The 144,179-nt window shown below is 39.6% G+C and overlaps 1 protein-coding gene and 1 non-coding gene across 23 annotated transcripts; both read right to left on the reverse strand.

The window, feature by feature from the left end:
* Window positions 1-14,064: 14,064 nt before the first annotated feature.
* On the reverse strand, window positions 14,065-107,714 carry LOC103186089 (transducin-like enhancer protein 4). 22 transcript variants are annotated; one of them, XR_006084957.1, is made up of 22 exons: window positions 107,545-107,714; window positions 107,172-107,269; window positions 105,639-105,702; window positions 105,414-105,458; window positions 75,832-75,894; window positions 73,275-73,349; window positions 53,577-53,603; window positions 51,317-51,515; window positions 49,268-49,287; window positions 36,884-37,003; window positions 35,797-35,850; window positions 34,880-35,032; window positions 33,808-33,940; window positions 33,271-33,461; window positions 32,181-32,254; window positions 31,651-31,900; window positions 29,376-29,623; window positions 28,462-28,609; window positions 26,984-27,134; window positions 26,089-26,165; window positions 23,910-24,354; window positions 14,065-17,768 (listed from the first exon to the last, which is right to left on the reverse strand). XR_006084957.1 is itself a non-coding variant. In XM_042333544.1 (21 exons), exons 1-21 carry the CDS (start codon window positions 107,566-107,568, stop codon window positions 24,247-24,249), a joined length of 2,304 nt encoding a protein of 767 aa, XP_042189478.1. In that variant the 5' UTR covers window positions 107,569-107,714; the 3' UTR covers window positions 23,237-24,246. The 22 variants fall into 22 exon arrangements, 21 of the variants coding, with proteins under 21 accessions (XP_042189478.1, XP_042189466.1, XP_042189486.1 ...); XM_042333544.1 differs by lacking the exon at window positions 14,065-17,768 and having other exon boundaries at window positions 23,237-24,354; window positions 51,317-51,500; window positions 53,577-53,600; XM_042333532.1 differs by lacking the exon at window positions 14,065-17,768 and having other exon boundaries at window positions 23,237-24,354; window positions 53,577-53,600.
* trnav-uac lies at window positions 46,376-46,447 on the reverse strand. Its single transcript has one exon. It is a non-coding gene; the product is annotated as a tRNA-Val (tRNA).
* Window positions 107,715-144,179: the final 36,465 nt, after the last annotated feature.

Below are 144,179 nucleotides of genomic sequence, written 5' to 3' on the forward strand. Positions count from 1 at the left end.
AATAATATCTCCAATGGGATTCAGTTCATACCACAGTTCATTTCCAATAGAGCTCCAAAGTGATATCACAAATGCATAATCAAAATTTGCCATTTCTCCATGTCAACAAAAGGGATGAAGAAAACTCTTATGCTCCATGAAGCAAATAGCTAGTGCTACCCATTTTTAGAAAAGCGATGAACACTACATCTCAGGGTGATGCAGTAAACATACCCATTCAGGTATAATATTAAACTTGTTCTTTTACTCAGATTTGTTTTTATTCTCCATTGTTATAGTGAAGTGCATTTCATAAAAGGTATTTCAGGATCTGCTCTACATTCCATCGCTCTGCAGTAAGGGAACATTTGTAAAATTTCAAACACCTACCATACATCATACCAGTTTGCAAGGACTTTCCTTTTGAAGGATCTGAAAGTGCTCAAGTTATACAAACCTTAGCTTTGAACCTCTATCACACTGTCTGAAGAAGTGTTTGGAATGGGCCAATGTAAATAGATGTTCTTTTTCCTCATGTGACTGGAAGCAAGCATGACAATGGCTATAAATGGTACTGAGTGACCATCATAGGCACTCAGTATTCCTTCTCCATGTTAACTGTTTGCAAGGTTTCCATTGTATCTCCTATGAAACATTTGTTTGCTGCTCTAAATCCCTGCATAAATCCAGCCAACCATCAACAAGTCTCTCAGCAATAATGGCTTCAATTTATCTGGTGTGCAAAGTAATCGCGAATTGTGTCATGTAGGTGTACTTGCAAGTTCTGTTTCTGACATATGAAAGAAATAATAACATTTACATTTACAAGAGATGTTACCATTTACACACTTTAGCAGAACTTGAATTTTAATGGAACTAAAATGTCATGAGATCAGAAGCTTCTCAAGATTCACAAACACATTGTCTTCTTCAAATCCTACCACTGAGGTCTAAGTTATAAATTATAATACCTGTTTAACAATTAACACAGTCTTCGCCAACTACATTGCATTGTACTTCTAATCACAATGTACAATAGCTCCCGATTTTTACTGTATATTTGTTTATTTTTGCACTGGAATGACAAATGTGTTAATTAAAGAACACATTTTCAAATTACGGGCATCACATTAACGGCCTCTGAGCAGAATGGCACTGCAATTTACTCCAATTTCTCAACCTGAATGAGAGTCCTGGGTTCAATTCCCAGCAGGCCAATATGCTGGGCAAGTTTCCTTACTCCACATGCCTCTGTTTACCTAGCAGCAAGTAGGAACCCAGTTGTTAGTCGATTGACAATCACTTTTCTAGAGATAATAATCCTTTAAAAAAAAATAATAATTTGGCCATTCAATCCACGACTGTTTGTTGGACACTGCTGTGCGCAATTGGCTGCCGCATTTCACCCACAAATATACAGTCAATTCACTTTAGAGTACATTCTTTGAAGGCTTTGAGATGTCTAGAAGACGCTATAACAAATGCAAGGATTATATTATTATTATATATAAAACGGTACCATCGCTCAATTATGTTACACACAAGTATGTTTGTAACTTCATACAATATGCTAGGTCAAAAGAATAAAATTTAAGGCTGTTCTGTAATGATAGGGTTCAAATTACATTCAAAAATCTCAAACCTCTATTTCATGGATTATTTCATCTGGTTTTCTTCAATAGTTTTTAGATCTCTTCTCGTTACTCCTGGCATGATAAGGTAACCTCATTCTTAATCGCTGCCTTTGCAACTCAAGAAAATGTAAGCACGAGAGGTGCATAATTGCTGGTTCATCAGGCCAAATCTCTCCCAGTTGGTTTGATTGGATCAGAAACTGGCTGTTTTGGGAATTCTGAGGAATAACATATTGCTCCTTGGTACAGTACATTAGATTAGATTTTAAACCAAATCAAACACTGTAACTGCTTATTCTCAATTTATAAATTGCTGATTAAGAATAATTATCGAAAGTAAATCTTTGGGTTTAAATGGAATATTTGCAAAGAGGCAAAGTATGCAGCAGCTATTATAATGCATGATTGAAAAGAATGCTATTATAATGAATAATTTGAAAAATAGAATTCAAACCATAATAACCTGGAGAAAAATGGTGAAATCAATAGATACAAAGGTGAAAGGATATATGTTGCTGCTTTTTAAAAAGCCCAGGGAACAGCTTTGAACTCAAACTGTCTTCCATTAAGTGGCATTAGGATTATTTTTCTCAGGAAAATGATTATCACCTTCTGTTAGTTGGTTGTTGGATTGAATCAGCATTAAATCCACCCTTCCTGCCTTTAAGCCTGCCTTTAAGACCTACTTTGTTGACTGTACTGTCGACTCACACTTCTGGAGATCTATACCAACAAAAAAAATGCATTTATATAGTGCGTCCTCACATCCCCAATGGAGGATATCTCTAGGCACTGGATAGTCAGGTGTTTGGGGAGTGGGGTAAAGATTATAATAATAATCCTTGCATTTGATATAGCACCTTATGACATCTTCGATATGTCTCAAAGCGCTTCACAGAATATACTGTAAAGTGAATTGACTATATATTTTGTGGGCAAAATGTGGCAGCAGTGTCCCACAAACAGTCGTGGATTCAAGTGACCAATTTAATATTATTTTTTTGAGGGAATTTTTACCGCTGGAAAAGCAATCTGCCAATCGACTAACAACCGGGTTCCAACTTACTGCAAAGTAAAGAGAGGGTGTGGAGAAGGAAACTTGCCCAAAATTTTGCAGGAATTGAATCCAGGTCTCTCGCTTGCAAGGGGAGTGCTCTACCCACTGAGCTACAGGACTCCTCAAGATGACCGAAGGCACAGTCAAAGACGTTCTTGAAACAGACCTTGAAGAAGGCCAGGTAAGAATGAGGCGAGGGGACTCTGGGATGGAATTCCTGAGAGTTGGAGCAGAAAAGTTGAAAGCCCAACCTCCGATGGTAGGGTGGGCAGGAAATGTGAAGCATACCAATGCCTGCTGAGCGGAAGGGAGCGGGTGGCTTGGTAGGGTTTAAGAAGGTCACAGAGCATGTTGAGTGGAGGAGACCGAGGAAGGATTTAAAAGTGAGGACAAGGATCTTGAATTCTATCCTCTCGGGCCTGCGGAGCTGGGCAAGAATGGGGATGGCAGGCCTATAGATAAGGACATGAGCTGCAGATTTCTGGATAGTCTGCAGCTTGTAGAATCATACAGCACAGAAAGAGGCCATTCGGGCCATCGCGTCTGCGCTGGCTCCGAAAAGAGCAATCCAACTCAATCCCACTGGCCCACTTTCTCTCCATAGCCCTGCAATCCTGTCCTCCCCCTCTTCTCTCTTAAAAGTTGTGATTGAATCGGCTTCCACTAACCTTTCAGGTAATGCATTCCAGATCCGAACAACTCGCTGGGTTAAAAAAAAAATCCTAACCTCTCCTCTGTTTCTTTTAACAACTATCTTAAATCGGTGTCCTCAGGTTACTGACCCACATGCCATTGGAAACAGTTTTTCTCGGTTCAACCTATCAAATCCTCTCATTGCTCTAGGTAGAATAATCCTAGTTTCGCTAACCTCTCCTCATAACTAAGGTCCTTCATACATGGTACCATCCTGGTAAACCTCCTTTGCACCCTCTCCAATGCCCTAACATCTTTCCTAAAGTGCGGTGCCCAGAACTGAACGCAGTACTCCAACTGAGGCCTAACCAGCATTTTATAAATATTCAATATAACCTCCTGACTTTTGGATTCTATGTCCCTATTTATAAAACCTAGTATCCCGTATGCTTTTTTAACAGCTTTATCTACCTGTCCTGCCACCTTCAGAGATTTGCTTATGTGGACCCCTAAGTCTCTATGTTCATTTGCCCTCTTTAAGATTGTACCATCAGCTTATATTGCCTCTCCTCATTCTTCCTACCAAAATGCAACACTCCGCATTTCTCCACATTAAATCTCATCTGCTATGTTTCTGCCCATTTTACCAATCTGTCTAAGTCCCCTTGGAGTCTGGTGCTACCCTCCTCACCATTAACTACTTTTCCTAGCTTAGTATCGTCTGCAAATTTGGAAATTGTGCTCCCTATATCCAGGTCCAGAGCATTAATATAGATCAGAAAGACCAGTGGTCCCAATACCGACCCCTGAGGGACACCACTACACATCTCCCTCCCTCCTTGTAGAAGGAAGAATTGGTGTAGTCCAGAGAGCAGAATTAGTGTAGTCTGCCTGGACATGACGGAAGCATGGATAAGGGTCTTGGTGGCCCGAAGGATGAGGTAGTGGAGGAGGTGAGGGAAAGCTGAACAGTTGAGTCAAATAAGGCACCGCACTGGCTCCGTGAGGTGGAATGTGTAGATTGATGCTGTCAGTGCCTGAGGTGAGAAGGTGCTGATGGGAGCCAAGCAGGAGAGCCTCTGTCTTGTTGATCCAGACACAGAACAATATTCTATAGCTCAGCTGCCCGCCTATTATTGTAAACATACAAAAATAGAAAATCAGGATAAAGGAGCTCTTTCGGTGGCTTACTTGAAAAATCTATTGCGCAGAGTGAAACTGACATCCAGATCTGAAGGACACTAAGGTCAGTTCTTAATCTGTACTGAGTTAGTCAATTTCAGCCAAGCAGCTGTAGAGGTGGTACAATTGGCCTCAGCATTTTGAGCTAAAGAGGGAAGAATCAGCCAAGGTTTCCATCGTCAAATGCTATAACCCCTTGCCACACTTTCAGGAAACAGTATGCCCATATTTTTCAAAAGTTTTACACAAAATTATACTGGAGCTTAAACCCAAGAATTAAATATTCAGACATGTTACCCATCCTTCAGGTGTGATGTTAAACCAATGCCCCATCTGCTTGTTCAGGTGGATGTTAAAAGATCCCATGGCACTATTCGAAAAGAGAAGGGAATTTCTTCCAATGTCTGGTCAACAATCCACAAAATAAAATTGCTCACTCGCTCCATGTGCACAAACTGGCTGCCACGTTTCCCCCACAAAATACAGTCATAACCATTTTAAAGTATATCCTGTGAAGTTCTTTGAGAAGTCTCGATGATATGATAAGGAACTGTGTCAAAACCAACGATTACTGTTATTATGTTTTGATTGGTACAGATCAAAGGTTTCTCAGATCATAGGTTGTTTTAATTAGCAAGGTTAGAATTGCCACTTTAATATACATCATACATACTGATACGCTTCAAACTCTGCACTTATGAGTTTGCCTCCTGAAGCAAGCCCTCCTCTGGCTGGGATCACACAGGAAGAAGACTGATCACTTGAACATGGTGCCAGATGGTATATATGGTGGCTGTGGAAGTGTATCCTAGCACTAAAGGAGGGAGGAAGGAGATGGGGGGGAAGCCTGGCATTTAAATGAAATAAATTCTGAGAAAATCTGTTCAAGAATCCAGCTATTTTTTGGTAAAATCTGTTCTTTAGTGAAGCAATCACTGTTTTATTAAGGTTAGGACAGGAACCAGCAGCATGTGGACAGTAATTCCAGTTTAATGTCTGGAACATCACATCAATTAACATGGAAAAGCAGGTCGGCTGTATGTGCTCCAGACTAATTGCTCACAAAACAATGATGCACGAAGAGAATTTTAATTTTTTTTACATGAATCATCGACTAATAGTTGCAGCGTATAATAGATGAAGAGACAAAGCCAATTACAATATTCAGCTATATCGTAGTACAAAATATAGAAGTAATTTCAGATGGGAATCGTTGTCTATTGCTCCACGTCAAAGCAACATCAGTAGCCGTACTTATAAATAAATTGAACAACATAAAAAGTCACACTGCAAACATTACAGATAAAAGTCTTGCTCTTCGTAACATTTTCAGGAAGGCACAGACTATTGGTCTATTTGGCCTACACAGTCACCTTCAATATATTTATGTCTCACGGTCCTGAATCCATATCCTAATCTTTTAATTTTCAAGGTCTTGTGTAGTTCTTTTTAGAAACCCTTTACATTGTATTCTAGATCCTTAGTGGTTTGTTCCACTATCAATCCCATATGTTCCCCCACTTTCCCCATCGTGGACCCGAAACATTGACTCACTTTCCTTTCTCCATAGATGCTGCCTGACCTACTGAGTTTTCCCTGCTCTCTCTGTTTTTGTTTCAGATTCCAGGATTTGCAGTATTTTGTGTTTTGCTCATGATAGAACGTATCTTGTTGTGGGTTGCACATGACCCGCCAATCTTTTGTAGGTGCTTCACCCACAAAATATACAATCGACTCACTTTACAGTATATTCTGTGAAGCGCTTTGAGACGTCTCAAAGGTATGATAAGACGCTATATCAAATGCAAGGATTCTTATTATTACCCCAGGAGTAAGTTCATCATCAACACTCCCTGAGCATAAAGATACTCTCCAATACCATAAAGATAGTCAAGCAAGTGCCAGAATATCTCTTCATTTTCATAACCATTTTTAGCTTCAAAATTAACATTGCTTGTGCTTAAGCCTGTCATAATAAATAAAACAAATGATGTCAAATAGCCTTCTTACATCTATCTCATATATTTCAACAATCATTTGAAAGACTCAGATCAAACACCTCTTCCCTCCCCCAATCCTTTTTTTTCTAATAAGAAGTTCAGCTTTGTGACCTTCTTATTACAGAAGCTTCAGTCAGGAATAAGAGGGCTGTTAGGGTTTAGAATTCATTGCCACAATGACTATCGAGGCCGGATTACTGGAATAATTCAAAAAAGGAACTGGACAACACCTACGCAGTAAACAACATGAAGCGTTGTGGGAAAAGGGCAGGAAATTGGATTAGTATAAAATAGGGTGATTTAGTAATACAGGTAGCAGGGGAAGAGATTCAAGGGTTGAATGGTCTCTTTCTGAAGATTTACATGAATCACCTGCTCACTCTTCTTCAAAACATCACCAATGCTTCAGTATTCTTTTGAAGATTGGGAGCTTGAATTCTATTTAGTCATAGCCTGTTAGCCAATTTCGTTTTAAATTTTAAGGCAGTACATAATCGTGAAAAATATTCCAATTAAGACTTAATTTGGAACCTGCTTTCAAATAAGATTGAACTTCAGAATTTTCCAGTTCTGCTGATCATACATTATAAGACATAATAGTCTTAATAAAGAATCCTTGCATTTGATGCAGCGCCTCATCATATTGAAACACTTAGATAATCTGTAAAGTGTACTTACTGTGTTTAGACAAACATGGCAGCCAATTGCAGCACAGTAAAGTCCCACAAATAGCCAGGAAGTAAATGATCATTTTTTTTAAAATCTGAGGTTATTGTGATCCGGACACCAGGAGAAACTCTCTTCTCTTTACAAATAGTATCATGGTATCTTTAACATTCATCTTTACAGGTAGATGGGACCCCGGTTTAACCTGTCATCCAAAGGACAGCACCTCTGACATTGCAGGACTCCCTAACACTTTATTGGAGTGTCAGATTACTACATACTCAAAGTTCCATCATGAGGCTTGAATCCACAACGTTCTGACTCAGAAACATTACTGGTGCATTGCCTGCAGGCTAAAACTAGGTGGAATTATGGGGGCAGGATGGCTAAAGTCCAGACTAAAGAAATATGTGACAACTCTGGTGATTCAAACAATTATGGTGTTTATGGTCTCTGGCAATTCAATCAGAAGTGAGGATTCTGAAAATAACCCAACGTTATAACTCGTATACAAAGACTGAGTTTGCCCTTCCGATCAGTGGCCGGGCTTTCAGCCTCTCTGCCAACACACTCTGGAACTCTTTTGCCTCGTTTCCTCCCTTGCCTCCTTCAAGGCCGGTCTAAAGACCCTTCTCTTCGATCGTGCCTTCGGTCGCCCTCCCACCTCTCTGCCTTCCCTTACCCCTATCCCACCTCTCTCCCATGCTCGGATCCCGACCCTTGACTGTCCAGCACCTTGGGACATCCTCCCAACGTGAAGAGTGCTCTATAAATGTAATTTGTTGTTGTTGTTGAGTTGAATGCATGTTCTTGTGATTGGGATGCCACATAGGCTGTGTATGCAAGCTTCAGTCAGTCAAACAGTCAAGTGGATTGGCCAGGACTGAAAACAGCTGCCAGTTTAGGCTCGTTTTCTAGGAAAACACAGATTGGAAAGGGTTGGACAAGCCGAAGCAGAAGTGTTTTCAGATCAGTGTATTGATTTCTGCCATAAAGCATAGTAGTGTTTTAAAAGTCTATATATTAGATTTGTTGTAAACCAGACAGAAAATCATTCACCACCTGAGGGAAATTTAATGAGGTTGGACATAAAATGTCTTGCCATAAGGAAGTATACAGCTGCAAATACCAGAGGAAAAATAAAATTCACAGGCATGTTCAGCAGCCTTGGTTCAGGAAAGAGACATAGCAGGTGCATTATTCAGTAACTTGTCAAAGATGATTTGTTAAAATCTTGTTTGCTACGGTTCATCTGCCAGAGTGTAAATTATACATGTGGATGGAAAACTTTCTCTTGTGAACACACACCATGGTTTAACCTTACCTGGGAGGAGGGGCATCATTAAAGCTGCAGAATTTGAGATCAAGTTTTGGCAAATTGCATAATAGGTTTTGTTGGTGGAAAATATAGCTGCTGTCAGAACGCATCATGTAAAAAATGTACACATCTTACAATGTAAATTAGGGACAGACATCCTTAACTTGTGTGTCAGGCACATTGCTATTTTTAGGTTGTTCTGGGTCACTGTTGGCATTTTCACTGCCCATGGCAAAGATACTGTAAACATGAACAGATCTGTACTGAAATATTCCTTAAACACACAAAACAATGTTGATATTCTTGTTCAAATAAGATTCACACTTTGGCACGATAGTACAAAGTCGCAAGGTCTTCCTAAACATTTCAGCAGTTTAACAAAAAACTTCTGGCTGCTGGCGCCATTTGTGCAAAAACAATAATTATTTTAGCTCATAAAACCTGAACAGAAGTTTATACCAACGTAAATAAAATCCATTGAAACAAAGCGTGAAATGCACTTAAGACAGTGAAAAACATTCTGGAATAGTTTAAACCGCAGGCCAACAATCCCACTAGGTGACATGGATTCAAACCGTTTCATAACTCATTTCAACCACCAACGAACATGACTTGCTTTTGGCTAGTGTTGTGATGAATGTCACAATATTAACATCACTGTAGATCTTATCTGATGTGAGCAAAATTCTTGTTGGAATTAAAGTATGTCAGTTTTACTTTTGCATTAATAAACTGGTGCCAAACACCAATTGTAAAATACAAGTTGTGCAAATTGTACATAAATTTGTTTTTTCATCTCACTCATTACATTGAAAGAAGAGATTTAAATGCTATGGAAAAGATCTTTTTGCTTTTGAACACTTAAAAGTAGATCATTGCTCATTTGTGTACAAATGTATCATAAATTAAGACCAAGGTTAAAAAAACACGAATTAAAGTGTAACAATCAGTCAAAATCCTGTTTTATAGGAACTAGCAACTGCAAAAAAAAATATTTTAAGCATACATAACTTCAGATTGAAGAAATTAAGACCAACAGCAAAAACTCCGAATCAGGCAAAACATGTCCACTCAAAATATGAAATGAAAGTATGAAATGAATGTATTTTGGATTGTCGATATTTATGTGACAATCCTTGTATTTGATATAACGTCTTTCATGTTGAGAAGCCGTCTCAAAAGACTACACAAGATTTACTGTTCAATGAGCGTGTTTGTTAGAAAACCACTATTTTGCGCCATTTAAGCAGCAACTGTCAAAATAAATACGAAATTCTATACATAACCAAATGAGAAGTCATTGCATTTGTGAGGTCAAAGGTGATTCAATGTTCTATTGCATATTCTGTGTTATATTCTATTTATGGCAGTGCTTCAGCCTCTCTTCAATCTCCTATAATTGGCGAAATCACCTTAAAGATTTAAGAAGCTGACTCAGACCAGAGGATATGCAGCCTGACAACATTGGACAATGGACTTACTGGCAATAATGCATTTACTGTCTACAGCAGTGGTGGCCAACCTTTAAGGTCAACCAACAAAATAAATGTTCTTGATTGAATGTTTCTTGATTTATGCCATCAATCAAGAATTATTCAATAAAGTAAACACTGAAGACATTACTGATTGAACATAAACTGACCTAGACTTGTGCAAATGTTTTTGTTGGGGGGGGGGGGTGGTGGGGGTGGTGCGGGGAAACATCACACACACACTTCTTGAGGCCCCCATGAGCCATAGGTTGGCCACCTCTGCTCTACAACATGCAATAGAACACTGATGAGTTAACGTTAAATCACTTTGAACTAGAATTCTGAAAGTAGTGTATGCAACTGATGGATTGGATTCCCGGCAGAGGAAGAAATTGAGACAGTTTTGTGTATGGCATTTTGAAACTGTTGAATAGTCTGAATGGGACACAATTTTTTTTTGCAGTTGCTAGTTCCTGTAAAATAGGATTTTGGCTGATTGTTACACTTTAATTCATGTTTTTTTAACCTTGGCCTCGATCCTATATATTTCTATCTTCAATTGACCCTTCCTTCTCCAACATCAGCCCTTACTCCATGGACTTGAGCATCAGTCAAATCCAAGACAAACCTGCTTGAAATTGGTCATAAATGTTTTATCGGAGTCCTATAGCTCAGTGGTTAGAGCACTCGCCTCGGCAAGCGAGAGACTTGGGTTCAATTCCCAGCAGTGTGAAATGTTGCACAAGTTTCCTTACTCCATACGCCTTTGTTTACCTAGCAGTAAATAGGAACCCAGTTGTTAGTTGATTGGCAGATCTCTTTTCAGGGGTAATAATTCATTTTAAAAAATGTGGTCACTCAATCCATGACTGTTTGTGGGACAGTGCTGTGCGTAATTGGCTGCCGCATTTCGTCCACAAAATATACAGTCAATTCATTTTACTGTATATTCTGTGAAGTGCTTTGAGACGTCTTGAAGATGTGATAAGGCGCTATATCAAATCCAAGGCTTATTATTATTATTATCATCATCAAGCAATCATTTTCGAAGGTTTCAATTCTCAAACCTTTGTAAAACGCCTTCCTCTGGTCTCTAGGGTCTCTAGGCTGGGGAGGGAGGGTCCCTAGGCTGGGTGCCATGATAAAAAGCAAAAATAAGGAACAGGGCAGTCTTGTTTCCTTTCGCCTAACTGGATCTCGATAACCAATTGACGTAGAGACATGCTTTATACCTCTTCGGAAAGGTCTTGCATCTGGGAGTGATATGGGTATATTTGTTTTCAGGTAGCTCCTATTGTTTATGCGTTATTTCAGTTTTTCGCTACAGTCACACTTGATGGCTGCCGAGTTAAAATGGCGCTATGGCATCGTGTGTCAGAGCACCTACGTATGTACATACGCACTGCAGTTTTACCTAGTGGCCATGCCGACTGACCGTGGCGCTGTAGCATCCTGTGTCACAGAGCACACACATAGCCAAGCTGGCGGGAAAATAAAGAACACAGACGAAGCTAAGCCACGGCAACAACAAAATCACATTTTTAAAGCGCCTTTCACGTTAGAAGGACCCAGTGATTATAAATTATTCATTTATATTTATCATTATAAAGATGTCTAAGCAAAAATCAAACCTTTCAGGATAAGGAAAAATACCAAAGAGAGAAGCCCATTAAAATGAAGGTGAAGAATGAAATCCTCCCTCAGGAGTCCTCCTAGATGAGTATAAAGATGAAATGTCTGTGTGTGTCTGTCTGTGTGTTAATCTACATTGCATATTATATCCTTTGGTTGCAAGCAAAGCTGCAGCAGGTACATATAAATCATATATATATTTATATATAAATAAAGAGAAAGGTAACTGTTCCATTTATTCTCAGATAAGAATTTACCAACAAATTATTCTTTTAATTGTCTATCTACAGGAATCTTTATGTGCTGTTCAATAAGCCAACCAAGTGTTGAGTGAACCAGAGTGCATCTATGGTTTCCTAGCAATTCCACTCCGCAACTGGTTTCAACATTCGTTGGTTCTCTTTTAGAGGCAATATTAACAAGTTTAGAGATCAATCTTTGGATACACAAAGAGGAAACAGCTAGCATTAAAACACCACCTCCACATTTCTAAAGAAGATTTAGATTGATGTGATACTAGGTAATACAGGGTACATTCCAGAGAGAGCCATCACAGTAATGTGAAGTTTCCAATTGCTAAGAAACATGTTTTAACCACCACTGAGAACAGCAAGTATATCCTCTTCTGTCAAGTCCTAGTTAACATCTAGGGCTACCAGTAACTCAGCCAAACAGTTCACATTTTCGTACTCTGATTATATAAGCAACCACTAACAGACTGAAATCTCACTTCACCAATGGATTTATTTAGAAGCAATTGGAGCAAAACTCAGAAACCCACAAGGAAACACATCAGAACACAGGGCATCACATACTGTATACAAAACAATGGAGAGAATTTGTCAAAGCCCTCACTACATATTAACAGTTGTCAAATTTCTTATATTCATTAAGAAGGGAAATACACCATTTCGTTTGCAAAGTCCTATACAGCAAGTTGATTAATTTATTCCACATTTTCTTATTTCACTAATAGCCATAATTCTTTCATTTACTTATGATAAATTCTACACACCATTAATAATCAATTACAATTTTTCCTAAGTACACTAATGTGGAGGCTTAACCTCTGATCGATGTCTTACACACAAACAGTTTTGGATTAACAACTGAAAAAATGCTGGCACTGCATTACTGATTTAGAGGATAATTAAAGTTACCTGGGATGTAGGTCTTTGTAATCTTTGCCAAATCTGTGACACTTTGTCATAGAACTTGAATCTATTTATAGCCATGCCATATTTTATAATAATTCTTAATATTTTGCTTACTGAATGTTTAGACTGTGCTCCAAGCCTGGTTTATGTTTAGTTTCTTTAAGGGGGAAGGGAGTAACCATTTCTGAATATGAATCTCACCTAAACACTCAAATTCAAATAAAGGAACTTGGGTTTCTTAAAATATCCCACAACAAATAATGGCAGACATACAATTTATCTGTCTCATGGGGAAGATCTAACAAACACAGGATTTGAGCTACAAGTGAATAAACTAAATAAAGAATGGTTCCCCATTTATATAGTGTTTAAAAAGAAATGGGCCATGTTACATTTTATAAACATTTCTAAGAGTACAAACAATTCAGAGAGCACTTAATTTCTGCTCCATTATGCTTCATCTCACACCATCTCACTTGTTTTCTGGATGAGACTGACTTCCTTCTTTAAACACACACACTAGGAATGTAGTGCTTTGTCAAGTCATGGGATTGACTTGTCCACAAGCACTCCTACATTCACTATTGAATTAGGCAACTGATACGATAGTTTTAATGATCCATTATTGTACAGAAATTAAACTTGCTTTTACCACTTTGTTCTGTGCAAAAGGGATAATAGCCACTGTAAATTGTCTAATAAATAGCTCAGCCTGACTCACAAGCAAAGAGCTTCTGATGCCTGTGGAGCCATATGACACGTCATCACTTTCAAGAGAGTAGAGGGGATTGGGGGAGGGGATATAAAAGAGAAAAGATCCCAGGCAACATGTTTCCTAGTTATAGTACACATGGTCAGTGATGGAAATGAAAATTCTGATTTGGGATTTATTCCACTATGGGCAGTTCATTCTCACCATATTCAATTCATCCAGAAAGTTAGCCAAATGTTCAAACCTCTGCTCAGTTTATTACAAACCAGACTGCGTGTACAACTGAAATGGATGATGAATACAAAGTTTTGTTTTCCTGAATTGCAGGATATTGTTAACGGACAGTCGTATTTGGGGTGGGGGTTGAGGAAAAAGGAAAGAAGCTTTGTGCCACCCCCAACATACAAAAGGTGTACACGCTTTCCCCTCCTTTATTTATGCGCAAATGAAGTTAGCAGTTTAGAATCATTTCTCTTTCAAAAAGTACAAAAATAGCGCATAGCAATTTCTGGATCCGGTTAAAGCAATGGTTATCTGGTAATTTTCAAACACTTCAGTGAGTTTGGGCAATGAAAGGACTCTCTTTCAGTTCTGAAAGGAAAGATAAATAAAGACCCCAAAAAACAGTCAAACAGCATGTTGTATTAAAAGAATTATGTTACAGTACAGAGACCACAAGAGACAGACTAATTGAGGTTACATTTCCAGTGTTTTAGTTCTTTGCTTCAATAAAAACAAAGGTGACTATTTTCTTGTACACTTAATCGAGTGCAGTCCTGCAGCAGTTTACACTTCTGTCCTCCTATTGCCACACATTTTATGAACAGCTTTGAACAGCTATGGCCATATCTGACCAGTTTGTTTTTAAGATGCAACAACAAACACAAAGGACAGAATGTATACAGTTTATCCATCCATTAGTTATAAAAAAAACATAACTACTGATTTTAATTTAAGAAATTTTTAAATAGAACAATATTTCTAATGAGGAAAAGGGGATTAAAAAGCTAACATATTGAACACAGGGCACTTTCAGTGATTATATAACACATGTACAAAGAAAAAGAAAACTTTGTTAATCTTTAAATTTTTTGCCTGCTTATAATATAACAGCAATATCTAATAGCTATGTAAATCCTAGCAATCTAGTGGCCACATCATAGTGGGAAACTATGCAGCAAGGGTAGAAATATTTTTGTGAGTGCGCACAGCCTGAGAACCAATTCTTCACTGGATATACCTTGTTCACCTCAAATCAGATATTAATTTTGTAACAAACTAGAATTATAAATAGATAATAGGCATAACAAATGTACTGATGTGTTCACAATTATCTACAGAATTTCAGTAGAGGCCACATACATCCCCACTTTGATTTCTCCCTTTACCATCAACAGATGTAGGGCCAGAAAGTATAAATTACACAACCATAACCTATTTTGCAAGGACTTAAACTCATTAGAAAAATTCTATGCTGGAAATTTAGAGAAATCCCCAAAATAACTCCCGTCAATCAACAATATCACGTGATACCTTCCCATCCAGTCCCATGCCTCGGTTGAGCCCCAAAGGCAGCCATTTATACATTCCCACTGTGACCATTGACAGAACTCTGAAAGTCACAGACACAAACACTTGCACAAAACAAAGAATTATACAGTGTTCAGGCCCCCAGCTTTCAAACCATTCCAAACCATGAAGACCTAGAGTAATATTGTAGATGTCAAATAATAAAAAACTCCTCTCTAAAACCAACATCCACTCTTTACCAAAAACACGGCACAAAGGAAAAGCACCCTCTCCTTTACCTGCACTCCACAATTCCACCTCACTGTATTGTCTCATCCCCTCTCCTCAGGCACTGATATCAGGAGACCCCATGATAAGCAAAGGGTGTCTAGCATTCAAGAACGGCCGACGTCATCGGTGCTCTCTACGTACTGCACACATGATGTAAGAAGTGACTCAGCAGTGGCCATTTTTGAAGAAAATGGTGTCATCCTCACGTCCTTCTCCCAGGCATAGAGTGCAGGAGGTGGCCATTTTTAGAAGGAAATGATATCAGCCATTCATGAGGAAGAAGTGATGCGTGGGAGCATTTTCACACTGCATCCCATTAAAACATTGGTGTGAACATAGACATGAGTGAATAGGGAGACGGGAATGGAATGGTGGAAAGATAGGGAGGGAGGAACAAGTGTGAGTAAAGGGAGGAAAAGAGAGAAAAAAAAATGGGGACAGTGGCAGAACAAAGTTTGCAAGTTTGATACTGGGAAGTTAAAGCTACAAAGGAGAGTGTCGCAGAAGAAAGATACAGGAAAGAGATACCGTTTGAATGACTAGGTGTGCAAAAGGGAAGAATGAGTGTGAGGGAAGAGAGATGGAAGAGCAAATGAGTGTGAGTGCGCAATGAGACGGAGAAAGGGAAAGCTCAGAAAGACTGATGAGAAAGAAAGAGAAAAAGACAGGCAGAGGGAGCAACACAAGGACAGAATGAGAAACACATACAAAACTAACTGACAGCGAGACAGGATGAACAGAGAGAGGGAAATAGGATAGGCATCGAAAAGGGATTGAGACAGTACGTGCATTGAGAGGAAACAGATGCAAGTCAGGGAGAGAAAGGCAGCAATACAGAGACAAACAGAAGACAGACTCATTCACAAAGTATGCCAGTAGTTATGCTCACTGCTCCCTCCTATAATAAACCTGTGTACCCGGGTAAGCCCTCCTCTCCAATGCCCATCCTGGGATGGGCCACTTTACTAGCTCTGAATAAACCTAAAATACATTTTAATGATTGATGTGAAGGCTGAATAGTCTGATTTTGAAAACACACCTAGCCAAGTCCCACATCTTGTCCCCTTCTTGATTTAGCATGATTGGTGGCTAAACCCCATAAATGTAATAGATTGTGAAGAAAAAGAGAGCGAAATGAAAAGAAGCCAAAAAAAACCCTCAACAGATAGCAGTCAAGTGTAGAAGTTTTAAGTTATCTCATTATAGATCAACTCACCAATCTTTAAGCAATAGGTTTGTGCTACCTTATAGAACTAAGGCCATTCCACTTTCTGGAGCCGTGGGCATAATGATCTAGCACTCATAGGACTACGACTAACACTCTGATCAAGTCAACATTGGAGAAAAATTGTAGAGTACTAGTGTGATGGTTAATGGGAGAGGCATAAGGTATTATCCTCATGACATCAATATTATAGATCATAAAATGACAGTGTTCCAATACTACATCACCTTCTGTACCGATCCTCTTGTTGTGTGACCTATATGCTGTTTCATCAACAATTGTATGCCTATATTTTCGATCAGCATCTACTTGTAGCTCAGTTTGACTTGCACCATGCCATTAAAACAAGGATTTGTGCTAATCTTAGGTCAAAAATGCCTTTAAAATTGCGCACTCCCTCTGCAATGGTGCTCTTATCCTGTTGGCATATTGAAGGCAAAAATCCTGGAGCAAATGATTTCTGGCCTCAAAGGACGCAAATCCATTTATATTTAGTTCTTCTAACTCATTTGCTGCAGTTATATAAACTATTGACAGTGTAGTAACAATGACTGATGGACTGTATTACAACTATATACAGTGGTGATTTTTTTTTAAAAGTTCATAGAGCTATAACATGAAAACTATGCTCAGCCACCAGGAGATCTGTTGCATTTACTTCAGGATTTAGTTCAAGTGGTGAGACAAGCTCATAGCACACAACTGCAATGCTAGTCTCATCCATGATTGCAAAGGCACTGCACCTCAGGAAGTTTATGGGACTAGTTTTCAACTTGCATCCATCCCATCAAGTCCAAATGAATATGAAGAAATCTGGGATAAAGTTTAAAAATTAGTCCTGAATTTCAATTCAAATATATTAAACATCAATCCCTCCGAAGGTCATAATTTTACACTTTTGCATCGAAAACCAGGAAAAAGTGAATCTTCTTCCTATAGGTCTGAAATGTATAATATTTTTGGATGGCAAAGGGTGGTGGAAGGGGGAGCAGGCTGATTAAGAGTTATTTCTCAGTGGAACACAAACTGTTTTGACATCAGTCATCACCGCATGTCTGTGGTATGGCCTATTAAATTTGATTAACCATTTAAAATGACTCTTGCCTGTGCCACGATCAACCCCAACAAGCTTGCTTTAGCATCAATACTTCCGTGTTTTTACAGTCCGAATAAAGTCTTTTTTCCCCCCAAAAGTCAGTCATTTCCAGATGGGGTTGGTGGTATCTTGCTGAAGTTCAGGTTTTAGCAAAAACATACAAAGCGAGAAACATCCATCGATGATCTATGGGTAATTTTCTTCCCTGTGCAATAAATAATAAACAGGTATTACCCAAACTGGTGGTTGCTATTGTTATACAATGTTTGATAAAATTCAAAACAGATTATCAGGTGTAGGTTATGTACTATTACATTAAAAAAAATCTTACAATCTGTATCAACAAAACCCCTGTCAATAAAGACACGGTCAATGAGAAGCCCCCATGCTGCACAACTTTAAATTTAGTAATTCAACTCTCCATGCCAGTTCTGCAATGTTTCTCCTATCGTTATTAAGTGATATGGTGAAATCGTGGGGAGCTGGGATTAAAAGATCTGTCAAGATTGAATAAACAGGTGGGACAGACTAATTTGACTCAATGGCCTCCTTTTCCTTTTTTCCCTGTTTTAATGTACAATGTCTTTTTTGACATTTGCATTTGACATAACTGAACATTAAAAGTGAATCACTTTTCCAAATGAAATCAATATATTGTATAACTAAGTTCACAAACTAAAAAAAAATAGGATCTTCTGAAGAGTTGTCAAGTGTGTGCAAACATAATGCTGTAGTGATCTCCAGAATGTGGATGTCCCCTCTTTCCCACTCTTCCCCCACCCTACATTTACACTTTAAATGTGCCTTAGCAAGTTAAAGAACTTAGCAATTACAACAACTTGGATTTATATAACGCTCTCCACGCCAGACGTCGTCTCAGAGTGTTTTACAGTAACGGATCCCAGGGCCAAGCCAGTGGGGAGGAAGGTGACCAAAGGTGCGGTCGAAGAGAAAGGTCTTCAGCAGAGACCTGAAAATAGGAAGAGAGGGGGCGAAGCGCAGGGAGTGAGAAAGGGAGTTCCAGAGCCTCGGGGCATAGTAGCTGAACGCACGGCCGCCGAGGGTGGAGCAGAGGACTCGGGGAACAAGGAGTTGGCCAGACCTGGAGGAACGAAGGCAACGGGCACTCTTTTGAGGAGAGAGGTCAGAGAGGTAGGGGGGTGCAGAGGAATGGAGGGATTTGAAGACAAGGGTGAGGATCTTGAAGTCGATCTTCTCTGGGACAGGCAGCCAGTGCAGTCTGGCAAGGACTGGGGTTATCGGGGAGCATAATTACAACAATTATATGACTTTGTAATGGAATTGAAATGATGAGCAATGGCATAGGTTTTATGATTGCAGGTGTGGTAAATAATCGGGACTATTCATTAATAATTGTGTAGTATTTATAAATTAAGCTAAATTTTAGTCGAACTACGGCTCTCGGTTCTTAATCGGCTGGAGTGTTATGTGTATGGAAGTATGGCAAAATCCACAGAGGCTGTTAATGTGAATTTTTTCATTTCATATCTAAAGAGATAGTAATTCCCACATTTAGCACTCAAGCTAATGGGAATTGGTTCAATCACGGATGGAGAAACCCAAAACAAAAATAGCTTATTCCCTCTAATGCCATCACTAGGACCTCTCAACCACAATTTCATTGTGGGTAAGTTTTCTCTCATTCTCTAAGAGATGAGTATCATTTGTCACTGAGCAGAAACTTAAAATTTAGAAACGCATCATTTGCCCACAAAACACAGTCACTCAACTTTACAGTATACCCTGTGAAGCACTTTGGGACACCCACCCGATGTAAAAAGGCGCAATACCAAACGTAAGGATTAATGTAATTTTATTTTGTAGGCTCTACATACTGAAGGATAGCATTGATAAGCACAATTGGCTGCTGCGTTTCGCCCACAAAATGAGTGATAAGGCACTATATCAAATGCTAGGATTATTATTATATGGCTGACCTCATCAAAGTGTATCTGCTCTGTCCCACTTCCTTCAGTGTTCTTTTTTTTTCCTTAATTAATCTACTGTCCACCCAATTTTCTCAGGAGAAAATGCATAGGGTGCAAATGTTCATTAGTTAATAATAATAATCCTTGCATTTGATATAGCGCTTTTCACGTCTTCCCGACGTCTCAAAGCGCTTCACAGAACACACTGTAAAGTGAATTGACTGTATATTTGTGGGCTAACGCGGCAGCCAATTGAGCACAGCAATGTCCCACAAACAGTTGTGGATTGAAAATGGCCAATTTATTATAGTTTTGTTTTGGAGGGATTATTATTAGGCGTGTGGAGTAAGGAAACTTGCCCAAGGTTTCGCCCTGCCTGGAATTGAACCCAGGTGTCTCGCTTGCAAGGCGAGTGCTCTAACCACTGAGCTACAGGACTCCACATGAAATTCTAACATGAAGCAAATAAGCACCTTCGTTTTGAGGAAGCAAGATACTGATTAAAGATGTTCTTTCTCCTCCTAATTTTCTCCTCTTCTGATTTGGTATTTCATTTTTTTTCCTTCCACTGGGATATAGCTCCATGGGAGCTGGTCACCTTCAATACCTCAGACAAATGACGTCTTGACAATATGTATTGACAGGTTATTTGACTGCGGGGGGAGTTGGGTTCGGGAAAGTAACAGCTAAACCAAAACATTTGGATGACGTTAGCCAGATTCAGTTGGTAGCACTCTTGCTCTCAGTCATGAGCTCATAGTATAGGCTGACATTCCAGTGCAGTGCTGGGCGAAGTGCTCAATTGTCAGGAGGTGCCATCCTTCAGATGAGACATTAAGCCAAGGTCCTGTCTGCTTGTTTAGGTAGACATGGCATTATTTGAAAAGAAAAGGAAACTTCTCCTGGTATCTTGGCCAACAATCCCCCAAATAAAATTGATCATTCACTTAATGGCTGTTTGTGGGACACTGCATCGCATCTGCATTTGCCCACAAAATACAACAGACTACACTTTATAGAAAATTCTGTGAAGCACTTTAAGATCGCCTCCTGACATAAAATGTATTACATCAGGATCATTCTAATTATTTCATCTTCCAGTACTGGGTCAGGACCAAGAACTCTGCTTTATATTCCCCACCCCCCTCCTTCAAAGAGCACTGATGCCAAATTGTAGCACCCCAGCTCTGAATAGGAAAGGCAGAAAGACGTCACATTTAATTATATTTTTCCCAGAAAGTGGTGGAGATTGAAAATAGACTACACAGGGAGGCAGTGGAGATTGACTGTTTCAGCAAATTCAAGAGAATTCAATAACCATTTGGCCTGAGGGATATGAGAGAAATATAATTTGTTTTTAGCTTTTGAGTCCAGCCACATGGACCATTATCTTCTCCAATCTTATACATTCAACTAACCCAGGACACTGCAGGAATCAAACGTGCAGCCTTCTGGTTTGTGTGACTCAAGTGTCGTCCTGGGAAGTAGTACAATGCTAGGCAGTAGTTCACGGAGCTTCACAAAGAGCCCTATAAAATCACAAAATACAACCAAAAGCGGAGAACTAATGAGGAAATTCCCGAGTAAGCATCAATCTCTGAAAGCATTTACCTTCAGCCAAAAGATCTCCAACAATCAATGTCAATCTGCTACCAACGAAAATCAAATAAATTAAGTCACACCTTGAAATTATTTGACCATCAGTTGAAGTACATTATTCTCACTTCATTTCACAGGCGAGACTGTGTTCTGAACACTGTGCACACATTTGGGTATTTTACCTTTGAAAGGATGTTAATGCTTTGGAGAAAGATCAGAGAATTACAACGGGGATGATTCCAGGACCTAGAGCTCAGAGTTTATGAGGCGAGATTTGCACAGCTGAATTTGTTTTCATTGGAGAAAAGAAGATTGATGGGGGATATAATCCATGCTGAAAGGCATAGATGATGCAAATGCAAGCAAGCTGTTTGACTTGGACCATGAATGAAGAACTGGAGGCCATAGACTTAAAATTAACAAGCCTCAAGTGAAACTGGAGATTAGAATTCTTTTCCCTCCACACTGGATAGATACATGGAATAGAATCTCAGCAAAAACAGTTGCTCTGTTATTAACCTTTTCAAGAAGAACTAGATACATATTGGTTTGAGAACAATATTGAAGGTTACAGAAATACATCCAGACTGGATAGAACAGGATAGAATACTCCTTAAGACACAAAGATTTATGTGCTGCGGATTCTAGGAGGAATGTTCCAAAATGTTGCAAAATTTTTGTTTGGAAGTCTGTTGGTGGTCAGATGTGGAAACGTCTCTCCAAGAGATTAAGGAACATTTATAGTCTGTGGAAAGAATGGTTTGATGTCCTGTTTCAGATTCCATGGTAGACGTTTGTATTGCTTTCTATACCAATGTTCCATCTCCCAGACATTCAGGCGCAATTTGGAGTAAACGTCCTTCGCTTCCTGTAGGTGACTAAGCAAGAAAACTTGTACGGTACCAATTTGAAGCAGTGCTGTGATAACTGAACAATCCTGAGTTCCACTTTAATCATGAGCCAATTTGATATGGGGTAAAATTGACATAGCATCTTCCTAGTGCTCCATGGATGGGTTCAGGACAAATTGTCACCGTGTCTATTCAACATGTCAACTACTCGAATAAAGTTCCCTTCACATCTACTTTCTTTTTGCCTGACAATTGCTGCTCAGTGAATAATTCATCGGGCCCCGATCATAAGAGATTTCAAGTTCAGCTTCATAGAGGATGGAAAACAGTACATCATCTGCATTTGTCCCTATACAAGGATTAAGGTCCGGGGCTGAACGTGGCCACCGGCAACCGTGATTTTCAAGACGAACAGAGTATTAAGAACGGTACGAAGGTGGTAGTGGTGGGGTGATTTCCTGGGTAATATTGTTAATCAGCATCCATGGATGCCACTTTCAGTTTGGAAGTAAGTACTATATTCCTCCTCCCCACCCCCACATATCTCAGGGGAACTGGATCTTTAAATAGATGTTGAGTTTTCTTTGGTGGTCTCCTTCCTGTTATCTTTGTAGCAGGAAATATAGATCTGAGATTCAGGAACTTTGTTCTATTTAGTCTTATGATTCTAGTTTCCCCGATTTGGCACTTTTTNAAAAAAAAATCAGCAATGCTCAGAAATTTGCACTTATTACTTATCTTTTTTTCTGAAAAGATTAGTAGGTTGGGAAAGGTTTCTTACTGCTGATTCATTCATTTAGAATGGAATAAACTGAAAAAGGCCTCTCATAAGCCTAAACCGATTAAAAAAAAACTTTTGTGGAATGAGGGTTCATGTGCATAGCAAAAGCTAAATATATGTTTTTTGTGTTAAACCGGCCCAGATATAGAATATACTTTTGAAGGGACAGGTATCCATCCCTTTGTTTTTCCCTTGTTACATTACATACCATTTCCATGCTATAAGAAATGAAAACAGTCATAATATTGTTGATTTTTCTCTGCAACATGTATTGTTTGGAGCCTCATGAAAATGGGATAACGAGAGGCACATTATATTAGTAAAGAAACCATAAACAATGCAGGTACACAGAGGTCGTGGTATATCCAAGGGATATATTGCGGAGGTTTTGTGTAATAGAAATAAAGAGCAGTAAATCTATCCATGGCAGTATACAAATCTCAGGCTTCATATTAAGTTGTAAAACACTATGCTTGTACAGTTTGACAGCCCCTCAATTGTAACTCACTTTATTGTTCCATTATTGTGTGTAATACACACACATATACACACCACACACAATCCACTGTACAATTTTCCTGCATTATATACAATCCCAATTGACCTTTACTTTTATAAATGGCTTACTGTGAACTCAACATTTCCAAGCTAGATGCCACCCCCTTACAATACAAATAGCACTTTTAATGCATTTATCAAACACTCAGCCTTAGTTCCAATTTAATGTTCGTTTCTTTTCAGTTCTCATACTCAGTCTCTCTCTCCCCTCCACATCCCTCATGTTTAGATCTAATAACATTGAGCTAAAAATGGCAACTACATTTTGCAAAATATTTAAGATTTAAAAGTAATCTAGAAAAAACTTTCCATTTTGCAGAAACCACAATCCACTGTAAAAAAAAAGCCCCCAAAAAGCAATCTTAAGAGTAAATGTTCATTAAACTGACCTGTCAAATCTGAACCTTCACTTTGCCTCAAGTTCATATTCCCAACAAATGCTACTTTTGGTAAAATTCCAAGAAAGTTGCAAGCCACATTATAAGCTGATGGTGCTAATAGAAAATAGTTACAAAATTCTGTACTACAATGGAAAAAACACCATACAATATTAATCACAATACTGAAACATCCTCTTCCCCACAAACAAAATAAAATTAGTCACTAACCTTTTATCACCAAAGCTGTCAGGGGGCTTTGTGTGAAATGAGTCAAGTTCAACAAAGATTATTTTTTTTAAAAAAAGTGTTCAGAAAAATAAATAGATGAAACCTTCTGGTCCTTCATTCAATTAATGGCAAAGGAAGCTTGTTCACCCACTCAGTAGTTGAATTTGAGGGTTTCATATGTAGGATGTTCACGTTCAGAATTTACTAACACATACAGTACAGAGCTGAGAAACGATGACAAGAATGTTGCAGTCTTTTGTTTTGCAAAGTCAGCCATAAAGAGCAAATCTAACAAAAGTGCTATAGTGAAAGGTATCTTTGTGTTCAGGCTCCACTTCTAATAAATAACTTCATAGACTGTAGCCTTCTTGTCCCCAGAGCCGGTGACAATGTATTTATCATCCACGGAGATATCGCAGCTCAGGACCGATGAGGACTCCTTGGACTGCAATTACGTTAAGAAAACAAAACACAAAGTAAAAGGAAATTAGAAAGGATTATAAAGTACTGCATTAGTGTGAGTTTGGTTAGAGTAAACAATGTGGATTGTCAGAATTAAACAAATTGTATGCAAAATTGACTTGCAGTTACACAAATTAGTTCAGGCTGCAAAACAATCCCTAACAAAGATGCAAACTAGATGTAAGAGGGTCAAATCTTTTTTGAATCCTACTCTGTTGCTGTGGTTTTAAGTGGAAGTATGAAGTGCTCAATATGACCTTTCAAGGTGCAAAAGCATTTCTATCTTTCATTTCTGTAAGTTGTCTTTCTGCTTTCTTAGATTCCCCCTCTGACATACAACATTCTCCAACTCAGAAACATGCAGTTCCCAAGCTTCTGCAAGCGTGACAGCAGGAGAGTGTGGCTGGTAGAATTACAATGCATTATGTTTTCTCTTTGCAAAAAAGAGATCTCCACTTGCAGCAGCCTTTAGGTGGCCCACTTTAGATCTGGAACACCTTATACAGGGTAGAGGGTAAAAGAGAGATTGATCACTTCATTTAGCATGTTGTCAGAAAATAAAACATTAGCGTGCTGACCGATCCCTGGGTATGCTGAAGAGAGTGTCCCCAACCCACCATCACCTAAAGACATTTAAAGTGATTGTACTCTAAAGCTTAAGCCACTGCTCTGGACCAGGAGTGAGCAGGGTACTGGCTACTCGACCGAAGGTCAAAGCCAGTATCCTTATCCCGCAAAGCTACAGTCCAATGCCTCGATATGGCAGTGCAATACATGGGGTGAGCAGGTTCCAGTCATAAGCATTATGGAGGACTTCGGGAGCATGAGGGGGAAGAAGAACACCCAACTGGTAAATTTGCCACATGAACTAGTTGCTTTAATCGATGACAGGCTAATTAGCACTCCCCGCAGTAATTAACACATCACAATTTTCACCCCCAGGGTTTTGGAACTGACGTTTGAGATAGGCGTATGCTAAATTACATCATTTGTTATTTTAAAATATATTGTGCATGTCGGTTTGTTTTCAAAAGACTACTTTCTGTGGACTTTTGGTTGTTGGGTGTATCTGTTACTTCAGTAAAAAATGTGGTCTGTCTCATACCTCAAAAAAAGCCTTAGGGTGTCTGTTGGTTTTTACATGGATGTATAATACTGTATTCATTAACAGAGGTCACAAACAATAACTCCTACCAGTAACCAGATGCCTGTCACACCAACCTGTGGGAACTCTGCCCCAACAAGCTCCATAACCACACTCAGCCGAGTTTAATTCAATTGAGGTGACGGACTTGCATTCATTATTTCTGATTCTTTCTTGATCAGCAATTTCCATTTTTGCCTCCATGTGCTCATTTCGACCAATTAGATTAACAATACTATTTGCATTTGGTAATGCCTCATAGGCCTCAAACTCTCTCAAAACAATCAATACAATGAGTTTAATGAAAAATTTCACATCTCCATGAGCAGCTTGCTAGATATTTTAAGCTTCCCTCCCCCCACCGCCAGTCCCCACCCCACAAAAAATTGTTAGAAAATTGCCATTCATAACCTTTCTTTGGGGGTACGTTTACACATATAATGAACAGCAATTTCAACGTAACAGCAATTGCACCCGCCTTTGAATTGTTACCGAGTTGCAATACTAGATAATGCAGTTTCTCTCCAGAATTCTGTTTGAAAGCTTAAATAGAATATTTGACATTCCACCTACCTGGAATATGCTGGCTCCGTAAGGGGTTCTCCAAGCATTCAGCAAGTTATCCTTCCCAGTACTTACAAACCACTTACCTAGAGTTAGAATTGAATATAGCAGTTCAGTGTTTCGTAATGATAAATATAAAGCAAACTATTTTTACATTACATAAAAAAAACACTGAACATAATGGGGAACACCCCAATGCGCATTCAACCAGCTGTTACCTTCTGTGAAAATAAAGCTTCGATAAGAGTAATTTACAGCTCTGGATGCTGGGTTGTTTGTTATGGATACCTTTATCCATATGGCTTAGTTGCTATTAAAAGTCTCCTTAGTTCACTGTAAATTTGTCAAACAAATGTAGATGTGCAACTTTTGAAGAATTTATTTCTGAATTTTTAACCCTTTGCAGAACAGTCCTGGGATCACTTTAATGCATTTACTATAGGTGTAACTCAGAGTTCTACTGATTTTCTGATTCAGCCCCACTGAGCTTAGTTATTGTAATAGTTCATCCTTTCACCAATATATCAACTCTACAGAAGAAGATAACCAAAAGGGCAACTTTTCTTTCAGGTAGATGAACTTTAAACTGAACAGCTATCTGAAACCCACATTAGAAAAACAGGAAATGTCNAAAAAAGGAAAATAAGTTAATAATAGAAAGAGTGGACAGATACAGTTCAGGCAAAACCAGAGTATTTTAACTGGAAAGTGCAAATCAAATCCTAGTTTAGAAAACAAAACTAACAATAGTGAAGGCAATGTGATAGTGGAGACATGTGAGGAGCACCAAGGCAGCAGATAGTACGCAACATCTTAAGAAAAACTTCAGACAAAGATATTTGAATCTGTCCATAATATGTAACCAGTCGACTGCCAAAGGAGCAGTTACAAAAAAAAAACTTACCACAATGAGCAAACTTAAGAGATAGCACGCAGCTCTCATGGAGGTGCAGCTGATATTTGTCTGGTTTGGTCACATGCAGCACTTCTACATTACTGTTCTCCATTCCAACTGCAAGCCATTCACCAGTGGGACAATATCCCAATGAAAAGATCTGGAACAGAAAAATATTTGAAACTTTTTGCAGATTTTTTTAAAAAAAACGCAGTGAGTTGTTCCAATCTGGAATGCACCACCTGAAGGGGTGGTGGAAGCAGATCCAATAATAATTTTCAAATGGGAACTGGATATATACTTGAAAAGAAAAAAAATTGCAAGGCTATGGAGAAAGAGTGGGGAGTGAAAAAAAGTCACTCAATCCATAACTGTTTGTGGGACACTGCTGTGCGTAAATGGTTGCATCGCTTCGCCCACAAAATAATAATAATAAATAATAATAATAATCCTTGCATTTGATATAGCGCTTTTCACGTCGGGAGGACGTCCCAAAGCGCTTCACAGAATATACTGTAAAGTGAATTGACTGTATATTTGTGGGCGAACGCGGCAGCCAAAATATCAAATATACTGTTGATTCCCTTTACAGTATATTCTGTGAAGCGTTTTGAGACATCTCAAAGACGTAATAAGGCACTATATATCAAATGCAAGGATTATTATTATTATATTCAGAAATTGTGATTATATTTAAAATATACTCTAGTAAACTACAAATGGAACTAAGCATTTACAGGGAAAAACATCTTTACTTTCTGCCGTTAAATGGTACATTAGGGAGCTGTGACCAGTGGATGATTCTGAAAAAAATGAATTTGCTACAGTTTAGTTGCAACTAAACATTTGTTGTTGTATATAGGTCAACAACAACTTGCCCGGGCGGCATCTCAGAGCACTTAACAATGGTGGAGCCCAAGGCTGAGCTAGGGGGAGGGGCAAGGTGACCGTAGGCACGGTCGAAAACGAAGGTCTTCAGGTGCGAACTGAAGATGGGGAAGGAGGGGGCGAGACGAAGGGGTTGAGGGAGATCAGTCTAACATACCCATGTTCCCATGGTGCAGAATGAAAGTGAGTTTTATTAAAGCTGGATAAACCATACCAGTTTTCAAGTCATGCTTCGACTAACTGTATATAAACCATACACACATTTGCACACTAAATGTTATATCATTCAGTAGAACACCGAAAATAAAAAGTTCCGCTCATGAAATACTGCTTTTGTTTGTATCATGAATGACTAGAATGGCCCTCTTGCACAGTGAAGTAGGAGGTGAAATTCTGAATGACTCCTTTATTTTGACATAATTTTGATGAGTTTTAAAGGTTAGCAATGGTCACTATAAGCACATAACCATTGATATAGTGTTAAAACTAACCCAATCATCAGGTTTAATTGGTGTTCATTATCTACTCCAGTGCTGCTATGCAAATTATTTTGATTGCTTTACAACCTTTCCTAAACTTTCCAGTGTATGTCTACATACCTGGGATGTGAAGTCGTGCTGCTGTAGTTGTCTTCCTTCCCGGAGGTCCCAGGATCTCACGGTGTTGTCTAAACCTCCCGTCCAAAGCTTGGTGCCATCATTTGATATGTCAATACAGCTGGCCCCATCTGTGTGACCCTGGAATTGCCTGATATCATCAAGAAAATAGCAGAGTGTCACTTTCTTTTATTTTGTGCCAATAATGGTGTTCTATAACCTCTTGTACTACACCCAAACCAATTTTCATATATTAAAAGTATTATCTAAAAAGATAAATAAGTCATTCATTAAAGCAGGCCTGAACATCTAAGAATGCTACATTTAAAGCATGGAAATAATTTTTATGACCGGGCACAGACTCCTTAACAATGTTTAACATTTCAAATTAAAGTAAAAGCTTGAAAACATAAATTCACCTTTTATGAAAACATTTTAAAAATACACACCAGGTATAATTTCGCCCACAAATATACAGTCAATTCACTTTACAGTATATTCTGTGAAGCGCTTTGAAACGTTTAGAAGACGTGATAAGGCGCCATATCAAATGCAGGGATTATTATTATTATATATAGAATTTTTTGGAGTGGTAAAAATAATATTTTTCAACCTAAAAGTCAATTTATACAAGTATACATATATTATGCAAATTGTGAAAACTGCGTTGGCCTTAATTATGTAATTGGTTAATTTTGAAAACATTTTGCTTAATGTACTTTTAAGAATGGGGTTTATTATGCGAGTTATGTAAATGCATGTACACAGAGTTGACCTTAATTATGTAATTAACCAATTACATAATTAAGGGCTTCTCTGTGTACATGCCTTTACACAACTCACATAATAAACCCCATTCTTAAAAGTACATTAAGCAAAATGTTTTCAAAAATTTTCGAATGTTAATCATCTCTTACCGGACTAATGTCTGATTGTGCAGATCCCAGACAGCAATATTACCATCGCTGCAGCACGAGAAACAGACCTTGGAGTCGGGGCTTATAGCCAAAGCATAGCAGGCAGGAGCGGAGGACGTCAACTCCGCCTTTATACGTGGAGTTGGGGCTGCCAGGTCCCAAATGGACAACGTACTGGCTTCACCACCAACTATCAGGGTCCGGCCATCAGGGAGCAGCTTGCACGATCGGATGTAATTGTCTCGGTTCTGTTGAGACAGAAATTGTTGGGAGATTATTTACACTGCAGGTACTGGAAACAAACACACACTTAATCTGCACTTACTTTAACTATTTCTACTCGAAACGAACAGCTTGACAGAAATGGAAATGTAATGCAGGATTTACATTTTTCATAAAACCACATAAATTTGACTGACAAATTCAGTGCAGTTGACAGTTACTGTTAACATTCATTTAAACTTATAATAATAATCCTTGCATTTGATATAGCACTTTTCACGTCTTCTAGACGTCCCAAAGCGCTTCACAGAATATACTGTAAAGTGAATTGACCGTATATTTGTGGGCGAACGTGGCAGCCAATTGCGCACTGCAGTGTCCCACAAAGTCATGGATTGAAAATGACCAATTTATTATTGTTTTGTTTTTTTGGAGGGATAATTATTAGGCGTGTGGAGTAAGGAAACTTGCCCAAGGTTTCGCCCTGCCTGGAATTGAACTCACTTGCAAAGCGAGTGCTCTAACCACTGAGCTGCAGGACTCTTGGGAAACTTGGGAGTTTCATGCTTATGAATAATGTGTGGCCACATAGCCAGCCATTTCAGAACTCATGATTAAGGGAATTTCACTTCTTTGAAATGTAAAGTGGAAATAATACAAGCTACAACAGAACATCACTTTTAAAAATGTAGTCTACAACTCTGTACGTTACACCTACCACCCTCTCAATATGTGGAAATGCAATGAGCACACAGCAACTGACACCTGGCAGTAGGTTTCACTGTTGTAATCTAAGTCTAGTTATTTGGGAGGATTGCATTAAGCATTATTCAAATTATGGATGACATCAGCTGAACTGTGAGATTAGACTCCAGTCTTTAACGCGCTCTTATAATTAACTTTTTTTTAAATCACGCATTGTAGTTTAACATATCCTTGGTGATCCCATCACCAAAGGTATCATGTGCGCAGCAACTATTACTGAACGTAATCCACTCCTTCAATACTGCCATAAATATACCAAGCTCCAGACATTCATGGCGATGGAAGCAATGCAGGACTGTGAAATTCAAGCAACATTATTTCCCTCTTTTTAAAGTGGATTGGAGGAGAAATATTAACTTGGTATGTTTATAAAAGCTGAAGTCTAAAGGTATGAAGAGAGGACAATCCCAATCAATCTTTAATCCCTTTAATGGAGATTTCTTACATGCCTCTGGAGTAAAATTGAAGTAACAACCACATTGCAAGGGATCAGCCTGACTCGGTTGGTAGAACGTGTCTTCAAGTCAGAAGATTGTGGGTTCAAGCCATGTAGGGAATTTGATCTCAGTCTAGGTTGATGCTCCAGTGATGTGCTGCATTGTCAGAGGTGCCGTCTTTCGGATAAGACGTTAAACCGAAGATCCATCTGCCTAATTGGGTGGGTGTTTATGATCATGAGACTTTGGGAAAGAGAAGGGATTTTCTCCTGGTATACTTGCCAACAGTCCTCCAGATTAAACTGGCCATTCATTTCATGGCTGTTTGTGGAACAGTGCTACGCACAAAGTGGCTGCCACATTTGTCGACAAACCCAGTGTTACAGTCATTTGTATTTAGCCCTGCAAGACGTTTTGATGATTTGATAAGTCCATATCATATGCAAATTATTCAAATTATTAGTGCAGCTCTGACAGTCCTTAGGGAAGGACTGAGTAACTGCAAATAAATGTCTTATCCATTGGCCAGATAACAAGACCAATCAGCAGCAGGGTCAGGCATGTCTCCGAAACATACTTCAACATTACTGAGGCCCACGTATTTCCCAATCAAATGAATAAAAAAAATCAGTAATACATATCATGAGCACTGATATGCTGCTTCCAGGAAGGATTTTGAACTGCAATCCCAACAAAGATTATGTTACTTCAACATTGAGAAATAGGCTTCCATAAATCCACAACTAATACTGGCCAGTAAATGACCAGTATAACATTTGATATTTAAAAGAACCGGTCACCAAATCCCTTCCCCATCCTTAGACATTATTATTCTTGCACATTCCTCTTACCAGGCAGTCCAGCTGAGAGACCGGGCTCTTATTACCAGGGTGACTGATATCCCAGACCTTCACACATCCTTTCCCACCAGTGTACACGTGTCTGGTGGGGTTGCTGATGGTCACTGCGCACACGACCTCGCCATGGCTCAGAGAGTTCATCTGACGAGCGTGTCTCGGGATACCCGGCCCGATCAGGGCGTCGGGAGGGAAAGGCACAGGCTGCATCTGTCCATCCGCACTTACATGAAATGAATAAGCACTATTTAAAAGAAAGTACAGATTAGTAAATGTATCATAAGTTTAAAAAAGTGTTAGTTCATTTTCCTCTCCTCGGTTCCTCCAGTGTCTTGCTGAGTAGCCATTATATATGTTACCTCTATAGTGAGTGTTGGCAGATTATTTAATTGGGTGAGAGTGGGGGGGGGGCATTGCATGACTTTAATGTACAAATAGAGGATGAATTCCTATTTCCACCACCCTCCCAAAAACACACTTTTTCTATTGTGCCTTATTGTTGATAATTGTCAATATGCACTTACGGTTTTCCCCCAGGAATGCCAGTCAAGTTTGGCGGAATGCCTGGTACACGCATGTGATGCGGATCAAATCCAACCTAAAATTTCCAGAATTAAATCAAAACTGAATTACTGTCATTCCTGAAAATATTCAACAGTAGCTCAAGTCATTTTTTTTAAAAAAACAAGAAACAAACTATTAAACATTCAAACAAAATTACAAGGGTTAGTTGTTTTTTTTGTTCCATCCAGTTTTAAAAAAAATTAAAGCACACTGCCTCTTCTTGTCTTCAATTCATCCAATTTAATAATAATCCTTGCATTTGATATAGCGCCTTATCACGTCATTAAGACATCTGTCTCAAAGCAATTCAGAGAATATACTTACAGAATATACTGTTACAGAATATTCTGTGAAGCGCTTTGAGACGTTCAAAGATGTGGTAAAGCGCTGGGATTATTATTTTTATAAATAATAATTCTTGCATTTGATATAGCATTTTTCACATCTTCTAAACGACTCAAAGCGCTTCACAGAATATACTGTAAAGTGAATTGAGTGTATATTTGTGTGAAAAACACGGCAGCCAATTGCGCACAGCAGTGTCCCACAAAACAGTCGTGGATTGAAGCGACCAATTTATTATTGTTTTTTTTCTTGAGGGATTATTATCAGGCGTGTGGAGTAAGGAAAGTTGCTCAAGGTTTTGCCCTGCCGGGAATCAAACCCAGGTCTCTCCCTTGCGAGGCAAGTGTTCTGACCAATGAGTTACAGGACTTATATTGTAGAATTAATGGACTGTGGATTCTGTGGGAGAAACACGGCAGCCAACTGCGTGCAGCAGTGTCCTACAGACAGCTGTGGAGTGAATATCAATATATATTTTTTAAGGGGTTATTACCCCAGGAAAGTGATTTGCCAATCGACTGACATCCGGATTTCTACTTACTGGTAAGTAAACAGAGGCGTGTGGAGTAAGGTAACCTGACTATGTTTTCACCTCGCCCGGGAATCACACCCGGGTCCTCTTGCTTGTGAGGTGAGTCTAATAGCCACGGCAATAAGTTGACTAAAAAGTGTAAACAACCGACCAACGCAACACAGCGAACTTACCACTGGAGAACGGCCGTAAGCAGCAACTGCCGCGGCTGCAGCCGCGGCGGCGCTCATCTGTGGTGAGATATTATGTAAACCTGCATATGCCCCTGGGCTTGTTAGCTCCCCGTTCATACCAGCGTGGGGCACAATTCCAAAAGGAGTGGGGTAAGGACACGGCACTGCCATGGGAGTCCTCAAGCCGGAGCCTGCAAATTACCAAAGCACAGTTTCAGTAATTGGATGCTGTAAGTATCCGCAAATGCATTTAGTGCGCCTCAGCTGGACATTTCATCTTTCAATTTGCCACTTCCAGGGGAGGGAAGGGAGGAAGCAAAGTGCTGGATAATGCACTGGTTTGTGGTTTCCTTCCTATAAAACATTCAGTGTAAAAATTGCAGCAATGAGATTTCTTGTTTTGTAACTGCAACCCAGTGGAACAGAAAATGAATTCATGTAACATTAAAAACAGGAATTCATGCCAGCAGCAAAGGCAACAACATTATCAAGCTGTACAATGGCACAACTGTTTATAGTGAGTGAGTGTTTAGCTACCTAATGGATCAATTCCTGGGGGTTTGCCAGGGATAGGCCTCAATCCTGGAGTGGAGTTACTTCCGGGAGTTGGAGCATCTGTTCGTGGAGTTGGAGTGTTTGACTTTGAGACTGGAGTAGTTGATTTCTCATTCTGGTATTTAAATAGAGGAGAGAACAAAGAGAAACACTTTATTGACAGCACTTTATTGATAGCACCTTATAGCCATCATGACGACATTGAAACACTATCTACATTATAAACCGCAATAACCTCTCCTCTTCGGTTTCAGCTTTCGTGGAGAGAAATGATCACGTTTCGCAGCAAGTCAACCCGCTTATCTTGCTTTCTATCGAAAGAAAACGCTGAATTTAGAAATCCAGATCCAGTGAGTTACAGCCTTAAGCAGATTCCAGATTTTATATACAAATGTAATGATTGAGTTTTAAGTCTCTGTTTTGAGTCACATAGTAACAATTTCAGGTATCGGTCCATCTCGTCTACCCATCCAATTCCCCACAAGATTCCTTCAATGCATGCACAATTTATATCAAACCTTGAAACCTTCCAGTATAAAAGAATAGCAGGGCAGCCCAGAGAGAACATGCTTCAGTGGGTTTCCTTGGACCGCAGGCCCTATATGAACTCATGCTAGAATAATAAATAATCCTTGCATTTGATATAGCGCTTATCACGTCTTCTAGACGTCTCAAAGCGCTTCACAGAATATATTGTAAAGTGAATTGACTGTATATTTTGTGGGCTATATCAGACGTAAGGCACAACTAGCGTCTGGTGATAATCAGCCAACTTTCCAGGCTAAAAAAAATCCGACTTCCAATCATAATTTAAATTACCGCCAACAATGGTGCTTTAGGGCTTGATAATGGATCTGACTCTTGGGAGAGTACCAAGTGTCAGCCCAAATCTATACATTTTTTAAAAACACAAAATGTTATGTGTTAGTATTTGTGGGTTACAAAGAGTTTTCACATTGCACATCAGTTGGTACTTAGAAACAGTTCAATGCTACTACTTTGTTCTACTTTATTCTCAGCTGAAATGTTAAGATAAGTTATACACATTACTCACAAGACTCAGTTCTTTGGACTTTGAAGAAGGAGTGCTGCTGGAAGAAGCTATGGAAGCTGGGCTAATAGGCGCATCCTTTTTTAACAGGCGGGATTTATCCAACCCATTTTCTCTTGGTGAATGTGGGGGGCTGCCTCGTGGAGAGTTTGGATCCTAAGACAAGAGAATAACATTTTTTGACTGAGTAGAATTAGGAAGTTTCCAGATGAGCATTTATAACCTTATGCTGGATGAATTTTCCTCTGTAATCAATTGCAATTTATTTCTTAATAGTTTTGTGTGGACATCACATGTTACATCAATAATATGGAGCAATATGGAATTGGTTATTAAATTATGGGGAAGCAGCCACAGTTGCAAAAGATCCACGCACACCACATCTGTGTAATCATAGGTTACATTTAAGATACAACAACAACAAATCACACTTGTAATAGTGACCTTCACATCAAAAAGATGTCCCAGGGTAACAGTAAATACCCTGGAGCAATTTCAAGGCTAAAATCTTGTCTCAGGATTTAGATCGGATAAATTATAAACAGTTAACAAGATTCCTGCTTTGTGTGCCCTAATTAGAGCAAGGTTAACAATTTATCCTCTCTACTTTTACCATTAATAAACATGCAAGACGCACATGTTTAGGAAACCTCAAGCAGAAAGAAAGCATAATTTATCATTTTTAAACTTGCTTAAAACATTAAGTCCATAAGACATTTTAGATAATCATTTCAGAGAAATGCATTTACAGGAACTATCTTGTAAAATCAATCATGAACTTGGTTTGCTAAATGATAAATTATGTTTTAGAAGAAACCTAGATTGATGCACTCCAATATTCATAAAAACAAAATCTTTGCTAATTGATGCATTTATTAAATTCAGTGCATTTGACATTCTTTCTACAAAATATTACAAACCTCATTGGAGACATCAACCACCAGGTTGTCATCGCTCTTCTCTCCATCACTGTCCTATAAAATAATTAAATAAAACATTTTACAGTTCATTGTGATGCATCAGAGTTTTGACTCAATTTACACAGTAAATTTGTACATGTCCACTATACAGGCCAGAAGTCAATGAGGGACTTTCTTTTGTGATTACTAACCAGTGATCTCTGATAAAAAGTGCTCACGTTTGGACATTGAGTGAAAAAAGTATTGGATTCAACCGCTGTAATTTCCAGTTGGAACAGGTTACCAAAACTTGCTGTTCAGGTTCAAATGTGAAGACCTAACATTTAGGCAATGTACCAAAGGGCTGCATCCTTCTGAAATTGTGTCCCAGCAAGTTAATATCTTCAGGAAATTAGACTCAAGGGAAAAGGCGAGATGATTGAGCAAAAATATATGTTAAATGCAAATTTAACATTGTTGATTTCAAAGATATTAATTCATTGCATGTGTCAATTATGTTATACAGTAAGTAGCATCTTTGCTGGCAGATGACACTGCAGTGCTCCCTATTTCTTCAGTATAGGGCATCAGGGATTGCCTTTCATTATCCACTGTCCATCCTTTCTTCCCCATTGGTTTGGGATAAATTTGGGATCATAAAAAAAACATTTCACATTTACAAAGACCATTTAAATGCTTGGCATGGTCAGTGGAGTGCTGCTGTATTGGGATTACTGGATAAAGGTTGGGTATCAGGGTTAGACTTTGCGATTGCAGAAAATAGTTGGTATATCCAGTTGTGTATAGCTTGCATCTCCTGGTCCCACAACCAGAAATGAAATTTTTTGTTCTCACTCTCCATTCACCCCTGCCCCCAATGTACAGACACGGACAACCAGAAATGAGAGTAGTCAAACTGTGGAGAAGTCACTAGTTTTTACACTCTCTTGTTTCACCTCTGATGTTCAGATTAGCACAGACAAGATATCTAAAAATGAGATACACCCAGAATTACAAAGGAAAGAACTGCAAAGAATATGCGGTTGAGACAAAATAAACACTGCAACACATTTTCGGCCAAACAAGCAACACTTGGGTGGTTACTTACATAACGATTTGCTAAATCTTTATCATCAGTCTTCTGCTTCTTACTGTCTGTGGAATAATCATTAGAGTTTCTGTGCTTCTCTGCAGTTCTGAAACTAGCCGATGGTGAAACAGAGGAACTCTGAAATACAAGCAGCAACAGCCAGTCAACGAGACTGCACAAAACACATATGGATCGAAGGCTCTAAACAGTAAAAAAAAATCAGTTTATTTAAGCTTAAAACTGGTAATACAGTCGAAGCCTCTTAAATGTGAAGATCTTGGTGGTGAGCAAAACGCACCCTTTATCCAGTCATTAATAGTAACTAACCAAAGAGCATTAAAAACACACGTGTTGAGTCTGTTGAGCAATATCCAGTCTAGTAAGTGCCTAAGCAGTATTAACATATCCAGAACAGCAGGTTTACCTTGGTTGATAGCAGGATAGCATGAGCATACATAATTTTCAAAGCACAATGGTTCATTTTGGGCAGGTCTCCTATCCAAGACAACCTCCACCCCACCCCACACAAACAGAACATCAGATCAGTAGTGCTAACGCCATCCTCAAAACAGAGATTGAGCAGGACTGGACACCCATTATGAATACAGCCACAAAACATGCGTATTAGCAGACTCAGTCAGCTGATTCCAAGTTTAAGCATTGCTTGTGAAATAAAATTCCAATGATAAGGATATGAATCAATAGTTTATCTGCACTGCCGAAGGAAGGAGCTAACAGAGATCAGGCACTTCCCCAACTCTGCTAAAGGCAGACTCACTCCCTCATTGGAACTATCTGGTCAAATCCTGATCTCCAGTTCTTTCCTCATCCAATTTAAATAAGAAGTTAAAATAAAAGATGAAAAAAAAACAAGGAATTGTAATGTAGGTTTGGCTACACTTCAACTTAAATATTGTTACATTTAACCCAAATTAGGTTTGATCAAACATTGTTGTGGTTTGCAATGAACAAGGCTCAATTACTTGTGCAGTTCAGGTGGCATATGACAGACGGAAGCTAATGTCATCATCTGAATGCAGATTAGTGAAAACATAACATTTAGTAATTATTTCAGGTCCCTATGGTCATGTATTACAAATAATTAACATTTCAAGGTTAATAAAGTGCTTTTGATTTGCCTGCTTATGTCTTGGCAGACACACACAACTGAAAGCAGTTCTAATTTAGTAATAATTGCAAATACATTTCTGCAATAAAGTAATTTTGACGAAGAAGAAAACATTATCTGCAATACTGTACATAGATTGAAAATAAATGGGACTTATCGATAAGATCAGTAAAATAAACTTTCAATTAATTGCTCAGATTTTGGTAAGAAATATTAAATCATATAATGCTCTGATTAACCATTTATCCGCCATCTCCATTAAAAACAAGGGTTTCAGAGAGAAAGCGGGAGAGAAAGAGAACACATTCTGTCATCAGTAAAGAGGGCATTAAATGGGGATTATCACCAGAAAATACGAAGCCACAGTAGCAGTTAAATGGCCACCTTCAGTACTATAAACTTTCTAGGATTCTATGAATGGCCACTTCTCAGTTTAAGTCATTCACATCTGGAGTGGCAACACTCCAGCCACACCTGCCATTCGACTACACATTGTGCATTAAAGCAAAGTCCTCTTTAAGCAAGAGAAGAAAAAAAACACCTACCTATCCAGACATGCTTCAATTACCTGTTTGCACATTCCTCATTTGATACATAAAACTCCTGTTATCTCACAGCCCTTCCCATTATCTTACCTTTTTGTTTGTTCTCATTTGTATCTAATGCTTGTATTTAATGTCAACAAGTCTATAAAAGGAAAAGTAAATAGCTACCTTAAACACAGCTTAATGGTGCAATGCTGAATTCCCACAATTATGTGCTCAGCTGCACAATACATGCTCAGACTGTACTTATTGAGAACACTGTCAACAAAAAGCAGAAACCCAATAGCTAGGTAGGTCAAAACTGCCAGTGTAAACCCTTTTTTTAACAGGAAATGTTGCATTCTGTCTCTGTTGCTTCAGTAAACATGCAAGACTGTTTAGCCATACAGTGTTTGTTTAGTTTATTCTATGAACCATGAAGTAATGGCTTTCTAGAGTTTTTTTTCCTGTGGGCTGACTGCCTAAACTGAATGCTGATGGATCGAGCCCTAAAGATTGTTTTCCTGCTGTTGGAGGTGGGGGGGGGGGGGGGGGGGTCGGAGTGCAGAAACAGATCAATTGCGAGTAGGCTATTCTGCACCAGTACGGACTTCTGCATGGAAACATTTATTTAATTATTTTGAAGCCAGAGTTAAAATTTGGGTTTCTTCCACCAATTGATCTTTTTTGTCCTCCTCTCCTCCTGAAAAGGTTTATGCTTTTGTTTTAATGCTACTGCTGAGACACACAGTTCTATGAGTGCCAGTTGTCCTCTAGTACCTCGCTGAAGTACCCATCTGTCTCTTGCCAGACAGTATTGGCAGAATTCTTAACAGGGAGAGCCACCACAGCATCACTTGGTTACGTTCTTATCCAACTTTCACAAATTGCACTAATAGCCTGAATCTCTGGAACGAGAATGCAAGACGATTTTCTCCCCCATTTACGTCAGGACTGCTATGGCCGGTAGTAACACTCTACCACTGCCTCAGCTGATACCAGTTAATTCAACAGACATGCATTTCGTCCACAAAATACAGCTAATCCACTTTACAATATATTCTGTGAGACATCTCAACTATGTGATAAGGCACCATATCATATGCAAGAATTATTATAATCACTATTAACCCTGCAACTTTATGGTCTGTATGGCTCAGTGCGATCTTCACTCACTGAGCCAGTGGGGATAGTTTAAAAAATATATTTTTTACACTAACACTTAATGAAAAGTTAAATGAAGTGCTTCCTTCAAGAGCTGAACATATTCAACAATATAGATTTCAAAGTAAACTATATGTATCCGCAGAAGTAATAAAACAGTGTTCAGTGGTATTCTTGGTCAACAGACTATTAACCTGCATAACTCGGTCTGAAACAAAATATTTATACGTAACGCCATGCATCTCCACTGCATATCATCCAAATATTTTTGGGCAAGCAACAAGATATAAGAAATGCTAGTTATAGATGATTGAACCAGTTACTAATCTTAAAAATCAAAAATGTGTTCATCCATAAAGAGACCACCCCCTTTTTTTCTCTTCGTCCTAAAGTTTACGTTCCCTGGTCCCATTGACTGGAAATGAATACAAAATTGGCATTACAATTGCCACCCTTGAGTGAAGAACAACAATGGCACGCACTAGTTGAGCCAAATGGCCCGTTTTCGTGCCGTATAACTGTGTTAAATCAGCACCTCTATGAATAGTCAGCATTGACATTCTGCAGCTGGCGTAAAAGTGGCAAATTAATTTAATAATACCACTTTGCATTTCATATGGTGGTTCATCACATCGGAATATCTCGAGAGCTACAACTGAATAGGAATAATTCACTCGCGAGAGACCAGCAGGCTGTCATTGAGGCCCGTCAGCTTGACTGAAGGACTTGAGTCAAGGCCAGTCTTTAATTGTAACCCACTGTATTCCTGCACTGAAAATGACTATTTTATTCAATCACATGCTGCTTGAATGTTGCATGCTGAATGGCGGGAGAGTGCCCTCAATTGTCAGTTGAGACCAGTTAAGAGTTGATGAAGATACCTTGAAGAAGTTGGGATGCTGCTGTGACTTGATACAGTCCGCTCCACAAGTCGTTTACAAGTGGCACACGAATATGGACATTTATACAGTTTTCGGTTCGGTTTTATGTCACTTCATTCCAATTTGGTTAGAAATGTAGTTCGGGGAAATTATCAGGCAGCGTGGAAATGCTTATCCAAGTTAAATAAATGCAATTCAAAGCAACAAATTGAAATCCGAGTCAAATGAATTCACACTCTAATGGCCACAGCAACAGCCGATAAAACAGTGTAACGATTGGTCATCTGCATGCTTCCTCATGTGTAACAGCCAAGCTTTTCACATGTTTCGTTACAGCATCCGAATGTTTCAGGTTAAATGACTAGCTTGCAGCACTGCCTTTATAGATGAGCATCATTTCTGGTACGGGACTGTTTGTGAAAAGGAGTAGGAAATGAAAAAGACCAGAGTCTGGCAGAGCAAATGCAAGTGATTTTGAACTTTCTGAGTGATCGTGAAGCAATTACCATGCCAGAACATGTACACAAAAGTATGCAGCATGAACAGCTTCTACACAGCTCATGCTGTGGAAAATGGCTGTACTGTGTGAATATGTAAAAAAATTTATACACTTCAAGTTTCAATTGCACTGCTGATAAATTGCCATTTTTACTAAAATTGCTGCAATTAATTGGAGGAGAATGGAGTGAAAGGCAGTCGGAGGTTATAAAACAATAGTCATAGAAGGTGACACAGCAAAAGGCAATAGAAGGCTATACAGTTAGACCCAGAGCACGATCCCATTCCTCAGGCATATTAATATTAATTTTTTAAGGGGCAAGCTGAAAGAGATTGAGGGGTGTTAGCTGACTCATCACTCACCACGTCAATGTCAGTGTGAGGCAGCAATAATCAAGGTAAAGAGGATGCTGCGCTATATTGCTAAATCATTTGGGTTTAAATCTCCACTCGTCACAATTGGACTGTATAATCCTCTGGTCAGACCGCACCTTGAATACAGTTCTGATCACCACAACATAAGGTGGCTACCCGGGTAATCGAGGCAGACGAGAGCAATGAGGAAGATTCTCAGAGGTGGAGGAATGAGCAACGAGATCTAGGGATGTTAGTTGACTCATCACTCACCAAGTAAAAAGAGTAAAAGGCTGCAGTCATCAAGACAAAAAGAACTTTGGACTGTAACCTAACCAGTTGAGTTTAGATCCCCAGAAGTCATATTTAAGGGGTAATGTGAGTACCTCTGGTTCGCCTGCACCTGAAGGCCTGCCTATAATTTTGCTCGCTGCAACATAAAGGGGCTCCCCAGACCTTTGTGACAGTCCAGAGAACAATCTCCAGTGTTTGAGGAATGAGGTAAAAATTAAGACAAACTAGTGCTATTCAGGCTTGCAAATAGATGTTTCAGAGAGCACCTTATACAAGGCATACATGCTTTGAATGGGATGGAGAAAGTAAACTCTGAACTTTTCTTTCAGATGAACCAAGAAAGGAGAATAGGAAGACCTAAGTTTAGCGCAGACGCCAGGAAGTATTTATTTATCCACAGTATATCTAATGTTTGAATAGTTTACGAGGAAGAGTGGTTTAGGCCAGGATGTTGGGATTTGTTTTTAAATAAAACAATCTGCTGCTGTTATGGGAAGACAGCAGGTTGGTAATTCTGAAAAGATGAGATCGAATGAGCCAAAGGGCATTTTTCATCCAAACCTCTCTTGTGATCTTTAATGAGTTTATGAAGGGAATTTATCCTGGTCAACAATCCCCCAAATAAAACTGCCCAGTTTTGCAAACTGGCAGCCACATTCATCCACAAAGCACAGTCGCTGCACTCTACAGTATATCCTGTGAAGTGCTATGCGACGTCTAGATGTTGTGATAAGGCACTCTCAAGTGAAAGGATTATCATCACATTGTTAGCAAAATAAATTCTACGTACTAAATTTCACTCATTTGTGATTTTGCCACAGTAGCTTTACCTATCAAGTGCAAGAGAAATTTGCAATAAGAACAGTCCAATTGTTTTCTCCTGAACAGTCCAATTAGGGTGCTGTTTTAATATAATTCAAAAGGTGCTTTCCAGGCATTTTTGTGTTGATATTTTATTCAATTTTTCTTAAAAACATACAATGGATATGAATTTCTTCCATAGTATTAGACAGATTTATTCAGTACTTCAATATCTAGACAGAACCCAGAGGGAATGCAGCTGGCACAAAGAAATTCATAATATAAAAACAGAGATTGCTTCAGTTCTCCTGCTTGTATTTCTAGACAGACCAATAAACCTTACTAATGCCTAGATTTACTAGAAAATTTCTATTCATTTCCCTGCATAGCAGAAACTAAGCTAATAAAGTCCCACCGAGAGCACTGTCAGGCTAAATCCCTCAACCACTGAAAGCGCTGCCTGGCTAAACCTCACTTCACTTTTCTATTCCGCCAACCACTTAGGGCAGGGCCCTGGGGAACCCTGCAGCTTATCCTTCCTCACGCAATGTCACAGGCATAAGTCGGAGTGGTCCAATCAGTGCCGAGAAAAGAATAAACTAAAAAGATTAATACACAGATGTTCATGCATTTCACATACAGCATGCCCTGTGGTCTGTTACTAGGGCAACAAGAGACCACCAATGTGCATTTTATTGGCTTTATGAAGTGCATCGCAGGGACTATAGTTGGAAAAGGGTTCTATGATAATGGCGAAGCTTTTGGTTTTACATTTACCCGCATTTAACCCTCAGAGTATTTGTAAGAAACATTGTCCACACGCAACCATTGACAAATAAATTAACTTTTTATTGACCTAACATTACTAATAATCATGCCTCTGAAAACAAATGCACATCTTGTTTTTCTTTCGTATAACTCTGCAATCCAAAATAAAAATATTAAACTCATTACAACATGGTATGATCTTCACTAACTTCACGTAAAATGTTTATTTGATGTATCCATGCGGTGGGAAATCCTCTAAGGTGCAAACAGCTATTCCTGTTTTAAGTAGCATAGATTATCAATTGAAATTCAGTACAAGCTATAGAGGAATCCTGAAAAAAATATACCACCCCCCCAAAAAAAAACAAATCAATAAGCCCTTAATCATCCAGGGAGTTACAAGAGCTTCACCTTTCCTGCACCTACACTCTCGTCTTTCTGTTGTAATCCAAGCAGGATCTGGCAGGCCCAGACCAGTCAAGGGAAACATCACAAATCTCCCAGGACTACTGTTGGTTCAAGTGTTGATTTATAGAGGGCAGGCAGAACCGATCAATAGAAGAACAGACTACATTCAAATTCACAGGAGAAAGCGAACATGCAGAGACAATCATTTCCTGGGAAAGCTAAAATCTAATGAGAATTAACTCTGTCTGTTTCATTCAGACAACCAACCCCTTTGTGGCAAAGGCTTCCTGACAGACAGGAACCCAAGGCCTCTTAATAGGATTTCCATATGATTTCCAACACCTGCCTAAAAGTTATTTGTTTATGTTGAGAAAGGGCTCCTTGATTCAGACATCTGCTTGCAGTGCAGACTTATCTTATGAAGCAATCTACAAAGCAGTTTTGTTGCCATGGTGCCATGTATTTGCCATTTACTGTATTAGAAAGTACAGCATTTTCACCCTTGGTTCACAAAGGTAAAATAAGAGACCAATCTCCAATAAGTTTCATGGGTCACTTCGAACCAAGTTCTTGATATTGTTATCTCTGTACCCATAAGATTTAAAGTGCAGAAGGCAGGGATCCATTAATTGTTATGCTTCAATTGCCAATATTAAATGTAATGAATAAATTTTTCACACTATGAGCAATGCATCTTTAATTTGTTAACAAGGCCACAAATATGCCCTAAAGACCTTAGAACCTTAAAGAGCAGTCAGCCTTCACTTAATTGTTTCACAAATAGAATCGTGTTTTCTTAAATTAAAGCACATTATGAATCACTTAAAAGGCAAATTAATGTAACTGGGCATTATAACAAGCTCAGAAGTTGTTCAAAAATATTCAAGTCAAAATCACAGGCACTTTGATTTTTTCTGTGAACTTAAACGCCAACAGTGATTGACGGAGTAGTATTAGCATGTATAAAGACTGTCTTCATTAGCTTGTGTTAATTTACATCAGTAAATAATTCGTTTTGCTAAATGATATGAACAGGCAACAGGATGGAGACAAATGATACCACAAACCTCAGGATTTTTCAGTCTATATAATGAACATACATTTTAGATTGTAAACTTCATTGTATTGGATGCATTGATTTGTAATGTATTGTATGCATTTGAAGAGTGACCTACTCCAAACACACACCAAAGGCAAAAACAAAACGAATAGGAGCCAATGATTCTAAGCCTTTACAAACCAAATTTTTTAAAGATATTCCTTCCATCCTTCTATTCAGTACTACAGTGTTCAAGATATAACCACCCTATGCTGTGAAATTAATTTAAAAGTCAACTTAATCGTTATCAATACTGTACAAAACTTTACTCCTTCACATTACACCCTACACTAATTGTTGTCAGTACATCCTTTATTTTCCACATTAAAGGCTTTCAGAAGACCCATAAAAATTTCAGGCACCATTAATTTAAATTTGCACAAAAAATTCCCCCTTGACAGACAGCCAAACACTGCTTATTACTTAGAGCACTGGTCCTGCCCGTTTGCACTTTAAGAGAGGAGAAAAGGGAAAAATTAAATGCAAGAGGAAATTTATGTCATGTTCATTACCTGCTAAATGTTAAATGGCATTATCCTGCATGAATAAATTATTTTGTACAAGGATTCAGTCTGCAGCTGTTGGGAACTGGCACATTCTGGTGCTTGAACATCAGTATTAGTCACATGATGTATAATCATAAAAAGCCTCTCCTACATAGAGCCACTTAAGAGACGACAGATCAATAAAACAAGAGACTAACTGCTACTTTGTGCATTGCTGAAAACATTTAAGGAAATTAGCAGGCTATTGTAATCTGAAATGATGGCAGTAAGCTTTTCATCCTAAAGTAAATCATTGGATGAATCTTTAAACTCTTGGTACCAAAATATTTTCCCTTTAGATATACCCCAGCTTTATATTCTGAAACAGAGGAGCTAATGTAAGTGCTAGTTCAAGTATGTGTTGTCCTGCAATTATCAAAACAGCACGTTTTCCACCAGGTCAATTTCTTTCCATGTTCAAAAGAAGTGATAATACTGTGAGCATTTAATAAGAGCCACCACACTAAATAAACAAAACCTCAACATTTGAAATGGTTGAACCACATTATCTAATCAAGTTTATTTCTCGTCAAAATCATCCCCATAACCTACATCTGCATTTGTTTTTGAATACAAGACTGTTTTCTCTGCCAGTCATTATCCCACAGACATGGGACTCGCACAGTATTTGACATGATCCAATTAAAAACAAAATTAACTATCCACACCCCCACCTATCCAGCACTATAGTCTTGTCTATTCAGAGAAAGCATTCTCCAGCTGACTGACTGTCTCCATTCACTTCTGATTTAACTCAATTCTGAGTTCCTGTTCCTCTCAGTCGTAAAGGTTACTCTTTTTATGCCAAATAATAATAATCCTTGTATTTGATATAGCCCTTTTCATGTCTTCTCGACGTCTCAAAGCGCTTCACAGAATATGCTGTAAAGTGAATTGACCGTACATTTGTGGGCGAAACGCAGCAGCCAATTGCGCACAGCAGTGTCCCACAAACAATCGTGGATTGAAAATAACCAATTTATTATTGTTTTGTTTTGGAGGGATTATTATTAGGTGTGTGGAGTAAGGAAACTTGCCCAAGGTTTTGCCCTGCCGGGAATTGAACCCAGGTGTCTCGCTTGTAAGGCGAGTGCTCTAACCACTGAGCTACAGGACTCCACATCTACAGTATAAATAGAGCACTCAGGTTAAATGGATCAATGGTTTGAGGTGCTGTCTCCAGAGGTACTCACCACTCCCTCCTGGCCTCTGGAGGCTACAGCACTGGAGGTGGTTTAGATTGTCATGTCCTGCACAGCAATTTCAGTCTGTATTCTTAACACTGCTGGTAGGATCCCCAACACGAATAACAACTGCATCTATGTTTCCAGTTGCAAAATCTCAAACTGTAACTTCCCTTTCTGCAGTATCAGGAAGGTCAGTCTAGGCTAGCAATGTAAAAAAAATGGTAACAGTGTGGCAACGATTGCAGTTAGTGCCACCAGAGACAACGATAGTTACCCTTTATCTTACAATCGCAAACACTGCTTCCTTCAAAGGTGAGAAGCAGACCCACCTCTTGGTGCAGTGATAAGTGCCGCTAAAGACAGAGATTGAAAAGGCACTCATTGAGGAAACGTCTTCATAAACTTCGGAATAATCCTGGAAAAAACGTTTGACGTACGTGGATGAGACCTAGAAGAGACTTTATGTTCCAAGGTTGCTTTTTGTGGCATCAAATTCCAATTTACACTCCAGTTTTCCCAATGAGCACTTTTCCAACCCCATAGTCTTCATGTCACTCACATAGTTTACAATGCTAATGCTCATTTTATACCGGTATGTTGTTGTCAAAAGGACACAATTTTGGTAGAGAACTTTCTGATTCTCTCAGCGTAGTCTTGCCTCACCTACCTCTTCGACCACACCCATCGTTACCTTCCCCCCTTTCCTGTTTGGCAACTGCCCCCACCACTGTAAGTGCTCTAAGACATTATTCTACATGAAGGGTACTAATATAAATGCATGTTGTAGTAATTCACCAACAGTGAAAACCACTACACACACACACCCCAACGTAAGTCAATGTGTCTCTCATACACACACACACACACACACACAGCAACAACAAATTACATTTGTACAGCGTCTTTCAGGTTGCAAGGATGTACCAAGGTGCTGGACAGTCAGGGATTTAGACCCATGCAGGGGGTTGGGATCAGGAGGGGTGGAGGGCAGGGGTAGGAGGGTGACCGAAGCCGCGGTCGAAGAAGAGACGTGCCTTGAAGGAGGCAAGGGAGGGAGCAAGATGAAAGGAATGTGGGATAGAGTTCCAAAGGGTGGGGGCAGAAAGGCTGAAGGCCTGACTGCCAATGGTGGGGTGGGCTGGGCCAGGGACAGAGGGAGCAGACACAACATAAAAAAGACCAGATTCAGAATATTTATTTTACAAAAAGAAATTTACCTGTAGATGTATCCTGTATTACAAATTGCTCCAATTAGAGTAGGTGAGCTGGGTATTAGTCTCAAAGTAGCTGCAATCACACTTCTACAGTCTTCAGATTTGTTCTATAAACTGTTAATGAGGTTACTTAAAAACTCATTTACTCAGTGTGCATGCAGTTAAGAGAGTTTGAGCTCCTTCAAAAGCTGGTTTAAAAAAACACAGGAACACTTCCAAAAGTCTCAGAAATCATCTAAAAAGCATTCATAATCCCAACACTCATCACCAATATGCAAAAATGCACAATTTTAATAAAAGTACTGCTATTTTAAAATGTAAAGTACATTTGCCTTCTAGGTTTAGTTGTACACAACTTCAGCAGGTTACCAGTGCTACCAGGATCTAGCTTTTAAACCTCAACATTTGGCTTAATTTGTCAGAATAAAAATACAAAGTAAAAAATAAAATGACTTAAATTATTTTTTAATAAAAATAGCCACATTTGCATTCTCCTAGAACAGCTGAATTTTGACTACAGGATTTGCTCTTCTTTAATGAATAAAAGCTTTGCAAACTTATACTAAATAGTAAGAATGCAACAAACAAACAACTGCAGCATTTTACTCACCCAAGTAAACAACATAAGGTCAAACATTTGTGCCCCATATCATAATTCATGAGCAATTCAAGTAATTCACAATTTTGTTTTTGCTATTTATTATGTTGGACATAAGCATGTGAGCACGAAGTATAACAACAACTAGCCTCAGTGTATTATTGGGATTATACACAGATAGATATCGACCAGCTGTGAATTACTACCTGCAGTCAAGCAGCCAGTCTTTAAGAAACATCGAGCATCTTTCATTTCTGAGGCAACATCAGTACAATCCACACAATACTATGAATATCCAATGGAAATAGCTGTTCTTGCAGTACATTTATTCAGTAATAATGATACTTTTAGAATTCAAACCTTAGTTTTTTTATGTCAACACATTGAGTTATTTTTGCTCGTTTTTTTTCCAAAAAAATTATCTCATTGCATAATTAAACATTAGTAAAGTTTCTTTGGAATAAAACCACTGAGCTGAGCAGTTCTCAAAAAAAAGATTAACTTAAAATTAGGGACCAGGATATAGAAGCCTCAGGCATAAGTTTAAATGGTTGAGACTGCAATACATGAATAGATTTTTGCTTATGACAAGGACCTGCGTCAAGATCATAAGACATGGTGAAAATGCAACTGAAAACAACAACAATTTACATTTATATGGTGCCTTTCACATTGCGAGGACATCTCAAAGGTGCAGGAACTGCACGAGAGCCTCAATCTTGGTGACAGTGAGCTGCAGAAAGTTAGAACTCATAACAGTGGCGCTACAATGGAGGATAGTACCAGAGATGAGAGATAGAGTTGGGTGTCATCTGTACACATGTGAAAGTGCACCCCATATCTACAGATGATGTCACCAAAAGCAGAGAAAGGAGGGAATCGAACAAGCAATCCAACCTTGATCCTTCGTAAGAAAGGAATAGTCAAGTCAAGCTTACCTTTACAGAGTCTCTGTCTGCTTTCGTGGCAACCACAGTATTTGATGAATGAATGAGGTCACAGGAAGTGCAGATGGGAGTGAAAATTAACAAAAACAAATTAGATCACGAGTGATAGCCATTCCCCCTCCCCCCAATCACTAGGCATGACAATTCTTACCCTTTAGTTACACTGGCAAATATATACTAGTCTGACTCCACACCGAAGCAACGTTTTTTGTCATATATGGGTGTCTGCTATCAAAGTGGAGTGAATGGTGGATGCCCCATTTATGAGTCTAAGCATTTTAAAGGCACCAGCTCATATGAAGTTGTTCATTTTATATTAATGGCCAAGTTCATGAACAGAGATGGCAAGAATTGTTAACATAACTCACATTATAATGCAATTCTTGTTTTCCTAACAAAAGTCCTGATGATGACTCTTAGGGATACCACAATCATTTGGCCGAACTGAATGCAATACTCTTGGGTTATGTTTATGTTGTAGAGCTTCTTCCATTCAAGAGCTCAGCTCACTAAAGCCAGGGGTTACATTTCCTGCCTCCAGAGGCACAGGGAGAGCCACCTCTCAAGGTGGCAACTACACTCATTGAATGACAGCAGCACTGTTTACCTTGTAAAGAAATGCAAACCATTTGTCACACTAATGACACAGCCCTTCAGTTAATAAACACAAAAGAGAATACACTCCAGTCAACCAGATAAGGTATTCATTCAAAAGTGTTTTCTACTCGTGTACTCGATGTCCATGAGGAAAAATAAAACCTGGCATCATGCCGTTTTCTTACTTGATTTATCTTGGAGAAAAGAAGCCCAGATTAATTAAGATTAGTTGATCATTAAGTATTTTATTCATGGGCTAATCCAACCCAGGTCAAATACAAATCAGTCCTTCCTCTTGGGCACTAACACACTGTACTGAAGCCTGGCAAAATAAAGCTAGGTATTAAGTGCTGGTTGGATCAATTCAATTGCTCACTGGTTATATTTGGAGGCAGTGTGAATGTTCAAACTGTGTGCACAGTAGGAATTAAGTGTTACTTATCTTTATCTTCCCCTCAAAAATCAGTGCTGCACTACAGTATGCATGGTACAGCTGACATAAGCTTGGTGTGTATGGGAGGGGGATGGCGTGGCAGCCTCTAGGATAAATAAAACGGTGTTGTTCCTCCAGAGGTACTGACAGCCATATTCCAAAGTGGGTCTCGATCCTGTTTTCAGAAGCACCAATTCCACAAACAATAAAGTAAACTGGTCCCTCCCAGTACCTCCGGCAATTTGGTCACCACATTTTCTTGCCTGTGGGTGAGCTATTTATTTAGCTTTACAACATAAACATGGCTAAACGGTAACTATGCCAAATCTGCTCTTAAAAGAGCGAGTACAGACACAACCAGCCAAACAGCCTTTTTCTGTGCTGCAAATTTGCATGGTTCTACCCTTCCAATCTTTAAGCAGCAATTTTTTAAAAAAACAAATTGAAACGGTTTCAAAAGATTCAAGTTTTAAACTTAAGGAGCTATGTAAATTACATGAAGGAATTAAAGTTAAAAAGGTACAAGTATTCATGGTGATCAGATTATAAATACACAGAAAAGATGTTTACAGTACAGCTTAGTGTTAATTACAGCACAGCTCCAAATGATATATTATTTGAACTATTCTGAAACTTACTTGGGTGTGAAGTGATGATGGGGAAAGAATCACAATAAAGACAAGGATGATTCACTATTAAATTGGCTCTGGTTTCTGACTGTTGGGTTTAATTTTTTTTACAGTGTGCCAATGAAATCCCTGCACAGGATACCACCCACACACTTTACCACTGCATCCTGTGAGGTGTTCAGCATTTGACGGGTGCAGCATGTACGCGATTGCCAAAATGTATGCAACTGGTAACAAACAAGCACTTGTTTGCATGACATTATCACATTCAATCATCAACAACCCTGCCTCCACTTTTGCACCACTCTTCCCACCTCTGGAGGCACAAGCTGAGCACATTATCAGACTAAAATTCAGCAATGAGTTTTAATCGTTGCTCACCTCTTTGATGATCTGTATCATGATGCTTTTTCTCATCTTTCATGGCACTGGACAGAGCCAACAGGCCCACACTGCTCCCAACAGTGGAGATTCCTGGAGGCTGAAGCCCAGATGGGTGTGGAGTGAGAGGTATTGGGAGTGCGTGACCGTGTGACAAATGTTGGGCCTGTAACTGCTGCTGCTGCTGTTGAGAAATAACCTTGCATGAATACAATGTAGGAGAAATTAGGGGAAAGCCAAGTACAAGAAAAGCATATACTTCCACATTTTACATTTTAAATTTCAATTGTGCAATTGAAGCAGCAGTATCTCCCTTTGCTTGGCTTTTATGGACCAATTTGAAAGTGCTTTGGAGGCTCATTATGTGCAGATATTCCCGTTTGGTAAAATTCTTCTGCACAGACTGCTTGCACCATTACATACACTTCTTAAGATAACAGTAAGGTCAATGCTTGATTGAAGCTGTACGATTATTTCATTTTGATCAGCAATTTAAAGTTTGAGGGAATAAAAGTCTATTAGTGACCCAGTATCTATATCAGTAATTGTCCATGGTTAAGGTCCATTAGTCAGATTTTTTTAAAAAAGCACAGATAATTTTTCCTTCAGTGTCTTTTTTGTCAAAAAAAAGGCAAAAATCAGGGGGAGGGGGCAGGGGGGAGAAATTTTACACAGTAGGGAAATTTGATGAAAATTGGAATTAACAGCCATATTGTGCACCATTGCATATAGTTACATGGCACTGCACGAACATTATGCTGTTAGCACATTGCCGGAACCGGGTTACTTGCACGTGCATTGTACTCGGCTCTCCTTGCCAGAAGCAGGAGTGCAGGAAGGCAGGATTTTGAATGCGCACAAATTCTCAGATCCAGCTGACCTGCACGGAAATCACATCAGGCGTGCCTTCCTGAACCCAGTTTACATGCAAGCGTATATAGCTTTGTACATGGATTTGCAGATCCAGCATTGCAGCGAGAAGTTTCGGAATGTGCAGATGGATAATACAGCAAAAATGCCAATTTTTTCAATATTTTGAGGTATTGGTTCATCAATTGATTTTCACCCAAACACTGAGGTTTTAATTGGTGAAAATTGATTTTAATGGGCCTTTACACGTGATTTTAGCAAAAAATGTTTCAACCAGAATAGATCCAAATGGGATAAACGCTGGTGACACATAGCCAGTAACATAAATGAAGCTTGTGTACATTTAGCAACAGATTCTATACCTGTCCCTCTTACAATATTCCAACCTCAAAATTGTCATAAGCCAATGTACAGATAGACTGGTTTTGATTTGCAGTCCATATGATTTGCCTGAAATTGTATGTTGCACCCACAAAATATACAGTCAATTCACTTTACAGTATATTCTGTGAAGCGCTTTGAGACGTCTCGAAGACATGATAAGGAGTTATATCAAATGAAAGGATTATTATTATCTTTTGTGGAAAGATACTGCAACTTCAAAAAGGCTGATTATAAAATGTTAGCAGAAGAGAATGTTTCAAAGAAAGAAAACAAATCACAGAAGTACAGTAGTTAGTCATGCAAAATATAGCACAGAACATAAAAAGGCAGTTACACCAATGTTTTAGAGTCAATTATAGCAGTGACATGCTGAACAGCATTCAAGTGCCACAGAATTCATACTGTGCACAAACTGCAAACACAATAAAGAATGTGTTACTGAAGGAAGATGTATTAAGAAAGATGCTGACAAAAAGAACTCTCATTTCCTCTCCACCCCCCCCAAAAAAAGTAACATTGCACAAATACTCAGCAAACAGATAGCGAGTACAAAATCTATCCTCTGTGTTAACTGCACAGCAGGAGTTAATTTGTGAGAAAAATGAATTAAATAACCCAGAAACAAACCTAGCTGCAGCCACTCTTTAAACCCCTCAGAGTGTCCTTAGCAGTACTTCAGCAAATTACTAAAGGAAATCTGATGTAGCAGAGGTGCAGGTCCTTAGGCTTGCTCAATAATGCTGAAATAATTGCGTACTCTGTGCACGTTTAGTGATGCTCGAATAAAAGCTAGAGGCCTGCCCTTGTACTCTTTGCTACCCGGTGAGTCTATGTTGTGACAGGTTTATTTGAGTGGGACTATGATGCATGCACTAGTAGCTGCACTGACAAGAGTTTAAAGTCTGTTTTACCAGTGCACTGGCAACACATAGAAAAGCCCTCAAGAGGTTAGTATTTGAGTGCTTGACCTCAGCCAAAGCTGCATCAAGCTTTGCGCTGTACTAACCATTGTGGGGTAGATGGTTTGCTGCTGCTGTCAGGGGAAAAATAAAATGTAATGCAAGTTAGTCCGTGCATTACTGAATATATAATCAAACATACTATATTACGATCGAAACATCAACATACATTAGATATCCATCATAGCATACTTGTTTTATAAGCAAGTTTAAGTGAAATAAATAGTTTAAATATTAAAACTCTCCAATTTCAGCATGACTACAATTGCTTCATTGAGCTGTAGCAACCAAAAAGAGGAGGTTTCTCCTAGCCAACAATCCTACAGATAAAACCACACAGTCGTGGTTGTTTGTGGGACAATGCCGTGCGCAAACTGGCTGCCACATTTTGTCTACAATATTGACTACACTTTACAGTAAAATTGCGTGAAGCGTTTCAAAGACATGATAAGGCGCCATGCAATTAGATTAGGATTTAATTTAAAGGCAATTTATTTTACTGAACCAAACAACTAATTTCCTTAATAAAAAAAAATTCAAACTGCTCCCATCTCAGGCAATGCAACACCAAGTGATGGGTTTGGGAAATAAACACAACATGAACACTGAAGAACAGCATAAATTTTGTTGGCTGTATATCATACTCTGAGGCACAGCACTGTCTGATCCATTTACAAAAATTTGGAAGATTAGCATGCCTTTTCCAAAATAAATTCTTCTAGCAACATAATTTTCATGTAACCCAGTGGCTGAGACTGTAATACTATTTTAAATATTAAAGATGTACACCTGCTGTGACCAAGGCAACCCACCCATTATCCACACGTGAACATCTCAAACTTTTTACGATATTAAAAAAAATCAGTCAATCCTGTGTAACCTCACCTCTTATTGGTGAGAAGCAGAAATTTAACGCATCAAAAGATCAGAGTTTCATCACAAGGAGGAAATTGCCTCTGTTATTTTGTGCTGTGTGAAGCCATTTCCTCCCTGTGGAATTTGAGTGTGGCGACATAAACATGACAGAAATGGAGGTTAATGGGCTCCTTTATATTTAGTCGGTTGAGCGAGACAGCAATTCATGGGACTGAATAGTTGAGCGAAATACTGCCCTGAAGACATGGTAAGGCGCAATGCGTCAGCAATCAGACTGACATGTGTGTCTGGAATAAAATTTCATGTATACACCCCTCCAAAGTATGGCAGAGTTCTAGTGGTCTTTGGGAATACCAGCAGAAGTTTGATACAAGGCAACACATCAGTCCAGTTCAATCAAGATCAGTCAGAGTACAGTATTTATACCCATAAGATAGAATTACCCTAAACAGACAGCCAACCAAACCTATTCATTCACATTTTAATCATTCAAAATTGCAATTATATTTTTTACACCAGAATAAAAAAACGATTCCTCCTTCCTTCCTTGTGAGAAATGATGTAAGAAATCATTTGTTACATTAGTTTATACTTAAGTGATTACTTTTGAAATATGTAAAACCATTACGACTGAAAATTTAAATATTTGCTTTCTAATCATTTCACTTCACTAATTTCCCTACTTGTAAATTATTTTGAGGCACCTTGGGATTGACCTTATCAAAGACTCTTGATATTAAAGAACTGACAAGAAGGGTCTGGATTCCTTGTGTAACTGTACAACCAGGAACACACCTTAGAGATAAATGATCCTGCAGTTATTTGATAGATCTACTCAGTCTGTATTGAAATATTTCCATTTATCATCTGCCACCCCCCACCCCTCGATAAATGTCAAATGAGTTCATTTAATAAATGTGAACTCATGTTCCCAAAATATTTTGGGACTACAGGGCTTTAGTGTTCTTGGGAAATTAAACCTTAAGTTGCTAGAACTTTGGGATAGTAATCTAGTACATACAAACTTTTATTCACAGCCAGATTTATTTTAATATGCAAACTTGGTTAGCAGCCTATTATCCTCAAACACTGAATGGCCTCTATGGTGAGTTTTTAAAAGAAAAAAAATTATCTTCAATGATTGAAAATTTCCAAGGGAGGAAATCTGGACTTGGTACCAATTGCATTCTCCAGGAGTGGTGGTAAATGAGACACTTGTAGCATTTCCATCACTAACTTATGACTTGAATTTCATAAATTTGTATTAGTAATTGATAAATATTGTAAAACCAGCAAATTGTCTGCAAAGCGGGGGTGGGGGGGCGCAACACAATTAGTGCAATTAAGTAGGCTCCCAACTGTAATTCTCTAGTTGCAGAGGTGAAGCCATTGCGTGATCCTAGATCATCCCAAAACTGGTACAAAACTGTGCAGGTTGTGTGCAACAATTCACTACCGCGTTTCGTCCACAAAATATATAGTCAATTCACTTTACAGTATATTCTGTGAACCTTTAAGATGTTTCGACGACAGGATAAAGAGCTATATCAAATGCAAGTATTATTATTACATTTGTTTCCTTTTCATCAATTTTCTCTCCCATCTTCCTTTTACTGCAAAGTTTACCTAGTTTACAGTATATTCTGTGAAGCACTTTCGAGACATCTCGAAGACGTGATAAGGTGCTATATCAAATGCAAGGATTGTATTATTATAGGCGCTCAGTGCCCTTTGCTGCTTCACCTGAATATCCATTATTCCTATTTCTGCCAGCACATTGATCTTTAATACATAATTTGACTGAGGTAGTGGGAAGAGAAAACAGGGACATGAATATGATCTTGTTCTCATCCAACAGTGGTAAATAGTTGATGTACTAAGAATGGCAAGCCAATCTGATTTCCCCCTCCCTAATATGAGGCGTAAGCCAACAGTTTGCATGCTTCGTCACCTTGAGAATAACTAACTTTGCACAGATCAGCGATTAAATCCGAGATCTTTAGGTCATGTACTTTTTTTGAGTAAACCAAACCTGCTGAACTATCAGGATAGCAAAACAGATGCATGTAAAAGCATTACATTTTCTGATACAGATGGAAAGACACCAAGTAATCACTAATTCTTAATGAATTTTGAATGAATGTCAAAACTTGAATGACCTGATAGTTGGTTCAACACACTGATACACCAAGATAGAGAGAAAATGAGGAAGAGAATGGGAGTGAAGGAGAGACAATGTTTAAACAGCAGCACTGAGCACAGGCTTGACGTTCAGATGAGAATGAAGCCAAATTGACCTGGAAAGACTATTTTCAGAAACTTTCTTTTGCACTCTCCTGATGTCTTACACGGGGCAGGCAATGAACAACCCGACAGATCAAAAGCAAACATTTGGGAAATAAGTGAGGAAAAGAAAATGACAAACACAAATTGGGACAGGATATAGGGGAGGAAGATAACAAGAGAAAAGATTGAGCACACAGAGGGAGAAAGTGAGTGATAAGACACCCAGAGAATAAGTGAGCAAGAGACAAAACTGGTTTGTTAAGAACATGCAGGATGAGTTAGAAAACTACATGTTCATGATCGACAACCCAAGGTCTCAGCAGCAACATTTATACAGTAGATATTTCCAGTAAAATATCAGGAATTACAAATAATGTGCTCTAAGCTGTCCTGAACGCTAATAATAAAAGATTTGACAAATTGTTAAATACAGCTTTAATTTTAAAGCCTGTTTTCTACGATTCTTTTAAGAACCACGGAAAAACAACTTCAAAATCAAGACCGAATTCAACAATTTGCCAAATACTGGATATTCTAAAATGCTACATAATTAGAGTAAATCTGGACCAACATGTAATCTCTCCCTATAGAAGTGCTGTAGCAATTTGGGATTGGTTAGCATTTCATGAGGTGGATTTTCACTTTGCCCTGAATCTTTAATATCAGGGAGAAAGGATTTATTCTTCCTCCCATTCTCTCTGCAGAAATACATGCTACAACACCTCTTTATCTGACATTTTTACCTCCCAACACTAAAACCTTGCATTAGTATTTTTAAGGGCAGTATTCAGTAGATATATTATAATCAATTTCTGATCCCAGGCACTGCTCCTTTTAGTTAGAAACCTCTGTAATTGATCAAAGCCAGTTGATTTTCATATCAACCTACACTGATTTTATTGAGAAGTTAGTAACTTTTTTTTAAAAAATAATCTTCATTTAGGTGACAGATGGATAGAATAATATACTTCAAGAGTGCTAACAGCAAGAAATCAGATGTGTAAATAACCTCAGCCTTAAGATTTAAAATGGGGCAGAATTTTGTAAAACAATCAAATTCTGGCCCAATTTGAAAGCGGGTTTTCCACATTTCTCACCAAAATACACATGTTCGAACATTTTAAGACAAGCCTAAAAACATGCAAATTTCAAGCTTCTGGATTCTTTAGTGGATCTTCAATTTCAAACTACTATTTTAGAATGACCAACTAATATCAAACATTGGCATCTGCCCTCCTTCATGTCTGCTAGGTGACCATTTAAAAAAGTTGATTCCCTTTTCTCACAGCAATCAATGTATGCTGCTGAAAAATACAAATCGCCTCACCTTAAAACTTTTAATCAGGGTCAAATCAAAGGTGCCCACAGTGAGAAACACAGGATAAGGTGGTAAGAAATATCGGTCTTAGGGATCCTATTTATTTATGGCATTTCGAGACCACACCCATGTCCTATGGTCATATGCTATTTTCCCCTCCCTCCCACACATTTTGATTGCTGATTGAAGAACCTTTCACGACCTCAAACATCTCCTATGATCAGTTCATTCTGTTAGCAACCTGTCAAATATTTGACACCATCGTCCTGCTTCTAGAATGCTCCTGTTATAAACAGTGATTTTAGTGTTACTATGATCCTCACACAAGGTGTTGTCCATTCTCCACTGCCTGCCTACCAGAGAAGATGGCATAGATACCTTCGCTTCTGCTTCTTATTCCTAAATTTGTCTTTCTGTTAGACAATGTAAAAACAGTGCATTAGCTATTAGTGGAAATACTGATCCATTATCGATCCATTTACTCTAGATCAACTTTGTGGTTAAACATACCTTTCGTTACATGGTAATTTGCCCTGTAAATTCCTTCCATGTATACAAGATCACAATTTAAGTATTTGGGGATAATTGTAGATTGAGCAAAACATGAATTTCAAGGCGCATAATGATTTCTGTGTTTCTGAACTAGGAAAGGCATATTTGTATGCAGGCAGAGTAGATAGGTTTAACAGAAGAGCTGAAAGTTTATAGAATTCTTGCTTGATTGACTTTGAAATTAGGGACTTGTTAACCATAGCTTTACCCCAGAAATTGAATTGTTGGGGTGCAGTCCTTGGTATGTGAATGCTGAAGGGAATGCACTTGGTCAGTGTTGTTTTTAGTTTCTAGGCCTTTTCTAGTTTCAGATTTTGAGTCTTTGTATCCAACCTGCAGAATGAAAGTCATTTCAAGAACTGTATAGTAACCTATTATAGTAACCTCGCAGGCCTCGTTAACAAACTATTGTACTTTAAGCAATTTTTCTGAAGAACAAAGTAGAAGACAATGGTCCACACATCAAGACTAATAAGGATGGTAATTATAGAATCCTACTGCACAAGAGGCCATTTGGCCCATCATGCATGTGCCGGCTCTTTGAAAGACTTATCCAATTAATCCCACTCCCCCGTTCTTTTTCCATAGCCTTGCAATTTATTGTTTTCAAAAAAATATCCAATTTCCTTTCGCAAGTTATTATTGAATCTGCATCCACCACCCTGTGAAGCAGTACATTCCACATTGTAACAACTCGCTGTGTTTAAGAGAGAGGAGAAAAGACAGATCAAGATGTAGTAGCTAGGATTTAAAAGTCTAGATTATACGAGGAAGAGAAGGAGCTCCACAGCTCCGAGGTGCTGAGAAAGAAAATGAAAAGATTGCAATGAGTTTGAATTCCAAAACAGCAAGGATTCAAGTGTTAAAAGGCAGAAAAGAAAGCAACACCCTAAGCAGTCAAATAGGATGCATCTGTACCACTATGGAATCAAAACGTAGGCAATGGGAATTTTGAGTCATTTCATCTTATGGTGTTAAAATTGATCGCATAATACATTTTCCCAACTGCTTTCTTTCTTATTCCCTTTTGTACAGCAAACCCCAAAACTCATCTTGTGGAGACCTGTAGCTCAGTGGTTAGAGCACTCGTGTCACAAGCGAGAGACCTGGGTTCGATTCCCGGCAGATTGTAACCTTGGGCAACTTTCCTTGCTCCACACGCCGGATAATAATCCCTAGACGACATGAAAAATACTATATCAAATGCAAGGATTATTATATATGTTACGAGTGCTTCTTCATGGGATTTGATTAGATTAGGAGAAGTCCATGAGAGAGAGATGATAGCTCTGATTTTGCTTGACAATTCAGGAAGTTATAGCTGCGTATATCCTCCATTATATCAGGATTTAAGCAAATTGTTTTCAATGCATTTTGCAAGGAATTCATATGATCCAGGATTAATGCGTGAAGGGATCGGCAACAATCATCAGTCACAGAGACCTTCCTTGAGTTGATGCAAATGAAATGTGAACATGTTATGAGTTGTACGAGTCTGTACAGAACATGACTCAAGTCAAAAACTTGCATGGTTCTCTCAGGAACAAGCTCATCTGACTTGCAAGATGACAAAACATGAAATGCAAGAAAATTAACGTATCTAAAATGCTGCACTGAAAGATGCGGGATGAGGAAATGAAACGCGGACTTAAATTCTTCCAAAATGAAGTATGACACTGATTTTTATGCTAAAGAAATAAAATCAACCATAACTCCACATTAAAACTAGTTAACATGGCCTTTAATAGACAATTAATTTGATAGTCAAAGCAAACCTACTGACAGGACATAAATATCAATATAATGAAGATAAGTTTTGGACACAAGATCTTCACTGCATTATGAAAGGGTTTTTTTAATCCCTCTCGAGACTGAGGTCATAATATACAAATAGACTTATTCAGCACAGAAAGAGACCATTCAATCCATACTGCCTATGCCACTGAGTATACGGTTTCTACATAATTGTTAATTTCTATTTATTTTTACGATAATTTCTGTTTTTTATGTTCTTTATGAGAACATCAATTATTCTGCCCATACGACTAGCCACCTATTCTGTACTCGCTCACCCAGCAATTTGGGTTGCATTTAGCATTTTAATAGATGAGTTAGGGAGAGCCTGTAGCCTTCAATTAATCCTTAAATCAAATTAGATCACTGAGCGCAAGTGTTGTGCACAGGTCATTGTGCATTTACTGACTGTAAAACCATCCTCATCCAGTCACTTAATCAATATACCCAACTAATCAAATAGACAAAAATCATCATCAATGGAGAGATTGGAACTAGGCCTGCTGATAAGAAGGAAAACTTCAAATGATTGATTATTCAATCAATAATAAAAAATGAGTTAGTGTGTGGTATATGTGTGTGTGGGGGGTGGGGGAGGGAGAGAATGAGGTCTGTAAATATGTCTTACATTGGAAAATTGGCAGGGAAACAATTTATCAATATTATAAGTGCTCCAAGTCAAGACACCTAATGAAACAGAAAAAAAAATTACATTTGCAGTCACCTGCAGTTTTCTTTCCTTCCGCATTTACATAAAGTTTATCCTCTACACATGCACATGAGATTTGGTTAAATGGGGAGTGGGTGTGAATGAGGCAATTAATCACAAGAACAGCGTCATGTTCTGAACACACAGACTGTGATAAACCACATGACTGTATCTTGTTCCCAAACCAAACCACAGCCACAGATCAATCCTCAATTGTTGCTGACAGAGGCAGCCTGCAGAGTATTACAGGTGTCGAGTGAGGACTAATTCTTCAAAAAGATGCATGTGGAAGATGAACTTTAATCAAGTATTGGTGACAACACCATTGAAGTTAAGGCAATCTAACTTTTCCCTCAGACATTAAAAAGTACTGACAAAAACAGGCGATTTATAGTTTAATTTTAAGGTTTGCCTTTGGGACCAATATAGCAAACACTTCATCTTCTACAATTATAGTTGGTGATGGCATAGAAATAACTGGCTGGGAAATCCTATGGGCTCCCTGGCCCCCACCTTTCCCTGGGCTTCATATTGCTAAGATTATTAACGCATTTGAAGAAGTTGATGCACACATGAGGGAGAAGGAAACAGGGCTATACGAGAAGGGGTGGAGGCTTTTGAAGTATATAAATATCAGCACGGAATAGTTGTACCAAATGGCCAGTTTCCATGGTGCGATGCTCTAGTTTAGGAGAACTTCACACAAGTGAGAATGTACAACTTATGCCAAACATACTGTGGTTGAAGGGGAAAGAAATCTATGCATTCAAGAGGAAATTTGATGTATTAAGGAGGAAGAAAGAAAATGGGCTGGAGAATACGAGGGATGGAAGCTCTTGTGGACTATAAACACAGGCCTCCCTAGTTGGGCCCAATGCCCGTTTCCATACTGTATCATTGTATGCAATTAGATTTATCCAAGGCCTCGTAACCAAAAGTTATGAGACCTTGAGTACAGTGAAAATGTCTGGCAATATTTGGTGACAATTAGATTGTTTTGGATGGAATATGCAAAAACTGAAGAAATGAAAGTAGTGAATACTTTGAATTCCAAGGTATATGTTGTGGTGGGCACAATTTAAGTGTCACAATCTTATGGGAAGAGCGAAACAAAAATTCCCATCTTAGACTAAATATAGCTTAAATTAAAATTAGTCATTCATTCAGTGGCTGTTTGTGGAATACTGCTGTGTACAAGTTGGCTGCTGTGTTGGCCCACAAAATATAGTGACTACACTAATTACATCTTACATAGAAGTTCAGAAGGGATCCAGTAATAGTCTGTTTCGAACAGATTTTATTTTCTGACCTTCCACCCACTATTCGGAAATCTCAGAATGACAACAGTATTTCAGAGTTTGGCCAACACTGTGGGAAAGTAGGCTAAAACAATTAGGCTCAAAGGAGACAAAAGTCTAGGTGAACTAAGTTATGTCACTGCATGAGGTGTGCAGTAGCTATTGGACTTCCATGGCTTTAGTGTCAATGCAGCACTGGCTGTGCAATGCAATATAACAAACTTCCAGGCACAAATCTGTTCACATAATCGCTCTTAACCACTAAGCCAATAAGTCTGGTCCCTAACAATAATTTTTATATCTCAAATGATTTTCATTTATTCTCGTAACTATCTGTGCAAGGTTTTGTGAAAAAGAGTTCTCAAATATGATGCTAAATATACAGAACTAAATGAAAACCAGTTGAGATGTGCATATGTCTACATTTCCTTTATTTTTATATGATTAAGTATTTTAAGAAAAACTAGCACTGTGCCCACCAGAAAGTGTTGATGGCCGCATATTGAGGACAACAAAAGAATTGTTCCAAGAACTACTGATCTAGGTGCTGAAGTCAAATTAGAAGAGGTAAGGGGGAAAAAGGGAATGCACTTTCTGCTGAAAACTTTAAAATGTATAGAACTATGTATTCTTGAAGTCTGAGGCGCAGGATTTCGTGGACTTCTCACATTTCCCCTGTATGAGGAAAAAAATAAATGAGGAGCTAAACATAAGGCTTTAAAAACAAGCCAAGCTGAACACAGTTACCTAACTGATATCAGTTATTGCCTAGAATTCTCACTTTATTTTAATGCACTCCATGTTTGTATTAAAAAAATGGACACGTGGGTGGGAACAAACTCCTGACAAATGGGTGTAAAAGCAATATAAAAACACCTTGATCATGCCTACTGAATAAGCCCTGTGATTACACCAAAGCAAAGTTTGTCCTTACTGATTTAATGCAAACGGACACTAAAAATATACTTGAAACAGTGCTTGGGAAGTCCATTGGACAACCCTTATTTTTGTTAACGTTATTAGAGAGCATGTTACACTTGTAGCTGCACCGCCTTCCATCACCTCCAGAATATCGCCAGACTACGGCACTACCTCACCCCTCACGCTGCTGAAACTCTGGTCCATGCCTTTATCACCTCAAGGCTGGACTATGGGAACTCTCTCCTCGCCGGCCTTCCCGGCACCTCCCTCCACCAGCTGCAGGTCATTCAGAACTCTGCAGCTCGTGTACTGTCCCGCACCAGGCTTCGCGACCACATCACTCCCACCCTCGCTCACCTCCACTGGCTCCCCATCCCCCAGAGGATCGAATTCAAGATCCTCATCCTCACCTACAAGGCTATTCACGGCCTTGCTCCCTTCTACCTCTCCGACCTACTATCCCCCTACTTACCTGCCCGTACCCTCCGTTTCTCTGGCTCCGGTCTGCTCCACATCCCACACGCTAACATCAGTGGCCGGGCCTTCAGCCTCTCAGCCCCTAGGCTCTGGAGCTCCATTCCCCCGTGCCTTCGCCTTGCTTCCTCCCTTTCCTCCTTCAAGGCCGGTCTCAACACCTTTCTCTTTGACCGTGCCTTCAGCTCCCCTCTCGACTCTCTACCCCATCCTCGCTCCCTCACTTCCCTCAACCTGACCATTTCCCCCTGCTCGGGTCCCAACCCAACTGTCCAGCGCCTTGGGATGTCCTCCCGACGTGAAAGGCGCTCTATAAATGAAATCTTGTTGTTGTTGTAAAAAAAACTGACATTTGCTGCAGGTTGAAATTTTTGAAGTGTATTTAGTTACAAACGTGCAAAGATGTCCTCAGCCCTGGGCAAAACCAATCAGGAATGCCAATCCAGTTTCCTGCAGCAAATTGCACCAATACTGGAAGCTGTCACTTCACCTCATAAAGTATAAAAGGGATAACTTGATTCCAGAGGCACCACTGGACAGTGTTCACCTTGTAAAATATGCCTTGAAGAGAACTACCTGAAGGACAAGCAAATGCTCCCATCTTAAGTGTTCTCTCCCTTACTCCCATGATCTTAGCAAGAGCAATAGTCTACTGACATGGGCAGCCCATTACTAGGGAGTACAGCTGTGCAGTCTTGAATAAAGGATGAATGTGCAGATTTATGACTCACCGAAGCACTACAATGCCAGAGGGCTAGAGGTGCCACACTGGGGAGAGATAAGGGTGGCGACATCATGAGAGGGCAATGCATGTCATCCGTAATAAGATTCTGAATCGTAATACAATAATAGAAAAACAGAATTGAATTAGTGGCCGACTTGATGTGAAACACTACATGCTTTTATTTCTGCGACATGTATGTTACACACTAAAACAAATGATACAAATGATGAAATTATGGCCACTGGCTGCAACGATCATACTCTACATCATGCACTGATAACTGAAAGTCTAATCAAATTGTGTTTTTCAAATATATTTTAAAGTCAGTGGCCCCCATTTACATGAAGAAATTACAGAGCAACTAATTCATTTGCAACTCGTTTCCGTTGCTCACTTTTTCTAGACTTGCAATTAAATCATGACATTTTACAATTTAAAAAAGCCAGAAGGTGTTCTCTTAACCCGTGTAACCACTGTGTGATTGTGAGCAGTTTCCAAACAAACAGTCCTGTATACTCGTGAGTCATCTAATGGTGAAGGTGTGCATCCATCTGAAGAACGGCAATTAGCATGTGCTTTATGACCCCCCAACCCCACTCCTCCCCCCCACCCAAACTCCTGCCCCCCACCTGCCCCATTTGAAGTTCTTTACTCTGAGATGGTTCAGTAGGGTCACAGAAAACTCAATTAAAAAGTGGCCAATGCTGAAATAATTCCTGGACATATCCAAAGTAATCTAATAATCTTTGGCCTTATGAAAATGAATGGACAAGCTAGGGCTCTTCAGTCTCGACAGAAGAAGTCACAGAGTGGACTTTTATAGAGGTGTATCAAATTTTAAATGAGATTGAAAAAGTAAACTCAGAACAATATGCACAACATAGAACATGAGGACATAGAGTTGCAGGATAGATACCAGAAGTTTTTCTTTACTCAGAGGGTAATTAACGACTGGAGCAGGTTGCCAAAAAGGATGGTCGAGGCCAAGACAATTAACTAATTTGAAAAACAACTTAATGCTGTGATGAGGTAATGATAGGTTGGTGTTTTGGAGGAATGAGATCAGATGAGCTGGAGAGAACTCCTTCATTCAAACCAATCTTGAATTATCAAAATAGGTTACCATAGTGAAAAAAAATGGTGTTATTCAAGGCTTCACCGTTATGAATTTTTAAAAAAATATCTTAAAGGTATATAGTTCTTGTGTGTTCTCAGTTTGCCATTTTCTAATTTGGAAAGAAACTCAAGTTTAACATAATATTGCCCAGGCAGGTGCTCCCAGGTTCTCCCTCTCTCAGCCTGTCACTGGCAGTTCCCAGCCCTCAGCCCATGGCAGTCAAACTAGACAACATAGAAATGAGCTTTCAGCACTTTTTTAAAAAAGCATAAAATGGGTAAGATGCCCCAAACCAGGAGTTCCCACTGCATATAAATTCATTGATAAAATATATTAGGTTCCTGGAGAGCAATAAAATTCCTGTTTTATCACCACATAACTCATCAGTGCCCAGTTTCTACAGGAATACAAAACAGCAGCTCAAATTGTATGTCTAACCATCAGTGACTTGGAACAGTTAATTGACTCTCCTAATGGCTCGGTAATTAAATGCACCATGTGGTGTGGTGCTGATTCATACAGACCAGAGCTTTGCCACATTAGAGAATTTTCACTGGGTCAGGGATGGGGCCCTTTAGTAGCACGCAATGAGGGAAGTGAGGAGAGAAAGGGGGTTATTGCTACCAGTTGACCTTTTCTGGAAACAAGTGCACTTTTCAGCACCACTTGAAAGCAGAATCAAGCTTAACTATCACATTTTTCTCTTTCCACCTGCCCCTCCCCAACCCCACTCCCCAGCTGGCCAATACTTGCTGTCTAGGCGCACACATGAAGAATGGCCTCTTAGGTGAAATAACAGAAAGCCGCCGGCACCTATGGAACTGCACTTCAACATGACTCATTGCCTTCAGGAGAAGAGGGGGGAAATCACTGAGTTAAATGTTTTTATTTGTCATATTTTATGTTCTTATACATACACATTTGATGTACAAGATAAGACCATTACACAGCCTTACTTTTTTAATCCTTGTATATTCCTTTAATTAAGCATTTTAATGCTGATGCATATTCACTAGTGTCATTAATCTTCAATTACATGATTTTAAAGAAACAACAGAACGAAGCCTGATTAGGTGATAAACTGAACCAATTAAAACTATACATCACTAAATAATTCATCAAATAGATGGACTCCAGTGGTCATTGTTGTTGACTCCAAAGGTACTGTAATGAATAAACCTTTAATGCTATAGATCTGTAACTGATTTGCATATTAAATTGATACTCTTATCGCAATAAAACTCTTTAAAGCTATAGATTTTTTATATTTAAATTGCTACACTCTAATAGGATCTTAATGTGTAACCAATATGAAAACAATTTACAACATTTCATTTAAAATTACCTCTCATAAAAACCACAGTTCGAAGAACTCTGATAAAACTGAAGGCGAGCCTCAACAGAACCTCAAAAACCTAATGTGAAATGAATGAGTCTCGGAATGAATGTTACAGTTCACTGAACTCATTTTACAACATACTTGAAGCAAAAAAAAACCCTGTGAATTCTGCTGCAGAAAACAACAGTTCATTACTCAGAGTAATGTTTACAGAATTAAAATGACTTCGCTGCACGCTACCTCTAATCAATAGAGAAGGAGGTTCAAAGCTATCCCAGTTTAATTCTTTTTTACTTAAGCTGTAGGAGAGATACAGTCCAATTGAACTGTTCCATCAGCACCATTCAAGCGTCAACATTTTAATCAGTTTCCTTCATTCGCTTTCACTAACAGTTCCTGCCGTCATATGTACTTGACATTCCCAATCACTAAGCAATCAGACCAATTGGCAATGCATCTAAAACCACAATTAACTTCTGTGGGAAATAATTCCCTAGAACGCAGATCATTAAAACTAATTCTATGGTGCAATGGACATATTAAAAACAAGAGTTTAGTCACTTTTTTTGGAGGGGGGGGAATAAATCCCAGTAAAATTAAAACACGTAAACCACATATTTAATATTAATTTCTGCAGTTCATTTTTGGTTACAGAGATTCTGTGCGATGAACTGGAAACCATGCCATGTAAATAATGAGAATAGCAAAATATCCTTTGAAATTAAGACCATTGCAAACTAGAAATCCATAACAGTTGACAAAATTACACAACTGCTTGGTTAGATCAGCATCATCCAACACTTATTTGTCGTACTCAAGTGCAACTGTTCTGTACTTACTTGCAAGTCTTCAGGTAAACTGTTCCAATGGTGGCCTCTCAAAGATACTGAAAAAAGTTCAACTCTACTTTTAAGATTGAACTTGACATTAAAGCAGCTTTGTTTATATCGAATATTTGAAGCAGGAAAATAACTTGCTGTGGTGCAGCATACTGGGAGATAAAAGCACAATATTTTTAAACAGGAAGTTGCAAATAGCAATAACCTGATGTGGTATTTTGTATTCTACTATAAAGCCCTAAAATGGTTTATGAGGTACTAAAATATTGCTCTATTCACCTCTTATTAAGTTAATGGAAGCAGATGTGAATTTGTGTGAAGTATGTGTGCATGTGGAGGATGGGCAGTCACAAATCAATGCATCCAACACTAGGCTTAGGGTGTGTCAGAAACAAAAAGAACGCCAACTAAGTGGAGCTGTCATGTTTAAGCGTTCCAGGACTCTACCTGTGTGAAGGGTGTTATATAAATGCAAGTTGTTGTTGAGCACTTTTCCATTTGCCTGAAATGCTGGTTCCAAGAATGCACCCAAACACTATTACATCACGTTTGATACACAGCAATGAAGTAACACATGTGCCCATTCATTTCAAGTTTGCAATGAAGTCACAGATATGCCCATTGAAGAAAGCCAGGCCATCAACAAAATAAACCTAGAAGATCAAAGTAGTGGTAGATTGTCAGGCAAATTCACTTTAGTGTCTATTCTCTGGCCTCTTAACTTTATTTTCCTCCAGGCCCAGTTTTGTGTAGCCCTAGAAACAAATAGGCATGAGCATGAAATGTGACTACATCCAAAAAACAATTGCAGGGCTGGAAACTTACACCAAACTTGGCTTTTAAAAGCTTATAGAATGCAAGAGTAGGGGAACGCTGGGAGACAATACGTCCACAGCCTTGAGATCCTGGGAAAAAATGACTGAGTAAGAGAGAGAATAATATTTTGGTTTCAATATACTGAATATGTAGAAAGGAGGAAATGTGCGTAAGACAATTTTGGGAACATTAGAAAGAATAAGGGAGGAAATTCAGGAGGATCTATCATAAACAGCTTATGTGTCATGCGAAAACCACATGAACAGAAAGAATTAAAAGGACCCTTAATTACATAATTAGTCACCAATAAAAATGATTGGTTGTTAATTACATAATTAAAAAACATTCCAACTGTTAATTACATAATTCACGAGGCTTGCAATTCCATGCTTATACATGGTGCATAATAGTCTTCATTATCAACGAAACAGAAAAACAATCAGACCCCATTAAAACACTCACAACATGGTTCCAGTTATATCGTGGGTGGACTGTGGGTGTACCAGTGGACCAGAAGTGAAGCACATACCCAACAATGACTGGCCAGGTTCCTGGGCACTAATGGATGTCAGCAGCACTCACTGCACATCAAGAGCAGAAAGAGATTTCAACGGTGACCATTTTCCTATCGCTCCACAATATAACACAGGGTCCAACTGTATTGGGGCGGGGGTAGTTCAAAGAATATTGAATCCAACGATGAGAGAAAGTTGAGCAACCAGACCTTTTCTCGTATTCAGGAATGCACAAGATGTTGGAGCAGCCTCCCAAGATACTCAAACCTTAAAATTAACTTGGATTTTATGGAGAATTGTATTATTACAGAAAATATGTTTGGTACAAGTGAAGACAGAGATTCGTTGAGGTGACCATAACCATGGTCGAAGAGGAAGGTTTTCATGCATAATCTGAAAATGAGGAAGGAGGGGACATGGAGGAAGGATTAAGGGAGAGAGTTTGGAAGTTTCGAACCTGGTGGCTGAAAACACAGGTGCCGATGGGGAGCGAAGGGACGAGGCCAGAGCCAGATGAGTGGAAACGGCAGGTGGCAGTGTGGGGAGCAAGCAGGTCGGAGAGGTAGGGAAGTGACTTGGAGGGTTTCGTAGACGAGTGTGAGGATCTTGAAGTCAATCCGTTCCATGATAAGGAGTTATAAGCGCTATATAAATGCAAGTTGTTGTAGTGGAGCATGGCAAGGACTGGTGTGATGGGAATACGGTGTTTAGAGTGAGTGAGTATATGGGTGGCAGAGTTTTGAATTGGTTGGATTTTGTGGATCGTGGAGCTGGGGAGACCAGCAAAGAGAGCTTTGGAATAGCTGAGTGTATGGTAATGAAAATAATGGTTCCTCAGTGTTAAGGACATGGCAGAGTTAAAAAGAACTGCAAGGCTCCCTGCTCTTGATCTCTCTCCAATGACGTGTGCAGGAAACTGTCTATTTAGACAGAATAAGTCTCAATTGTTCCACAGTCCAAGGCCAATCTACCTTCCAATATCTAGGCTCACACTTTAAACACTTGGGCAAGGTAACACAGGTTGCCTGGTGCTCATGGAACTATACCAAGCAAGAGCCACTGTCTTCAGAGGGGAGGGAAAATAAACACATTTCTGCACAGTATTTTACAAACTGGTAAATGATAACAATTTTTGTTCATCTCCAACCATTAAAATCAAATTTTCCCACACAAGTCCACAATGTTCAGCATTTTATGCATCATGCACCAGTTTATCTGCGTGTTCTAAAGGATGATAAAACCTAACTGGATCAGGGTATTCATCTCTCACACTAAGGACTTCAGAGCAAAAGAAACTGAGCAAATGTAATTCGCAATTCTTCATGATTCACTTAGATTCATTCCATTTTGTGAAAGGCCATTAGCAACAAATGAAGGTCAGTCTCCTCTTTTATTTCATCTAATTGACTGCCAACATCTTCCATGCGGTCACCCAGGCTCCAAACAGCTCTTAAAGTGGCCTATTAAAAACAACCAACAATCAAGCTACATCTAATGTCACTATCAGCCTTGATCAGAGGGTTCCATTTCCATTTTTTAAAAAAATTGGGGGGGAGGAAATATGAAGCACCATCTGCACTTCAGATTGATTATTCAGCAATCCTTATCTACATCTTCACCCAGTAATTTGAATTTTAATCAAAGCAAATGAAATAATTAGCATTTCAAAGTGCTTTTGATACACCGAACAAAAGGAAAACTGCTTCACAGACAACACAAAGAGAAGAAAAAAATTAAAACTAAAGCTATATAGCAAGTTAATTAAAATAAAATTTCAAAACATAATTGCCAGAACCAGCTGTACAGTTATATGTGAAGGAGATGTTGTTGAGATAAAATGATTTCTCACCTTTAATTTTATCCTAATGTGAATTACCACCTCTTCAAAATGCTGCCTAGATCACTAGATTTCATACACGTCCAGATTAAAATATAGAAATACCATTAAGGCCATGTTGTCCCAGGCAAATTAAGGAGTAGATGAAAGAGGGGGAAAAGGCTACTCTAACCTTTTTATTTATTAGTAGGCAATAGCCCCAAATAAATGCTATATTACAACAATTAAATCATATACTGTACTCTTAAAAGGCTTTCAAAATTATTCAAATCTTATGTTTTATCTTTAAAGATTTGGCAGATATAAAATTCAGCTTTGAATAGAAATTGTGTTATTCACAGCCACAAAAAATAAAAACTCCTACATCAGGCATGACTTCAATCCCAAAAAGTGAAATATTATGTAAACGTTCAAAACCGAGCACCTAGTTAAAGATAATACTGAATATTAAGATTCTAATGTCTGAGCTTCTGGTCAAGTTAAATAACACATCTCATTATCAATCCCTCTTCTTCCCCCCCCCTCCCCCAACAACCAACTTAACCATTGAATGTGTTGAATGGTTAAGGTTTTTTTTGTTCTAAAGTCATCAATGGTGAGATTTGTTGGTTTGATTGGGATAGGGCAGAGATGACAGCAAGACAGTACTCACTGATAGGATCCAATGAGCACAACAGTGTGAGGCAACTGACTTAATATAAATTTCTGAAATAGCAAGATTGCATTAAAGTACCCTGAAGTTAATGAATCTCTTTGTAAGTAATTTCAACTCCCTCAGATTATCCGGCTCAGTAAAATCACTCCCCAACATCATCTGCACTTGCCACATACACAACAAATTAAAAGTTTAAGTATTCTTTTCTAAAAATTCTTTCAACTTTGTTGTGAATAGAATACAGATGATCATTCTCTCTCTTAATCACCCTACTAATGATAGCCATTTATCACAATATGACAAGACTTCTCCAGTTACCATACTTGTCATTTTAAAGTCTTTTCAAAAATACTAGTTCCTCAACATTTCTCATCAGTCATCTTCAGAAAACCCAACAACCCCGAGTCACTTGGATCTCTCCAGAGACCAAAAGACTTTTGATATTACTGACAGCTATGCAAGACTGATGTAACAACTCCATAACAAGTTGAATTGTAAATTAGGAAATTCTCATTTCTGAGCATTTAGTAATGTCTGGAATAGGAATAAGACTGACTGTACTGCTGAAAACACTGCCTATCACAGTACTAGCTGGTTGCAAACCCCCTTTGCACCAAAGCAACCAACTACATGGCAACTACAGCAGTCACAGTGTATAAAGTTAAGTGGTTACAAAACTATTTCAGCTATGATTCTATACAATTAGTAAATCATTATGTAATCCTGCATGAGTGATATGGCCAAATTTACTTATGCAGGGTTCCAATTTGCATCAATTCTTAATAGGATTCCTTAAAAAGTTATTGTGTGGACAATCTCTGCTCCAGATGTAGATAGCATTGGGGTTGTGTACTTCCAGCCCAGATACAGAAAAAAAACTAATTTGCATGACACAATTCCTCATTAAGAACTACAGCAAATTAGACTCCACTCTAATAAGAACAGTTTTCATTTAAGATGAGAAATAAATTCAGATTACATTTTTGTATTCTGTATATGGACTTAATTGTACCAATAAGGAAACAATTGGGGAAAAAAAACGTTATTAACAGAACCTGTGTTTATTTTTGGCCACTCAGGAAAGATAATTTTGTCTCTTGGCCTTTAACTCAGTTGAAGTTACGATGCTTTAAAGCATTGAACATTCTACACACATGAATAAGATAACTGCAGAGTATCCAATGGGTTATATCGTCTTCTAAACTTTTAAATTTTCTTTGTGAATAGGTTGGGCATTCCTAAAAATTATAGCACACCTAGTAATGGCTAGATTGAATTGAGCAAGTAACTTATGCCTGTGTTTTTAACTTCTAATTGAAAGGAAAACGTACCAAATACCTAAATATGGACACATTGAAACTTTCTGCACAGAAAGGGGGCCATTTGTCCCATTGTGTCTGTGCCATTACTACGGTTTTCCCTAAATTGCATTTTTGGAAAAAAAATATCAAATTTCCAGCTCTTTCCCCAGATCCCTTCATGTTTTTGCTGATTAGGTGCTTGTCCAGTTCCCTTTTGAAAAATACCATTAACCTAGCTTTAATAGCCATTTATGGTAATGAATTACTACATGTGATCTCCTTCATGTTAAGTGTTAAGCTGGCTCCGGCAGTGGTAAGGAGAATAATAAAATGGGTATACACACTGTAAGGGGCAGACTTTGAAGACCACGTACCCCGATGATGGCGTTTAGCTCAGCCATGGTCACCTGCTTGGCCCGTTCCACTGCCTGCACCACTTGCTGTTGGTGCTGAAAGCGAATTTCAGAAAGCAAATAATGTCAGTGTCATTTGCATTCTGTAGAAATACGTCCTTCTTAAACCTAGCAAGTGAAAAACTTATTGGTCAGTGCTGTGTCTAACCTTCACAGAACATATTTAACTGCTCAATCCAATCCCTTTTCTAAAGTGTTTATTGCAAATTGCAACCTGAAGCCTGAATGGGTTAGTCCTCGACGATGAACAGAATATTGCAGATGAGGTAATATACAGTCACCTGTCATCTCTTGCTGAAAAAACTGATAAGGATAGGGGAATATATATGTATTGTACAAGTTGCAAAGCCCAGAGAATACAGAAAAATTATAGGCTAAAGTTTTTTAAAAAGTTGGGAGTAAAATTCTGGTGACATTTTTCAAAAGTAGCATCACAACCAGGTAGGCACAAGAAACAAACACATTTTTGTAATTTAATTTATGTTAAAAAAAGACACCCGCTCAGCAATAAGTTTCAGTTTCCAGAGTTGTACAAGTGTCCAATGTACATTTACCACCTGAACAAAATTCAAAAACTGTGCTTCATGCGTTTGCATTAAATGGAGTTTAAATACAAACCCAAAAGGTTTGTATCAACCTCAATCAGTAAGATTTAACAGCCCAATAAGACACGACCAAATTGTTGAGAATCTCTACAATATTTCTCAAAAGGCATTTCCCCACCACATTCATCAAGATCTAATGGCAACAATCTTCTGAGAGAACCTAATAAAAGACCGGAGAAATCTTTCAGGGTGCAAATCGTGAATTGTATTATAATGCTAATTAGCAATGTGCTTAAGTCCTCTAGCACCATGTATTTGCGGAACTGACATACATGAAGTCACAGTAGAATAAAATGCAGATGGAGGTTTCTATAATTTAATATATTTGACAAGATGTGCCATTTTGCTCTTAAGCACTGATTGCCTTCTCGTGTGCAGAAAACATACCCTATGTAATACCTGCTGGCTATTTTCCATTAATTAAGACATTTTGTTTCTCTAGCTAATTTTCTCCCCTCCCTCCTGAAGGCATTTTACATTTTTCCCCTTTTACAGCTAATGTTCCAAATGCACTGGTTACCCTTCAGTAACTCAGCTAAGTGATCATTATTCATGTGTGCATCTTGACCACAAGCATTGGCAAGTTATCCAACCACAGAAGAGGCATCAACAGCTAAATGCGATATTGTTCTCGCCAGAAGTCCTCACGTGCATTTTCCAATAGGGATCACCGCTTAGTGCTCAGGTGCAGGAACCTTGGTCAATTTTCTTTTAGTGCAAGTCAATATACCCAACTACTGCATGTGTCAAGTCAGCAAACTGGAATTTGAACCTGTAACCTTCTGGTCTGTGTGGCCTAGCTTTAATATTGCAGTGACTTTACCCATCCAAGCCATTAAGAAACCTAAAGCAAATGTTTTAATTAAAGAGTAACGCGTTATAATTGGCCTGTGACAGTGGAGTCCTGTAGCTCAGTGGTTAGAGCACTCGCCTCGCAAGCAAGAGGACCTGGGTTTGATTCCCGGCAGGGCAAAACATTGAGCAACTTTCCTTACTCCATACGCCTCTGTTTACCTAGCAGTAATAGGAACCCAGGTGTTAGTCGATTGGTGGACCGCTTTTCCCGGGGATAACAATTCCTTCAAAATAATGAAATAAATTTGGTCACTCAATCCACGGCTGTTTGTGGGACACTGCTGTGCACAATTGGCTGCCGGGTTTGGCCCACAAAATACACGGTCAATTCACTTTACAGTGTATTCTGTGAACCGCTTTGAAACATCTCGAAGACATGATAAAAGCACTATCAAATGCAAGGATTATTATTATGACATACCTAGAGAGATAAGGAGCAGGTCAGATTCAGTTGTTTTTCTACCCTCCCCTCACACACTTTTGTGCCAAAGTTGAAAACCTGCCAAACTCTCAGCCTTCTCTGCCTTTAACTTCATTCATCAAAATGGCCTTTTATGAAAGTACCAGAGAGACCACCCTTCTTCTAAATGAGGAAGGGGATAACACCAGGAAGGAAACAGAAGGAAAAAAGTGGAGAAGATTTGTGTCTAAGATTCCATACACAAATTATACACATTTTGTCCAGCAACGTGCATTGCAAAGAGAGAGCTTTGAAAGAGCCAAAATAATCTCTTCTTGTTCTTCAAATGGATATTCTAACAAATGGCAGGAAATGGATTATAAGCATCATTCATGTAAAAAAAATATTTCTGGACTGCATCCATATCTAATTCACCCCTGACCGTCCACAGCCATGTGATACATGAAGTTTACAATGTTATAGAAGTGCTGACCCCATCTGGGAGAGAATTCTTTTGCCTCAGTTCTAATTCCCAATATTGTGAGATAACGTTGCAAGGAAAAGGCGCCAAGAAAACATTCCCAAAGGCAAGCAAGTAGCGCAGAACTAAGATCAAAAACGAGTACAATAAAAAAACTTTTTTTTTTTAAAAACTTACCTCCTGAGACAGGAAGGGAATGACTTGGGCACAAATGGCATTTAGCCTCTTGACAATTTCAGCCTGAAAGACAAAAGAACCACCATATATTTTGTAATTCGTGAAATATACAGAGTGACTCAGTATGTACATAAGCGATGATAGGGAACCATGTTATTTCAGGGGGAAAAAAACTACAATATCTGCAGAAAAAAGAGAAGAAAAGGTTGAAAAGTTTTGCTAAATACTGTAGCAAAGGACCATTAAAGTCAGTTTTTATGCACAAAATAATATCCCATTTTTTTCAGGATCCATTTTTGTCAAAATTTACAAAACACCTCATCTTCGTGTGCGTCACACACACAGCAGTCAAATCGTGTTTCAAAATAATAAAAATGTTTTAATGGTCCTTAAACCCAAGATTAAACATGCACGTATGTAGGATATAATTGATACACAAGTGCAAATCCTCTCTAGTGATGCACATTTCCTATTAAGAGCTGTACAACAAGGACACGAAGAGTATTCTTTGATTTGTGGTAAAAATTACCAACTCTGTTATATCTGCTTAAAATGAAAAATCCTATTTGCCCTGCATAAAACAATCAGCTGAACAGATACATCACAGAAGTTGGAAATGCATAATATTCATGAGCATTTTTGATCTGGAGATCTGGAATTTGCCATTCAGATCTGCTAATTTCAGTTTCATCGCGTGTAATCATATATTCAGGTGAAAAAATGCTTTTGGGCTTCAAAAGTCGTAATGAGTTATTTCTGCAGTCATGTATAGCAAATGATCAGATTTTAAATTAAATATTAAATTCAAAAGTTACAGACTGCATAATTTCTATTACTACTTCAGAGCAATTGAGGTTATTCTGATGATTATTTCAGGTCAAACGGTATCTAATCCAATAATGGCAGCAATCCGAACAGAGTAGCGAAGAGAAAGGAAAAAAAAAAAGAACATTTTACAGGAAGATTTAACCCCACTGAAAGGGACTGGTTTCAGAAAACTTATGAACCACAGCAGTAACCAAATAACGATGGTAACCAAACCAGCATCAACACTGCTGGATTTTGAGATAAATCCCATAAGTCATTTAAAGTGACTTTTCTACATTAATGCAAGAGCCAACCCAACTATATGATGGCAAATTAATACCAATAACAACAACAGAATGCATTTATATAGTGCCTTTCACCTCAGCCCAGTCACTTACATACCCTGTTGATCTCACATGACCAAGGCTCTCCTGCTTAGCTCCCATCAGCACCTCCCTATCTTGGGCACTGATAGCATCACCCTTCATGGATGCACTCACAGAGTCAATACGGAACCTCAGTGTTCTGTTCGACCCCCAAGTATCCTTCATCCCCCATAGCCGTGCCATGATCCGCTCCACCTTTCCACACCTCTGCAACATTGCCCTGCTCCGCCATTGTCTCACCGCAGGCCACTGAGACCCTCATCCACACGTTCATCCCACCCAAGCTCAATCACACAAACTCCTATCTTGTCGGCCTCCCCAACCCCTCCCTCCATAGGCTGCAGATCATCTAGAACTCTGCAGCCCGTGCCTTCTCCAGCATCAGGCTGCATGACCCTATCACCTCCATCCTCGCCCGACTCCACTGGCTCCCCATCACACAAAGGATACAGTTTAAGATCCTGGTCCTCTTCAAAGGTCTCCATGAATTTGCTCTTCATACTTCTGTAACCTCCTATCCCCTACCAACCTGTCCTCTTCCCTCCGCTCAGCGGGCTCCAGCCTGCTTCACGTCCCCCGCCTTGCCCGCCCTACCATTGGCGGGTGGGCCTTCAGCCTCTCTATCTCCACTCTCTGGAACTCCAAGCTTCAGTCCCTCTGCCTCGCCGCCTCCCTTGCCTCCTTCATGACCCACCTCGTGGCCCTCCTCTTCAACCGGGCCTTCGGTCACCCTCCTACGCCCACCCTCCCCGTCTTCCAAATCACTACCACCAGCTCGGGTGGGGATCCTGACTGTCCAGTGCCTTGGGACATCCTCCTGATGTGAAAGGCGTTATACAAATGTAATTTGTCGTTATCCACAACTCGACCCAATAGCATCACCGGCAAATTTAACAATCGGCCACTGAGTTCGTAAATCAGTGAGCACAACTCCAACCAGAGAACTTAGGAACATGGGAAAAGCGCTTCAAACTTTTTCTACCATTCTATTACATCGTGGCTGATCTGTACTTCAGCTCCAATTACCCGCCTTTGCCCCAAGTTGCCCTAACATCATACCATGAAGATCCACCATCCACAACAACAACAACAACAAGATTCCATTTATAAAGCGCCTTTCACGTCAGGAGGACGTCCCAAGGCGCTGCACAGTTGGGTCATGACCCGAGCAGGGGGAAATGGTCAGGGTGAGGGGAGGGAAGGGAGGGAGCGAGGAGGGGGAAATGGTCAGGGTGAGGGGAGGGAAGGGAGGGAGCGAGGAGGGGGAAGAGAGTCGAGAGGGGAGCTGAAGGCTCGGTCAAAGAGAAAGGTTTTGAGACCGGCCTTGAAGGAGGAAAGGGAGGAAGCAAGGCGAAGGCACTGGGGGATAGATAAACCCCAGATCATACACAACTCTGCAACTCATATCCTGTCCCACATCAGGCTCCACGAGCCCATTGCCCAGCTGCACTGACTCCCTATCTCCCAGCAGACCTTTTTTGAGATTCTCATCCTCATTGTCAAATGGCTCCACGACCTGATCTCTTGCGACCCTAATCCTCGTGCCACTCCTTCTGCTCACACTTGCTTCATGACCCCCCACCCTCCCCACTTCCAACAATGACAGGAGAGGCTCCAGCCACTTTCCTACTCCCTCTGGAACTCTCGCCTGAAATTACTCTGTCTCGCCCCTTCCCCTCAGCTCCCAAATCCCCATTCCCCATCTCGGGGTAACTTCCATCAAGGCGTTTTGAGAATTTCTCCCAATGGGAAAGACACTTTATAAGTCTAAATTGTTGTTGAATGTTTCCAGAATTAAGGCTATACCCTAGTCCGTGTTCTGTCTGGTGAACTGGCCTGACTATTTGGGGATTTAGTTATTCTTTTTGCTGTCCATGTGGCTAATTTGATTTTATTTTGTAGTTGTGCAGTTTCATACTACAATGCAAGGATTTTAACAAACTGAGGCAACAGATTCCTCCTGTAAAGCAGGGTGAAATGTAGAGCTACATGTACATTCCCACAATTTTTTTTAAAAATGCATTATTTCCCCACTGCCCCATTGTCACTTTGATGGTGTACTGTTATTCCAGTTTCAAACACAAAATATATTTTATTTGCCAACATCTGTGTCTTTACTGTAAACAATTAGGCATGTGTTCACAAACTAATGTGAAACAGGTCAAATAACAAAAAAAAGCAACATCAACAATTTCCGCTCCAAATCTTGAGGCTCACTACAAATAATCAATTAATGCCAAATTCTGGTAAGTAAAGCAAATACTTTACATTTATCGAAGGAAACGTTTTTAAAATAATAATACTTGCATTTGATATAGCGCCTTATCACCTCTTTGAGACGTCTAAAAGCGCTTCATAGAATATACTGTCAAGTGAATTAACTGTATATTTTGTTGGCAAAACACAGCAGCCAATTGCGCACAGCAGTGTCCCACAAACAGTCATGGATTGAGTGACCAAATTATTATTAATTTTAATTTTTTTTTAAAGGATTATTACTCGGGAAAAGCAATCCACCAATCAACTAATAACTGGGTTCCTGCTTACTGCTAGGTAAACAGAGGTGTGTGGAGTAAAGAAACAAGCCCAACGTTTCGCCCTGCCTGGGAATCGAACCCAGATCCTCTTGTTTATGAGGCGAGTGCTCTACAACACAAAGACAACAATTTGCATTTATATAGCACCCTCCACACCGGGTGGCGTCTCAGAGCGCCTAACAATGGCGGAGCCCGAGGCCGAGCCAGGGGGAGGGGAACATCAACATAGACCATAGGCGCTGTCAAAGAGGAACATCTTCAGGTATGACCTGAAGATGGGGAAGGAGGGGGGCGAGGTGAAGGGGTTGAGGGAGTGAGTTCCAAAGTTTCGGGGCGTAGTGGCTGAAGGCACAGCCACCGATGGTAGAGCGGAGGATTCGGGGGACACGAAGGAGGCCGGGCCCAGTAGAGCGGAGGCAGCAGGTCCTGCTGTGGGGAGAGAGGTTAGAGAGATTGTATGGGGGCAAGGAATGGAGGGATTTAAACACTAGAGTGAGGATCTTGAAGTCAATCCGCTCTGTGACAGGAAGCCAGTGGAGTTTGGCAAGGACTGGAGTAATTGGGGTATGAAGTTTGGTGCGGATGAGAATGCGGGCGGCGGAGCTTTGAATGAGCTGAATTTTGTGAATAGTGGAGGAGGAGAGACTGGGCGTTAGAATAGTCCAGTCAAGAGGTGACAAAGGCAAGGACAAGGGTGTCGGCAGCTTTTGGAGAGAGGTATTGTCGGAGATGGGCAATGTGGCGGAGGTGGAAGAAGGCGGTGCTGGTCAGGAACCTGATGTAGGGGAGGAAGGATAAGCGGGGATCGAACCTGACGACTAAGTTGTGCACGGGCTCAGAGAGTTTTAAGGACAGGTCAGGGTAGGTTGAGGAGGTTGGAACCATGGGACAGAAGATGTCAGCGGAAGCCAAAGAGTATGGCTTCCATCTTATTGATGTTTAACTGCAGGAAATTTGTGCTCATCCAGCTCTTGATGTCTGACAGACAAGCTGACAGAACATCAGGGGACTGGGGGTCGCAGCTGGAGGTGGAACAGTAGAGTCGAGTGGCAGTTAACCCCGTCTGCGGATGACATCACCAAGAGGGAGCATAAAGATGAGGAAGAGAAGGGGGCCAAGGATGGATCCTTGGGGTACCCTGCAGGTGTAAGCGAGAAGAAAAGCCATTTGCAGAAATGTAGTGCTGGGGGTTTGTAAGTGCGGTCCCCAATGAGGCAGATGATGGAGGTCAGGCGGTGGAGGAGGATGGCGTGATCGAATGCAGTGAAGAGGTCCAGAAAGACAAGGTGACAGAGGGAGTCCTGGTCACAGATAGAGAGGGTATCTTTTGTGACTTTCACGAGCACTGTCTCTGCATTGTGGGCAGGGCGGAAACTGGACTGGAGGGGTTTGAGTTGGATGTGGAGGGAGAGGTGTGCGCAAAGTTGGTTGGCAACAACGCATTCCAGAGCTTTGGCCAGGAAGGGCAAGTTTAAGACAGGGCATTAGTGGCCAAGGTTGGTGGGATCAAGGGTTGTTTTTTTTAATAAAAAGGAGGGGGATGATGACCATGCTTTTGAGGAGGTGGGACTGATCTTGAGGAGAGAGACTGGTTAATAGATCTGCCAGCAGTGGGCAGAGGAGGGGGAGCTGCTGATCAGCAATTGGGTGGGGAGGGGGATGAGACTGCAGGTGGTGGATTTCATTGTGGTGATGGTGGATGAAGGGAGGAAGGAGAGATAGGGACAAATTAATGTAGGATGGGGGCCTCAACCACTACTGCCCTATCTCTAACCGCTAAGCTACAGGATTCTAAGGAACTGAATAATGCACCTGCTATAGTGTGCTAACACAATGCACACCTGTTATAACACACTTATTTATAGTGTGAATTCAATTAATAATCTTTAATTTGGTATAGCACGTTCATGTCAGGAGGACATCCCAAAGCACTTTATATTATACTCGCAGGGACATACTGACAAGCAAGGAGTTTGCATAGTGAAGCCTGGATGTATGAATGTGTGTACGAGGGTTTTGGCGGCCTGCGGTGTTAGACAGTGGCGGAGTCGGGCGATGTTGTGGAGGTGGGGGACAGCAGAGTGGGTCATGACACAGATGTGGGGTAGAAAGGATAGTTGAGAGTCAAACAGGACACCAAGGTTCCAGATTGGCTCAGTGAGGTAGAGTTTGCATCCTTGGATGGTAGTGCTGTCAGCGCCTGAGGTGTGGAGGCACTGACAGGAGCCAATCAGGAGAGCCTCGGTACTAATTTGCACACAGCAATGCATTGGAGTATCATCTTAAGACTATTATAATGTAGTTGCAGTTTGTACATCATTCACTGCACAGCTAGTTTGGTACCTACACACAGGTCAACTCTCCTGTTGAAATGGCCAGTTTCCAGATCATCAGGTCAGCTATTGTTTCCCAAAGGTGCACATTTAGCTAATAGAAAAGCACTGGCAATTTGAATGAGATACAGGGAATGGCTTTGAAACAATGAAAAGCCATGCCATTACTTTTTTTGGGTTATCCAGGTGTCTGATACATGCAGAAACCCATCACCATGCTTAACCAAACCATCCAAACCATCCAAACCAAGCTGGAAATTACACATGGAAATTCCAGAGATAGATTGTTGGAATTGAATGTGCACTCTCTCCCTGAAGGAAAGCAGCCTGCTTACCTAATTTGCATTACATAGTATAGCAGCAGTGGTTTGGAATATTTGGGTAAAACATGTAACTTTTTTGTGCCCCATCTTTACCCTGGAAGGGCTAAAGCACTACTTGGAGGAGAACTGTTAGCTGCCACAGCACTAGCACTGAGAAGAAAACCTGCTGCTTTCTGGTCTGTATGGCTTATAGTGCTGCATGAGGGAGTGCATTTCCCCCAAATTTAATCCCAACCACCAGTTCTTCTCCATTTAATAATAATGTGCAAGATGTGAAGCCTTCATAACTAAAAGCAACTTTAATCTTAAACTTAAATACTGTACTCATTTTGAAGATATTAAAATTGTAGTAGCAAGAGGATTGGTGTAATTATTGTAAGCACACAAGTAAAGCCTAAAAAAAACTAAAGACTTTTTTTATATAAAAGTACCCCACAATTAACCCGGGGGAGTGGTACAAGAAGAACTATGGGCATGACCCGAAACAACGACCGTGGGAACTGTAATGAGTATTTATCAGACTAATTAGCAAACTGGAAATGTAAAAATGTGCTGTTGATCAATAGTCACAGTTCAATGCCACATTATCATCAGAGGTCTACATACATATTCAGAAGAAAATGCCAAATGCTTCATTCAAAGCTGGAAACTGGAGAATTTTTCCAGCCTGTTAGCAAGGAAAACTGCCAGTTAGTGGTCAAATAGGTCACAAAAGATGAACACAAGGAAGGGCAGCAGTATCCTCTCTGCGCAATTCTTTATGCAAACTTTCATTGTTTGTTCAGTCGAAATCCGATTATCCGCACTAATTGGGACTGGCCCTTTTGCAGATAAGCAAACAGTGTGGATAATTGGATATTAAATACAAATTAGCACTAATTTTTTTTATCAGTATTATATTTTCACTATCGTACCACATTGTGCCAGCCATTCTCCCCCTCTAGCGCTCTTATTTTTTCTCTCACTCAGTGTGTCTCCTTTTCTCTGTCTGTCTCTCACTTAAGAATCTCACTAACTTGGTGCATGTGTGTCAAATTGCTAAATCTGGTAGCCAGGATCAGAGCATTCGCAGAAACCTCATGTAACTTTGCACACAGGTACAAGTGTTTTTTTTTTGCTGGCATCTTGCAGGTCTGTATCCAACTCCTCTATCACTGGTATTTTTCTCCACATGAGCCACCAAATCTAATCTCACTCTCCCCATACTCTAATATTCTCAAGCATTTATCCCTTCCACTTTTTTTTGAAAAATAGGAAGAACTCTGCTTCAACAGTTATACTATATTCTGACCACTCTGAGTGTTAAATTGTTGATTTCAGAGTAACTACTGGTCAAGTTGACCTCCAACGTTCACAGTGCCAGGATTCTGCACAGCGGGGGCTTTTCCTGGGAGCCATGTTTGTTGTTTTAATCTTGCTGCTCTGTCCAGAACTTTGCTTGGTAGCTCTTGATCAGATTGACATGGCTGCTTGTCAATGAGATCCCATCAATCCTCAGATCATTAATTCGTTGTTTGCAAATGCCATTCAAAGTTCCACCCACCTTCCAAAATAGACGATAGACCCTCCTCTTCGACCATGCCATCGGCCACCCCCATTCCCCTCCCATCCCATCCCTTCTCCCTCCCGACCCCAGCTCGGGTCTGAAATGCTGTACACTGTCTAGTGCCTTGGGAAATCCTCCCGACGTGAAAGGCGCTATACAAATGTAATCTTGTTGTTGTTGTAGACGACATATTGTGTGTAACCATGATTAAGCAGAAAAAAGGCTATTATCAATAGAACCAACAGGAACAACAAATTACATGTATGTAGCCCTTTCACGTCAGGAGGACGTCCTAAGGGATTTAGATCCAAGCTGGGGGTTGGGAGCAGGAGGGTTGGAGGCCAAGATCATGTAATAATCCTTACATGACTGTTTTGTAGACAGTAGAAAATGGTATAAGAAAAAGTTGGGCCAATCAGAATTCCACAGGTAAGTGAGTGCCAACATTCACTCAATCTCACATGTGAAGAACGGTCACAATGCTGAGATACATGATGGTTGTGGGCACCCCAGGTACACCTGCTGGGAACAAAACATGGTACAATGGAGATGGGGGAACATTGTATCAAATAACTAGTATAGCATTCACACTGCTGAATTTGGATCATAAATCTAAAGTTCTTTATGAAAAGCTCTGAGAACTCTAGAAACCACTGGAGCCATAAGGTTTATAAAATATTAGTATCAAAATATTATATGCAAACTGAAGGCATGGTCTTACAGGGTTCATTAATGCAGTTCAACTACAGTGAGACGGGGTTGCTTAAATCTCAAAATGAGATATGTATCTGCCACCACGGCTTTCCACCGTTATCAGTCTCTTGAGATCAACAAGAGCAAGTTCGGAGGAAACAAAGGCCCCACAGCAAGTGAGGTAGTGGCGTTTCATATTACAGGACTATGTGGAAAGCAGCGGGTATACAGCAGTGTCACTTAGAAGGTGGGAGCTCAGTTTTAATAAAGAAAATGAATCTTTTATAGTAGCACTAATTGTCAGAAGACAAAAGCCAGCGAGTTAAGAAAATTAGACCATGCATTCCATGCTTAAAAGAGAAAGTTACCACAGCAACACCAGATCCTCTATGGTCACCGTGTAATGTGCCCTCTTTTGTCCTTAGGGACAGGCAGATAGTGAAGCATCATTTATTTACAGACCCTTTCACAGAGCTTGGGTTATCAGACAATAATACTGTCAATACGTACTCCTAATGGTCTACTTTTGAAATGGAGTATAATATAATAGCAGAGAGCCCAAAATCCTTTCCAGCCTGGCTATTAAAGGATGTAGGTTATTGCTGTTGTCACCATTGATATTTGTCATTGTAATGTAATTAGAGGCCTAAAATGATGCATTACGGCCTGTGGCACGGCTTTTATTAAAACCTTTTCTTCTGTTCACTGAACTGCGACCTGGTGTCTGATGAGTAACAGACAGACAGCTTAAGGGTGAACAGCAGATTCATCAAAGATTTATTTTTCACTTTGAAGAAAGGGCCACATAGGAAAAAAACAGAAAAGCCAGAAAAAATACCGCACAACACATCTGAATTTCATTTGGTCACTTGAAATTCTGACTGCATCTGATGAATGTTGCTTTGGCAACAGATTTCAAGCCTGCAAATCACATGGTTAATCGCAGCCCTTAATCTGCCATCCATCAGCGAACCCAACCATGTTGCTGGAGCTGTAACCTCCAATCAGATTTATAGGTCACGTGGGTCACCCATCCCCGAACAACAACTACATTCATTGATAGCCTGGGTCATTTGAAAAGCAGCAATTTCTTAAATACTGACAGACAGGGGGGTGGAGAGGAGGAGACTGAATGTTAAAGACATTTGAACTCTTCCTTAAGACAAAAAACGTATCTGCCCCAATCTTCCATTTTAAATTACTGCTTATTTAACAATTTCCAGTATAATTTCTACAGAGAACACATGACCAGCTTTAGTTTTTAAAAAAAGTTACAAACATCTTCCGCAGCTGATACTGATCAGCCACTTCTCGTTTCCAGAAAGTCATTTCATGTATCTCAAGGAAACCAAACCATTTCAAAGAAACTTTCAATTTATTGGAAAATATGAGTCAGAAGTTCTATTAACATTCACAAAGATAAAATTCTGTTTACTCAAACTGAACAACTGATTTACTTTGTATTTTTTTTTAAAAAAGCATAAAATGTAGAACTCAAAACAACACTGTCAATTCTCTAGCCAAATTAATTTCGGTGACAACTTTCAGATAAGATTCTACAGCCAAAGGCATGGAAAGAGATACAACATGTGAATAGGTTTATATACACTAAATCAAGAAGCAACCAAGGTTAAGACAATCGAAGCATTAAGACAATTGCTTCAGAACAACCTGATGCAATTGGATAAAAATCCATTATTGTAACACTATAAATAAAATGTGCAGACCTGGGGAAAGAATATTGTTCACACCACTTTGGGCTCTAAATTAAGTTAGTGTTGATCCATGTAATAATCTGCATTCATGCCATTTTACAGTGCTCCCAACCACTCGCCAACTTCTAACTTAACAAGCAAAAGGATATGGCACAATATGGATGAAAATAGTGATGATACAAGTGTGAAAAGGATTGAATTCCATGAAGTAATATAGTTCAGGTTGTAACCTGAGCACTTGAATTGGCAAGTGAAATAAAATAGAACGCACTGAAAAAAAAGCAAGACTAAAATTCAAATGATTACATGAATCAAGGCAATATTTAAGCAAAAAGCCAATGCAAGTCAACAATGTTTCCAAAGTATTTTGTAACAGAAATCACTGGACATGCAACTTTCACATCTCCTTACTTATGATGGCCAAAAAAACGTTACAATCTATTATTCTGTCAGTTGCTTTTCTCTTTTATCACAACACATTTTTTTTGTAACACTTCAGTTATGGGCACAATTTGGAAACAAAGTTTAGAAAAGTATTACTCTGTTGATGTTCTTATCTGTGGGATGAACCAAACTGAATTTCTCAGATTATCCTAGGACAACTCAGTGGTCCGTGTAACAATATTCTCAAGAGGGGAAATAAAGTCTAGTTGGTTTTTTTTTGTTTAAATGACTCCCACGAGGCATAAAGTTATTTCTCAGCACTTTCTACACAGTGATGAAAACTCACTTTAATATTGTACAGAACCGTCTGCTTTCAACACAAAGCCAATCTGGTAACATCTGTTATGGGGAGGAGCCGCAAAGGCTCCACTGAGTTGTGTGGGGGTGCGGGGAGGAGGGGTGGTGGGGGGAAAGGGAGGAAGAGAAGAGGAGACAGAACTGATCTGGAGACATTCGCCCCTGGGAAAGTTCAGCATCAGCGAATACACAACAATACCCTGGGTTGCCCTCCTCACACTCATTGAGAAAACACTTTGGTTCCTCCCTACCAACCACAAGAGCACAGCCACAAAGTCACTGCAGGTTTTTTTTCCATCACAGGAACAACCGTCTCCACATCCGTTTCTTCGTGGTTTTGAATCAGGCATTTTTGTTGTTTTCACATGTCAAAGGTGACGGAAGTTTGCAAATTTGATTACGTCCACAGATGTCTGAAATCTTACGAGAAGTTTTTTTAAAACCACTCCCTGCCCCCTGAATATTTCACTGGAGTGAACAGTGAGTTAACTGAGCGAGTTGAAACAAGTGCAAAAAAACCACACACTTTACGATGCCAAAAGTTTGTATCACCCTGTGCTGATCTTCTAGGCCTGCGCCAGAAACATACCCTGAATACAACAATTCCAGATTGACTTTCCTTTCTCACTATTTCTTTGCCTTCTCCACCCATACTTTGCAAGTGTGAAAGAACAAGTACTTCAGGCAGGAGTGTGTGGCTCAGTTTACATCTTTGGTGTAAATGAAAACCATTGTACTTAACAGCTACCTCAGAGGAGTCTCAGCTTCACTCTCGAGGCTTTCCGAATTGTCAAACTTTAGACCCGCAGGAATAACCAAAAAGCATTTTATCACACGTGCAAGATTATACGTTTTTCTACGTACTGTCACCGACCAGTGTGAAGTAACACTTTGTTCAAGCTGTAAACCTATCCTTCGTGCCCACAGGATACAAAATTGATACAGTAGAGAAATAACCTAACTTTGTAAGCAGTTTCACACAATATGGGTCTTGTCTCCAGATCTTGTCTGAAACAAACGCTCTGTGCCTGCAGCTGCAGGAACAGTATCTCATTTTGTTAGGATCAGACACACAACAGTGCAATTTTTAAAAAAATATTAATAACCAATTAAAATATATAAAAACAAGCAACAAACCACATTAGAGCTCAAAAATTGGAGCCTAAATGCATTGCTTTATGAGCTTTATTGCTTTATGAGAGCTCCCCAGCTCTGCCATGATGCAGTCCATGTGACTGAAGTGCCGAGCAGATCTAATCGTTGGGGTGTGTCCATTCCACAACAGTACGACCCCGTTATTATGCGATTTGTTAGAATGCATGTTATAATCCGATTGGGGTATGAATCCTAGTCATTTCCTTACTCAAAAACTTTAAAATGTGCACATCTGGTCCATCAGATGTAAAATGCTGCCCACAGGCAGGCAACCAAAACGCCCAACTTCCAGTGTTCAGGTCGCCTCTGATGTCACGTCCTTCGCCGCAATACAATGAGCCGAGTGCCGTGAAGCAGCGATGGACCAAAACAACCTTTCCGGACACGTGCACGGTGAATACATAAGTGCTGATCGCCCACCATGCCCAATCCCCATCGCAGTCGCTGTTTGAGATTTTATTGACAGCCAACTGCTGTGTGACAACAGAGCTCCACTACAGTTTGTCAACAGGAACACCTGCCCAATAATTGTTCCTGCTGTGGGATGGATACACTTTTAAAAAGAAAAAAAATGTTTGAAAGAAAATAAGCACAGCATACCAGTCAATGCTATTTTTGCCATGGAATAGGCTACTATGTTTGGAAACAAAACTAATGGAAGCAGAGTTTTTTTTAAAAAAAACAAAGTAACACCTCCGCAGACATTCCTCCTTTGATACGCTCGACCCAACCCAAAAATAAACACAACCAGGAATCTAATCAAATCCTGGCATCGATGTGTTGTATGATTTAGGGCAAGATGAGCCACCCAATTGAATGATGTGTGTGATTCAAATAAGTAGCTTTAAAACAAAAATCAAATAATTACTCCTAATGAGAAAATGGATTGTACACAGCGGATATGAAGTGTAAAAGTCTGTTGTCACATAGAGACAAATTGGCTGCCAGGTTTACCAACAAATTCAGTCACAGCACTTTACAGTATATGCTCTGAAGCACTTTTGAGACATCCTCCTGACATGAAAAGCATTATATCATATACAAGGATGTTCTAATGCAAGATTATTATTATGATGAGTTTTGAAGATATGCTATCTCCAAAGGTTCTGACATTAAACTTCCAAATTGAAAAATTATTTTGCAAGATAGAAGGCTTGTGGATCAAACTTTAAAAACAATCTGCTGCATTACATTAAGCACGGTGCAATTTCACACCAGAGTATGCCAAGGCTGTAAAACACCAGTTTGCTGTTATGCAAGTCATGTTTAATAAGGGTTTCAAGACATTCATCCTATGTGAAAGGTGCTATACAAGAATAAGTTGCTGTAGATATAAAAGCCTAACCTTAGTAAGTCAGTGTACTATAGACATTAAAACTAAAATACCAATTTGCAAATTTCTACTGAAATATCAATCCAAAATGTAAAATGCTTTGTCTTTTATTTGCAATTTACAATTTTGCAACCTAACAGGATGATCCAAATACTGAAAATCAAGACACATGAAATTAGGTTCAGTACATATCACTGCTATCTGTGTATTCAGTGCCCTGGAGAAGGTTAGCAATCCGATTGAACTAATATACTTAACAGCTTTATGCCTCTGCTCACGCAAACATCCATTAGGATGCAAATAATTCTGACACCCAAGCACAGGGCAAATTTTAGCACAGCAATTTAAGTGACAAAAGCATTTAAAACATTGCCCCTTCAGGATTTGCATCTTTGAAAACAACAAAACATAACTATTTTACTTATTATATTACCTGGGTTCGATTCCCGGATGGGGCGAAACCTTAGGCAAGTTTCCTTACTCCACATGCCTGTTTACCTAGCAGTAAGTAGGAACCCAGTTGTTAGTCGATTTACGGATTGCTTTCCGAGGGTAATAATCCCTCCAAAAAAAGGTGTGGTCACTCAATCCACAGCTGTTCGTGGGGCATTGCTGTGCGCAATTGGCTGCCGCATTGCGCCCACTAAATATACAGTCAATTCACTTTACAGTATATTCTGTGAAGTCGAATATTCTGCGAAATGACTTAACATTATATTAATATATATATATGTGATCTCAACTTGGATATGGAGTAGTTATCAAATTTCACAGATGGGGCCAAGCTGAAAAGCAAAGTGAACAGCAATGAGGATGACAAAAACTGCTGGAGGATTTAAACAAATTAGCACAAAGGACTGATCAATGGCAAATTAAGTTTTCATATGACACGATTCATTATAATAGAAAGAAACAAAGGAAGAGAGTATAAATTAAATGTCAGTGTCTTGCAAGGAGCTGAGGAGCAAAAGGATTTGGGAGTTCATGTACATAAGTCATTGCAAGTAGCATCGCAAGTGACGAAGTCTATAAAGAAAGTTAGGAGCATCCTTGGTTTTATACACAGGGTAGAGTACAAAAACAAAGCAATAGTTGTAAAATAAATCATTAGTTAGGCCACAACTGGAGTACTGCATCCATTTTTGGGTATCTCACTTCAGCAAAGATGTTAAGGCCTTAGAGAGGGTGCAGAGGAGGATTCCAGGGATGAAGGGCTTCAGTTATGAGGAGAGATTGGAGAAGCTGCACCAGTTTTCATTGGAGCAGAGAAGGTTGAGGAGGGACTTGATAGAAGTGCAGAACCGTATACGGGTAAATAGGGAGAAGTTATTTCTATTGAAGGGGGAGTCGATAACTAGGGGACATAGTTATAAGATAAATGGTGTAAACTGCTAAAGTATTTCCAAATTTATCAAGTGATATAGTTCCAAGCAAAAGTGGTTTCTGAAGTTTAATGTTCACCTGTTGATTGAATTTTCATCTGTTTATGAAGTTGAATGTTTAATTCTGCACGCGAGGTCTTATTCTGTAACTTTACAGTAAAATAATATGTAAAATAAAGACCACCTTTGTCACTCAGCCGAGATATGAGATTGGCCACAGGGTTTTTGATTGACAAGAGGTTTTGAAATTTCTGGGATAGAAATTGTTCTAATGGTTAAAGAACTTACAAAATCAGCTATGGCTCAGTAGTTTAATGGTTTTGACCCTATGTTGTTGATGGAACAGGGGGAAATCTGAAAAGTGGGCTCGACCTCTACCGAAATTATATATAGAAATTACCGTCAAATCACAGGGTATTTTGTCAACACTGCAACCAGTTTGCGCACAGACAAGGTCGCACAACCAACCATAAGGCAAATGTTCAATTAATCTGAAGGATTATTGGCCTCTATTCATTCAAATGACGCTCTTGCGCCGCACTATGGTACAGACTTCACCATGATAGATATAGTCAGCAGTGCTGAGTTTTACAAGTTGCACCAGTATTTATAGCTCAAGTCAAATCATTGAAAACAAAGATTCAAAAGTAAGCATTAAACCAGCATTGATTTTTCAGCTATGCTTACTTGAACAGGTGGTGCTACTGAAATATAGAATTGAAAAATGAGCACTGTGAGCAGAGTGGTTTTAATACAAGTAACGCTAATTAATGGTCATTAATCATTCCTCTAAAAACATTCATATTCAGAGGTTACAAGACGGAAGCTGGAAGAGAAACAAATTCCCAACCTTGAAAAGCCACACCTCAGGGCCTCTCAGTGGGTTACCATATGCATAGTTATGGCTTAAAATTACAGATACATGATAAGAACATGATGTTTATGAAGCCTAAAACCCGCAACATGTTTCCAGCTGCAGAAAAACCACAAAGTATACAGACTGTGGCTACAGAAAGGAGAGGATGGGCTGGTTCCCTTTTACTACAGATTGGTTTCCCAATTTGTTAGTGCATGTCCTAACTTGTCCTCAAGATTCTGCCAGTCTGCACAGTCCGAGTTTCAAATTTTTTTAAAAAAAGGCTACATTTCCTCCTCCTGCAGGCAGGCTTTATGGTCAGATAGGATTCTTTTCCACAGTAATAAGACACACCAACTTGTCAGCTACATGATTAACAGCTCCAGGCCCTCTCAGTTTAAATGGCTCGTCACAGCCGTTCATCTACTGTAAGTCAGCTATTTACATAAATGTTCCACTCTAATCTATTCTAGTAACGCTGTAAGGTCTTTTGCAAGTTCCTCTACACCCACCTTGAACAAAGTGTGTAATAAAGTTATTGATCTTGACAGTTCTTTCCCTCCCCAAAGTTTACAGATTAAGTATTTTTCAAACATTTGTCTGTGATACAAATAGATAATCCTTGCATTTGATATAGCGTCTTATCACTTCATTGAGATGTCACAAAGCGCTTCACAGAATATTTTGTAAAGCGGAGTGACCATGTATTTTGTGGGCGAAACGTGAAAAAAACCATAGGAAACAAAACATGTGGCAGGCGTTTATTTTGCCCTCATTCATACGTACATTGCCCCAAAAAGTGATAACTTGTGTTTTTAAAAACAAATGCATTCGGGTTACATCGGAGTAAGAATCTACTGCAAACGCTACTGATATTGTGTGATTGGCTTATCTCACTTATGCAAATAAGTCATTGAGTAAGTAACTCAGGCTTGTGGCATGATTAACAGGCCTTTTGCAATCCAAAAAAAAACAACCTCTCCCTCCCACCACCCAAAATCCAGCTGTGCTGGTTCCCTTTTCCAAGCAATACAGCACTCATAGCTTTTCTAAGCTGGAGATACAGACAGAATAGTGAATCGGTACATATTTAACCTGCCAAGGTGTATATTAAAAAAAGCACTTAGAACAAAAACATTTACTGCTAAAAGATTTAAAATCCACACACAAGGCTGCATGAAAGTAGAGTGCACGAGCGAGCAGAAATTAAATGCACGAAAGCAGCACTGGTCTCAGTTCTTACAAACTGACATACTAGAGATTCTGCTCAGTCATGTACATCATGGTTTTGTCCCATTGCAGCAGAAGAGGTAGCAGTGATTTATGGATAAGACAATATTTCCACTGGAATTTACACTCATTCTTGTAAACTACTGGATTTCTATCTCTGGAGTTGCAAAAGATATAAAGAACTGGAACTAGGTTTCTAATGAACAGGATAATGCACAGCCTGACAGATTTCTATGACTATACCATAATCCTTCAAAATACCCCTGCAGCCTAAAGGAAAATTACAACATTTAATTGACCTCATCAGTACATGTACTGAAGTAAAAGCTTCCTGGGGAGAAGCAGGTATTGTCATAATTAGTTAACTACAATGTAAAATCCACAGCATGTGTGGCTACAAAAGGACGAGACTGCTGAACGTCTCAAAAGCGCAGATAATTGGATTTCTAGAAGCTAGATTACGTCTAAACAGCTTCCTTACATCCCTACTGTATAAGCCACTCCATTCAGCCCATATAACAAAGAGGAAATAGAAGGCGTATCATTGGAAAGGAGTGGTTTGTGGGATTTATCCCTCAAGTGACCTGACCCAGTAACCCATGAGCATTTCTATTATACAGCTCCAATGGGGTTACAAAGCTTTATCCTTGCGGAGTTTGGTTCTCCTGCAGTGTCTATACAATGAAAGATTCATGAGCTTCTCACCTTCAGTAAATGTTACATTGATATGGAGAAAAGTTAGATGACAATAGTTCATGCTAAAGTGGAAATCTAACTACTTCAGTTCTAAGTAAAAGTGTAAACAGGCAATTTGCTGCTTTGGTCTAGCAATTAACTTTTTTTTAAAAAAGGAAAAAGTTTGCCCTTTTTGGCTTTAAAGCAGTTTAACAATTTCAATACATTGTGAGCCATCAAAACTTTAAAAATGTGTAGGTGGGATTCATGGAATTCTCAGTTTGGTTTGGATACTCTTAAGCATGGTGATGGGTTTCCACATGTGTCAGATACACAGCTGACCCCCAAAAATGTAAAAATAAAAGTGATACAATGTGAGATGAAGTTCCAGGTAGCCTTGATTCACAAAAATCTTCTGTGGAGTAAATTATCAAGCATTTCTTCAGAGAATTCAACTGAATCTAATCACCATAAAACAACCTCTGAACTATTAAATGCCAAGATGTAGATGCAACTAATTCCATGAAAATGTCATTTTTGTTTCAATTTGCAATTTGAAGTTTTATTCATTCTAACACTTTGGGTTTGAAAGATATTAACTGCAGGTTTCAAATGGGTTGAGATTCAAAAAACAAATCAGATTGAGGACAGTGGATTTAATGACTGATACTCAACCAGGAGAGGGGGGGTGGGGGTGTTACCATGGAGGCACAAGGAAGGGAACACATTCCAAATCAACATTTTTGTACATCACAATTTAACCTTTCAAACGAATTGCTGTCTCTGAAGTGACCAATTTATTATTGGGTTTTTTTCTTGAGGGATTATTATCAGGTGTGTGGAGTAAGGAAACTTGCCCAAGGTTTCACCCTGCTGGGAATTAAACCCAGGTCTCTTACTTGCAAAGCGAGCGCTCTAACCACTGAGCTACAGGACTCCATATTTTATGGAGAAGAGTAGTTTTCACTTGTGTGGGACAGTAATAATCATTGCATTTGAAGTTTTTATTCATTCTAACAGGACAATTGGTTTGGGTTTGAAAGAAATTAGCTGCAGATTTCAAATTAATTGAGATTCCAAAAACAAATACAATACTAATCCTTGCATTTGGTATAGTAGCTTTCATGTTAGGAGGGTGTCCCAAAGTGCTTCACAGGACATACTATAAAGTTCAGTGACTGCATTTGTGGATAAAATACAGCGCCAAATGTGCACAGCAATGCCCATCGACAAGACAGGAGGTGAGTGAGGAATTTTATTTGGGGGAAGAGTTGGCCAGGACACCAGGGGAAACTCACTTCCTTTCAAATAGTGCCATGGGATCATTAACATTCACCAAAAGGAACTCAGTTTTACGTCTCATCGAAAGGACAGCACCTCCAACAATGAAACACACCCTCATCACTGCATTGTCACGTCAGTTTAGACTATACAAGTTCTAAGAATCAACATGGGTCTTGAATCCCAAACTTTCTGATTTCGATCCGAGGGTGTTACCAACTGAGCCCGGCCATGTGCTTGGCTTTGCTTTCTGGATCGTTTGAAAAACACTCGGCTGGATTTCAACACTTGCCTGGTTTTACGTGAGTCACCATGCTCTTCTAGCTGCTGGTAAAATTTTTATTTACTAACTACTCTAGGCCATCAAAATTCAGGACTGATACCAAGAAATTTTACTTTACTCAACAACAACAAGATTCCATTTATACTCAAAAGTTAACAATTTCAACAGCTTGCCAGGAAGGGTAATCGAGGCTGGGACATTGGACTCATTTAGAGAGCAGCTTGATGCTGTGATATGTGTATGTGTGTGTGTGTGTGTGGGGTGGGGGGGGGCAGGATTCTGAAGGGTTGCGATCAGATGGGCCAAAGGGTCTTCTTCATCCAAACTAATTTTATGTTCTTGTGAATACTTTAGAGCCACAGTAACTGCAATCAGGCATCTGCAAAAGTAAATAATACACTGAATATGTAGATGGAAAATCGCCTCACCAACATAGAACAAGGGTGGTTGGAAGGGGCGGGGGGAAGAGAGGAAATAATCACCAGATGAGCACTGGGTATGGTTACAGGTTTTTAAACCACCAACATGCAAACACAAGAGGAAGTGGGTAACGGTAAATACCAGAAGAGTTAACATAAAGAAACATAGAATAAGAGAAGTTAGTCCATACAGTTCACTCCCCCCACAGAAAGTCTGCTCCACCTATGACTTCACCCGTAACTACTTCACAGATCTGACAGGACCTGAAATATAAATCATGAAAATTTCCACAAAAATATTCTTCAATCCCATAATTGCACTGTCATAGAAGATATGAAAAGCCTTGGAATAATTACACGCCACTAATGTTATTGATGAGATCAAACTAATAGCCTTGTAATTAACCCTGTGTAGTTTTGTAAGACGACAGTGCACTGTGGAATACAAGGGAAGCTAATGACAGGTAGCATGGTAAACACCTCTGGCCAACATCTATATGCCAAGATTATTGGAAGTTAAAATAAGCCACAGATGATTGCCAAAATAGCACACCCAGTATATAAGAATATAATTGGCAGAAACTACAGATGGGTTAATTTGTAAACTGCACCACAATACGACACTGAACCACCCACCAGGAATTAGCAGTCGCTTACAACAACAAAACTGTGCTGTTAAGCTGAACATGAAATATCAAACCAATAGTGGTCTAGCTTGGCTACAATGCAATGGCCTTTTCCACCCCCTCCCCCCCCCCATCTCCAATTGTCAAATAGCTGACTAACATTCATGTTGTAACTTCAGAGGTAAGGATTGGACAGATGGACGAGAGGTCACCTGTAGAACTATAACAAGATACAAACCTTTAGGAGAGGAGCAAAGGGGATAAAATATGAGCAAAACTGGAAAGACACCATGAATCAAAGTCTCTGTATATTACAGTTTACACTCACTGCACTTTTAAGAGATGCCAAAACACTGGGCAAGTTTCCTTACTCCACAAGCCCCTGTTTACTTAGCAGTAAGTAGGAACTGGATGTTAGTGGATTGGTGGATCACTTTTCCAGGGGTAATAATCCCTTAAAAAAAACTCAATCTACGACTATTTGTGGGACATTGCTGTGGGCAATTGGCTGAAGCGCTATATCAAATACAAGGATTATTATTACAACATTCATAACAACATTCTGCATACCGACTTTAAAATAACTTATATTTTATACATTACCACGGGAGGACATCCCAAGGGGCAGGAAAAAAGGTGAATAATAATGACGGTAATAGAAATTGACAGAGTAAATGTTTCGGCAGAAAACATGCTGGATTAGGGGACGAAGAGTCAATTAAAGCATTGCAAATCAGTTCCTCTTTCACCACAGAAAAGGCTGCAACATTCAGTACAATATAGAATACAGCAGTGCACAAACCCATTAAGGATCTCTGCATGATTCTGTGCTACTTTTGATTCAATAGGCAGGTTTTAAGAACAGATTTTACTGTGCAACGCCCACTCTGTCAGCCAACTGGTTTCTTCAGCTCAATTAGTGTTTTGAAAAAGAACAGTAGTGTAGTGTTACTACTGATAGATTGCATACTTCAAATTATATCTACACGGTTAATGTCACCATGTACCCTCTAACTGTTCAATGGACCATTATAATACAAACTACATTTGTGATCTGTACCATCTTAGAAAATAGGTTTGAATTTTTTTTAAATAATCTATTGAGAGAATAGGACATACCTAAGCATTTTGACTCAGTTTTATATGAACTAATAAACCAGATGGTTCACATATAATGTGAATTAGCAAACTATTTCTTGGCTCCAGTTGAAAATATTCCATTAAATCTAAAAAAAATGAGCTGTAGCCTTGAACTGACTTATTTACACATTAACTCCATCTTAAATATAGCAAATAGTCCACTTCTATTGCCACATATGGCCTTTTATCTGCCCTGGACAGCATATTCTCAAATAGATGAAGTAGACGCCAATTGATTTGCTGTCGACCACGGTAAATTAATAGCAACAAATTGCTGAGGGCCCCTGTCTTGCTACTCCACCATGCTTCAGCAGTTTTGCTTTATTTGCTTCATGATGGGCAGCAGTCAGGCCTCTTCAAGTCAATTTCTTCTTAACAACCTGCAATACTTCTCAGTAGTGAAAATACAGCCGTCCCTTGTAAGCCAGAAATCAATACTCCTATTGCCCTTAGAAAATGCTAAACAAGCAGTATTGGCAATCCACTTGGTACTGGAGGGTATCGGATATAATGCAAATCATTACTGCTCTCCTCCTTGCAGTCGCTGTACTTCACTAAAAGGTTTCTAATGCCATTTATCATCATTTCCGATCGACGACTGCAGTTATGATTTAAGATTCAATCACTGGGCCAAGCCCTTCAATTTGTATTTAATTGTTTCAAGCAACAATCAAATTTCTGCTGTACATTTCTAGTGCTGGTGCTTTTCCCCTTCAGTCTAAGGGCCTTACAACATGAAGTTTCTGATCGATATCAGGTAAAACAGTTTCACAAAAACAAACTGGCTGCATCTATGCAGGGAATCTTGCTCCTGTTTTTGCGACATCGCTGTGCACAATTGGCTGCTGCTTTAGTTTACAAAATAGTCACTACGCTTTAAGTAAATCCTGTGGAGCTCTTTGAGATGTCCTCCCAATGTAAAAGGTTCTCGATCAAATCCAATGGTGTTTCTTTTGCACACATTCCAGTACATTCAGAATAATAATAATCCTTTTATTTGATATAGCCACGAACCCAGGTCCTCTTACTTGTGAGGCAAGCGCACTAACCACTACACTACGGGACTCCATGATAGCTTTTTAAGGCTCAAAAGAAACTATACAAGTAAATTTCACCCTACAAAAGAGAAATTTTAATGCATTGTAATAAAACTTGATACAGTACAGATGCTAGGAGAGAGCTGCTAGAATAAGGGATGGAGAATCAATTAAAGCATTGGCACATCACCCACTCCCCTATTTCACCACAGAAAAGTCTGCAACATTCATTACAACCATTAGTGAATAGAACACAGCAGTGTACAGGCCCATTAAGAATCTCTACATAGTACTGTAGGGGGCTAGTAATGTTTTTGATCCAACAAGCTTGCCTCAGGAATGCACTTTTACCAAGTAATTAATTCTCTCTCCGTCCAGCATCCTAAAAATCTGGTTTCTTCAATTCAAGTATATTGCTCATTTTAAAATATGCATGGTTTTCAAAATATATCTGCATGGTTAATATCACAAAGTGCAGTCTACCTTAGAGTCCAATTTATACTGATACAGCACACAAATGTCTCTTCCAAGTACAGACCCAGTCTTCAAATGAACTACTAATTAAGAAACAACTTTTAATGAATATTTTTAAATCTTACTGCATGGTGAGGGGGTAAATGTAGAGTGCACAGCTACCACATTTATCCCCTACCTATGGTCACACAGGAGTAAAAAAAATACGCAATTTCTACATAAAATTAAAACAGTAATTGTGAAGTCAAAACGTGATTTGGGCAGATAACAGCCACAAACCACTTGATCAATGTTCCTATTGCTTGCGATAGTCATCTGAATTAACCACCATCATTCTTGTATTATTCTCTATGTTTCAAATGCTAACACACATATAATAATTTATTATATATAACTATAAAACACAAATTGATTAAAAGCTCTAATCCAAATGGAATTTGAATGTTCATAAGAATTATTTTTATTATAACTGAACCTTGACTGTAAGTCGGATTTTCTAGGCTTTTTAAGGCTCAGCAGTTAAGCTGGAAAATATTTCCATTTCTTCTGTTTAAAAAAAAGACACGGTTGCTTATTTAATGTGGTGCTACAGCTTAGGTCTTTAGCCTTTCAGGTGAAAAGCTGCTTGGTCACAAGAATCATAATAACTTGCATTATATAGCATCTTTAACTAAAAACTAAAAATCTCAAGATGAGAACTTATGTGAATGTAGTTTATGTAGGCAAACGCAGCAGCGAAGCTGTGCCAGCAACTTTCCATAAACAAAAGATAAAAGGGGAACCAATGCTAAGAGTCGTGTCGATTCAAAGCACTCGCCATTAAGAAGATAAGTGTCAGCAGATTTTGCTCATGTTTTAGTGGAACCTTTTAACTGCATGAAGAACTAGGATTAGGTCTTCCTCCCTTGTAAAGAAGCTCCCGTAATGTCCTCATGGGGAACATCCCAGAGCAGATCCTTGGGAAGCAATAGCGAGAGTTACTTAAAACTGGCCTGAAAGCTATAATATAATAATACTTGCATTTGATATAGCTTCTTATCACGTCGTTGAGACGTCTCAAAGCGTTTCACAGAATATAGGTTTTTAGGGGAAAAAGTTAAACAAAAATATCTCCCCCGACTTCAGTTCCCCTTCAAGAACTAAGCTGTGTGCAGATTCTCTGTACATCAGCGAAAATATTACATTAGCAAATCAGATGTATTCTAACTCAACTGTGTCACAACACAAGGTCAGATTCCCAAAACAGTTTATTCACTAACCAGCATAATGGCTTATGCACATAATAACTACTCCCCACCCTTCACTACGGCCACTCACTTCTTCTCGCCTACCACCCTACTCGCCTTTCTTCCAGAGCATTCCACAGCCTCCTTCTTTCTATTCCTGCCTGGGCATCCTCCGCCTGGCTCATCACATCCCGCAATGTTCCGAGATTCTACCCCGTGTGAAGGCGCTGTATAAATGAAGTTGATGTAACTGTATTACCAGATTTGTACATCTCTGTAAGAGATGAGTTTGGTAATTCTTAACACATCAAAAACACCAAAGCTCAAAAGGGTTTGTAAAAAGATAGCAAAGTGGAGAGGTCTAATCGAAACAAGTGCGAGATTGGTCTCTCACACACAAATGTTCATATGACTGTGGGTCGGGGCTCAATTAATGCAGATATCTGTCTCTCTGTTGTAACTAAATTGAGGGGGTTAGATCGCATCAACCCCAAGAACAAAATACTGATAATAATAGTGATCTGAACCTACAGTAGGTTACTGCTTTGGAATCGTGCTTTATATTAAATTATAGTATTTTATACAGTCTGTTTCGGTCGTTCATCTTTCTTCCCCCCCCCATTAGCATGTCTCACTGGTACATGGAAGAAGAGTGTACACACACCTACCCACCCCACACACAGTGAAAACACCATCATCACTGACCGTTTGGAGCAACGATTTACAGTTGATTACAGAAAAACGTCAGTCAGTTTTGAAATTACAGTAGTAATCTCCACTTGCCCAGAGCATCTCAGGAAACTCTTGAGGCCTCTCAGTTTAATTAGTATAGGAGCCATTTATCACCTCACACATTCTTGACAAATTGACAATATTGCTAAGTTAGCCCATTAAAATGTAGAGAGGTTACTGTCTGGGATAGCCAGGTTCAGCCCCCCCCATCCTGAAAATTTATAAAATTGTTCTGAATGGCAAAAAAAAGTTACGAGAGGTAAATTAAACTAAAACATTAATTCATTAAATATTTGAACAAAGAATACTTTTGTTTTATTTTAATCCTTTTAAGTACGATCAACACTATTTCAATCAGCACTGTGAGGAAGAGCAAATAAGAGACTGCAGAGCACCTTGGCACACCTACTACGCAGATACAATCTAGTGAAATAATGAATCTAGTTCACACTACATTAACCCGTTTTGAATGTAAAAATAATCCTGTAAAAAGCGAGTAGCATTATATGGCACTAACCAGCTATTTCAATAACTATCATTATGCATGAACCACCTGTTGGAAACTGTTCATCCAAACAGGCTCAAATGCAGAAGTTGGAAACAAAAGATATTCTGGCAAAAAAATATTGTTATGTACAAGTTTCTATGGAGGCTCCAACACTGGACACATGATATTAGAAACGTCACACACACACCAAGGATATTTTTGTCAATATAATTTTTTTTAAATTTAATTTTCTTGGTCCACTTAATCCTCCCATCCTATTCCCAACCAATTACATTCCTTACAATTTTAGCCAGTCTTCGGTAGCTTTTAATGCAAGGCAGGTCTTCATATTTTTGTATTTCTCTATACTTAGGGTTAGAGATAGAAAATTGGAGAGACTCAAGAGAGTGAGACAAAAAGACCCAGGGAAAAAGAGTAAAAGAAAAGGAGTTTATAGGGTGTGGTACTAATTATGGTGTTTAATCACTAAAGGAACAATTTCTTAGTTAGCACTGTATCCAACTTGTACAATTAGGCAATAGAAAGCCAATACAAAGAATTGTAATTGTCTTTGATTGAAATCTGTGTGGGATTCATGATGAAAAATAGTGAGCAGAATACAATGGGGAGGGGAAGTGGCAGGGGGTGCAAGAGAGGAAATATCCTCAGTGTGCCTGGAGTATTGCAGTTATCTGGAGATTAACTTTGTAAATCACAGTCGTGATTGCAGTCACCATTCTGCGTTCCGATAAAAGCATTGTACATTTTAGTTTTATAAAGCCGGAAAGAAGAAAGGAAACAAACATGAACTTCTAAAGAATCAGAATCATCAATTACGAAGGTACATCTATGGAGCTTTCCTCTGGAACTCAAGATGCGAACATTAAGTGAATATGCCTAACTTGATGAAAAACTAAGCTGAATATTACAACAAAGCAAACTGACTACATTATTGCCAATTTTCTATTGAAAGAGCTGGCAGTGAGAGCATTTCGATGAGCAGTAAAAAGAATTCAGGTTATCAGCCTAAGAAAAGCAAAGACACGCATGCCACTGAGCTTAAGAGAGAGAGAAAAAAACACAAGGAGAAGCCAAGTGGTTTGTAAGTTTTCCAGCGTTTATATATTTGGATAATTTTCCCTCAGGCCTTTGGTTATGACTGAATGCACCCAGCTGAAAAACGCTGATCTTAAAATAATTTTGTGGATATATGCTTCCAAGCAGTTAGCGATGCATGTGTATGCAAAAAGAAAAGTGAAGAAAAAGGAAACCGAAGCTCACCGAGAAACTTTAAAGCACCCAAGCATTCACATTGTTATGCAACGAGTCGTTACGATCAAGTTAAATCGGTTAGAAATTTGGAATCTATTGGCACCTCCATTTGTGTTCAGCTTACTCACGTAGAAATGCAGCACAGTAAAAATAATTCTGAAAATAATGAACATTCTGTAATATTGACTGCTTATACAGTAGAAAGAAACTCTCTTTCAATATTAGCCAAATTGCAGCTCGCATTATCACTATGGCTACTTGTAATCTACATGGGCCAGGCACAGATCATCAACTTCAAACCATGATTATTTATTAAAGAATTAAGCTGATATTACTGTATTCCTTTTTGACAATATCATTGTTCAACTATCTGCATTTTATTTCATATGAAAGCGAAGCAAAGGAATTCCTCCCTTTACTTTATTGCCAAAAATATTAAATGAGGTAATTCACCCAAGCTGTACATGTTAGCGATACTCTTAAAATGCACATTGTTACATAATCGGCTGAATTAGAATAGTTCAGACTGCCACGCATCCCAACATCCACTTTAAAAAGAGCTATTGCAGATTTTCCCCCTGGGATTTAATCACATTTAAACCAGAATCTTTTTACCCTCAAATATAAAGGCTATTTTGCACAGTGCAAAACCTGAAATATAGATGTTAATAGATCCATTTTTTTCTCCAAGCAGCCCATAATAAAAAAAAGGTCAAATTTGGTACATGCCCACTTCCAAGATACTAGTATGAAAAAAGTCTTAAAAGCTTGACAAAATGTTTATCTTAAAATCTTATTTATCCGGTGCTATTGTTTCCCTCATAAATATGGTACGTCAGCAGTTTTAAAAAAAGAGTAAACACAAAGACCAATGGTTTCATACAATTATTGGATTTTGACGTCCTGACAATAAATAGCACTGTGCCTTTGCAGTATTCCCACAATCATCCTTTAATGATATTTAACCAAAAATATGTCATTTCCAGCAGATGAACAGCAATATTTTATTCAGGCATATTTAAAATTAAACCAACAATGCAAATTTCAGAGTGTAAAATTTCAATCTGTTCAGTCCACATTAAGGTTTTAACACATTTTACAAAAACAGTTTACTTAGGGTTTTTTTTAAAAAAAATAAAAATGAGCTAATTTACACCCTCCTTCCAAACACACAATCTTCCACAGAGAAATCGAGCCAGTTGCGGTTTCATGCATCACAGTCCAGAGCGTGCTGAAAAACCATCTACTTCCCCACATGGGGATTCACAGGCAGAAAACTGCTCAATTCCACCCAAACTAGAAGGTGGTTTTTAGCCTGAACTAATGACCAGTCTGTGAGAAGCACCAATTTGATCCTCATTACTGTCCCCTATCAGGGCTCATTTGCTGTGCGATTTTTGAAACTAACAGCCGGTATTTCCTGATTAGACCATATCCAAGTAGTGCCAAGGGACCAGTAGAGAGGGTCTTATTCTAATGACGGCTTCTTCTGGCCTGCAGTGTATTCTGAATAGCTATCAAATTACAATGCGTCTTCTCTGATCTGGATTTTCAGTTTCCACTTCCTGCTCACAGTATCTGATGCGGGACTACTTGGGACTCTTTCTGGTTAAAAACAAAATTTGTTCCAATGTTGTGTGGTCAACCTAAACAAGTCGTGTTTAATAACCGTAAAGAATATGTTCTGCAGAGCATTATGATTTGTGACATCAGGTTTTACTAGCATTTATCAGGCAGATATTTACACGACTCAGAAATCATCTTTACAAGATGTGTATGGAGGAAAGGGGCAACAGAAACTCTATTACAACCATGACTGGTTGATTTTAATTATCTCGCCAATTATAAAACAAGCAAAGCAACAACTCCACAATATGCGAAACAGCCCATGAATCCCGAAATAAATCATTCAACATTAGGATCAGATTTCTTTTTGCCTTTAAAAAAAGTACTGCTTTTTTCATTACAAAATTGTCGTCTCAGAAAAAAATTGAAACTGCCGTATTAACATATAACTAAATTATGATTCAAATACGGGTAGAGGAAGTGTGGCATTTAGCTTATAAATAGTAAGGACCTGTAACTCACAAGCAGACAAACTTGACAAAATCTGGTTAGGTCTTATATAAAAAAAAACTTAAAATGCAGTTGTTAGTACAAAGCCTAACCGCCAACAGTCATGGTTTATTTTTTGATCTTCACACCCATGAAATTCAGACCCCGTGCCCCAAAGGGTGAGATTAACAATCATGATAAGTAGAATATTGAACTGATGAACTCACTACCATAGTTCTTTCACAGGGGTGAAAGATATGTAAAAAAACATAACACTGCACATCAGAAGAATTATATTTCAACTGTTATAATATTTTGAATTTTTGCTGATATAAAATATCACTATAGTGTGGAAATATCCTCAACACCAACTAGGGATATTGAATTCGATCTGCTTTGATATAGATATAGTATTGCCTTAGTACATTTTCCATGATCTTATTTTATATGTTAAACCCTTTGATACTTGAATGCAGAAGCCCCCCATCTCTAGTTAATATTTTTTCATGAAATAAATTGTCATTTTTTATCTTTACGTCACATATTCATCAAAAGTAGCCACTTCTAGTATGTCATTCATATAATGTAGAATCAATTCTTGTAACAAAATGTGTTAAAACCATCACAATTCCACTGTCAAGGTTGCAACCCAAGCGCTCAGCAAATGCAACACTAGCCCTTAAGGAATTCAACAACCCTATCAGTATACAGCCTTCCAATTCTTCCTGTATGCACTTCAGTGATGAAATTCATACTTCAACTGGATCACACCATAACATTTTCAGGTAACCAAACAGAATTCCTTAATATTCCTTCCAAGTAATTGATTGAATCTTACCTGTTTGTGCATTTCTATATTCAGGCCGTAAGACATTTCATAATACTGTGGAAGGCAAAGCAATACGACAAATTACTTGTAAATTCACAATTCCGTGAGCACTATCACAGAATAAAATAATATAAAGAGGCCTCGAGTTGTTTTGTGCCAAACCTCCCTCCCATTACAAACAATTACACAAGAGTCAAAAAGAAAAAGATCACCCTCTTCTATTTTCGGACTTACCATGACATAATGGCGTTGCATTTCTGTCTTTTCACTGGCCAGCTTTTCACATTCCAGTTTCAAACTGTTTAAAGAAAGAAAAATAGTTCAAAGCACATTTTATATGTGGACATTTTATATGTGCTGCCGGCAATAGTTCTTTCTACATAAATGATCCTTCTCGGATCATTAGAAGTGGTGCATTACTAACACAGGATACACCTAATTAAGGGCTGTACAGCACACATTTTTCTCGAAATTATTTATGACGCCCACTCTAAGTATATGCAAAAAGAGGAGAGGACAGATTGAAAGACTTAACATTTTATCAAATGGAAATACGAAACGCAACAAACGTGACCCCTGAAAAAGAGTTATTTCTGGTCAGCAATAACTGCATTAAAATTTAGGATCAGAAATGGGATGGATTACCATTTTCTTATCAGAGGAGGGAGGGTGGGGGTGGGTGGGGTGGGGGTGTGGGTGGAGAATACATTTGTGCATAACTAGAAAAAATAGTCACACGATTTATTTTTACTCGATAAACATGTAGGAAACGGTTCCAAATGCAGGAACTTTTTTTTTAAAAAAAAAAACCTGCAACTGCAGCCCAACATCTGCTGGAAATATGAAAGTGAACTGAACTGGTGGCGGGTGCGAGAAATTAACAAAAGGGGGAAAAAGAAAAACCCCTCTGCGATCCCCACTGAGCATCACACGGACCTCCTGCAGCCGACCATTTAAAGGCTTGAAATAAATATACTAACTGGATAAGTTGGTGCTCCCAACCGGTCAGTGATTTTCATCACGTTTTGGGGGTCTCTCTTCTTTTTTTTTTAAAATGGGAATAAAAAACCGAGACAGCTTCACCCCCTGGAAACCTGGCAACGGTTACCCAGGGAGGGAGAGGGGCTGCAAAGAGCGCTCCTCGGCCGTCACACGGGTGTGAGTGGAAGTATAAATGAATTCGGAAAGAGAAATAAAAGGGGAATAACGTGGAGCGAAGTTGTGTTCCTTTTTACATCCCAAAACGTCTAAAGCCTTTGGCGCTCGCGTTTCGTGTCACATCTCTCGCTGTGTTGTACCGACTCTCTCCCCTCCTCCTCCTCCTCCTCCTCCTCCCGCCCTCACCTCGAGCAACAGAACAAAACAAAACACCGTCGTCTGACGATTAAAACGACACCTCTCAATCCGGTGCTTTCGGTAAATTCGGAACGGGATGAATGACGACGCGACTGGAAAGCGGCGGCAGATGTCGGGGCTTCGCACCGGGAAGAGGTTCGCACCCACTCCCCAACACCCCGTCTCCGACCAGAGCCCCGGGGGAGTGGGGGGGAAATCACTCACTCCCCACTGAACACCTACCTCCGGCGGTGGGGGAGACAGCCCGGGGGTGGCACCGGGGCTCCCGCGGAGCCAAATGTCCATCGCCACATCAAAATACACTGCCGGACGGACTTGCGGCATCGCGCGGGATGGTTGTGCGGGTGTGCGGGTGTGTGGGTGTGCGGGTGTGTGCGGGTGTAGGTGTGGACTGTGCGGCCGTGTGTGTACCTGTGGTACTGCGCTTGCAAAAACTGAAATTCCTCCTTGATGCGGTCGCACGATTCGGAGATGGTGAATTTAAAGGGCTGAGCCGGCTGGTGAGGAGCCTGCAAACCCAAACACACACACACACAGCGAGCATCAGCACTGACACCAACTGGGAACAACCGGACGGGCATCTTATTCATCGCCATTTGCTTAACACGAACCGAGAGAGCGCGCAAACGTAAACAGTGTTACTTCGCACGTCCACAAATATTTATTCAAAGGCTATAATTAAACTCGTGCGGAGAGAGCAGCGAAGCTTTCGCATATGCACGTCCGTGACATCTCAGCAAAACACAACACAACACAACACACACACACACACATAAACACTTACGGGATGTCTGGCTTGAGGATACATCTCGCCCCCGAGATTTTCGTTTTCAGTTTGGCAGGTGATTTTGTGTCATTGAGCGAGTGAGTGAGTGAGTGAGTGAGAGCCTCGGAATTGATTCAACAACCGAAAGAGGGCGGAGGGGAAGTGGGGGGTAAAACCCAAAAGAAAACACACACTGACACGCGCGCGTGAGAAGTGAGAGAAAGGAGGGAGGGAGGGAAGGAGGGTAAAGAAAGAGGTCAAATGGCTGTGTGGTGTCGGGGGGTGTGGGTGTCGGGGTGTGTGGGGTCGGAGTGTCGCTGTGTGGTGTCGGGGGGAGTCGGGGTGTGTGGTGTCGGGGTGTGTGTGTGGGTGTCGGGGGGTGTGTGGGTGTCGGGTGTGTGGGGGTGTCGGTGGGTGTGTGTGGGTGTCGGGGGTGTGTGGTGTCGGGGGTGTGTGTGGGTGTCGGGGGGTGTGTGGGTGTCGGGGGTGTGTGTGGTGTCGGGGGGTGTCGGTGTCGGGGGGTGTCGGTGTCGGGGGGTGTCGGTGTCGGGGGGTGTGTGTGGGTGTCGGTGTCGGGGTGTCGGGGTGTGTGTGTCGGTGTCGGGGGGTGTGTGTGTGTGGGTGTCGGGGGGTGTGTCGGTGTCGGGGGTGTGTGTGTCGGTGTCGGGGGGTGTGTGGGTGTCGGGGTGTGTCGGGGGGTGTCGGGGGGTGTGTGTGGGTGTCGGGGGGTGTCGGTGTCGGGGTGTCGGGGGGTGTGTGTGGGTGTCGGGGGGGTGTCGGTGTCGGGGTGTCGGGGGGGGTGTGTGTGTGGGTGTCGGGGGGGTGTCGGTGTCGGGGTGTCGGGGGTGTGTGTGTCGGTGTCGGGGGGGTGTGTGTGGGGTGTCGGGGGTGTGTGTGGGTGTCGGGGGGTGTGTCGGGTGTCGGGGGGTGTCGGTGTCGGGGTGTCGGGGGGTGTGGGGGGGGGGGTGTGTGTGGGTGTCGGGGGGTGTGTGGGTGTCGGGGGGTGTGTGTGTCGGGGGGTGTGTGGGTGTCGGGGTGTGTCGGGGGGTGTCGGTGTCGGTGTGTGTGTGGGTGTCGGGGGGTGTGTGTGGGTGTCGGGGGGTCGCTGTGTGGTGTCGGGCGGTGCTGTTCGGCTGTGACTGTTGCGCCTTCACCTTCCAGAACAGCGCGAGCGAACAATGGGCAACAAAGTGCAACACTCGCAGACGGAACCCCCGGGACAAAGGTTGGAATCTTCCCTCTCGGAGCGTCGCGGAGTCCGGGATTCCAGGCGGTGGGTTCGGATTCCAGGCGGCGGGTCCTCTTCTCCACTCCCCCCCTCTCTCTCTCTCGTCCTTTTCCCCTCTTTTCCCCGGGACAACGCAAACAGAGAGAGAGAGAAAAAGCCCCCGACAACAATAACAACAACGCCGAGCGACTGCGGCCACAGAGAACTACAGCTTTAGTTCAAGCTCGTGAGCTCGTTTGGCTGGAGAGCGAGTCGAGTCGAGTCGAGCCGAGCTATCACCGCAGCCACAGAGCTACAGTGAGTTGCAAGCCACAGCCCGCCTTGCCTGCCTGTCCGACCCACAACCACCGCCACAACAAACACTTCCACAAGCACCAGTCCGAGGAGAAACGGCTTCCAAAGATATGCGACGACTCGTGTTTTGCTTTTGCTCTCTCTCTCTCTCTCTCTCGTTCTTCTGTCTCTCTTCGTCCGCTAATAGACACGAAAAGTACATACAGCGGATGTGTTTTTCCAACAAAAAAAAACCCTTTCGTGTTGACCAAACGTTAGAAGCGCTGTGTCATTAACATTCTTACATATTCACACCCTCCTCCCCCCCCCCTCCACCGAAGCTCAACTTCACTTCAACGAGGTGGTGGTGGAAGGAGGAGGAGGAGGAGCAGCGGCGAGGGAGAGGGTGCCAGACTCGCACGGTGGGTGGAGTAGAGCAGAGGGAGGGGGTTGGGGTTGTAGCTCAGGTTGCACGCTGGTTGTTGTAGTCGCTGCATCGTGTCAACCCCGGCTGAGACCCCACTGACATCATCGCTCTGTCTCGTCCCACTTCCCCGCCGTCCCCTCGGTGAGGACTACACTTCCCGGCATGTCCCGCGGGCTTTGCCCACACCGGCCCCGCCCTCCTCGTTATCAAACACGGAATGATTGACAGCCGCCGCCGCCAACGGGAGCCCGGCGAGAGGCGGGGTTTGGTGACGTGCTCAGTTCTGACACGGTCGGCCAATGGGCAGGTGGCGGCGGGTGCGGGGTGGGGGGGGCGACGGGGATTTGATTGACGGGGGGGTATGAGGGCGGGGCTGCCCCGGCGGCTCCAGCCAATTGCCGGCCGGCCCACGTGGGGCAAAGCCGACGTCATTGCAGGGGCAGCCAATGGGGCGGGGGGTGGGCGGGGCCAAGGGGGGGGACGGTCATGCGCGAGGAGTTGGCAGAGAGGGCGGGAGGGGACATTTGCTCATCTGTCAGTCAAAGTAACGTGGGTCCCTCTCTCTCTCTCTCTGTGTGTGTGTGTGTGTGTGTGTCCCGTGACAGCGGAATGCTTTCCTCCCCGTTTCTCTGCTCCGTCCCCATCCGAGCGCCGCGCGGAATGCTGCTAATTGGGGGTCGAATGTCTCTTTGCAAAATACTCGAGCAATCTGTCATTATAGGGTATTACGAGAGAGAGAGGGAGAGAGAGAGAGAGAGGAGCACTGAGAGGCTCTCAGCCAACCGACCCGCGAGCAGAGAAAGGGCAGAGAGAACGACACCCACAGAGAGAGAGAGAGAGAGAGAAACATACACCGGAGCCCCTTCCCGGTGGTTGACGCACACGCGCGCGTTTTTTTTTCCAACATAACTTTTTTTGCCTCAAATATTTGTTTTAACGCCCCCCCCCCAAAAAAAAAAGTCGTCGTCGTCGTCCGTCCTTCCCCCCACCACACCCCTCCCTCCCCCCCCCCACACACCCCTCCCCCCATTCAAAAAAACAAGCAAATGGTAAATGACACCTCGTCGGGGTTGGCACTGACGTCGCGCGCTCCTTTCCTGCCCACATCGCGTTGGCTTTCATTGGTTTCGGTTTTGCTTTGCACCGGAGCAAATCTTTTTTTGGGAGGGGAGGGGGGAGATTGAGGGGATAATCGCCGACATCTCCCTCCCATCAGTTGCCCTCTTTAAGCGCCTCCTGACCCCCCCTCACGTCTCCGGGCGCGGCCCCGGTTTGAACGCTCCCCCCAAACCTCCCCCCTCCCCCCCCCCCCCCCACACACACACACACACACCTTCAGCACCGAAAGAAAACGATCGAAAGGGGACGAAAGCGGAAACGCAAACCGATTAAAATGCAGCATCGCCCGCAACTGCGGGTCCGGGGGCTTAAACATTCATCTACAGGGGCAGGAAGGCACAGAAAGGGGGTGAAAGTGGGGGGGGGTTATTTGCCTATAACGTTACGCTGAAATAAATGGCTGTCTGTCGTGTGAAGCGATCTGATGGGAGAGGGAGAGGGGAGAGTTAATGTCCGCTAAATAATATCCTTTATGTCTGTGGCTTCCTGCAGTCAGAGCTCAGTCCCACACACACACACACACACCGCCACCGCCACCGAAAAAAAAAGTGAATGGAGGGCGAGAGGTGGGAAGGAGTGCAGTCACTGCCTTTGTGTTCTGCCTTTCGTCGTTGCCAACATTTTCGCTCATAATGCGCTATAGATTCCTTCCTTTCGCCGGAAGATTACCCCCATCACATCGCGGCCTTCCCTCTGAGAACAAAGTGGGTCCCTTATGTGTTCGGGGACACTGTTGCCTTTTTTTTGTTCTTTTTTTCTTCTTCTGGTTTCTGTTTACATTCTGCGCCATCGCCACCTTTTTTTTTGTTTGGGGGGAGGGTTTGATTCCGGGGAAGGAGCTGCACTTAAAAACAAAGTGCCATTGTGTTCGTTGGATTTGTTCGCATTCTGACTCTCTGCCAACAACATCATAAGGTGAAATAAATGATCACTGTTCCCGACAAAACTTTTCCCGTCTGTCCCCCCCCCCCCCCCCATACCAGGAATATAAAGCACACTGTTGCTGCAACTGTGCCCCAATGACTGGGACAAGGGAGAGAGCACAGTCAAAGGGTACGACGTTTCCCCCCCAAAAAAAAATGCGGTCACTCGATCCGCCGCTGTTTGTGGGACGGACGCTGCTGCGCGCAATTGGCTGCCGCGTTTCGCCCACAACGTATACAGTCAATTCACCTTCCGGTATGATCTGTTCTCGAAGACGCGATAAGGCGCTATGTCAAATGCAAGTGTTAGTATTACTAGTTGTGGGCTCCACCATCAACTCCCCTCTTCCATCTTTCCCTCTGATTTTGAATATGTGAGGAGGCTCATGGATTTCTTTGTGACAAAAATCAAGGCCATCTGCTCTGACATCTCAGCTAGAGCAGATCTTTCTCTCTCCACACCTTTCTTTACCCCCGGCCCTTTATTCGTTGCTTCTATCATGCTCACCGGTCTCTTCCCCCAACTACTCTCTCACATGAAGTATACTATTTATACCTCAATCATCCACCAACCCAGTTTCTGGCTGCCCAGCTATGCATTTTAATTGATATTATTCATTCTGTATCCTCAGGAACTATCCCTCGCCATTTAAAAGCAGCTGTCATCAGCCCCTCCCTTCTTAAAAGAAACTACCATCTTGTTGCCGCCCAACTATGGAATATAAAATAAGACGGTGTTTGTCCAGTTCTGCAGAGCACTGGTGATGGGTTTCCGCATATGTCAGACACCTGACTGACCCAAAAAATCTTAAGAAGGATGTACTCACCTCGGAAGGTGTCCAGTGATAGTTCATTACTACTAATAATAATCCTTGCATGTGATCAAGCGCCTTAACATGAGATGTGTCAAAGCGCTTCACAGGATGTTCTGTAAAGTGGTGTGACCGTGTGTTTTGTGTGTAAATACAGGAGCCAATTTGTGCACACAAGTGTCCCTCAACAGGCATGGTGTGAGTGATCAATATTATGTGGGGTTAGTCGGCCAGGATCCCCAAAATAAACTGTCTTCTCTTTTCAAACAGTGCCATGGAACTTTGATACCCACCTCGCCGGGGCGAGGGGACCTTGGTTTAACATCTCATCCGAAGGACAGAATCTCTGACGTTGCAGCATTCCCCCGCACTGCATTGGAGGGTCAGCATAGACTTTATGAGTTGTAAGTGCTGACGTGAGGCTTGAACCTGCAATCTTCTGATTCAGAAGCGGGAGGGCTACCAACTGAGCCAGCCTGACAGACTAGAATAATACCTAGACTGAAGGGGATTCAACTTGATGAGAGTCTGGGACTGGGGTTTATATTCCTTTAAACCGAGGAGGTAAGGGGTAATGTGATTTTGGTGTCTCAAATAATAAAAGAAATTGACAGGTTAGATAGTGGTCGAGGTAGATCCATTACAAGGTTGTACAGCCTTCAAATCAAAAATGCAATAGAACTGTCCAGTGTGGACTAGTTGGGCCAAATGGCCTCTTTCTAGTCTATGGTCAGGAAACATTTCCTGACACAGGGGGTTGTGAAAATCTGGAAGGCTCTGTCCCAGAAGCTGTAGACACAAAATCAATAGGGATGTTCAATAGAGAGATAAACAGATACGGTACTTGGGTAAGCAAGGTATTAAAGAGCATTGTAAAAGGTTGGGACATTGTAAAAGGGTGCAGCATTGAGATTAAAAGATCTGCCAAAATCTAACATATTGGTGGAACAGGTCCAATGGCCTTTTCCTGTTTTCTTATGTTTCCATGACTTCTGGGGTTCTGAATTCAACTGATTTGGCAATATAGCCAGCATCCTGTTTGTCTTGTTTATTGCTGCCTCACACTGTTTCAACATAGTGAGTAATGAGTCAACTAACACCCAAAAGTCTCTTTCAACTTCCCCTCGGTAAGTTCTATCCTCTCCATGGAATGCATGTACTTTCTTTTACTTCCTACTGGTGCTGTTATTTTTTGACACTCCATTCTCCCTGTTAGAAGTGCCATCCTTTGGATGAGACATTAAACCCAAGTCCCAACTGCCTATTCAGGTGAACATTAAATAACCCATGACTCTCTTCAAAAAAAAGAAGGGTGTTTCTCCCGGTGTGCTGGCTAACAAACAGGTAAAATTGAACATTCACTTCATGGCTGTTTGTGGGACATTGCTGTTCATACATTGGCTCCTGCATTCACCCAAAACATTATAGTAAATCCCATGAAGCTCTATGAGACACACAAACGACATGATAAGCCATTACAAACAGCTACAAATTTACATTTATATAACACCTTTCATATCGGGAGGAGGTCCCAATGCACTATATCAAATGTAAGGATTATTACATTGCTATTTCATCTTTGGTGCATTTCCACAGTCATACAGTTTCTTGGTTCCACTTCTACTTATTCCCAACACCTTTCTTACATTTCCCACAATATCCTATCATACCGATATGGTCACCTCTGGTGTACTTCCAAGAAGGTACCTTCCCTATAAAATATCATCTGAAGTAGAGTCAGTTAATGAGAAGAACTCAAACTGAATCTTAATTTCATGGCAGAAGCAGAATCCATAATATCTTTTCAAAGCAAAGTAGAAAAATATTTGAGAAAGAAAAAATATAAAAGGAATGAGTAAAGGAAGGGAATGGCACTAGATAGATAGCTGTTTCAGACTCCCAGCACAGGAACAATAGAATAATGGCCTTGTTTGCTGCAATATTCTACGAAGTTAAGTCAAAATTCTCAATTTCACAAAAATAATTTAGCTAATATATATATAATCTCCCAAACTATCCTTAATTGGGTTTAAATTTGAAATACTAAGAGAGATTATTATACTTCCTACTTTGTTTTTTTTGGAGCTAGACTTTAATATGATATTATATTGTAATAATTTTGCATCTCAGATATCAACATAAAACATGCTCAGTGCAAGGAATCAATACGTGCGGCACATCACAGAATTTTATGTTCCACCCACTGTCTGCAATGTATTATATCTTCCGAAAAGCACACCACAGCATTACAGTTGGATACACCTCACACTTGCAAACATCCTATAACACTATGAACCTCTCATCAGCCATTTCCTCTCACAGAACAGATTTCCAACACAGTTACATCATCTCTCAGGGTTTTTGCAGCACACAGTTCCCATTTGGCTTGGTACTCAACACCATATAGCAGACAAAGGCAATTTTCAGAATAAGTTTTGAGAGCAGGATTAGGGAATAGTCATTTCAGCTCTGAAGTTGAGTTTGAGCCCAACAGTGAAACCAGACCACAAACACATAACTATCCCTAATTGGATAGTACTACATGTTTACAGAGCCACTCAGCAAAATTACAGTGCTGATCAATGTGGGAAATCGGGGAAAAAATCATCCTGGTACAGTAGGGAGGGTTCAGGTGAGGTTGGGGCTAAGGTACATTTTTGGAGCAGAGGGAGCTTTATGTTGCGATTATATGGGCATTATCAAGGTCTAGGACTTAAACACCAAAAGTGCACTATAAATTGGGGTTGAGGAGTGCAATCCAAAAGTGAATTGCGCTGGAGTCCTGTTGCTGAGACTAGCTTAAGGTGGTTCCAAGAATATATTGATTGAAACCACTGCACAGAAAAACGAATATTCCATTCGACCTCCCAAGATTTTTCAGGGGACCAATTTATTTTTTTGAGCCAATCACTTTTAAACATAATAGAACAATCTAACACCTCATATTAGAGCTCTGTGCACCTGCTTGTTTGCAGATTCACAGAACTCTCCTCAGACCCCCGTCAATGCTATTAGAGCAGGAAGTATAAATCAGGCTTCCCATTCCCCATTGTTCCACGGCTGGAAACGATATTGCTTTAAATCCAGCAGCATAAACAGGTTATTACTCTGCGGCTGTCTCTGCTGAATCAAACCTATGAGTGTTTGAAATGGGAAAGTGTTCCATTCCCTCACACCGATATACTTTGGCTCAATGAGTACAAAATGGAATTACACACAACAAGGGCAGAACTGCATGTCATTTCATTTCAAAAGTTTTTTTTAAATAAAAAATATTAATAAAAACAGCACATATGTGGTCTCTGAAATTTCACCCAATCTTAACCAGCAAAACTATTTTGTCTCAAAATGTAAGTTCACACAATATTATAGAAATTAATCCTTGCATTTGATATAGCGCTTTTCACGTCGGGAAGACGTCCCAAAGCACTTCACAGAACACACTGTAAAGTGAATTGACTGTATATTTGGGGGCGAACGCGGCAGCCAATTGCGCACAGCAATGTCCCACAAACAGTTGTAGATCGAAAATGACCAATTTATTATTATTTTTGGTTTTGGAGGGATTATTATTAGGCGTGTGGAGTAAGGAAACTTGGCCAAGGTTTCGCCCTCTGCCTGGAATTGAACTCAGGTCTCTCGCTTGCAAAGCGAGTGCTCTAACCACTGAGCTACAGGACTTAAGAACATTCTTAAATTGAATTAAATTAAATTGAATATAAATATGGCAGCTAGTTTACTTTAAAGAACTATGGTGGTGGGAGGGGGGAAGGAAGCTTCCAAATTCAGATTACATTTAAGAATTTTTTCCACTGTTTGGCGTGACCTCAATTTTTTAGACAAAGTGGCTTTAACAGACTGAGAACAGATGGAATTTGGGTGTATGGTAGTCTACATTGGCTTTTGGTTGGTTTACACTATATTAGACTATATTAGACTGATCAACACAACCAGTTTACAATACTGTCACTTGTTAGTTATATACAGCAGTTGATTTTAATAGTGGTGCGTACATTGTAAAACATTGTTAACTTACCTCAAGACCCTCCTATTCGACCGTGCTTTCAATCTCCCTGCTTCCCCCCCTGCCCTCCACCCTCCCCCACCCCGTCCCCCAGTTCGGGTCCATAACTCTGTCCAGTGCCTTAGGACGTCCTCCCAACGTGAAAGGCGCTATACAAATATAATTTTGTTGTTGTTTTTATCTGGGTCTTCTTTTCCTCTTGTGATGCAGGAGAAGCGGGTTCATTGTAGTATGCATAATGTGATGGAAGAGCTATTCCTCTTCCTAGACGTTGTTCCAAAATACAATGGAAGAAGTCGGATTAAAATTTTCAAATTTTATTTTTGCATAAATAAATTCTGAGGCAGTAGAGTGCATTAGTATTCTAATATGTTGCACCACAAAACTGTCAGGCATGGGTTCACTCCTGTAATTCTGCACATGGTGAATTGCTGATCTCAGCATGTTTTAAGGAGGGGAAGTACCAAGCAGAGACCAACTAGTTTTACATAGGGCGGGAGAAAAAACAGGAGGGCAAGCCACCCAAGGCCATTAGGATGGTCGCCAGTTATGAATAATAATAATAATTATAATATTTGCATTTGATATAGCGCCTTACCAAATCTTTGAGACGTCTCAAAATGCTGTAAAGTGACATGACTGCATATTTTGTGGGCGAAAGGCGGGAGCCAATTGCGCACAACCTATTGTATTGCACAATTTATACCATGTATTGGCAGACACCTGCAAGTAAGTCGATTGCCTCTTATCACACTGGGAAATAGTTTGCAGTATGGAGGAAATCAAGAAGTATGTATTTTAATTTGGCTTTTACACATACTATATGTAGTTGTGTGATACCCTTGAGCATGATTGTCTGAGAAGGTGGTGTGTTCAAATTCAGTTTTCACTCTTGCTAATTGGTGTTCGTAACTGATTTTGTTTACCCTTTCAATGGTAAGTAATCTTCACTGGAGGATGTAATAAACAAGGCAGTGACTGTAATTTTAAAGCTATCATAGATAATCCATTGCTCGTGTTTGCAAAAATGTCATCCGTTTTCAGCTGTGGCCATCATAAAGCAATCACAATCATTTTTGAAACTTCCAGCATGTAGTTTTCTAATTATAGATGATATAGGCTTCAGATTAGAATTCTGTCTTGGGTGTAACACTAATGGTTTATCCAAATATATAGTGACAATTAATTTACAAAAGTGTTATTTATATGAAATAAGAATCCCCCACACTAATGTTGTAACTGTGTAGAATAGCAAAATAGAATATTCTAGAGACAGAGTAACATATAGGATAATGTCACAGAGGTGAAAAGTAAGTGTGATGTGATAATTATCACTTGTAATAGTTAACACATGTCCTTCCAGAATTATCATAAACAATCTTTAAGGTATGAGACTGCACCCTGAAGGATCAAACAAGCAACAACAAGTTAGGAGACAGTAAAAATTATCAGGTCATTTGTTCTGCATTGTGCATTCATGTATTCAGCAGCTTCGTGCTACAACACATGGATGTAATACTAGTAATCCTTGCATTTGATATAGCTCCTTATCACGTCTTTGAGATGTCTCAAAGCGCTTCACAGAATATACTGTAAAGTGAATTGACTGTGTATTTTGTGGGTGAAATGCGGCAGCCAATTGTGCACAGCAGTGTCCCACAGACAGTCGTGGATTGAAAGACCAATTTATTATTTTTTTTAAAAGGAATTATTACCCCTGGAAAAGCGATCCGCCAATTGACAAACAATCGGGTTCCTACTTACTGCTAGGTAAACAGAGGCATGTGGAGTAAGGAAACTTGCCCAACATTTGTATTATCATACACGAGCAATGTATATGGTATTTGACAACCTGATTAATAGTGGTACTACATTAAATATTCCTATACGCTGTGCTATAGTAAGTATAAAAGGGGAGGCTCACTTGCCGTATAAACACCAGCGCAGACTATTTAAGCCAAATGACTTGTTTCTGTGCTATAAAATTCTATGTAATTCTGCATCGACAACATTGACTCACCATAATGAGTTTCATAAAGTGTAGTTATGCAGAGAATTTACTCTATACAGCATATATATGTATATTCTATGTGTGTATGTGTGCGCGTATAGCGATTGAATTATATAGTGATATATTCTTACATTTTTGATTTGCCTATAACGTCTCTCTTTTCAGTGGAAAAATGTTGCATGTCAAATATGGGTTGCTTTATATCATGTTCTGTCAATCAGCACAGGAGGCTTTCTGCATTACTTACTGGTATATTGGAACTCTTGAAGGGTGTTTCGAAGGGAGCTGAAAATAAATAAAGTTCCATCTGACAGTTTCTCATTTATGGGAGAGGAATCAAAGCTGTTTGAAACTTCATTTTCAGTTTCATACCCTGAAGATTGTGGTGTGATAATTCTGGATGGAACAGCTTATCTGAGGGGATTAGGTAAAACACGTTCTTTCTATTACTGGTGGCTTCAGCTTGTTCAGCTGGGTAGACTGTGTCACATACTATCTCTGGCCCTACATGTGTCACTAATCTTATCTATATCTTTTCTCCTGCTTCTCTCAGAGCTCTGGCCTCTGTGTCTTCACCTTTCATTTTGTGATGACGCCCAGTAAATTCCTATTAACCCTCCTTCGCAGATTTCTGTTACGTGTCAACTAATATGATAGTGTTAGCTACGTTCAAAATGTTTTAACAGAATACAAAAAAAAAAGTTTTACACCATCCTCACCTCTGAATTGATAACGTCTATTGTTGGCCTAGCACCAGCTACACAACACAAAGAAAATTCTCAGAATTGCTATAGAAATATGGAGATGTAAAAAAAAATTGGAGATTCTGAGAGATTCCTAAGCAGAATCTTATTAAATTGGAAAGTACTATGATGTATAAATTAAGAATGGCCTGTTTTTCTCAAGCTCTCTGGGTTGGATTTTAAAGCTGACCTCAAATTGTGTCAAGCCACAGACCTTCCACAAAGATCAATGTGGCTTATAAACAAAGGGAAAGGTTTATGGAATGGTCCATCTGTACTGTATTCAAGGCACTCGCTTCACCCTACCCATCATGGGCAGCTCATTCACTCAGGCAACTGAAGCAATTTTAGGTAAAGGATAGAAAACCTGTTCCTTGTTGCGAGCTCTTGCATAGTTCCTGTTTCAGCAATTGCTTATTTCTATGATTGATTGGAACTGTGAGTTGGTTGCATTGCCTGCCTTTTCTTTGTCAAAAAAGAAGCACATTGATACTTTCCTCCAAATCTGTTTATTTTCTCCTTTTAGACAATAAAAATTAACAGTTTATTCGTACTTCAGTCATGTATAGATGCATCTGTTACACTCGAGATGAAAACTCCTCCAATAGCTCTGTTAGTAAAAACTACTTCTTCGTATGATATTGGGCCATTGAGAGGCAGAAGATCCCTGGTTTCATTTTCAATCTGTTCTTAGTTAGTTGGTCAGAGTCAGGATGGCAGTAGGAGTGTTATAATTGGGTTTAATGCCCTTGTACTAAGGGAGCCAAAGTTCCTGATTTTGATCACTCCCCAATGACTCTTTGTGGAAGGTGGGATTCCATGTGGACATTGGGATCAAACAAATGCTTTTGACCTGTGAATAAACAAAACACATTGCATAGGTCTCTATGGATGATATTCTTCCAAAATTATTTTGAATGGGGAAAGAAATCTTCTCAGCGTGTACAGGTTCCAGGGTGCAAATTGCAATTTCCCAATGAATTTACTTATATAGCATGTAAATGACGACTGGAATGGATAACCAAAAAGGTGGTTGAGGGCTGGACGCTGAACTCATTTAAGAAAAAACAATGCTGTATTGGGAGAATGGTAGAGTGGGTATTCTGAAAGGATGAAATCATCATCCAAACCTCTCTTGGGATTTGTCATCTAACAGATACTTGTTTGGCAACCAATAATAGAATTGGAGTCCTGTAGCTTATTGGTCAGAGCACTCACCTCGCAAACAAGAGGATATGGGTTCGATTCTCAGGAAGGCCATTAGGCATGTTTCCTTACTCCACACACCTTTGTTAACCTAAGTAGAAACCCATTGTTAGTTGATTGGTGGATCTCTTTTCTGGGGGTAATAATCCCTTCAAAAAAAGTTTTTTTTAAAAATAATAATTTGGTCATTCAACCCAACACTGTTTTGGGACACTACTGGATGCCATTGGCTGCTGAGTTTGACCCACAAAATATACAGTCAATTCAATTTACAGTAAATTCTGTGAAGCACTTTGAGACATCTCAAAGATGTGATAAGGCGCTATATCAAATGCAAGGATTATTATATTATTATTGTTAGTATAAAAGAAGAAAGACCTTCAGAATTTTGCTGTTTGGAGGTATAATGGTATGAGGCAAAAGTTTATTTTTGATTGTCTTGAAATTGTTTTTGGGTGGTAGAATTATTTTGTATTTAATGAGAGAAGTGGAGTAAGGAGTATTTTAAGAGCATCACACAACTTCTCCTTAAGGCTACCAAAAAACAGTAGAAAACTTCTTATAATTCATGAAGCCAAAGGATATGAGTTTTATATACACTTGACCCAACTGACCCAACTGTCCAGCGCTTTGGGACATCCTCCCGACGTGAAAGGGGCTCTATAAATGGAATCTTGTTGTTGTTGTTGTTGAAACAATTTTTCAAAAATACCAGTACATTAATTGAAAAAAGTTGATTTCCTGTATTTGAGGCTAATTTCCCTTGATTAAATTCTGGAAAGAATATCGCTGATAGTCTAGGTTTTGAGTACATCATGCAATGTCATTCTTTGATGACGAATGTTTTAGAATATTTGGGTTGCATCAATATTAACTATGAAACCTATCATTTGGTATTTATCTCAGTTTAGATTCTCTTTAACAAATACAAGAATGCATCTGAAAATTAATGGTACTCACTTCTACCTTTCTCTTCATTAAGACATGCAAAATCTGAGTGAGAAGTTTAAAATCTTTTCAATTTATCAGCAAAACCGGTCAAGTTTGGTATATAACAGAAGTAATGTTAATTGCTCTGGATTATCTTGACAATGAACTTCGACACCAATCGATATAGCACTGCGACATTTGCTTCCCACATACTATCAGTCTTAGGCCTCCATAGTTAACAAATTAACTTTACTGCAATTTTAGGGGACTATTCCAAAGGCTCTTGTGAAATTAGTTTGGTTAGCCCCTGAAAAAAATAATTTGAGCAATATTAGTTATATTTAAGAGGTTTCATACTTAGAAATAAAATCCCTACGTCAACATAATTCCAACATAGTTTACATGATTATTTACTATGTACAACATTTCATTGTAATTATTTTTCTTTGATGGTGCAATATCCATTTTATATTCATTTCACAGGTCTCTGTAGTTCAGAGTCTTGTAGCCTTGCTGGTAATGTTCATTAGGTGCTGGATTCATGGCAGTTCTTGTGTAGTGAAACTCATAACTCATGTCCACAGTAAACTAAGATGAGACTGCTATAGTCTGATTCACTTGTGACCTCTAACAGTCATTAACAAGTGCAGACATCATCCTAGTTTCTTGGACCACATTGAAACAGATGCCTCCTGAGATGGAGTATTAATTGAGATTTAGTCAGCTATATCTCTCTCCTCCAGAACTTACAGGACTTTCCTTTTGTTTATAAGGTAGTGTTCTAATAATTGCAATTTTCTAATAAGAGGCATTTAGGGACTATCTTTCTAAGGAGAAATGTATTACATTTAAATATAGGGGTTCTTTTGTGATAATTGTACAAAAAAGTATTATGAAAAATTGCAAACTTCTTCCATTGGACATAAATATTTTCCAAACATTTGGAAATATTGCTGGGGAGAAATTCCACCTGGGTCCAGATTCACTGTAATAACATAACATTTCAGAGCATCCAGAATTTGACAACATTTTAAATGTTGTTTTAATTTTGAAGCTAGTTTTAAGAACCACAAAAATCTGACTTCAATGTTAGGAGTGAACCTAACAATTTGCCAAATTCTGGATACTCTGAAATGTACCATAAATACAGTAAATCTTACCTTGGGTGGATCTAGATTTACTGTATTTATGGAACTTTGTGGGTGGAAGTTGGGTGGATCCCCATCTTCTTCCCAATAATAGCATTTCACACAAGTTACAAAATTTTAAATTATTCAATGCAACATATAATTGCAGGAGATTGCACAAGCTAAATTGTATGAGATGAAACCTGTATTGCTTTTCTTGAATGCAACAAGTAACTCTTATTGCGACAAATTTCTGAAGATGTTTTTGTCACAGAAGGCTTTTGTATACTTTCTGCTACAAGGAAATTTCATACTCAAATGGTTAATGCATTGCATGTAGATTATTTCTATGCAAATGCATTAATGCAGAAAATACAAAATGAATCATGGCTTGAAGGATGGACAACCACTGATTAACTACACCAGTGTAATAAAGCCCAATGGAGCAGTGACTGAAACATTCAGATCAAAATGTAAATCTTATCATACTGCAAACTATTTGCATGAAGGTATATTATAACATCAATGGCAGTGTATAAAATTGTAATAATTCATATGAGGAAAGTGGAGCAAGTGATGAATTTTACTGTAGCAAAGGCAATTAAAAGGTCTAATTCCTTGTTTCGGCAAGAATAAATAATTTTAAATGAGGCTATGAGTAGACAGTTTCATTTAAACATGGAAATGAGATTTATCACTATAAATAAAGATGTTGCTTTGTGCACAGCAATATCGAAAAGGTACAAGGGCAAAACTCAAATTTATTATCCTTATTCCAATGAATATGTGTAACAGCAAAATTAAAATGTTCTTGTGTTACTCTAAGGTTTATGGTACCATTTTTGCATCATAGACAGAAGTATATATCAAGTTTACAACATTCCAGGCTTTTTTGGGAAATACTTAGTTCTGTTTGACTGAATGTATTATTGTAACTGGCCATTCAGACCTGCTTCAGGTCAGCATCGGGTCTAGGTTGATTAGCTGATAAACGTCTGGTTTTGTTCAGGCAGGAATCTGTTGTGAGTAAAATAAGTGGCACAAAGAACTTCACATACGTGGGGACAAATAGCTCCAGTGTTATTGGAGCTCAACAGATGTATGTATGTCACAAAGATCTCATTAAAGGGGCATCATCAAAATAAATTGCTTTGCCAGATATCTTACCATATTTACATAAGGGAAAGAAATAAGATTGTGGTTTTGCTGACCATATCTGCCACTACATATTAAGTTTTAATTTGAGTAAAAATGCAACTGGAAATATAATATCCCTTCCATTTAACATAATGCCTATGACATAGAAACATACTTTACAGTCAATTGCAGTAAAGTGCAATGACTGTGTATATTTAGATGAATAGAGCAGCCAAAGCTTTTCAAATGGTGTCATGGGATCTTTAGCGTTCACCTGAACAGGCAGAAAAGGTCTTGGTTTAAACATCTCATCTGAAGGACGATAACTCTGATGATGCAGTGCTCCCCCACTACTGCATTGGAGTGATAGCCTAGTCTGTGAGTTCAATCCTGATGTGGGACTTGAACCTAGAACCTTCTGATTCAGAGGCAACAGAGCCAGGCTGGTACCTCAGGTGAAAGAATACTGTATTCCAGATCTCACATCTGTTATAGAGAGCACTGCTCAGACTTCACACCTGCACCTCAGACCACTACAAGCAAAATCTCGATTGAGGTTATGGCACAGAACTGTTAATGGAACCAAACTCATACAACAATGGTTGAATAGCTTGTTTCATTCTGAAATGTCTCCATTTGAGATGTCTTTTTCATGACTGTCTAATCATTGTTATGCAAGAGTCAGAAAAGTCACCCTGGCTCAGTTGGGGCACTGTCACCTCTGAGTCAGAAGTTTGTGGATTCAAGTCCCACGTGAGGACTTTGAACTCACAGTCTAGGCCGACACTCCAGTGCAGAGTGAGTGCTGCATTGTTGGAGGTGTATTGTTGGAGGACTCTCTCTCAGCTTCCCCCTTGCAAGTTGGAGGTGCTTTTCTTCAGATAAGATGTTAAACCGAGGTTCCATCTGTCTGGTCAAGTGGACGTTAAAGATTCCATGTCACTAATTAAAAATAGAAGTCAGTTTCTCCTGTGGTTCTGACCAACAATCCTTGCAAAGTGAGTTATTCACTTCACTGCTGTTTGTCAGATACGCAAATAAATTGGCTGCTGTGTTTACCTATTACTATACTGTCATTAAAGCACAGTAAATCCTGTGAAATATTTTGAAACATCAAGACCACATGATAAGGCACTCTATCAAATGGAAATAGTGTTACATTATTATTAAAGCTTATTCTTTTAACACTGGGATCATCATTGTTGCTTTCTTCTGCATTGTTTCTAGGGCCTGGGTTGCCCCCTTATGACATTGTAACAAGAGCTGTATGGAATACTCTAGATGTGGCCCGACCAGACCATTGGTCGGGAATCTTAATTAAACTGATTTGGCAATGAAACCAAGCATTCATTTTGTCTTTATTAATGCTGCTTCACACTCTTTTGATACGGTGAGCGATGAGCCAACTAATACCTCTCTTTCAGCTTCCTCCTTGCAAGTCTACCTCATCCATAGAGTACATGTGCCTCCCATTCCTATTTCCTATATACAGGACCTTACATTTATCTGTATTGAATTAAAAACGATCTTTGGGAGGAGGATCTAGCTAACTGTTCCAGAAACTGAACCAGCCCAAATCCTATCATTTGGTGTTTCTATATCTTATCATGCTGTGCTTATACTGCTAGGAACAAACCTGCTTCGCACCCAGCAGTACAGCAATGTGAAGTGACACATTCAGTTTACATTTCCCATTCCTTACTGCTTAGAATCATAGAATGTTTCTGGTACAAAGGAGGCCATTCCACCAATCAAGCCTGTGGTAAATTCCTGTGCTGCCCGACTGGATCTATCTGACGTATCCCCATTCCCTTGCTCTTTTCCCACCATCTAATGGGGAAAAAATCTGAGGTATTCCTTATTTAATGCTGGTGTAAGGTAACATTGAATAAACCACCATCAGCAGATGAGCTTTCAGGCATTTGGTGCCTGCTCTCTGGAACTCCATTCCAGGTCTTTCCGACTTACTCTCTCCCTCCCTCCCCTCTCAAGGTACATCTCAAAACGTACCTTTTTGCCTCTGCTTTTGGTCATCTAACCCCTCCTCACCTCACCCCCAGCTCTGGTACCCAGCCAGAATTGTCAAGCACACTAACATCCTCTCGACATGAAAGATGCTATATAAGTGTATATTGAGTTTATTGGGCTCTATGCTATTTTCTTGGTCATATTTTTATTGCAGCTTTGATCTGCCAAGGAGGCTTGAAACTTGCTCAACCAATAGAATAACTTTTAGTAATTGATCCAATTGATCAAAGAAAAGTTATTGTTTTTGGCTGTGGAGAACGCATTTTTCAACCTTACTTGCAGATCAACTTGCAGAACAAAATGTTTGAGTCCTATTGTATGGCTTAAAATTTATAAAGTAAAAATTGCCCACTTCAGTTGAAGAATTTGGTGACCATCAGGACCTGTGAAGGAAGAAACCATTTACCTGGAGGGGTATGCTGTCATCTGGTGATTTACACCGGCAATAAATAAGAAATACCGCAATGTCTACCACAATTTTAGTGTTTTCCAAATATTTATCCAGTTTTCTTTTAGAGGCAAAGCATTCAGTATTCAAACAAGCTGCATAAAAATAAATTCTTCCAACTTGCCCTTTCCTCTTCCTGTGATAATTCACTGCTCGTTTCCTTCAACGTATTTCACAGTATTCGACAGTGAATATCATCAGAAAATCTGAATCTGGGCCAGAAAAAACAAACACCCAATATCCTTATTCCTTGGTTGTGTAACTTAGTGGGCACAGAACAGCAAAGACAGTTATTTGCTTTCATTTCTACCAAAGAACTGGTTACAGTAATGACTCTATAATAACATTAAAACAAAACCTCCATTGAGATATCTGGGTGGTGCAGTGGCCTTCAGCACACCTTGGGAGAACAAGCACTGTGTGATATACACCCACTTCATTTGTATTGCAGTGAGTATAAATTGTTCTGCTCCAAAAACCACTTCCTTCAGGCAGTGTCAGGAACATAGCTCTAGAACGGTTCTGCAGGTGTGCTAGTGAATTACTATTAAATGTATGAACCCAGTATTAATGTGACAACACAGCATTAATGTGGCATTAATGTAATCCTGCAGCCTTTATATGATAATGCAGCATTAATGTGACAACATTAATTAACATAGCATTAGTGTTAAATCACAGCATTAATGTAACCTTATTCAGATATCATGTTCAATTATTCTACCTAAACAAAATCTCTAAGACCTATAAGAGATCATTTGCAAAATTGATGCAACTTCGGTAACCTTAAAATACTTTTAATGAACATTGACAAACTGGTCACAAATCACGCTTCAGGCATTTTTAAATCTACTCAAAGAGGATACAGATTCAACTTGATGATTGCCTCTGTCTCTAGATGTCCATAATTCAAGAGTTTTCAAGGAGTGTAACTCAAAGAGCTTCAAAATCAGTATCTATGTTAACATAGGAGCCTTACTTCACTACTATAAAAGTGGGCTTTATGTAACACTTTATGTACCTTTAGTCCCATATTCAACCTTACATATATCCAAAAAATTCAGTTTCTTCTTTTCATCCTATGAGATCGAGGGATGAAATTCCACTTGCTGTTAAAGGTACTTACCGTTCATTTATAATAGAGCAATCCCATTACAACTACACATGTTATGGTCAGTAATTTTATCACTCCGTTGAAGCTCTTTACAGATTTGAAACGATCAGTCCGTTTTCTATCACAAAACATTTTTCCACTAAATTAGTATCAAATACCACTAGAATGGTAATAAATCACTTTTTTAAAAAATGTTTTTTATTTTCATTAATCTACATCAAAATCTTCATTATTTTTGTTTGTTTTGTTGCTTTGAATTTAAAAGCTTTCCCTAGGCTGAGCAGCAAAACTGCTTTCAGTGGAAGAAATACATTTATGGAGAAACACTCAGCATCAAGAAAGCACAAGAAGAGCAGCACAGAAGCTTCAAAAGCCACAGGACTGAAATTGCACCTAGTCATAGTCGACAAGACCATTTTGTCATAAAATTTTAGATCATGCAGAAACATTCTTAATTTGGAAGTCAGGTGATATAAACTGCAGAAAACTGGCTTCCAAATTATGACTGAATCCACAAACCAAGCAATATTAAATTTTAAAACAAAATAATCTCACAAGATTAGGTGCAATTTTCAATCTCACATTTCTTGAACCGAACTGAATAGATACAGCCTCAAGGCTTCAGAACTACGCTGTTTGAGAACCAATTCTTCATTTCTGCTGCTGAAAAGCTATTGTTGTCATCAAACAATTAATCTTCACCGTACCTTTCCCTTTTCCCATTGCATTTTCCATTTCCATAAAACATTGCCCTCCCTGTGCAGTAAATCTATTTTAATTTGTACACTAGGAACAGAATTATTTAATGTAAGCATATCCTAAATTGTAGTAAATAACTTGCAGTGCAACCAATATTTGAAAAAGATACATTTCAAGTTATTATCACAAAACTCTGGTCCCCTTATTTTACTGCCAGTTACACTCCACAACAAGAGTGAAGTAACCACACATTGCACCGCACTCCCGTCCCCCCACCCCCCCCCCCCCCCCACCCCCATCACCCCGACTTCATCTCAATCTAGATGCAATTAACACCAATATTGCATTACTGTCAATTGCACCTTTTGGCCTGCAACTTAGCAACATCAGAGTGAACAGTATATTCAGTACCGATCAGTGATCTTTGTATTGGATAAATACAGATATCAGTCAGCCAGTGATGGATAATGAAGGGGATGGTGGTGAGGAGGAGGTGGCTAATAAAGGCTAAATGACGGTAGGAGGAAATCTGTTCAAGCTAATTTTGTGGTCTAAGTGAGAGTGTTGTTTCATCAGTGCATATCACACAAGCACTTGTTTATAATCCTTGCATTTGATATAACACCTTATCACGTTGTCGACACATTTCAAAGCTCTTCGCAGGATGTACTGTGAAGTGTAGTGACTGTCTCTTTGTAGGAACCTTGTACTTTTTATGGTCAGTATGCATGTTGAATTGAAGTCTATCAATGGATCCAAAGCAACAAAAAAAATCTGCATTCAAAAAAGTAGGGATAACTCAAGGTTTTGTTAATAAAGTGGCAAATTGACAGATTCAGTTATTATGGGGGTTTCCATCTTAAAGTTAGGAAAGGCTGTGTACTTGAAAAGCAGTATTTGGGCTCCACAAGATTCAAATGGACTGTAAATTGTAAATCTGTCACAGGGTCTTAACGTGGTAAATGAGCAATAAAATGATGAGCACTTTGTAATATTAAAAAATAGTTGCTTCACAAGGAAGATTAAATTTGCAGTGGATTTTTATTAACCTATACTGTAGCTGACTGGAAGTAATTCATAGCTTGGTAAAATTCATGTTTTTTTTATATATGGCATTTAAATTTACCATTACAAGGGCACAACCTTGATCACAGAAAGTTGCTGCATTGCAAATGTAACATTCAATAACTGCTTGAAGGTAACTTTTAAAAAGTTGAGCTAATAAACTTCATTGATGAGGAGGAGATTAAAAGTTAAATAGTTAGATGCTGTAGAAATTCACTAATGAATTGTTATATTAATTATTACTTCTCATGGATCGTGACTTGGCCCTTTTCTGCATAATGATGTTTCTAAGCCCTCTATGTCTTAAAAATTATTAAGAATTTTAATTTTGAAATTGTTTCCAGTTTTTAACACAAACATATTATGTTAAATTTCTCTCTGAATTTAATGGAGAGTTTGGAATCCTTCAATATTTCCCAGTTATCAGAATGCCCGTTGCCCTTCAAGACAAATGCTTAAGATCCCATGGCAATTTTTGCTTGAAAAGAAAAAGGAGTTCCTCCTAGCGTCTTGGCCAACAATCTCCTACATAAAATCAGACATACACTTTATGGCTGTTTGTGGGACATTGCTGTGTGCATATTGGCTGCCGCCTACAAAGTCACTACACTTTACAATGAATTCAGTGAAACACTTTGAGACATTTTGATGATGTGACAAGATGCTCTATCAAATTCAGTATTATTATTCATATGGTATAATGTACCTCGGAAATGTATACATACATTTATGTGGAATAGGCAAAGCTCCACAGATTCCTACTGTAAATTGTCTTTGGAAATACCTGAAACTCTGTCTTCCTTAAACTCGTAGAGACTACAATCCCTCAACGTGGGCGATATTTAGCTAAACCTTTCTCAGGAAGTTACAGTAAAGTCAAAACACAGGCTAAAGCCTGACTATGCTTGGGAAAGATGAATGCAGACAGAGAATACAATTCTTGTAATAAGTGCTAACCTGTGAATAAATTGTTTTTTGGGGGGAGGATATTTCACCCTAAAGAAAGAAAAAAACGCACAATTGATAAATTGTTTTTGCCTCAACATTTATAACCTGCAACAAGTGATATTATCCTATGAGTAGCTCAAAAGACCATGGGGAGTGCTGAAAAGATGTAATCCCCAAGAAATGTCCAAGCTCAATGCTCCTTTTTTTCAGCAGTGTCCATTTATTTGGTCTAATCCAGATGTGATGACTGATGCAGTCATTATGATGTTCTGTGTCATGACCTCCAGCAAAATGGAACGCCATGTCACCCTGATCTATTATTTTGCTTTCAGTATTTGCTCAATAAACATGGCTAAAATGGAGTGGCTATGCGATAGCACTTTATCATTAGAAGTGTGCCACTATTATTTTATGGGGCCACAATGCAAAGCAATACAGCAATGCTTCCACAGAATAATAGTAAAACACTCCCCAGTTTAGACAAAAAAAATCTGCTGCTGTGACAAGCAGGCCAACAACATCCCTTGCTGTTCACACAGCCCTCAGGCTACCAAACGGATTCAGTTTCCCCCTTCAACATTCAGCTCTCTGTAGAATATTCATCCTAGATATGCTATTTCCTGTGTGAGAATCAAACACTCTGGAGAGGGAAAGATGGGGTGAAAGATCATAGGATTAACAAACTGAGGTAACCTTGCATAATAACTGTGAGTACTAAACGTTTCTTTTGTTGTTTAAAAAAAGAATCAGTGCCTTGTGGTAAACTGGTAAAAGTGAAATGACCCACAAGAAAAAAATGCATCTCTGTCAAAGTAATTAAGCTTGAAATGTTGGGTGAGAAGAATAACATGTATCTATATCCATTCAGATATTATTATATGGATTTACAAATGTAAGGCAAAAATCTGTAAATTAAAAAAATGATATTTGTCAAAACCTTGGAAGCCAGAAATAACATGTACTTTAAACCTACTTAACAAGCACAATATATATATATATATTATATATACTTAAACTCCCATTTCTATTCTTTCTAAAAGCCCAAATCTTTTATCACGCCGCTTCCTTTCTTTTATTATAAATATCTTCTCTTCAAATGAATGTTATGGAAATGGATAATAAGCATCCCTACAAGATCAATTTCTAATCTCTATGAATATTAATCCACCTCGTATGAAAGAATAAAAAAATTATGACACCCTGCAGACTGGCAGACTGCCTTCCATCAGAAAAAAAATGGGTCATTAATTTTTAAAAAGGAAACATTCATTATTATGCTTTCTTAGACAAGACTTTGATTTTTTTTAAATGAAATTATGACCTTAATTTACCTTTTGATAATGAACATTGGTAATACTAAACAGGCTCATGCATATACTATTAACAGTCAGAGAGGTGCAGGTCTAAGTACAGAATTATGTCTGATCAATAGCTATTTAATGTCTGGTTTGCATGTCTTTAAAGGACAAGGGCTAGGAATGGACTGTTTAACATTCCAGTCACATGACACCTGAGGAGAATAAATCAGTTGCACAGCAAGACACCACACAACTAATTTTCATGTAAAAGGGTGATTGCCTTTTTGCCGTTGTGATGTTTTTCAAAGCTGTTTAAGCACAAACATCCTCATCTATTGGATATGAATTATTAATAAAAAAGGAGGCAAGCTTTCTTTTTCTAAACACCATCCACAGACTGAAGTGCTTAAAGGGATTCCTGATTTACATAGTCCCAGTTGGAGTTTAATGAACACTGCCGGGCCACCCTTCAACATGGAAATGAGCCTTCATGTATTTTAAGCAGGGAATCTTTTTGCTGGCAATTTATTCACCTAAGATCTAAAGTTTTTGACACAACGTGCATCAGATAAACTGTCGCCTAAATTGCAAACTAATTAGCGATTCAAACATTTGCAAGCTGATTGCTGACAGAATAATTTACACTTGTTTCTCAGCTTCCAGCTGGCACAGTCTGGTGACTTGAGCCCTAATTAACGCTGGTACATCATTCATGTTCTGTCATACCAGTACATACAATTAAAAGGTACTTTCAATGAAATCTCAAATAAAAAGGGCTACCGAGTGCAAATGTGTGGAGATGAGGGTTGTTTACACTGAGGACCTGAGACAGCTCATTCCAAGGAACAAACAGCATTTCCAATCGTTGGTATGTTAAAACGCCTTTATTATTCAAGCTGGTAATGTCATTTTTTCAAAAAAAGGATATATTTTATATATTAATAATAATCCTTGAATTTGATATAGCGCTTTTCACATCAAGAAGACGTCTCAAATCACTTCACTGGAATTATTGTAAAGCGAAGTGACTGTATTTTGTAAGCAAATGCAGCAGCCAGATTGCACATGGCGATATCCCACAAACAGCCAAGAAGTCAGCAACCGTGTAGCATTCCTGCATTTGATCCTACTGCTCCTTTGTGTGTTCTGATAAATATCAAAGAATTATGGTGCATCCCCCCCCTCCCCATGAGTGTTGTAGGATCTGATTGGGCTTGTGCCAAAACGCTCACAAATTCAATGGCCACAGTGTACCCTTATACTTTAAGCGTTAATGAAGGGTGTATCTCCAGCAAAGGTGAATTAAGCAGTTCTTTCATAAATGTGAAAGACCCATAGCTAGCAAGGGCCAATGTTACTTCACTACGTGAAGAAATGCCTAGAATGCATCGTTGCCAATAAAGTGTTCTATTTATTGTGTGGGCATGTTCATATCCTTAGAGATGTTAATTCCACTAATTTTCCCCTCACTCTTCAAAGTGCTAAGTCAGCGTTTCTCAAATGCAGCCACCCATAGGATTCTGTGTGGCATAGCAGTTCCCCAGCTAGGGGAATGGAGAGTATGTGTGCGTGGAGGGTAGGTAGCTATGCCAGTTCGAGTGCATTGGGCCCACTGTTGTGGAGGGTGTGGCCGAGCTACACCTCCCAGAGAGCGCCACAAGGGTGGGCAGCCGGTTGGGCATGAGCACGCTCTCCCTCCCTCTCTGTCTCTCCCTGTGCACCAGCTGTCTAGAGAAGGGGGGAAGTGACAGTTTATGAAAAGTCACACTGTGACCACCAGTAAGTGTTGGTGGCCATAAAATTTGTTCGAAAACCACTGTGCTACCTCATGTTGGCATGTGGTTCTGCAGGCCACGTGGTCACCTAATGAGTGCAGGTTAGCTATTTGATCACCGAGGGCATTACAACTGGGACATAATCAGTCCTCACCTGGCACCCATCCACATGCAATTTCTTATAGGGGTCACTTGGCAATGATCAGGGCTGTGAAGTCAGATGACTTTCCTCTCACGCAACCCTCGCACTCCTACTCCACCCCTAATTGATATCAAAGTGTCACCTGCCAACCTGGCTCAGGTAGCAGCATTGTTGCCACTGGGTCAAATGATTGTGGACTCAATTCAGGACTTTGAGATCATAATTTAGGCTGACACTCCATTGCAGTAGTGGGGGACTGCTGCATTGTCACAGGTGCCGTCCTTTGGATGAAACATTGAACTGAAGTTCCGCCTCCCAGTTCAGGTGAGTATTAAAGATCCCATTGGCACGATTTGAAAAGAGAAGGAGGTTTCTCCAGATATTCTGGCCAACAATCTACCATTCAATGCATGGCTATTTGTGGGACATTGCTGTGCGCAAATTGGCTGTCACATTAACCTATAAATATACAGTCACTGAACTTTACATAATCTTTGTGAAGTGCTTTCACACTTTATAGGAGCAATATCAAATGCAACGCTCATTAATTCCTGCAGGTCAGGTCCTCAGGGAACAACATAGCAGTTTTACACCATAGGTTTGTCTCTGGAGTAAAATTATACTGTAAAGTGGCCAGTTGACCTTCTTCCAGCTTTCCAACCAGTTGTGAGTGGTGAACCAGAAGTTGATCCAATCAGCACAGTAATGTTCTCTCCTACTCTTCTGAAGCTGTTGACCTATGATGTGTATCTTTCCACAGATGCCTGCATCCCATATTCTGTTACATTGCTCAAGTGGCCATTCTTCACTGGTGAGTCTCGATAGTATCAACAGGCCATTGAATTGTGGAAAGGATCGCAGCTGATCCCGAACCTGTTCTAATCCATTCCAGTCCGAAGTCTCCAGCAGACTCACTAGAGAGCGATCAGGGGCAGAAACCCTGGCTATATGTTCACATCCCTTGCCCAGGATAGACCAACTGTAGCATCCCAACTGCTGCCTTGGCTGATGTTAAACAGTTCAGAAAAGCTGAGCAATAAAACTATGACCTTCAGGTCTGTAAAGCTAAGACATTCACTAGGCCATCTCTTTAGCTACTGGGCTATTACGCTAAAAAAAAATCTAATGAGAAAATTTTCTAGTTCTTCTCAGATCTTTTTGACCATAATTTTTCCCTGAAAAGTTTGTTGTTTGTTACACATAAGAGGCACGCAGCTGCCAAATCAAGAGCATGAGCAGTGATTTAGATTGGATACTTCTGCTAGGGAACTAGACCAAGACCTCTAACGTAAAAGAGAGGGGGAAAAAAACCTTTGCACGGAGATATCTATTTATACTTTTCAACTGATTTTCAGACCCTTAGGTGGCCGTAGCAAGAAGCCCATAGCAATGTCACATGGAATTCCTCAGTGGGAACAATATAGACAGAAGTGGAAGAAATTGATTTGAAATGGATAAGGACATGTAACCACTAAGGTGTTTGAGCTACCAAATTCAAGGGTAAGACCCTAATTTCCTTTCCCTTCCAGTACTGAGTGTCCTTTGCAGTTTTCAAGAGAGAGCTGTCATGTTCCATCCACGGGAATCATGCTCTGCACATTCCTACTACTGACGCTCTGAAAGAAACATGAGAAAAATGGACAGAACTCGAGATGCATTTAACTCATGGTATTGCCAGAATAAGGTGTATATACTATATCCAAAAAAAATATTTTTGTTAAATTTGTACTGTGGTGCTGAAATCCTTCAGCACTCAAAGCTTTAATAACAGATTTATAATCCTGATTGTCCCCTGATCTCCGCAGTGTACAGGGACACCACTGATATCATTCCAACTCGAGTCTCCACAGATCCAATTGTCCCAAATTCCCAATACCTCAGTAACCTTGCATCAGATAGAGAAGTAGTGAATGGGATTAGCTTGGATTAGAAGGATCTATGTTTATAAAGACACTAATTAAAATGTTGACTGCAGCAAGAAAATATTAATCAGGTATCAAAATTGATATGCATTGCAAGCCAGTCTTGATAAGGTCTTTATCTCATCCCTGAGCTACCTGCTGTGCGAGTGGGGACCGGGTTGGGACAGAGAGACGGTTTAATTTTCCATACATTGTAATGAAATAGTTGGCAAAATCTGGAATGACTGATTAAATTCTAGAAATCACATCAAAACAAATAGCACTGTTTAAAAATAGCCTGTTTAATAAACAAGGCGGTTCGTAAAGGTTATAAGAAATTATATCATGTTTGTCATGAATACTTCCCAGAAGTTTTCAGATGTTATCACTGATCTAAGCATATGGATGGGACTTACCAATAATACATCACTGTAAGAAAAGGATTGAAATTACATATAGTCGAAAAATTAATAATTCATTATTATGAATAAATAATGGCAAAATTGTTGCAGTCAATGCAACAATCCACTGAACAGATATCGTTGCATTACATTATTAACCCAATTTAAGATTTATGCCTTATTATTCAGGGAAAGGAAGTAACCTTAGTAAATGTTGACTGTTCTAACCATTGTCTGTAAGTAGTGTTTCTTCCTCTATAATACTGTATGTACAAAGCGTTTACTTTTTTTTACACCAAACTCAAGTGAAGTTAAAAATAGGATTACCATCTTGTTCTAATACCAATTGGAAAAGGGTCCTTTCCTATTGTTTGTGCTATCATGTCTTTATTATCTTTATCTATTAGCTATTATTTCGCCCACAAGTTGGCATTTCGCCCACAAAATATACAGTCAATTCACTTTACAGTATATTCTGTAACGTGCTTTGAGACGTCTCAAAGAAGTGATAAGGCGCTATATCAAATGCAAGGATTATTATTATTATTAGCAATTCTTTACTCTTACATGGCATGTTAGGAGTGAGCAGAAAATCACAGATTATTCAAGAAGTTGTTACATTTTATACACTTACATTTTTGTTTGTACAATTCATTATATAAAAATAGGCTGGTAATACCTTATGGAACTTATAGTTCATGATGTTCAATACCATGAAACACACAATTTGTGAGATCCTACGTGACACAGCAGAAGCTTCATCTTCAAAGGAAAAGACAGGCGCAACATCAAAGAAATCTGCCGCTACCAAGGGAAAACAAACAAAAACTATTTATATGAAAAATTCATTATCTACTACATAATAATGCCAGATGCTTCAGTGAATTTAAGACAATAATCCAATTGAGGGGTTCAGATGAGGAATGTAAACCACTCATCTGAAGTCACCTGAACCCCTCGATTGGATTTCTCTTATAAGCCACAGAGATATATCCAATGTCTCTTATTTATAATTCTCTACCTTCCATTTTATTTTTTTATTTTCCTTTCTTCTGGTAAAAACGGCTTTCACAGAGTAGTGACAAAATCACTGTTGAGTTATGTGATCTTTCACGTTTGTGACATATTTACAGTATAGGATGTGAAAATTCCTCCGGCCTGGTCTGATAACCTCTTTTTATTTTCATTTCAAAACCGTCTTTTTCCCCCAAGAGGGCTCTACACTATAAAAGTTTCCATTAAAGCTATAGTACCTCTTCAATTTTAAAGGCATATGCCCGCACAGCCTTATTGAGTTTGTTATCAATTGTGCAAGTGTCCACCTTTGCTAGCATTTACTAACATATTAGTTCTTATAAAAAAAGGGATTTGATTTTGGATTATTAGCTCAGAACAAAGAAGAGTGAAAAATAACACTGGTGTATTAAAAATTGAACAGCTTGGCCTGAATTTTCAGTTAACTCTTCGAGTGCTGAATGTCTTTTATGACAGACAAATATTCACCTTGTTCTTGTCAACAGAACACCTGCAAAAATGCATTCTCTGTGAAGTCTCCGGGGTGGCAATCAAATGTGCATTTGAGTTGAAGACATATGAAGAATCACAGATGAGCTCCAACATTTGAATAAACTAAAATCTTAGAAACTTGTGAAATGTTATAGGCTGGATCAGTAAATCCTACTTCAGAATGTTAGAGATAAAGTGTTTGCAGCAGCTCTGCACTATCACAAGATCACATAGAAGTTTGCATGAAGAAGGCCCTTTGCTCCATTTGATTTCATTCTTCCCGAAAATACCCACCTTTCTGTCTTTCCACCACAGCAAGTTGTTTTTTTTCAAATGAGTGCAGCATCATAGTTTCATGAACTCTTTATTGATAACCTGTTCCAGTTACTAATAGCCCCCAGGGTAAAGAAATATTTCCTGGTATCTGTCATAAAATTGCCCTTTGCAATCCTAAACTCGGGTCCTCTTCTTCTGCTGTCTCAGTGCACTCTTTTGACATGGTGAATGATTAGTCAAACTAACATTCCCAGATCTCTTCCAGCTATAATAGTGTTTTTTTTGCTCAAAACTGAAAGAAGTTGGTCGTATGATCATAAAAAAAGGATAGATAAAAAAGACTCTTCAACCCATTTCATCTCCTCCTTGCAGAATATTCACCAGTGTTCTGGCTATCCCACTTCTAGTGATGCTATAGATTACCTTCTGTGTAAAGAATTATTTATTGGTGTCTGTCCTACATTTGCCCTTCACAACCTTTACCAATGACCTCCTGTCCTGTTGCTTTGGTGGCTTTTAAAACAAGTTGGAATGGCATTGGTCCATAAAACCAAGATATCTCTGACTTTGTCCATCAGCAAATCCAAAGAACTGACTACTGTACTAATTTGATCGATCACCAGATTAATTCACCCACAAAAAGAAACACAGTGAAGCCCTTTGAGACATTCTACCAACATGAAAGTCGCTATAATCAAATGTAAGGATTATTATGATTATTTGTGAAGATGTGACTATAAAGATGTGTTCCACTACAAAATACCCAGTCACTACACTTTACGTCAAATCCTGTAAAGTGCTTTGAGATGTCTTCCCAGTGTGAAAGGTGCTATGTCGAATGCAAGGAATCTTCTTTTTATTGTTATTATTTAATACAGTTTAATTTGTATTATGTGATTCAAAATATACAATCAAATATCAGATACTAACATAAAGTAATTACAAACATTTCAGAATTTGAAAAGCAAAACCGCAATCCTCTAACTGTAACATTTGTTGGGATGAAATTGTCAGGTGTGAATGAGCATAATGGAATGTATTTCCATGAGACCATAGCACTGCCTGTGGCATTTTCTGTTATGCCTCTGTCTTTGTTTAAATGTCAAACGTTAAGTAAAAGCAAGGGTGATTATTAGAAACACGTTGAGCCACAAAAGGCAAAAAAAAAAGCAGCTGCTGCTGCTACTATCTTCTTTTTCATAACAGCTCCCTAAGACCCAAGTTCAAACTCAGCCAAAGGATAAGACGTAAATGTCACCATTTGTCAGTTACGGGTCATGATTAAAATGAATTTTGACAGTTTCATTCCACCCCTTAAAAGTCTTCTTAATGCAGCCATTTGGACTGATAGATAGTGTGGTGATCGAAGGGTTGGTGCTTACATTCTTTCACAAAGTGAGTTTTGCATCTAAAACAAGTCGCCAAGGAAATGCACCCTGTGGTGGATCATCTCAGTGAGAGAGGAAATTACAGAGTGAGCGACACTGCCTCATGTTATGGAATAGCAACCTTACAAGAGTCTGGGAGCTTCCAACCCTCTCAGTTGGAAAACCTGTATGTGAAATGTAAAAAGGAGAAAAATTGTTTCAATAACTGAGAGGGCAGGAGTAAATAAAAATAACTTTCTAAAGCTGCCCATCACTTTACAACTTTAGCGCTGAAAGACCACTAATAGTATGAAGAATAGAAAGAAGTGAAAGCTGATGATTCTCCGAAGCCTGAAATTCCATCTAACCTTAACTTGTAAGGCCAATTTATCTTAAAATGTCAGATCATGCAGAATTGTGGAACAATCTTAAATTCAGTAGTAATTTGGAAACAGGTTCTTAGAACTGCAGAATTAACAGCTTCCAAATTAAAGTTGAATTTAAACAATTTCCACAATCTTAAATTCTAAGATAAATAGTCCTTAATTACAGGTTAAGAGCACAATACAATTTAAATTTATAATGCTTTTCACGTCGACTTCCAAAAGCGATTGACAATGCTGGATGGGCACCTGAGCTGTAGATGGGAGCCAAGGGAGGCGACAGATAATAATAATTCTTAATAATAATAATAATAATCCTTGCATTTGATATAGCGCTTTTCACGTCGGGAGGACATCCCAAAGCGCTTCACAGAAAATACTGTAAAGTGAATTGACTGTATATTTGTGGGCGAACGCGGCAGCCAATTGCGCACAGCAATGTTGCACAAACAGTCGTAGATTGAAAATGACCAATTTATTATTGCTTTTGGTTTTGGAGGAATTATCATTAGGCGTGTGGAGTAAGGATTCGCCCTGCCTGGAATTGAACTCAGGTCTCTCACTTGCAAAGAGAGTGCTCTAACCACTGAGCTACAGGACTCCATCAAATCTTACATTTGATAGAGCACTTTTCACGTCGAGAGGAAGTGTCAAAGAGCATCACAGAATATACTGTAAAGTGGAGTGGCTGTGTGTTTCACGAGTGAAAGCATGGAGTAGGTGGAAGATTGGGTCTCTGGTATGTGGCTTAGGCTGAATGTGTCTCTAGAATTCTGCTCACACATTAATCTTCGTTTTGACTTTGCCTCAGTACCTTGGCATAAGACCGACATCTGAGTGGAGTTCCATATTTGCTATTTTCAAATTTATAATGTAATAATAATAATCCTTGCATTTGTTATAGTGCCTTCTCAAGTCATTGAGCTGTCTCAAATTGCTTCAGAGAATATATTGTAAAGTGGATGACTGTATTTTGTGAGCGAAACGTGGCAGCCAATTGCACGTAGCTGTGTCCCACAAACAGTCATGGATTCGGTGACCAAATTATTATTATTGTTTACAATTCCACAATTTAAACCTTACAAGATCACAAAATCATGGCTGAAGGAAACCCATCGGTTCATTTGATCTCATTATTTCACAAGATTCACTCTACTATTCTTCCATTACAGTATCAGGCAGTTTCTTAAATTACTCCAGCATCTTGGCCTCAACCACCCTTCCTGGATATCCATTCCAGTTGTTAATTATGGTTTGTGTAAAGAAATACTTCCTGGCGTCTGCCTGAACTTGCCTTTTGCAACCCTGAATCTGCTTTCTTGTTCTGCTGTTTAATTGCCATTTAATTGACAGATTTATCCATGAGAGATTAAGTTGAAATTGCCTAGTTGTAAAAAAAAAGGCAGTCACCATTCCAACTGAGGGAATTCATCTGAGGCACAAAACTTCACAGGAGAGGGAGAAAAAACACTATTATTATTTCTTGAATAACTTCCACAAGTTAAATTGCTTAGTATTTGAAACCATCATTTTAGTGCTCCAATAAATATTCTGGCTGCTTTACGTAATCTTCGTGGCCATAAATACAAATTACAATGTATACATTGTATACAATGGTGGAGTCCTGTAGCTCAGTGGTTGAGCACTCGCTTTGCAAGCTAGAGACCTGAGTTCAATTCCAGGCAGGGCGAAACCTTGGGCAAGTTTCCTTACTCCACACGCCTAATAATAATCCCTCCAAAACCAAAAACAATAATAAATTGGTCATTTTCAATCCATGACTGTTTGTGGGACATTGCTGTGCGCAATTGGCTGCCGCGTTCGCCCACAAATATACAGTCAATTCACTTTACAGTGTGTTCTGTGAAGCGCTTTGGGACGTCCTCCCGACGTGAAAAGCGCTATATCAAATGCAAGGATTATTATTATTATTATTATTATTATTATACATGGATCTGGGCACTTCTGCCAGGGAAAGTAGGTTGGACTTTCTCAATTGTATCTGTTTCAGATTTCTTTCTGCAATTAAATTGGTTTTCGAGTGGGTGTCTAGAGACAGACCGATTATGGGAAAGAGTGTATTGATCTTGTAGCTAAATGTTATCAATATTTTTAATTGAAAGTCTTTTAATTGTGACCAGCAGTTGCTTCAACGTTAATACTAATAAAATAGGAATATTGGCAAGAGCGGTGAAAAACGTGGATCTGTTCTGCAGATTCCTGAAACAATATATATTTTTTGAAGTGTTGGAGATAGTAGGATCTGATGGGCAATTCATTCTGAAAGAAAGACGCCTTTAAGAAACATCGAAGCATGTCACTAAAATCTTTAGGCAGCCAGTGTCATGTGGCATTCACATGCGAACAATCAAATCAAATCTGATTGGAGCGTTGTCAGTTGGATAAAGGTTTATCTATCACATTATAGCATGGAACTAGCAGGCTGAACAGATGAATGAGAGCGCTGATGGCTGAACTGACAAGGCTTGAAGATGGGTAACATCCTTTAACCCCCCCCCCCCCCACACCCACACACCCACCCTCCCATCACCACTCAGCATGCATCAGCCGTTTACTTCAGAACAGTCAGCAAGCTGTGGCAGCTCTTTGATTTTTAACATTGCCTCTGCTCGGTATTCAAGACCACCCCCCCCCCACCACACTCTCCCCTCCCCTCAGAGGTGTCACCAGCCAGTGTTTCATTTTATTCCTTAGCCTTTGGGGTAATGTAAGAAAATTGAAGAGATTAGGAGCCCATCTCTTTCCTGTTCATTGCATTTCTGTTTCAGTAAATTGCTACCAACCTTCAATCTCCTGGTCAAGGCTCTCCAAGCTCTTTCAACTGATATGACAGCCCAGTCAGCTTGATAAATGGTGCACACCCCCTCCAGCAGAATGTAAGAGATTTGCAATATGAGTCCACCATTGCGCCTCCTGCACATAAAGAGAAAAATTATCTTCAAAGTTACCATTGCAGGAATGCCGAGTTCATTGCACAATAATCTCTCCATGACTTTCTCTATTGAAATGCAAACAAAACGGAAATATTTTAATTCCTTTCATGTGATTGTGCTGTAACTTATCGGAAATTCTGCAAATGCGTGTCCCTCGTAATGTCTAGTGTGGCGTTCAATTAATTATGACCAAAACTGATCATTTTCAATTAAGCACCGTGGGTGTCACATGCATGGTTTTGCAAACCAAACTGCAATGTAATGCCACTCATGCATTCGTAATTACAAATTTGTCAGTCATTCCTGGGCCTAATGTTAATTGGACCATGCAGTTTGAAACGTCCGCCCCCATACTAATATAAGAAAATCACTAACAATCGCAGGACGTTGCCGGATGTGGGGGATTGTAGTTTGTACTCACTGTATTTCTCTTGCAAAGCAGCAGCNTTTTTTTGCACAATGAAGGCTGCAGGCATTATGCAGGCTGAATCAGAATAATCTGCCACAGACTTGTAATAAAATGACTTAATTTGCTTGCAATACATTCACAGCAGAAGCCAGGAACGAAACATTTTCTAAATTATAAGTTATTTATTAGGTGGCACCGAATCAGTAATTCTGTAAGGCGAAGCCTTTTAGTTATGCAGGCAGCTGCTGCAGCAGGTTGGCAAAGACAATGGTAACTTTAAGGTCTAGCAATGGGAACGGTATCTATTTAACATGAGCACCATCTCTGAGCAAACAAATCATGGAGAAACTCTGCTACGGGATTGCTTGCAGGACCCACTGATGCTCACAACAGCTTCAAGTTCACCTTGTGTGAGGAGAGGTGCCTGCTGACCCCAGAGAAAGCAAAATCCAAATGTCGATTTGTAGATGGAGTGAGGAGAGCCTGCTGGCTGACAGCCTGATTTATTGGATTCTTCCAATTAATCACCGCCAGCCTGTGGCCAAACTGATTTCCAGCAAAGCTGAAAGGCAGTCGAGGGAAACGGGCTTATAAGCATAAAGCCGCATAATGGTGTTCAATGAAGTGTGAGACTTTTAGTTCAGTTTCACTGAGCTTACCACACCACCAGAATGTCAAAGAGGATTGTGGGTGGAAAAATTATGGATTTAAACTGCTAGCTGTAAATGAGGTCAATATGTCTGGTTCATAAACAGTCCAAACCATTCCTTGAATTCAGTGAGGAGGAAAATTAGCGTGCAGCCGAAGCTGTAGACAACCCTCATTGAGATATAATTGCAGCTATAAATACAGGTGAAAAGCTTGATCTGCATTAACACATAACACATTTCTTTTGGTATCTTGGCATTGCAATATTTGCATCTATACCCTGTGTTCATGGGTCAGAGACTGTTCAAATTAATTGATGGGTCCATTATAGGCTATCCTATTTTATTCAGGAAATACTGAAAATCAAAGGAGCACATCAGAAGGATTTTTCTTAGCTTTTCCATTTCAATAGCTGTAGCTGAAATGTGTGAAGGGACACGCGTTTTTGAAAAGCGGGCAGCTTTTAAAACAATAGTTTTGTTAGATCCTTTTGAATCTCAGTTTAATGAGGTGACATCAAAGGCTAGTGCAGTATCCTATGAAGTTTTAAAAAAAACACCACAGACTTTGCTAAGAGAAAACACCAAGTCCACTTTTAGCCTCCCCTGGGCCAGCAAGAATCTTTATGCTAAATCTCCCATTAATGTACTTGAGTACAACCAGAGCCCAAGATCATTCTTTTTCCTCTGTGTGTTCACACTAGGACTCAGCACATGCCATGTTGTCCTTAACTAATGATTGCACTTGTATTCTTCATCTCTCAGAGGCACAATGTAAAATTAATGGGGATAGCTGGTCATATGAGACATTTTGGGGTACACATTGCCTTGTGAGGCCCAAAAAGCCTTTTATTTTTAACAACTATGGAAAAATAGCCAACATGCACATGGTAATTTACCATAGACAGCCATGAAGTGAATGAACAACTTTATCTGGTGGATTGTAGTCCAGGACACTGGAAGAATCTCCCTTCATTTTTTGAACAGTCCCATAAGATTTTTAATGTCTGAACTTGAACAGGCAGACAGAACCTCTGTCTGTTTAATATCTCATCTGAAGCACGGCACCTACATCAATGCAACGCAACCCCAGCACATGATAAAAATGGCATCTGACTCTTGTAGCTCGTTACCCTCCTGAAACTCAAAACGTTTGATAGCCACTTGTGTACAACAACAACAAAATTACATTTATATAGCGCCTCTCACGTCGGGAGGACGTCCCAAGTTTATATCTCAAGTCGTGAGGATGTCCCAAGGTCCTTGACAATATTAGCTTCAAATCTGAGCGGGGGGTGGGAGCTGTGAAGGGAGGGGAGGGGAAAAATAAGT

This window comes from Callorhinchus milii, unplaced genomic scaffold, assembly GCF_018977255.1.
Source record: "Callorhinchus milii isolate IMCB2004 unplaced genomic scaffold, IMCB_Cmil_1.0 Scaffold1, whole genome shotgun sequence".
Classification (NCBI taxonomy): domain Eukaryota; kingdom Metazoa; phylum Chordata; class Chondrichthyes; order Chimaeriformes; family Callorhinchidae; genus Callorhinchus; species Callorhinchus milii.

Excerpts from the sequence above, each read along its gene's own strand:
- LOC103186089 (XM_042333520.1), bottom strand. The coding sequence starts at position 107,568 with ATGTATCCTCAAGCCAGACATCCC. Across the intron at positions 31,901-32,180 it reads GGCATTCCTGGGGGAAAACC|TGCTTATTCATTTCATGTAA; the intron begins GTAAGTGCATAT and ends TCTTTTAAATAG. Across the intron at positions 27,135-28,461 it reads AGCACGACTTCACATCCCAG|ATCTTTTCATTGGGATATTG; the intron begins GTATGTAGACAT and ends TTTCTGTTCCAG.